General features: G+C 45.5%; 3 protein-coding genes across 5 annotated transcripts in view; 1 reads left to right on the forward strand and 2 right to left on the reverse strand.

The window, feature by feature from the left end:
• ENDOD1 (endonuclease domain containing 1) overlaps positions 1-5,989 on the reverse strand; it is a 9,754-nt gene extending 3,765 nt beyond the window's left edge. Inside the window, exons 1-2 of the mRNA XM_058045272.1 lie at positions 5,532-5,989; positions 1-301 (exon numbers count right to left, since the gene is read on the reverse strand). The exon at positions 1-301 is cut by the window's left edge and continues 3,765 nt beyond it. Coding sequence (XP_057901255.1) covers positions 1-301; positions 5,532-5,825 — 595 coding nt within the window. The 5' untranslated portion in view covers positions 5,826-5,989. The remainder of the gene's footprint in view (positions 302-5,531) is intronic.
• A 14,741-nt stretch (positions 5,990-20,730) lies between these two features.
• Positions 20,731-35,846, forward strand: CWC15 (CWC15 spliceosome associated protein homolog). Of its 2 annotated transcripts, none has more exons than XM_058018681.1 (7): positions 20,731-20,812; positions 22,672-22,810; positions 24,818-24,930; positions 25,841-25,929; positions 26,668-26,778; positions 34,984-35,102; positions 35,388-35,846. In XM_058018681.1, exons 2-7 carry the CDS (start codon positions 22,680-22,682, stop codon positions 35,515-35,517), a joined length of 693 nt encoding a protein of 230 aa, XP_057874664.1. In that variant the 5' UTR covers positions 20,731-20,812; positions 22,672-22,679; the 3' UTR covers positions 35,518-35,846. The 2 variants fall into 2 exon arrangements, with proteins under 2 accessions (XP_057874664.1, XP_057874665.1); XM_058018682.1 differs by lacking the exon at positions 20,731-20,812 and adding an exon at positions 20,961-21,062.
• A 12,377-nt stretch (positions 35,847-48,223) lies between these two features.
• Positions 48,224-121,361, reverse strand: AMOTL1 (angiomotin like 1). Of its 2 annotated transcripts, XM_058045788.1 has the most exons (14): positions 121,315-121,361; positions 113,973-114,108; positions 90,734-90,877; positions 87,224-88,109; positions 77,593-77,869; positions 73,409-73,553; positions 72,228-72,317; positions 65,507-65,652; positions 59,582-59,731; positions 55,936-56,126; positions 54,517-54,642; positions 53,047-53,273; positions 52,080-52,349; positions 48,224-51,160 (listed from the first exon to the last, which is right to left on the reverse strand). In XM_058045788.1, the coding sequence occupies exons 2-14, from the start codon at positions 114,055-114,057 to the stop codon at positions 51,057-51,059; spliced, it is 2,841 nt and encodes a 946-aa protein (XP_057901771.1). In that variant the 5' UTR covers positions 114,058-114,108; positions 121,315-121,361; the 3' UTR covers positions 48,224-51,056. The 2 variants fall into 2 exon arrangements, with proteins under 2 accessions (XP_057901771.1, XP_057901772.1); XM_058045789.1 differs by lacking the exons at positions 113,973-114,108; positions 121,315-121,361 and adding an exon at positions 101,825-101,889.
• Positions 121,362-131,243: the final 9,882 nt, after the last annotated feature.

Genomic DNA, 131,243 nt, shown 5'->3' on the forward strand with positions numbered 1-131,243 from the left:
CAAGGAGGTATAGATGATCCATCTCGGAACAGTGAGGGATCAGAGCTTGCTCCACTACCTTCCCAATGTCTCTGTGCCAGCTTTTGCTCAGAGCTAGGCTCAGAGGGACGGCATTCGTGAGTGTGTAAGTGGCCATCTGGAAATCCTTCTCATTGAGCGAACTGGGATTGAGAAGGCCTCTCTCATAGCCAGAGCCCACGTAGTCTGAGGTCAGGGCTTGGTTTGCACCAAGGTTGGCCACAGTGCCACGAATATCAGCTTCACGCACCATTTCATGCAAGTCATTTTCTGGATCATCTATCTGAAAGAGTAGGGAGAAGCGTTACTGCATGCAATTCACCTTCCTAGAAAACAACGTGTAAAATGAGCCCTGACATAGCACTACTAGTACATGCCATGCCTTGGATTATATCCTGCATCCTCTCATTACTTTCCTTGAAGCGCTTCAGAGGAGTGTATTCTCTACTCAGCTTCTCAGCCAAACACATTGGGTTAGGCTCCAAAGGATATTTGCAGCTCTCAGCCCGGTATATAGTATAGCACAGACTTCAAAGTCTCACCAGGCACCACATACCAGGCCTCTGACTTGTAATTTGTCCTAGAAGAGATTTTAAGACCAACAGATGGCTAGATTTAGGGTCATGTTTTCACCTCCTACTGTGGTTGTACCTGCAGTTCACTTAAGAACTTAACCATGGTTTAACTTAAGACTCTCTGAACTATCAAATCCAAGTCATGGGGAAAAGAAAAACAAACAAACAAACAAAAAAAACCAAACAAGCCATGGTGCATAAGATGTCTAGAGAAGGCATTTACCTCTCACTGCTTATTGTGTAAGAAGCAAGAATGAAGCAAGTTCATGTCAGATGACCTGAACTACCCCACCTCGAACAGGAGACGCAGCAGTGAGCTCCTAGGGCTGTTGCAGGGCTGGTCATCAGCAACCTGATCCTCATGTCATTAACAGTCTGAACCTCATCCCTAATGACCACCTGGCACAACATGGGTGAGGGTGCCATCACCCAAGGCCCTCGATGGAATCTGTGCTCCCTGCTTGTGTCTGCGGCTCCGTGCAGTGCAGCCAGAGGTAGCAATTACTGCAGTGGGGATTTGTCCTGGAGCCACGTGCCAGGGAAGGGAGCGGGCAGGGGAGGTAAAGAGCAGTGGGAGGAGAAGCACTAAATGCCAGGGTGTGTTCATGTCCTTCTCAGGTGACCACAGCTCTGTCTGATCCATAGTCATTCCCATTGACACTGCCTGCAGCCGCTCCAGAGGGCTGTGCCAAATTGTCATTTTGTTCCTCAAATTATTAGAGGGTGAACATGTTGCTAGAAGTTCAGGGGTGGCAGATGATCTCTGGCAGCCACTGCCTTCTGTAGTCTCTGTCTCAGAGGGTGTGGCCCTCAGGTTCCCCACACTGTGCTGGCCCAATTAAACCTTCTGCCTTTGCCCCTGGCCCATAAATTGTTTACTGCACTATATAATATGCACTTTGGAGACACTATGACAGACAGCTCATAGTCAACCTTGAATCACTGCCAGGTCATCCATCCTTGTCTCCTGACCACCCTGCAGTGCACTTGGACAGCTACCCAACTATGTCCTTGCAACCTTACACAGAGTTTGCATCCTCTTAGTGGCACATCACCTCCTCACAGCTCTGCACAGGCCTGTCAGGGGGAAAGGGCCAGTGTCAGCAGCTGTCCATCACCCTCACCTGGGAGCTGAGCTCTGGCTGGCCTCCTGCACCAGCCAAACCCCTGCAGTCTAGGCACAGGGCTCCCTCTGCACCAAGCCTGGTCACAGTGCCAAGCCTGGCCATTGCAGAGGGCTGCATTGACCCCAAACAACAGGCTGCAGCTGGCTGATGAGGCCAGACATTTTGCATTCCACAAAATCACTGTCTCTTCCTGCCCCCCTCCTTCCCATGCCATTCTCCCCTTCTGATGAGATGACGGTGTGCCATGGGACAAGGGATGCACCCAGTGTGTTTAATAGCACAGAAGAGGTGAGGGGGATTGGGCATAGATGTGAGGTTGTGTCCAGGAACTGTCCTCAGTGCTATGACCCTTTGGAGTTTGACATCCTCTCAGAGACACTCATCCCACCTCACTCCCACAGTGAATGCTGCCAATCTACAAGGACACACAGACCTAAAATGGATCAGCTCTGCCTCCTGGCAGGAATTACCAACCTACACAAAGCAAAACAAACTCTCCCTATGAGCTGCTGCATGCAAACCTTGAGGATCCTATCAAGAAAATATGTCCCTGGTTACCTGTCCACTTGCAGGCCTTTGCACCTACCACCAAGATTGTTTGGGTGCAATTAAAAAAGAATATGACAAAAATGCAACTGTGTGCTGCTCATGTGTCAGGCTCTGACATCACCTAATTATGCTTATAATAACTCCTATTATGGTTTGTCATAACTAATGTGCACCTGAGGTTTCCATGCCTCCTCCAGCTCAATCCCAAAGGCAGGCTGTCTCAGCACTGCATCTAATCTGCATTGCAAGATACCTTTCCTCCCTGCTTCAAAAAGCTTCTGGCTTGTGTCACCCCAAAACATACCTGTGTTCATGGAGTCAGCCATGAAGCCACCTGTCCAAACAACCTGGAAGAGCTCAGGGCAAAACCCAAGCAGACAGATAAACTCCCTGTCATAGAATGGGGGTTTAAAAATAACTAATGTGCCTGCAGCCTGTATGGAAGTTAGCACATAACAATATTGATGTGTGTCACTAAGTGGAGGGCGCAGTTTGACAGAAGGGACAGAGGCAGAGGGGGATTGGAAGTATGGCACCACACAGTTATTAGGGCAGGCAGCTTCCACTGAGTTTGGTCACGTAACAAGGCAGGACGCTGCCACCCCCCACCTTCCCCACCCTGCTACATAGGATCCCTGAACTTCAGCTTCCCTCTCCCACCACCACTTCCTCAGGCACCTTTGCACCTTTATTGAAGTGGAAATGTTGGATCCAATCTTAGTTGGGATTCATACCTCAGAGAAGAGGCACACTGCACCTTACACTGAAGTTTCTGCAGTAGGACATTCACCGGTGGCTCTAGAAGTGCCTGTTCTCTTGACTCTCTACCAAGAGAGATTGCAGGAGCAGCTCAGAGCTAGCTGCACTAGAGCTGGGCAAGAATCCCACCTTGGTTGTCTGCCTGGTGGTGGCCATTAACCAAATGAAAACACAAGGTAATTCATCCAGCCCCTCATAAATTAGGATGGAAAAAGCAACTCCGGAGTTTTCCAGCTCTCTCTAAGCTACAGAAAGAATCAAACAGAGATTTTCAGACAACCAAAATGGAGTGAGGTAAAAGACACCTTAGTGACTTGCTCACAACCCCTAGGAAATCTGTGGCAGAGCATGTTTTCAGACCTGTGCCCGGGGGAGTCCCATCAGTACCCTGCTCATCAGCCTACCCTTCCTGCTCTCTAATTTTTCACTAATTGCTGAATTAATTCATTGTTTCCAGCTGCCAATCTGCGGTGGGTGGCACTGACATTCCTCACACTTCTCACCCAATTACTGCCTCGGTGCTACATTTGGCATTTGTTTCTCTTGCAGACATTCCTGAGGAGGGAGTGAGATGGTGCCCTCACCGCTTACATCATTATCCCAAAAAACGCATATGACAACTCTGAGGCCCTCACTGGAGTGCTGAGAGTGTTTTTATAGTGATTTCTTTCCGTTTGCTGTGTGTCTGCATCTCCATGAGCAAGCACATGCCACTGTGCAGCAGAGCCAGCCCCTACCCAGCCATGCCTGTCTTGGCAAGGAAATTACCCAGGAAATTGGTGATAGGAGCTCACTGGGCCGTGCGGCAGAGCAGGTGCTGCTAAGGGACATCTGCATTTCAGTTCTGGATGAAGGAGACCCATTAGTGTTGACTATGAACTACAGTCAACCTGTGAGGCTGCTCTGGAGAAGCCAGACCAAATAAAGGCTGCACCTGCCCTATTATTTCTGAGGCTGCAGAAGGTTTTGGTGACAGGACACACAAGGTTAGGGACTCTGGAGTGCTGGCAGGAGCCAAGACAAGATGAGGGGTCAAAAAGGATGGAGCAGAAAGGGCAGAGAAGCAGCTCAAGGGAGGTCCAGGGGGACCAAAGTTACAGGGTGATGGGGGGAGCTGGCCACTGCTCCATGGCAGGAGCAGCTCCTGAGCCTACCCAGGTGGACTGGGAGAGCTGGACCACAAGAAGCAGGAGCAGATATGGGGGCTAGAGGTGAGTGTCACTGGCCAAGGCAAATGGGAAAGGATCTCATCTCTGCTGCTTTACCTTGCTGCCTCCATGGTACTGCCCAAAGATTCTGCCAGCCTAGGTCCCCTTTGCACTTTAAAAATCTGCCACCCTTCCACAACTCAGTAAGGACAGATTCTGCAAAAAGTTTCCTCTGTTTGAAAAGGGCAAGCTCCCACAGCTTACCTATGAAGTGGAAGGAGCTCAGATCAAAACGCCCTTAGAAACTCCTGCAACTCAAAACTCAGCCCAGAGAGCCAGAAGACAGTCCAGGCTAAGATAACCACTTAATATCTCCTTCCTTCAATGCCTGTGGCCTTGTGGCCTTAGTTTCTCATCCCCACACATGAGAGAAATAAGCACAGCATTCTCCTGGCAGAGGGGTGAGCTGCCACTGGGTTGTGGCAACATCCAGTAGCTGAGGGCCATACTCCCAACACACTGCTCTGACTCTGCAGCCACTCCTGCTCTAACAAAGCACATTGCACACTGATAATCTCTCCTGAGCTCAACAGATGGGGTAGCCTGATGTTGCGGCAATATTCGTCATTATCACTGCTGAAAAATCTAAAACATTAGGGGGGGGGGGGGGGGGAGAAAAGCTAAAGTTTTCTTACAGCACCACCAGTTTTTAAAGGATTTCCATTAAATTGAACAGCCTGAAGGCCTTGCTTAAACATGCCAAGTGACAGGGGAGACAAAAATCATTGAGGCTCTGGAAAAATTAATTTTATACTGCATATTTCTGACCTGACTGTAACCTGCACGCCCCACAACACAGCAACTCATTTTCCTACCTCAGTCTGCAACACTGGGACACACTGAAAAGCTGCAGCATCAACTTGGTGAACCACAAATGGATGCTTTATCTCTGCTCAGTGAAGCTAAAGAGCCCCTATCAACACTGTGATCATACTGGCAGCAGAACAAACTTGAACTTGACACTGCGATGTTTAACCCACCAGCAGCTCCCTGCCCACAAGATCAGGCTGGGCAGGACAAACACATCACGGGTGTCAGAGAGGGCTTTCCTCTCCCCTGGCACTGCACTTTCATGCAGCAGCCTCTCCGTTTTCATTACAAGCTCCCTGGGACAAGAAACTATTTGTTTGCTCAGTTCCAAGCACAAAAATAAGTTCTGCTCATGCTAAATTCATACCAACACAAGTTCAACAAGCAGAGCTCCTGCCTCCTCTGCCAAATTCTAGCCCCGCTTCACCCCAGAGGAAACGTTCTCCAGGAAGAGTCGCTTTTCAGCAAAGGAAAAGCTGCCTTACCTGCGGTTCAACCAGCCAGTACTCCCACCAACTTCGAGCTGACTTTGTAAATTTAAAAGCCGAATAAAGAGGGATTTTGTCCTTTGTACTGTAGAGGGTTGCAAAGCGTGGCTCTTTGTTGTACTGCTGACAGATTTTCACATGGAACGGCTCCTTAAATCCTTCGGGTGGGACTTGTCCAGCGAAGAACACGTTACACTCGGCAAAACCAGCTTCATCCTTCCTAACAACTCTGCCCTGGGAAAAGCCTGGGAAAAGCGAGATGCAAAGCAAGAACGCAATTGACGTCTTCATGGTGCAGTCGCTGGGGCCGAGGGGAGCGCCGTGTGCCTCGGCGGGGTGCGGCCAGGGCGCTGCGCGCAGAGTCCATGCAGCGGCGCGGCCGGGGAGCGTCCGCAGCCGGGCTGTGCGGGGAGCGCAATCCGGAACCGCGGCCGGTGCCCGGGGCGGCAGCGCGTGCTGCGGGCGGCGCGTTGGACGCGGAACGTGCGCGAGGCGCTCCGACACACGCCGCGCACGCACGCACGGACGGACGGACGGACGGACGGACGGACGGACGGGCGGAGGGCGGGCGGAGGGCGCTGCCCGCGGGACGGGATGCCCAGCAACCCGCGATCGCCGGCGCTGCCCCCGGGCAACGGGAGCGGCAGCAGGGACGGCCGTGGCAGCGGCAGGGCTGGGGCCGAGCAGCCGCGCCGGCTGTCCGGGCTGGGGGTGTGGTGTGCTGCATTGCAGCAGTCCCCGGCAGGAATTTTGGCTGACACAGCCAGAAATGTTCCTGAGGCTGTCAGAGGGGATGCTGCAAAGTCAGATTCCACCACCCCAAAGAAGGTATTAGCCGTCCTCTCTCCGGCTGTGAGGCTGGCCAAAGGAGAGGGAGAGATAGAAGAGAGCTGGCAACATTGGAGCTGCTGGGAGCCCCCTTTGTCCCTTTTTGGGGTGTCTGTCATCACTATTGCTGCCAGCCAAATGCTGCTTAGATGCTTGGGAAAGGCATTCAGCTCCCATTTCTCCTGATGCTGTATGGGAAATTCAGAACCCTCCAGCATCACCTCATCTTGGGAGACCCTCTCTCAGAGGAGATTAACAACAGGCAGAAGGATGAGGACCCTCAGATCACGTACCCCTAATCAGCATCCACCACAGAACGTTTTGGCCAAACTTATGGAACTGGCAAAAAAAAAAGGAAATTAGGCTGCTCCTGTGAGTTTATGTTCAGTAGAGTAACCATCTACCCAATAAGCAGCTGCCTATGATACCTTGGCCGCTGCTGGGTGAAAGCAGCATTCCTTCAGTGACTGGGAAAATGATGTTTTCAAAATAATGGAGATGGAAAGGGGATTACAGAGCAGTACCTTGGAGTCAAAGAAAAGGTAGCATTTTCCCACCCAAGAAGTGAGATGCCATCAGCTGTGTTGCCAACAATTTTTAAAAATCGTTGATGCCAATAGGGCACAAGTCCCTTTTGTAATACAATTTCCAAGCAAAAAAACCTCCCAAGTGCTACCATCCCACAAGTAGTTTGCAGACAAGGTAGGATTATGTCCATACTGAAAATGATGAGGTGGAACAGTGAGTGGTTAAAGATGGTGAGCCTGCCCAAGGGCAGAGAAGGAGTCTGTGGAAGGCTAAAAATAGACCACACTGTATGACTATCATTCCTCTGCTCAGGGATGACTTCTGGAAGTAGCAAGACAAGGAAATACGTCAGTGCCTCTTGGTGTGGTGATATCAGCTAGGGGAGGCAGCCTGGACAGGCTGGGGAACAACAGGAAATGTAGTAAGTGGGCTTGGGTTTGGTCCAGGCAGATGACTGGTCACCCAGCCCTGCCAGAAAGAGTTAGTCATGTTCAGGAAAGGTGATGGAAAGGAAAGAACAGACATAAAATTTCATTTTCCTGGATGTAAAAAGGCTCCTGGAAAATCAAGAACTGAAGCTGAACCTTTGCTGTTAGGTGCTTTTCTGATCCCAGACTTGCAATTGCCTGGGCAGCAGAAGAAAATATTTTCATAAGCCTGGTAAGCTCTACTACCAGGCAAAGCTAGGTCAGACAATGAATTTGAACACCCCACTTCAAGGCTGGCATGCATTACCTCAGGATGGGCATGGTCCCAGTCCAATGAAAAAGCAGCATGCCTCAAAATGTGCATGACAGCAGGCACTAGCTGAACAGATCAATGATTCCCACCAGGAAACATCCTGCGTCTGTCCTATACCTGTGAATCAACCCCTTGCCTCAAAGCAGCAACTCTGACTCATCAGATGTACAGCCCCAAGTTGTCTTCTGAGCCTGAAGGGCTTTATGGGCTTTTGGGAAACTCTGAGGAGTTCTTTCAGGGTGTGAGGCTGGGGTCTGTGTGCTAATTCAGGTCTGCATTTACCAGCAAACAGCTAAATCTGACTCATCCTGAAGAGCAGGAGCTTCAGGTTCTCACCTCCCATGAGGAGCATCAGTTGAAAGCCAGCATGGAGTTCCACTCCTCTGCTCCCAGTTTGATTTTCTGTCCAAACGAGGTGCCTGTCCAGTTTCTATCTCATTTAAGATAGCTGTTGTGACCCTTGAACACACAGCTGTGTATTTTTTTCTCTTGCTAACATCACTACTACTAAAGGGACTCATGCCACCATCGTGCTGTGTCACTCACCATGCTAAAAAGATAAAGACAAAAGACTGCCCTGCCCTAGGAAGGTTACATTCTCAGCCAAGGCACCACAGACAGAGGGCTCAAACACAGCGAGATGGAGTTGGCCAGAGGTTTTGATGAGCTGGTGCTGCAGTAGCTTCTCTGCTATCAGACACTTTTATAGGCATCATAGGGAGTGATGCCTATAGGCTGTGATAGCGGTGATGCCTGTAGGAGCTGATGCCAAAAGGAGTCTTAAGATCAGATTCAATACAACCCTAAGGCTGTTGATGTGAGCAGAAGATCTCTGGCAAAATACACATTGGGTTGGCAATGGGCAGTGTGAGCTGGTGGACCTGGGACCAGCAGTGTGGCCCTGGGACCTGGGGCTGCCTTCTCCAAACCCATCAAGGAGTGACAGTGCAATAAGCTGAGCAGTGCCAACAGTGCAGGCAAGAACCTGATGTTTCATGTGATGGAGCAGAGGGAACCCAGAGAGGATGCAGAGTGATGTGGCCAAAGGGACACGTGAGAAAAGTGATCGTAGAGTCGCAGAGTATCCCCAGTTGGAAGGGGCACACAGGATCATCAAGTGCAGCTCCTGGCCCTGCACAGGATGCCCCAAGAGTCACACCATGTACCTGACAGCATTGTCCCAATGCTTCTTGCACTCTGTCAGGTTGGTGCTGTGACCATTTCCCTGTGGAGCCAGTTCCAGTGTCCAACCGCCCTCTGGATGAAGAACCTTTTCCTGATATCCAACCCAAACCTCCCCTGACACAGCTTCAGGCCATTCCCTTGGGTCCTGTCACTGGTCACCAGAGAGAAGAGATCAGTGCCTGCCCCTCCTCTTCCCCTCATGAGGAAGCTGATCACTCAGTGGCAGGCAGAGGCTGTGGGAGACAAGAGAGGCTGCAGACAACAAACTGTATAGACACAGAGTTTGCAAGGCATGACACAGGTAGAGTGTTGGGGAAAATTAAGAGAAGCTGGAGAGAAGGAAGGGAAGAAAAGAGGTAAGGATCCAAAAAATGGCATTGACTAGCAGGAAAAGGAAGATATTGGGCAAAAATTAGAGTGAAGGAGGATCTGCATTCCTGAAAATCTAGGGTGCTAAGAAAAGGTGAAGAAGGAAAACAAATGGAAATAGGTGTGAGGAAACCCAGGGGGCAGGTTCTGACAGGTCAAGTGAGATGATGACAGAAATCTGAGGAAAGTCTCTTGTGATAAGAAAATGAAGAGAAAATATGAGGAGGAATAGTGGGAAAGGAAAATGAAAGGTTTACATCCATCTTCATTGACCTGCCATAGATGAGCAGTTTTTCTCCAAGGGTCAAGAGCAGGACCAAGAACAAGCATCAAGAACAATGTCTCAAAAGGAAGAATACCTCCCTGCAAAACAAACCTGAAAATCATGTCAGCATCCAAACTCTCTAGCCATTAAGAAGCTGCCAGGCTTGTCTGTCTGCTTTCCCACACTTCTTCTCCAGCCCTGTCTCTGTTCACACGACTGACACTGGATTTGCTACAAATAGAAAATCTATCCACTCACATGCTTGACCCCTCTACCCTAGCCTTTCAAAACATTCTTGACTCCAAATATTTTTCCAGGCTGGATCTCCAGTCTCCTCTCATGGCCTCTGTGAGACTCAAGTGTTGTATGTGACTGTCTCTTTCTCCTGAGAAGAAAAGGAAGAAGACAGTGTCTCCAAGGGCAAGCAGTCTCATCAGAGAGACACCTTTTGTTTCAGTAGGCATACCAAGCTTGGACTTGGAGCACAGCAGTGCCAGCAGACACGCCATGGCATGTCAGAGAGCACATCTGCCTCCTCACTGTCTCATGGGGAAACAGTCTCTTTTTAAAATCAGTTTAAAAACTTGCTCTGGGAAGGGAGCCCAGTGCTGAGCTACAGGGAAAAGCAAGAGGGAAACAATTTTCCTATTGTAACTAAGAGATTCAAGGGCAAGGGGAGGGGGTGGGCAGAAGGACAACGAACTCTAGGGAAGAGCATAAAACCACATTTTTTGGGATTTTGAGTCCCACCTAAAGTGAGGTTTTGATGCCAATCTCTGCTGCCTTTTGTCTTCCCACCTTCCCCATGGTGTCCCTGGTGCTGGTGAGGAATGGCCCTCCACTGGCAGTGCTGCTTTGTTGCTCAGCTCTGCCATGATGCTCACTAGCAAGGGTGCCCTGGGAGAGGCCACGAATGCCTCAGACTGCCAAGGATGCTGCTCTGGCTCCTCTGCTTCTTCACTTGCATTTTCTCCTGTCCAGACTCAGTGTCCACTCACAGCAGACAGTGGATGCGCTGAAGTGGTGTCACAGTTGAATTCAGAAGAGAAAAAGAGTGTGAAGTTTTAAACAAAACATTATGGAGGAAGTTGTCCACGGTGTACAATCAGAGGAAAAGGTGACAACTGGGAAGAGTGAAACACCCACATTTCTCTATGGATGGTAACACCATTAGGATAGAGACATTCTCATTTTGTACAAAAACTTGCACAGTGGAAGTCTGACAGGCACCTTGTAAAATATAAATGAACCATGCATAATGAAGTATAAATGCATTGCATAAATACTGAATAAAATTAAGAAAATCCAAATGCTACTTCCTTTGGCATTTTATCACAGTCTTCATACCCAAGAGATCTCTGTTAATCTTCAGACTGTCTAAAAGAAGCACAATGACAATCCCATGCTAGACAGCAAAAGCAGGATGGATGTAGATTAGCAGTATAAGGCAATGTTTTTAATAGTGCAAATGATTATCTGTCAAAATGAGCTATTTAGAGATCTGCTGAAAGCTGCAGTATGTCCATTCTTTAAATTAGGAGGTGCTTTTTAACATGATAACAGCTAAAAAAAAGAGATGATGTTTCAACTGTAATGGCCTTTGTTTTACAGATTGTCAATTAGTCAGAGCCACAACAGTTCTTCCACACTTTAAATCTGTTTTGTACAGGGAAGTTATCCACTTACATGCTTTTCTTCTAGGTATTAATATTGATTTTTTTTTTTTACTATTTGTTTTATTTTATATTTTCAAAAGCTCGGTGTGATTCAGTCAATGCTGAGAGCTTGCTGTGCTGCATGCTGCCCAAAACAAGGCGTGAGAGAGCTCCTGACAGTCTGCATTGACAAAAGACTGGTGAGTGGGAAGAAAATTAGAAGTACAGGCTTGTTAGGCTTGCATCATCTTCAGAAGAGGGAAGGAGAAAGCCATAACCCTTGAGAAAGCTAAACCTGCTGGCGGGATCCAGAACCTCTAATCAAGAGGCAAGATAGTAACCACACCCAGGACTGCCTGTCTCCAGAAACAGCACTGTGTTTTGGAACCAAGGAGTAGTAGGAGGAGTGAGATGTTCTGCACTAAACGTTTGGCCAGACCTGTTAGATGGCTCTGAGGTTTCAGCGGCCCCCCAGCTCCAGCACCCTCTGTGCCACTCAGATTGGCCATGGAGAGGCCCCTATGGAGCCCACTCATCCCAACAGCCAAAGCAGAGAGGCAGGCACCACAAGGCTCTGACTTGCATCACTCTACATGGCCAGGTGAGGATGAGGGGGCACCTCCAGCTGTGCCTCTGTCTCTGCACCAGCTTAAAGTGAACCCAGGATCCCCACAGCTGGTCAGACAAACCTCAGGCAGGATCTAATGTACTCCTGCCACCACAGAGACTTAGTTCATGAAAAATTAAGTGTGTTGGCTGTGTGAGAGAAGAGCGAGCAGCGCTTTCTCCATTCTCATTTCAGGCCTTGGCTTGCTACTGAAATATATATATAGCAACTGCTCTACGCATAAATGTAATATCATATTTTCCACATATGTTTCTTCTTGGCCAGTACTGCCTAGGGAAAAATTCAGATGTGGAAAACACAACCACCAGTCCCAGGATCCTGTCACTACCACGAATATAGGGCTCAGATTCTGCCTTAGAGTTCACAGAATAGCATCAGTGCACAACAGCCAGGACAGGATATTTCCTCTAAAATAAAAAAGCAGCAATGCTTTTAGTCACACTGACAGCAGGGTGGAAGGAAGTTCTGGCCTCAAATAAGACCTCTAAACAAACAGGTGGCTGTTGGGATTGCAGGTAAATTACAAGTGCAAAACTCAAAGTCCCTGAGGACAGGTAACTGTCTCTCTCAAGCTCAAGGTAACTTTGTTTGTCTCTCTCAAGCTAGTTCAGCATCTAGGAAATTGAGGTTTAGATCCTATTTCCATCAGGAGGCAGAGGAGGTTTGGCCTCAAGTGTCTCACCCCTGCAAGAGCCAGTGACAGGAGTCACTGTTCTGATGCTCTGGGCGGCTTGCCACTGACCTTTGCACAAATAGTCAGAAGGAGAATCACCTTCTGCCCCTTAGTTCTATAGTGAAAGCACAAGAGCAAGAGTGTCACAGTGCAGCCTGGACCACCCTGCTTACAGTGCCTCTGAGCAGCAATCCCTGTGCCAGGACATGGTGCTCTCAATCTCCTGTGTGCAGCAGCCAAAGGAGCCAGAACTCCCTTGAGAGCACCACAGCCTTCTGACCTCCCTCCAGCACAAGGCCTGTGTAACCACCCCACATATTCCTAACTGAGCATCCTTACACCTGATGGGAAGTGCTTTGAAGCACGGACTACCAAGCTCATAGCTGGTAAACACTGCAGGAGCTGGAGTTGCTGGAGTAGGCAGGGTGCCGCACAAAGAAAACTTGAAGGGGGGAGAGATGTAAACAGTGAGGCACATTCATCACACGCCAAACATTCCTGCGCAGGCTCTACCCCTACAGGCACCAGCTCTTTCGGTCCTCCCTCCACAGCTGCTCACAAGCTGCCGTGCTCTGGTGGGTGGGACTCCCCACCAGTGGGATGCAGCACCTTGCACAGCACCAGGCCTCCTCCCTCTCTTCCTGCCTAAATTTTTACCTGCAAGGATAGCAAAGCCAAGTCATTAGGGGCACAGTAAGATAGTTCTGGACAGGAGCAATGAGGTCAAGCTGCTCACTGTGCATGTGTTTACAGGGACAGAGATGTGGCTGCTTTCACCATGCTCATGACAGGCAACTGGACAAGGAGATCAGGAAAAGAGAGGGAAATGCAAAGCTTGGATGCAATTACTCATCCTCAATAGCAGTGATACAGAAACAGGCAGAGTCTTGCCAAGATGAGGCACATCTGCAGAGGCATTTGCAGCACACACACCTCCTTGATGTGCTCCAAGTCTTCAGGGGAGCATGCAATGCCCCGTTCAAAAGGCCTCCTGCTTAACCCATGGTGGAGCTCCATGTTCAGCTGAAGGAACTGGCCACCAGAAATCCTGAAGAAACCAATTCTGCTAATCATGTTTTCATACTCCTAACCAGTATTAACCACTTGAACTTCAACTGAACCCCTCCCATCTTTCTGCACAAATCACAAAGCAGAGATTAAAACCCAGGAAGGGAACAAGTTTTGCCAGGCTGGTGTAATCTGTAAGAGGCTTAAGTCAGGGTTACTGATCAGGTAAGAGAAGCCTGCTCTATCCTTAGTCTGAGTCCCACAACAGGACCCAGTTCACAAGTCTTGCTCAAATAGAGGTGATGGTTTTGATGGTAAAATTAAATGTCAAAGCCCTATGGGCTTTGTAATATGGGAAATAAAACTTCAGAGCCTGCACTTAAATGGGACATTACATCTAGAAGTTGCAGAGCAAAAGTCCTTGGTCCATTATTTGTGATTTTACAAAAAGGGAAATGCACAAGACTTGGGGGGAGGGGGTGATTTTTTCAAGGTCCCCTGGCTAGTGGCAGTGCTAGGAAGAAAATAAGAGTTTCCTGAGTGCCAGCCCTCTGCACTGACTTAGTTCCACAAAAGCAAAAGGCTCCCTTGAGGCCCAGAAGCTAAAATACTGTGAATTTGCAATCAAGAACTAAAAGAAAAACAACCTGCTTGATCCCACTTATGGGGATTTCATTGTTTTTCAAGCTCTTGTTCTTTGTTTCCATCTGAATCAGAATAAACTCACTTCTGCCCACGTCTGAAAGAAACAATGTGGCTGATTAAAACTCTTTCAAAGCCCGAGAGGCCTCATTACTGGCCAAACCCTTTACTCTGTGCGCTAGTTCAGTAAATAAAGGATAACTAAGAATAACTAAAGGTTATCACAGTGGTTAAGGGAACTCACTGCTGGCTGATACCAGCTAGAATCCTCTTAGGTAGGAACACATATTATATTTGTGTGGCATCTTTGCAGGTAGTAGAAATTGATCCTATGGCTGACCTTCTTTCAATTGGTTTGAGGACTGCATGACTGAGATGTTGCTGGAAAGGAACCTGAATTGTGTTTTAACTTGGTCAGGGTGACATAGAGCTGTTTCACTGTTCTTATAAACTCTTCCTTGTATTCCTGATTTGGAGACTGGAGATAAACTAGAAGATTCTGTGCTTCCACACTGGGTTCTCTATTCCTTAGAGCCCTGTTTACAAGAAGTACTTACCTGCATCTTGAAACTTTCAGTAACTGAAATTTTGAATCCAGAAGGATCTCATTTAACTTAACCTCATCTTTTTAGATAGTTTTACATTGTAAATTCCACATCTTCTGGTTGTTTTGTAAATTACTAATGAAATATAGAGCAGGATTTTCTGGGATTGCTCAAGCAAGGGAGTGAATCACCTCCCTTGAGGTGAGGAACCTGTCACTGTCCACTGAACAGATAAATGGCCCTAAAGATTTGCCTAGACTAGATATCTCACTTACCTGGAGTGGTATGAGAGTAAGCCTAAAGCTAAGGGAGAGATGCACATAAAATAAGGACTGATTCAGACAGAAAATATAGATAAAGCATTAAAACATTAAGAAACTTCCAGAGAAGTATGTGTACCAGCTCCTGATGTTGTTGCTAAAAGTTATAGCTGCAGCTGACTCTTACAGAGACAAGGTCATCTCCACTCCACCCTGCCTAACAAACTCGCTTGTGAATTACTTCACTGGTTGCTTTATTCCACACCTACACAAAGGGAGAGGTAAAGTGAACAGATTCAAGGCCAGAGCCACTGTGGAACATGGACAGCCAGCCCCTCCCTCCTATAACACCAGTATTCAAAATCTGGGCACCGGGCTCCTGAGACTCCTCCCAGCCAGACTGAGTCATCGTCAGCCAGCATTAAGGAAAGGATAAAATTAGCTTGGCTATTAGAAATGTTTGGTTAATAAATAAAACAGTAGGACACTTTTGCTTAACAGTAGATGCAACCATCGACAGAGGTATGTCCTGGCTGCTTGCCTGGATGTAAATAGTGCATGGCTAAAATTATTTGCTTTGTCCAAGCTAAAAAAAAATCCCTTGAGTAGAAACAAGAGAGCTTCCATGGAGCTGAGCATGCATCCAAGACCGTGAGTCCAGGAAGCATTAGCTGTGTGTGTCTTGGGGCGCCACTCCTTCCTGCAGCACCCTCCCTTCCCCAGGTCCCTGAGTGCCTTTTGGCTGACATCATGGCTCACGTTGGAAAAGCACTGGGATCTCAGCGGAGAGCCGTGCTGTGGGGAAGCAGACAGAGAAGAAACAATTGACAGAAGATGTATTCAAATCCCAGTGTGTTGGACTTGCAGCACTGGTCTGGCTCGTTTTATGGCTGGCTGAGGAGCCACAGTCTGCGGTGTCTGATGCAGGTCATCACTGCCTCGGGAGGATCCAGATCAGCTCCTCATCCTGTGTCTTTTCTTCCAGGGAATTCCTGCTCATTCCTGGGATTTTCCCTCTGTGGTGAATATGTCACAATCTAGGTCACGTCTCTGTTGCTGCAAAGCAAGCGTCTGCAGCTGCTAAATGCACCCATGACTGGAGTACTGAAGGCACAAAAATCCCAGCAGCCCAGGGAATGGAATGGAATGGAATGGAATGGAATGGAATGGAATGGAATGGAATGGAATGGAGCACAGAAGCAGAGAGTTGGAGAGATGGTGCAGTGGGAGGAGTCAGGGCAGAGGCTACAGGCTGGGAGGACTTTGTGAGCAGAGAGAAGCAGCAGTAAATGGCCTTTACTGTCCCATGGCAGGCAGCAGGGAAGGTGTGGCAGACAGCAAAAGAACACAACATCGGAAAGCAGCCCCTGCTGACTCACCAGCTGACTCACAGCCCTGCCCAGCTTCTATTCTTTTTCCAATCAAGGAAACAGCAACTTCCCACGAACTTCTTTTAAGGCTGGTTTGGATGCTGAGCATTCCTGCACCAAGTTTCCACTCTTGACAATCCCCTGTGCCCTTCTGTATCTGTTTCCTAGCAGGAGACACAAACCTTCAAAGCACACAGTGTCCTGAGGGAGGAAACGGTGCTGTGGTGCTGTGGCCACTCCAAGGCAGAAACGGGATTGACATTTACTGCTGATCAGCCATGCAAGCTGGGCCTCAGATGGCCAAAAACAGGCTCTCTCAAGAAACGGGAGGCAAGGGGAAAATTCGAGCTGGGAGATTTCCATTCCAGCACTGAACCTCTGCCTTGCTGGGGAAAATGCTCACCTTCAGAGCACTGCTTTGAAAGAGGAGATTGCACATTGTTCTGCTGTACTTTAAGGGTGGGAAGAAGACAGCCTACAGTGGGAGACATGAGAACTCAGGAATTACAATTGCTTCAACTAAATGCCTTTCTGGATCCAGGAAAAAAAATCTGTGAAAATCAATAAGTAAGAAGAATGCTAGAGATGGAAGAAAGGGGAACCAAAAGCCAAAGAATATACATTGAAAGATTTCAAGAACAGAAAAATTACACAGGAAACAGGAAAAAATCCCTACACTGGCAAGGCTAAAAGGGAGTTTTTAAAGTCCATTAGGAACATAAACAATCTTCATAACACTGCAGGCCAAGAAGTAGATGAGAAAAACATTAACAAGGCTCCAGACAGGCACAAGGTTTTTAGAAATGTTTTTGTTCTCTGTCAGGACACAATGTCGTTTTCAGTCCTGCCATGATCTCAGAGAAGGACGAGCACTTTAGTGAGACCTATATCCTAAAGCACTGGGATAACCAAAGAATGCTGGTCTCCTGGTGTGATCCACAAGCAAATACAAAATTGCACTGAGAATGTGTAAGGTACCATAAAGGATTTGGGACACTAAGAGGCTATGTCAGTGACACCAGCAAAGGATTTATTTTTAAGACCGATGCCTGTAACACAACCAAATATGTTTATTTATTGCAGCTCAAAGACTACATGGAATTTTCTAATCCAGATAATGACAACTCTGAGAAGGATTCAAGAGTCACCATGGACATATACCTGGATTCACCCAGTGCAGTGGTGTGGGTAAAAAGGCCAGCGTGATCCTCAGATAAACAACTACATAGAAAGCTGTGGTAGGAAAATTATTACATCTCTCTAGTTCACATTGATGGAGCTGATGCTGAAACAGTTTTTATATTTTTGTTGTTAACGGATTGGATAGAGAGCAAGAAAAAGCCCTCAAATAATTGGTGTGAGGAAGAAAACAATCCCAAGACTAGAAGAGCCTAGGCAGCAGCAAGACTAGATTACAAAGTATAAATACCTAGTGAGAACACAGGCTTTTAAAATTACCACACAAAGGCACAAAAGGCACCCGTGGTTGGAAACAAAGACAACTGAAATTAAAAATAAAGTACAGTTTTAAACTGTAAGGATAATTAATCACTGAAGGAAATGATCAAGGGAAGTGGTGACTTCTGCTTTTCATGTTTTCCATGCAGCACATAATACCTTTCTAAGCCTTGCCACAGCCAAATTGCTCAGCAAAGACTGGAGCAGCCATGGGAAGGGGGAAGATCTGTGGATTTGTTATTGTCTACTTGCTTACATTATCTGATGACATTTCAATGCAGAATCCAGGACACAGGAATTCACACTTGCCACCTTTACCACTGAACCTGAGTGGTGTCCCCTTCTACATCCCTGCATTTTGGTGGATCTTTAATCCCTTCACTTGGGCTTGGCTAGTCAAAACCACACAGAGAATGCTCCTAAATGTCAAAGCCTGCCTGGTGGGGCAATATTTCTCCATGTGTGGGGTAAGCTCTGCTTGGGAAGGAGCTCCGTGATATGACCCATAGGGACTGAGAAGCTGATGGTGCTATTGATGAGTGTGGATGTACTCTGAGAATAATTACTGGGTGAAGGCTCTCTGAGCACTTGAGCTGGGGAATAGACTAGCTGTTATTGTTAGGCCCTGGAGACAATACGGTGCTAAACTTCTTACTCCTAAACTAAACCCAAACAAGTTCAAGATTGGGAAAAACTCTGTGTGATTTGACATCTTTAAACCCAAAAGTTGTGCATCTGCGAAGGTTAGGTGCTTCTGCAACAAAACTGAGTTTGTATTTTTAGGAGTCTGGGCTCGGGCACCTCCAATTCACCAATATCCTTCTTTAGCGCTCAAGGAAATCAAGCCCTTGACCATAAACCAAATCTTGGTACACACAATCTGGGGGAAGGGAAGCTCCCTGGGGAACAATTTTGGCCAAAGACACAAAGCCATTCCTTTACTATTTGAGGAATCTTCCAATCTGTTCAGAGCAGGGACTGTGGAAGTTTTTAACACACAATGGAATGCTCGCCTTTTCCTCTAACCCAAGAGCAGGAGAGGTCCCTTCAGTTCTGGAGGTCTTTAATCAAGACTTGATAGCTTCTGCCAGATGGATATTACAACTGGACAGTAGGCACTGCCTTCAGGACACGAGCAAAACATGACATTCTGCTGCACCACGAAAGTCAAATTAGCATAACAGTCAGTGCATCCACAGATCCATAACCTAGGAGTAACACCCACCATCGCAGAATGATGCACTCAGTTCAGGCTGCTGCGAGCTGTAGCCCAACAACACCAATTTCCCAAAGCCAGACTTCTCTCCAAGGTTTGATCTTGAGTTTAAACTGCCTGTAGTGGCAGAAATCATAAACCCATTTCACAGGGTGCTGACAGAGGCTTGTAGATGAGAAAAGGCAATGCTGGATACTTTGTTACTGACAGGTATAGCTTTGAGGACCTGACACACTAATTACTGCCATTATTTATTCAACTTCAGAGCGAAGCTTAACTTGCTTAAAATATTTGATTTTTTCCTGTACTAAAGGTCCAGTTCTTCCAAGTGCTTTCTCTGACGGCTCGTTGAGGCAAAGGGTGCAATTGCCATGGTCGCTGTAGCTCCCTGGACAGCAATATCTGTGGGACCTCTTGTGGGCTCTCTCCTAAATTGCATTTTGGATGTCCGGCACTCGGGAAAATGTTTCTGTGCTCGCTTGTAGGTACATCAGAGAGCCTTTTACTTCACATGCATAAGTGTGGATTCACAGAAGCTTGACAATAAAGTGCATCTAAAAGGAGCAATAAACACAAGGAGGGAGCTGCATTTTAAGAGGGGGAATTTAATTCCTTAGTGATAGTCGTTCGTGCTTCAGCTTCTTTACACAGACAGCAATGATTACAGAATCACAGAACACTTTGGGATGGAAGGGACCTTAAAGAGCACCTATTCTAACCCCCTGTCGAATGGCTCAAAGCCCCGTCCAGCCTGGCCCTGGATGCTTCCAGGGATGGAGCATCCTTGGCTTCCCTGTGCACCCTGTTCCAGAGCCTTGTGAAAAATGCGTATTTTATGACTGGCTTTTTGCAAATATTAAAATGAATATTACATCTGCTGTGTTAGAAAGTAATGCTGTATTAATTATCTTAGGAAGTGTGTTAAATATAATTTTAAGTTATAAAAAATGTTAAAATAGAAACTATGCTATGTAGGATACTTTTTTTAAAAGAAAAGACTTGCAGTGAGATAGCAGCCACAGGACACCTGAATCTTTCAGAGAAAAAGAATTTATTGCCCTCTTATCAGAAGAAACAAACTTCTTCCCACCTCGAAGGTGCTGTTAGGATTCAGAGGAAGAAGTTGACTATGACCAGACAGAATCCTGTACTTGAAGGGAATTTATGCAGCATGTATGAAGTGTATGAATATGCAACAGGCTGTTTTTAAGGATTAATGCTTTGTTAATGTGTGTCCTTCTTCGAGTTCGTGTTGCCCAGAAAAAGGTACCAGGACGTCCGTAACTCTTTGTCTCTATTGTCTCATATTGTCCTAATTAAAATTGTCCAAATTATTATTACTCTAATTGTATTACTATTTTTATATTAATTTTATGACTATTAAACTTTTAAAATTTTAAAAACAAGTGATTGGTGTTTTTCACAGCCTCAATACTGTCACAGTAAAAGATGTCTTCCTTATAGCCAATCTAAATCTATCGTATAAGCATCTACACCATGTAAAGGACTTTTTCGCAAGGAGGGCAGGGACAAGTCAGACGTGACTTGCGACCTTACAGTCATAGTTAGGCTGATGTTCCTAATACACCCCGCCGCATAAAGAGAATGCTTTCTCCTCCGCCTGCCATTGTTTCTATCCTCCCCTGTTATCTGTCCAAGGCTACTCAACCCTCCTTTCTCCTAACCCCATCCCTCCCGGCCCTGACCCCGCAGCGCAGCCGCCATTGCCACCGAGGCGGCGCTGCCGCCCCAGCACTTCCGGCCCCATCATGGCGGACGCGCTCTCTGTGCCCGTCTCTATGGTCAGCGCTCCCGAGTCTATGGCCTGCCGCGGGGCATTGTGGGTGCCTGGCGGAGTTATGGTGGCGGTGTAGGGCTCGGCTGTGCAGAGCGGAGCAGGCCGCGCTGTGAGTGCCTGGGAAAGCGGCGGGCAGGCTGCGGGAGGGGTCTGAAGGCGGAAAGGCGGCTCTGGAACAGGGGGTGTCGGGGGCGAGGCGGGCTTGGCGAGGGGCCGGGCTGCGGCCGGGCCTGACGCTGCGATTTGGATCCCCCGGTCAGGGCTCAGCCCGGCAAGGCCAAGGCGATCCGGCTGCGGGCCGAGCTCGGTCATTCCCTCTTGGCCGATAACTCCTGGTAGTGCTAAAGAGGCTTATTCAGGTATTTCTGAAATCCGAGAGGTTTAAGGTTGAGTCTGGGTCTTTGAAGGCCAGCTTGAATCCAGACTGAGTTAGTTCTGCGAGGAGCTGCGGTTGTTTATCCTGGAGAAGAGGAGGCTCAGGGCAACCTCATCGCTTTCTACAAGTGCCTGAAGGGAGGCTGGGGCTAGTTGGGTGGGGTCTTGTCCCAGGACAAGAGGAAATGACCTGAAGTTGTGCCAGTGGGGGTTTAGGTTGGGCATTAAGAAGAATTCCTTCACCGAAGGAGTGATTGGACATTGGAATGAGCTGCCCAAGGTAGTGGAGCTATTGTCCCTTGAGGAGTTTAAGGAAAGACTGGATTTTGGCACTTAGTGCCCTGGTCTAGTTGACAAGGCTATATTCAGTCACAGGTTGGACTCAACAATGTCAGAGGTCTTTTCCAACCTGGTTAATTCTGTAACCTAAGAGAAGCAGGGATGCTTTCCAGATGCTTCCTGAAAATACTGGAGCCACACCAGATCTTATTCTTCACTTGATTTCATGGATCCCCCTGTTACACATAATTAGAACAGGATAAGTTGTGGGAACAAGTGACTTTCTTGGATCATGGGTCTGGCAGAATGTGTGCCAAGCGATCTAAAATGGCTCACTGATCTTCAGCTGACTGGTACAGCATCACTGAAAAGTGACAGCTGTCCTTGATTAAATAAACCAAGGCTAGTTACCATCTCACTTCTTTTTAAAGGTTTTTCCCTCTGTTAATTTTGTTTTTTGAGTGGTAGTTCAGTGGCAGTAACTGTTCTGCCTGATGGGATGTTACTTTGGGCCACACATGATCTTATCATTTTGATGCTGAAGTTGGGTATTTTGTGCTCTCATTCAGAGTGACAAACTAACAAACTAAGCTTGGTTTGGGCTTGCAGGGTCTCCAGGTCCTGTCAGGCAGTGCTGAGCATGGTGTGTGCTCCCAGGGTGGCTGAGGCTGCTTGGAGCCTGTTTCACTCTCATGCATGGAAGAGCTGATAGTGGAAATTTGGGCATCTGCCAGTTTGGTTTTTAGGACATGCTTGGTTCCTGCATGTTCTGGGGGAGAGTTGGTGACAATTTTTCCCTTTATCCAAGCTTTTTTCCTTGCCCTTTGTTTATGTTGCCTGAGTGCATGAGTGGTTAGTGATCAGCACCATCCTAGGCATGCTGTGTCCCTGTGAGCCAGGAGTGCTCTGGGGAGTGATGAAGGGCTCAGCCCAGTAGGCAGTCCTTCTTGAGGGTGGTTTTTCAGGAGGGGAAAGAGTTTAGTTACCAGACTGTACTGCTTGCTTTAGGGATGGGAGATCAGTTCCTGGCTGGTGTTATTTGCTTTACAGACATAGCTTCATACTTAAATAGAGTCCATGTATCATTTCCCAAGCATATTGGAGAAGACTCTGTTGTGAAACCTGAATAGATTCTGTCAATAAAATGCTACTTAAACTTGGAGGATCATGAGCTGAGTGACAGCTGGTATACCAGCTATGTGTTACCACTGGGGCTTGTCACTGCTTCTGCTGTTCCAGGGGCAGAGTGGCTCCTAAGGAGTGTCCTACCCTGTGAATTGTAGTAACAACTTGTTTCATCCCTTGGTTCTGTAGGAGTGAGGATGACGACAGCAGCCAGGCCAACGTTTGAACCTGCCAGAGGAGGAAGAGGAAAAGGTGAAGGAGACTTAAGCCAGCTATCCAAACAGTATTCTAGCAGAGATCTTCCTTCTCATACTAAAATCAAATACAGGTTAGTATCATTTTTGGAGTGTCAGGGCAAAGCAGGCTGGGAATGACTGTTTTGTTATGAGTGGCACTCTAAAATTTTCTCAATACATATTGATGTGCTTGACACTGAGCAAGGTCCAGATTGTGCAGGAGTGCTGAATAAGTGGGCTAAAAGTGAAAGTCTCAAAAGCAGAGCTAGGAGTTCAGATGCATTGCAGGTGATTTGGGGAGGTTTAATTTTAGTGATAATTTGTTGCTGTTTATGTGCATGAATTATCAGAAGATGAACATTGGAGACTGAACTTCTTGGCCAGTGAAGTGGAAAGTGAGTTGGCATTGTGGCTGAGCCACAGGGAGTACTGTCACTTACAGAGCAGGTTGGGATGAGAGAAATGAAGTTGAGCACATCTTGAGAGCTGGAGAACCACATCATGTATTTGGCAAAGGAGCACTGTGTAAGGGCATTGAGAGGAGGCAGGGGAGCCATGGAATAGCACTTGGATAGTGGGATGTGTTGGAAGAGCTGATGTTGAGCTGCAGGTAGTTTACACAGGTCCTAGGAGAAGAAAATTCTTTACCAGTGAGAAAGATAAAGTGATCTCATTAATATTTTCTTATGTTTGAAATGAATAATATTTTTTTTTCTTTTTGAAAGAGTAAATAAAACCTGGAGTCAGTATGATAAAATTTAAATTAAATCTGTCAATCTAAAAATGCTTATTTTATCTAATTGATGTTACTCTTGTCAGTGAAATTACTATTAAAGTTTTACTTTTGCCATTTTTTGTGTAGATATTTACCCTGCCCCCTCTTCCCTCCTGCCCCTTTGGTTTTCAAGAATATATATTCATAAGGGAGTTGAGTGTTTTGGAGAATACCAAAACAAACGACACAAAAAGTGCTGCCAAATGGGGAAAATTTCTGGTAGTTTGTTTTGTAAAAAAAAGTGGGGTTTGAAGCATCAGTCTCTTGTTTTGGAAGATGTCTGTGGGGACAGAATTATACAGTATATGTTTTAAATCCCTCCTTTTGTGTGAGAGGGAGAGATGGAGGGAGCATCAAGTGTCTTTTCTTCTTCCTCCCAAATAGCTAATAAAAAGTTGTCTTTGTGAAATTGCCAGGACTGTATCACTGCAGGAGAAGTCCAGTGTTTCAATCCCACTATGTTTGTGTGCATGGCACAGGGTTTGGGGAGATTTTCCAGCTCTAACAGGGATTCCAAATTCAGTTTTTTAATTACAAAAGCAAATTAAAGGCTTAATCATAAAGACAGGCTGTGCACTCAATGTGTTTATAATGGCTCATGTCTGGGTTTATTTCAGGCACTCTTACTTCCAGCACTGGGTTCAAAGGGAAGTGCTTGTTTTTATTCACTAGTTCTTTTCAAGATATCCACAAAAATTTCAGCAGCCTCTAGGTGGAATTTATCTGGCTTACATATATGTAGTTCATTGCTTTTGCTGGTGTGTTGTTATATAAAAGAGGGGTCACATGTATTTACAAGGTGTTTTGCCTGTTGTCCCAACTTTTTTATTATTGGTCATGGTCTGTGCTCATGGAGAAGAAAAGGTTCATGGAGAGGATGTTCTAGTCTTGGTCTTACCTGTAGACCTTAGAGATTGGGTTTGCAGCAGCAACTTTGGGTGGTGAAACAATGAAGAAAGGTGACAATGATGTTTGTAGATGTCTCCCAGGACACTGGGATTGGACTCCTGGAGAACAGAATATTTCAACCTAGTGAAATGCAGACAGATGTTACCATCCAGTTGTGTAGGAATTTAAGCAGGGTCTTTCATCCATTCAAGAGCCACCAGGAGGGGCAGGGCTGTGTGGTGTGGCAGGTCTGTGTGTGCAATGCACATGCACACAGGAGGGCTCTGCTGAAGAGAGAATAAACATATGTTACATGGAACCCAGTTCTTGTTCCCTGTCCTTACCTGTCAGCCCAGGATTTAGTGGCCTCCATGAAAAACTTGTCCCCAGCTGCAGAGTGTCAAACTCCAGGCTTTCTCCCTGTTTGTTGTTGTAGACAGACCACTCAGGATGCTCCTGAGGAGGTGCGTAACCGGGATTTCAGAAGGGAGCTGGAGGAGAGAGAACGAGTTGCTGCCAGAGAAAAGAACAGAGACAGACCAACCAGAGGTAAAAACCAAGAAACAAAAATATTAACTCCTTTGTGAAACATTGCTCTTGCATGAAATTTGGTGTTGTAAGAAGTTTGCAGTTGCAGACAGCATGTCATGAGAGTAGAATTTAAGGTATTGGCCTGATAGTTCAGAGCTGTTGACCTGCAAGGGAATGTCCACTGGCTTTCACACTGGCTTCATGCTAGCAGGAATCTAGGCCAGCCCGTAGAGAAGCATGGCCAGCTGATACAGGATAATTGTAATGAATTGGCAACAAGTGTGTACAGCTAATAAAGGGCTTTTTTTTGTACTTGGACCAGCAAGACAGGAAGGAGAAAGTAATGACTCATCTTCTGTTACAGCACCAGTGTAACAATAAATCTGTTTGAAAGTATGCTATTCTTTTCACATATGGTGAAGTAATAACAAAATCAGAGAGCCTTTTGAGAAATATTCATTTTTAGTATTTAAGTACAGCCTCTTGTACTTTAGGTTTAGCTGTGAAGCTATTGCCTGGCTTTCAAATTCACAGGAGAAAGTACATGTGGTTTGGACCAAACTAGCAAACAGTAATGCTTTGGGATCATCCTAAATGGCAACCCTCCAGTTGGATATACATAATAAAAATATTTCTCCACTTCTGTTTTTTATGGATTTTTTTTCTGATTAATAATAATGTCAATAATAATTACTTAAAAAAACTTCTGGAGGCCAAACTACAAGTGTGGGATGTTATTGCTGCTCTTGAGGTTTCCTGCGGTGGGAATCAACATGGGCATTAAATTTGAGAAGTGAGGGAAAAGTAAGCATAAGCTTGTTTATCTCACTCTAATGCAAGACAAATTGTGAAGATTTTTGCTTTCTGACACTAGATGCTGTTAAATGAAGTGACTTAGACACTTTTTGTTTTTACTCTTACTCCGTAGAACATACAACATCATCTTCTGTGTCTAAGAAGCCTCGGCTAGACCAGATTCCTGCTGCAAATCTTGATGCAGATGATCCTCTTACTGATGTATGTATCTTCTTTTCTGTCTTCTTTCCATTTATTACCCTGCCTTAAGGATTTGCTGTTAATGCTATAGATACTTCTAGGTTGCCTAAAGATTTCAGACAGGTTCCAATGTACTTTCCTTTTACAGCTTCTGAAGTGTGGTGAAAGTCCAGAGTGGTTCAGAGGATTCTGGTCCATGCTGTAGTGGTATTCTTGGAAAGCACAAAAAATCTAGGAAACTGAAAATACCACTTGCAGTATGGGGAATTACCACTGGCTTAGTAAGAATTCCCCAAGGATAGAGCTGTTGGGGTACCTGCGAATGACTGTCTGCAGGAGCCACCAGTGCTTGCCTATGACTGTGCTTCTTATTGCTGATATCTAGGAGTTAAGTCAGAGGCTTGACAATAAGCTCTGGGCTTTTTAATCCTGTGGTTTTTGGTCCCAGCAGTACTGGACAGGTTAATCAGGCACACAGAATGACTTGTATCACAATGATTGGAGAGTGACTGGGGACAGCCATTCTCTAGAGCCTGTCAGTTATGTAGCATTTTTAATTGCAGTCATCCCAAAAGCATAAACATATTTTTCTCTTGACTTTACTATAAAAGAGCAAAAACCCTATTTGTATTGTATTTGTTGCTACCCAAGTGTTTCAGAAATCAGCCAGCAGCAAAATGTAGCCTTAGTTTGGCAGCCCAGGGCCATTTTTTATTAAAGGAAATGAGCTGATTCTTGCTTTCCATTTGTTACTATTAGGAAGATGATGAAGATGAGGACTTGGAAGACAGTGATGATGATGACACTGCAGCCCTTCTGGCTGAACTGGAAAAAATAAAGAAAGAAAGAGCTGAAGAACAAGCTCGAAAGGTAAAATCTCAGACATTAAAAAGCACTTGTTTTTTGTGAACTGATGTGTGTTAAAACTGGTGTGCCTTAAGTACTTGGGATGAGTGAGAACTGGTAAACAAAGTGCTGTTCAAACCTCCTCTCAGATGGATTTGTTTTTCTGTCTAATAATTACTGGGGTTTTTTTCCAAATAAGACATATTGAATGTTTCACTCGCTGAAACATTTCATTCCCTTTTCTTACACTTTGTACAGGCAGTGAGTAAAGATAGTCTTGATTTCATGTGTAAGTCCTCTGCACTCAGCTATCATACCAAAGGATATAGTGGCATTAGTGAGCTGCATGCAATCTGGTGTAATTTAGTTTGCTAACTAGCTTTTATGAAACAAGAAGTAATATTTTTATTTATGAAATAAAAATGTGTGCTTTTTGGTGCTGCTTCTTATGGCTGCAGGTTTTATACAGTAGTTGTTCTGTTACAGCTTTGGTGTTGCAAGGAGCTCCAGTTTGAACTGTAAGACCAGAACTATTTTTGTGTGATTAAACACAGGCAAATTCATTTGAAAGTTGTCTCTGCAAAACCAAATAACAATACAGTAGTCTTTTCAGAACTGGGAGACTCCATTCACGTGCAGCTTTCATACCTGTCTGTAATCTCTCTCTACATCACGTTCTGCCCTTGAAAGGGGAGGAAAGTCTCTAGTTACAGATGTTTTCCTGTGAGTAGGACTCAATCCTGTGCTAGTGGTCCTTGGTGTAAGAGGGATTGTTGGTGTGAAGTGCATTAGCAAGATTCCTAACTATTGATTGTACTTTGGAGTTTGGACTAGTTTCTGGGCCTGGTTTGTGTTGTCAAACTTAGCAGGTTTTAGGTTTGTATTGGGTACTGGTTCTAACATTGTATTGCAGCAGTGTTTAGAGTCCAGGTATTTCATCTGCACTGCTGAAACACTCCTCTGGTGGTGCAACAGAAGTAGTGGGTATGTACAGCATTCCCTCATCTGCTTTTACTAAGTGCTTTCTATTTTTGAGTAAGGCTTAAATAATTTTAGTGCTTTTGTGAAACTTTGGTTCCTTCACCTGGAGTGGTTTTGTACATTTTTATAGTATACTCTCCATTAGTGTAAAACAAAACAAAACCCCCAAACCATCAAAAAGTCTGTCAGAAAACCAAGCTACCTGTCACCTGTGTGTAAACTTATCTGAGGTATTTTTTAGAACATGCTAAATAAGCACATTAGATGCTGATTAGGAGACTAGTCAAAGGCTGCTCTGACAATGTCATGTTTTAGTGCCTCTGAACTACTTATAACCTTTCCTGTAGCTTAACATACACATTCATAGTTCAGTGTTTTTCATGCATGTTTAGCTGGCAGCAAACAGGGCTGAGCTTCCAGCAGATACTAGGAAAAGCTAGGGGAGGATAATGTTTTTACTGCTGTTGGCAGCGTTGTAATTGTGAGCCTGTTCTTGCCTAACAATATAAAATTTTACCTTTAGAATCAACAAGGCCTGTAAAACAAGTGAGCTCTGCAGTTTTGCACTTAAATAGTATGCAAGGCTAAAAGCTGTACCATGCTGCTTCATTGCAGAAATTGTGCTGTACAAGACTGTTGCTACTTGATTGCCCATCTGGCCTGTGAGAGGTTTTCTGCATTAAAGGATGTCTGAAAGTATTTCTTGTGTCTTTATCTAGGCATTTGAGGCACACATCATGAAGCAATGAATTTGTCTTTTGTAGTAACAACATGGTGAAAATTACTTAAAAACCCTGTCAACAATTCGACCATGTATTCCTAGGTGAAATGTACTAAACTACAAATTAAGTGTAGCCATGTGTAGGAAACATTTTAACTTCACTTGTCCTTGCACAGTACTTAAAATGAAATTGTCAGTCTGTGTGGATTTTCCACTTTGCTTGATAGTTGTAAGTTATGCATCAAGATTAACCAGCATAACTGGTCACATTTCAGTGTAGAAAGCTTGCATTAGGAAAATAATAGTAAATTGCAGCTCAGATAACTAAGTGCTTTCTTCTTTTATAATGTGTGGAAAGTAGGAATATCATAATCTCTCTGAAATTCTCATTTTGTCACTAGATGGTGCTAAAAGCCACAAAGTGTTTGGGATAGCTCTTGTTTTGTTTTGCTGTCTCCTACAGATATTCTATGTTACTTTCATTGATGTTCTCTTACCCAGCAGCAGGGCTTGTAATGTCCAGTGCTGCATGCATAGTGAATAAGATTGTGTTATTTATTTGCAATAGTGCCCACTATTGCACACTCAGAATCTAGACCTACAGTGTTCACAGGTAGTCTCTCTTTAAAATTGGCACCTTCGATAAATAGAGGGTGCTCTACAGGTACCTGGAATTTATTTTCTTGTGGTTTTTTTGGGGAAGAGCAAACTAAGACTATTTTGATGGAAAAAGTTAAAGCCAGAGTGGGCCACAGCCTTGGAAAGAGTCTTTAGGAGTGTCATCTTTGGAAAGAAGTCTTCTGTTTGTTGGCTTTGGTGTGCAATCTCTTTAGGTTATGCCTTGTTTTCCACGGCTTTGGAATAAGGTGTTACAGGCTAAGCATTTTAGAGTTATTTTAGAAAAAATCCTTTTCCGTTAAGGTGCATGTTATTTCATGTTACTATGTACTGCAAGCCATAATTTAGACCTAATTTTATAGGTAACCTTGTATTAATAATTCAGATGACTTCAGGATAGCATCTCATGTAAATTCTTAGCTGTGCTGTTGCTGTTAATCCAAATCCATGTTCAGGAATGCTTTTCCTGCTGAAATGCTGCTGTCCAGAGTAGACAACGTGGATAAGCCAGTGGCCAGGCAAAGAGAAACTGTGGGAATACCTGTTCTCTCTTCACACTGATCGTCATTCTCTAACCCCGTTGTTGCACAGACAGATTAATGTGTCTCTTCTTGTCATCTTCTTGGAACATTCCAGGGTTTTAACAAGATTAAGTAGGTAAACTACTGTAATATATCCCAAACCTCTGCCATATATAGATATTTTCTCTTATACTTTAGTTATTTTGATTACTTCTGGGACTTCATTTAGAGTAAACTGTATTTTTGTTAATAGTCTTCACTCATAACTTTGGTGTCCATTATTTAAGTTGCCACTAAAGGAGAACGGCTTCTTTCCAAATGTATCTGTGCTGAAACAGCAGTTAAAAACAAAATATGTGAGTCTGCTTTTTATGGGGTGTCCTGTTCTCTGTTAACTTCCCTTATGGGCAACACCAATTTCCATAGAAATCCTCTAAATCTGATTTTGACAGTATTAATATTAAGAGATTCTAATTGTTTGTCAGTCAAATAAACAGTTCCTCTCAAAGCTTGTTAACTTCTCAAAATGCTTAATTCCCTGAAGTTATGTAGAATCATTAAATAAATACTATGAATGTTTTTTAAAAATTGTTTGAGCGTGGGAATCCTCTTGATGTTTCCTCTACAATTGTAATCTCAGATTGTTTCTAGTAGACACTAAGCTGACCAGGAAATTCTAGTTTTGAATGCCCTTTCAGTGGAATTATTCTAGGTCTGTATAAAACTGTACAAACCCAAAATCATTGTCTGTTTTAGCCATCCACAGATAGGTTTCAGGAAACATTTCAATATTCTAAATTAAGCTTTACAATGCTTTTATTTTTCAGTTTTCAAGTGCTTCCTTAAAAAGTAAGTTGAAGTAATAAAAAGAAACATCAAACCCTGAGCAGCTGAATGTATGTGTGCAGTTCTGGCAAACCTGTTTTAATATCCAGTCGTTCTTTGCTTAGCTGAGAGCAGAAAAAGTTTTCAATTTGTTTTCTAACAGTTTTATTTCACCAAGTGATTTCTCTATAACTGAATATATTACTTTACTGGTGGTCAGAGTAAATCTTAGCTCTGCCCCCCCATTTTTGCCATGTCACAGGCTTTCAAATAAAACATCAGAAAATGAGGCTTGATAGCTATTAACCTTTTCACTTTAAATCTCAAGGATCTGACTAAAACTAGAAGATCAAATCAGTGATTAAGAAAACTTCAGTCAAGAGGCAAAAGCACATGGCAGAGTATGTTTCTTCATTCAGTGTGTGAGACATGCCAGGAACACTTAAACCTTGACAAGAACTAGTGATAACATCCCTTTCCCTGTGGACAAAATCACAACAAAGCTATGTGTGGACACTGCCATTGTGATTACTTTGTGCTCTGTATTTTTGAAGTTCCAATTAATTATTTGAGTCTCTGTGTTGCACAGTTAGTAACTTGCACAGGTTCAGATAACAGGGTGTGTCTGTGCATTCTTGAATTTCATTCCCTGCTGCTAAAGGCAGTGCTGTCATAGTTTGTCATTCAAAAATTAGCATTTAAATCAGGTTATGCAATTCATATTTTTAAACTTTTTTTCAGCCTTTGATGAGATTGGGTATTTCAGGTTTTCTTTCAGCTGCTCAACATCTATAAAAACTGAGTAGCATAACTAACTTTTATACAATGGAGTCATTTGGGGAATTTCAGCACTTTCTGTAAAAGTAATCTTGCTCTGTGCTAAAGGTAGGAACTATGCTCAAAATAAACACGGTAACGATGTTTTTCTTTCATTTGCAGTCAGAAACAGATATGCCAAGGAAAGAAATTCCCAAGATTGCCTCTACCACTTGTTTTATCTGCCACTTCCCAATCCCCTGCAACTGTAGTTGACTTAAGTCAATGCAGTGTTTTTGCTAGCAATAATCAGCTGTAGACAGAATTCAGTTGAGCCCGAAAAGCCAAATTGTTGGGGCCAATGTACAAGTTGTGTCTCAGCCTGCATGGTGGTGCAGTGGAGATGCAGGCAGTAGAGCCTGGAGTGTGGTTGGTCTCCTATGTCATAATTTAGTGTGAGCTCTAAAAGCAGTCTTGGCTCCCTCTTGTATCCTCTAAGCTCAAATCTGCCAAGATGTGAGCTCAGGTGCGTACGGGACTATGTCCAGCTGTTGGTGTCTTAATCCAGAGCTAAATCCCTCTTTTAGTCTTACACTAGTGCTTGTAGTATAACAATTCTTAAAAGTGTTATTTCAGCTTTGATTTTTTTTTCTATCACTGCATTTTGTCACTTAATGCTTTTCTTTGTTATTAGAAATCAAACTATGTCAGACTGATTGAGGCTGAAGGATATCATGTGGGTTATGTCAAAGCAGATAAAAGGTTAGAGTGATGTATGTATGTGATGCCTTTTAGAAATCTTAGTATAGAAGATTAGAATGTGCATCTGTGTGTAGGAAGTACATGGGAGTACTGTATGCCTATTTTTTATGATTCTTAACATTGGCTTTATCTTTCTCTAGTGATTCTGAATATTTCCCATTCAAATGACTGAATGCTTTTTGCTTCTCTTCATGCATGGTGGAGAGTGCTGGAATTGTCAGCTTTGTAGGAATTGATGAGATTAAATCTGAAATGGGGAAAGGGAGGCAGGAGGAACTGCAGTTCCTCCTGAAGAGGTGCTGGCTGACTCCAGTCGATTTTTGACCACTAAAAAAATTGTATGTGAAATGCATTGTAGTTCTCTGCATGTGAGTGGTGTGTGGATGCATTTTCACGCATCATAAAAACCCAAACCAAATTAGTAATGTCTGCCTCAGATAAGGTAATGCGTGATGCACAGGTTCAGTGACTTTGGATCATGGCTGAAGTTAATGTCTTAGAGGATGAGACTGTGCCATGCTCTACCTGCCACCTTCAGAAGAGTTCACCTGGACTCCAGCTCTAATATGAGAAACTGCTGCATCTGTTTGCATATAAGAGCTTGGAACAAGTTCACTCCACAGAGCCATTTTTCAATAGAGGACTATTAATTTCTTACAATGGTCTTAGTAGTGCTGCCTTCTCTTGATTAGGAATTTTTGGTTTGTAACCTTTTCATTTGCTCTCAGTGTTTTTCCCTGGCCTGTTGTGTTTTCAAAGCCTCACTTTTAATGCAGCACTGGAGATTAAAGTTAGTGGTGCAGAGCCCACCTCATTTTGGACATCACAGGGAAAACTTCACATGCTTGCATCCAGCTGTAAATTTGCTGATGCCATAAGCAGTACCCGATCACCTCCTGGGAGGTACCTGAAGATCAGTACTGGGTTTTTGCTTGTTCCAGTATCCAGGATTTTGCTTGGTTTGAAAGCAGTGCTTTGCATGCATGTGCTGTACAACAATCTGAGGGCTGCTGGATTTCTGGGAACACATGGCAACAGACTGCAGTAAATGGGATTTCATGGCTCTTGGCTGTTCCATGTTACATGGAAGGAAGATGGTAAATCAAAGGTTGGCATCCTGTGCTTAAGCAGCTGCATACATTTCTTGTCTCTGATCCACAGTGAAAAGTATAATAATTTGAGTTTATATTTCTAACATGGGAGGAAATTGCTATTCCATATCAAATATTTTTGTTCTGCATGTTTCCTTACTTACTGGGGTGATAATAACAGAAGCTGGACAGCAAATATTAGATTTAGAGCTGTTTGAAAATTCAAAACCTCAATTGATTCGTGTTAATAACTTCTAATTGTTGTGGTTTGTGTTAAAGCTCCATGGATACAGTAGCAGGAAAGAGCAAGTTTTTCCAAGGCATATATTTTAATAAGGGCATTACAGGGCTTGTCCTGAAGCTGTACTTTGCTTTTGAGCAATGTGCCCATCTGGGGAACTTTTTCCATCCCACTAACAATTAATTGCAGCTGGTTCTACATTTTGTGAGAAGCAGTGTAATGGTAGGTGGTTTTTTATAACTAAAACTTGAGTATATTTTGAAAAGTAAAATCTTTACCAGTGATTCTGTATCATCTACTGTTTGTGTGTACATTAAGTCCATGTTCTTAAGAAAGCAGAGGTATTTTAAAAGAAAATTTCATAGAATCACAGAATGATTTGGGTTGGAAGGGACCTTAAAGGTCATCTCCTTCCAACCCCCTTGCTGTGGGCATGGACACCTTCCACTAGACCAGGTTGCTCAGAGCTCCATCCAGCCTGGCCCTAATCACTTCCAAGGATAGGGCATCCATCCAAAATTACACATGCCTGATCAATTTAATAGAAAAATACTGTAAATTGTAGGTTATAATAAATAACTTAGTATTGATTACATGTTTGAAGCTAGGAAACTCTGGCTAGCATCATCATCAAGTTTAGCTTTTAAACCTTGTTAACTCCTGCAGCAAGGAAACTGTTTCCTCTCTTGAGATCCTGTAGAAGTCCTCAGCAGTTAATTTACTGCAGACTTTTTCTTTCTCCCTAGCTTGGGGACAAACCCTCACCTCATGATCTCTTTGTTTTTAGTTTATGTAATTTTTAAAATGGTTTGATGGTTTGATTCTCCTGCAGTGCTAATGAGGTTTCAGTTAATTTTTTAACCAGTGTCTTCACGCTGTACTTCAGAGTAGGAAACCTACTTAGTTATCCTAATTTAAAGAATTACTTTCTTTCCCTACTAGTTGTTTCATCAAAGAACACTCCCTGCAACATCTGTGGAAGCTTGTGGAAAAATATATAAAATTAATATTAAACATTAATTTTGAAGTCTGAAAACATTTAAGTCACTAGATGGGCTAATAGAGCTTGAAAGTGTGGGCAGTGAAATTACTTTGTGTTACTTGTAGTGCATTGCTTCACTTAGGCTTGAGTTATATGCATTTGACAGTACAAGGACAAGAAAATTTGTCTGCTTCTTAATATTGAAACTCTTAAATAGTCTTATGACATCCTCTGTTCATTTCACTGTGGTGAGGTTCTCAATATTCTTTTTAATTGGTCCCTAGGGAAGTTGTAGTTGTAAAATCCAAACAGCTGCTGAAAATAGAGGTTTTAATATGCTGTATGTTTTCTTCTGCCTACTGAATATTGTATGATGTACTGTCTTTTCTCATGAGGATAAAGAAACGCTTTTAATGTGTATACAGTTTCTAATATAATAAATATGTATGTGATAAAGCTAGAATTTACCTGAATATTTGATGGCACATCAGATCTATGTAGAGCTGATATGAGTGTTGCTAGTTTGACAGTTTATTAGCAAAGTCAAGCTCTGTAGAATATCTGCTTCTGTCCTTAATCTCCTCATGTGCAAGTGCCAAACACTCTGAAAAATCTGAGCTAAGAATTAAAGCTCCATCTGTGTGAGTGTTCAAAGCTAAATAATGTGTGTCTCTACCAACTAGAGGAGAAAAGTGGCCTAGAAAAATAATATATCCATTTCTGGTTCTCAGGAACAAGAGCAAAAGGCGGAAGAAGAGAGAATTCGGATGGAGAACATCCTGAGTGGTAACCCACTGCTGAACCTCACTGGGCCAGCACAGCCTCAGGCAAACTTCAAAGTTAAAAGGAGGTACTGTGCAGTCTGTGCAGTGACACCCATCCTCTTGCTGACTCTCACTGTTCAGAGTCAGAAAGTGTTAGCACTGTAGCTGGTTTCTGTTTCCTTCCTCAGATCTTGTCACAAGCATGTAGTCGATAGCTTGGGGTAGAAAAACAGATCATCTTTTCTGAAAGACTGAAATCTAATCCTAATGACTAGTTGTTCTGTAAGAGGGTCAAACTCCATTTATATATTTTTGTATATCTCACCTAATTTTCATACAAGCTTACTGAAATGAAAAATTTCTGTTTTCAGGTGGGATGATGATGTTGTCTTCAAGAACTGTGCCAAGGGGATAGACGAAACGAAAAAGGACAAAAGATTTGTCAATGATACTCTGCGATCAGAGTTTCACAAAAAGTTCATGGAAAAGTATATCAAGTAGTACAGTTTTATGTGCAGTAGTGCAGAAGGACTTGGTAGGTCATGGCTGTTCCCTCCATTTCCCTCAGAATTTAAGACTGAATGTTTGGTCATGGATTCTCAAATGCTTTTCCAAGACCAGCAACAGCTTCATAATTAATAAGTGATATGTATCTAGAGTTTTTATTCCTGCATATTGTTTTCCTTTACAGTTTTAATTAAACCAATTTGTGTCTCATTAATGTTTTTTTTTCTTCATATGTGTTTACTTTTACTGTCCACCTGTAAATGGTAAAAGAGAGAAGCTGATTTGCAATAAATACTCCTGATCATTTAAATTGCTTTCCAAAATGCCCTGTATTTGTAGTGATGATGGTTTGTAACTTACACAGCTTAGATAGATGTCAGTATTAATCAAAGGTGAGGAAGAGCTGAGTATGGGAAGCATTGTGAGCTGAAAAGAACTATACTTTCTGTGGCAAACTTGACTTCCTCTTAAAAGCTAGTTAGAAACTTAGTTAATCTTGGTTTTTAGTTTCTTTTTTTCAGTCTGTGTGTGTGCCCCTTAATGGTGGTAATATAATTGTCAGAAACTTGCAAGTGCTTTTATCAAACAAGTGATACCAAGATACTATAGAGCACTTTGTTTTCTAATATCTGTGTTAACACTTAGGATGGTATGAAATATGAATGATTGCAAAAAAAGCTAAAATGTGAAGGTTTTATTTTTTTCTGTTCTCCTGTCATCTCAGTTGCATTTGAAATTTTGGCCAAGTAATGCACTGAATAGGAACATAACATTTTCAAAATGGAGCAGTTACCTCTCTGCCTAGGAGGTGACAGTGGCAGAACTCAGATGTATTTATGTAAAATTCTTGCCCTTTTCCTTGCCTATATTATGCTCTGTTGAGTTTGTTCTCACAGATGCTGTTTCTTAGTATTATTTTCAATTTCTTAATTTGAAAACTTACCCAATTTTCTTAAGAGAGTAAATGTAGAGCACAGCATTTCAGATTTTTGTTTGACTGGCATCCTGAAAAAGCTTTCCTTAGCTTTAGCTGTATTTACCACCCTTTCACTAAGCTATGCATAGCTTACTAATGCCAGCAGCTCATACCCGCCTTTACTTGGAAATGAGATTTTCAGCATGCTTGGGGTCATGTGAGCTACTGGAGGAATATGTGTTTGTGTTATTTCTGCTGCCTGCCTCACGGTAGAAATGATTCTTGGGAAGCAGAAAAATGGGTGTAGTTTGTAAGTCTTAAAATTAAGTGACTAAAATCTTGGTATATAGGCAACATGTTTAGAAGGTGGGAAGAAAAAAGTTAAGGGCTGTACTTGTCAGGGCCTGGCAGTGGAGAATCCAGCTGCTGCTTCAGGTCCAACCTAGCAGCACAGTTGTCATGGCAACAGTAAAAAATACATTGGTCTCGCAGTGTTCTGAAATCTAATTGCTGTGCCAAAGCGAGTGAGCGCAGAGTCTTATTGGGTGGGGAGACAGATGGAATGCCAGTTCAATGCCCTCATGGGAAGTCACACATGCAGAGTGACAATCATTTGTGTTCCTGAAGTCATGTAATTTTTCTTGGAAAAAATAACTTTGGAGAAGTCAGATGGCTGGGGTTGAATGAGGTCTTCCACAGGCCTGCAGGCAGCTGTTCTGCACACCTGCAGGAGCATCCCTTCCTTAAATTGAAGCATGACACAAAGCTGTGCTGGGTCATCTCTCCCAGTAGCTCCCTCCCTCACAGGTTCTGGAGAAAGATCTGTGGGGACTGTAGAGCTCCAGGCTGGAGCTTCATTTGAGGGTTTTTGTTGGCATTGTTTTTCAGCTCCAGCACAGAATTTGCAGATTTTATCTCTGATGTTCTCCTTCGAAGCTTTTGTATTTTAGCCTTCTGGAGTGTGAGCTGACCCACAGTCTGAGGACTCAGCAATACACCAACACAATATGCTAATTAAGGAATCTCAAATCTTACCTTTTGGTGGGTTTTGTATCATTAATTACTGAACTTCCTTTACTAGTATTGGAAAATCTGAAGTGCTCTGTGATTTTTTTGTCATGGAAGTGCTTTCAATATTGATGTTTAATTTTCTACTGTCCTTCTTGCATGCATCCAGGAAAAATAAGCAGGTCATTTGTTTTTGTAAAACTGCAGTGTGAGTTCTTGAAAAAAGAAATCAGATTGACATTCTACACCTCTCCTCTCAGCAGAGCTTTTTTTCCAGGAACCCCTGTTCAGTATGACAAATAGCTTTCAGCAAGGACCGTGGACCTGGCAAAGGCAACTTTTGGCAAAAGGCAACCAGTAAGTGAAGTGGAAGAAAGTTAATGTTCAGTATTTCAAGGGAGGCATTATTTTGCAGTTCTGGCAATCAGGATCATTCAATCATGTGGTTTTGTAAGCAACATCTGAACTTACTAGGTAGGTATAGACAAAGCCTGTCTGCTTTATAAACAGTTTCCCTATTGTTTATGGCTATCTTTGGAGTAGCATTGCAACTGAAAACTAGGATCTGTTTTCCATGGGGGCTAACAGTTAAACTTCTAAGGTTTTTTACAAAGCCTCATCTTTCAAATTTTTCTTGGAGTATGTTTTAAAATTCTGAAGGGATTAATAGTATGTGGAATAAAGCCTAATGGTAGTCCTGCAGCTGGAAATAATTGTGCTGTGTGTATACAGGGTTCTAAAACATTTAGTGTCTATTTGTCTTCAAACCTTTTTTGGTGAGTGCCAGTTTTTCTGTGCACTTGTATTTTGTTTGAAGTAAAATCCTGGGGCAGGGGTGATCTGGTACTTGCTCTGTTTCCCTTGGAGTGTCTCATGAGCAGCCCAGCTGGTGCCTGCTGTGGTGAGAGCCCAGTGTCTCTTTTCAGCCAGGCAGGTATCAATTCCTACTGAGGTGCTGAAATTTCTCTCTACAATACAAATACCTAAAAGTCTTTCATGCTGGAGGAGAGATCTGAACACAAGGTCAAATGCATGGGGGATGTTGCCCTCAAGTGTTTCACTTCAAAGAAATCTAGGATTCAAGCCTTGAAGGGATGTGCTGATGCTCAGAAAGTGCTTCAGACTCAAGTGTTTATTCATATCTGCAGCCAGGGCTAGTTGGAGTGTGAAGCTTTTTTGTTTTTGTAAGGAAAGTCAATCACATATAGGTGCTTCTCTGATTTTCTTTCTTTCTCATGGCATAGTGCTCTGTGATACAGATTCAGGAGGAGGGAAAGGAAGTACCCACAGAAATGTTTTCATCCATGTTTTCATTCCATCCTCATTCCATCTCCTGTCAGCTTCTAGAAGGGGGTTTAATTAGTTGTTATTCAAAACCAAAACTCCCTGTCTAATTTTGTCATGCCTGTTTGGAAGAGAAATTTTGGGAAGCTTCTTCCAAGGAAGCTTCTTCCAAGGAAACAAAGTCTTGTTGTGAGTTTTGCTGTGAGTTCAGCTGTATCTTCCTTACCAAGGCAGACTGAAACATCGTATCTAGTGATAGAAGCAAGTGCAGCCTTGCTACCACACTGTGTGTCCCAAGATACAGTGCAAGCAGAGCATAAATGGGCACATCTGGAAAATCCATGTTCCCTAAGAAAGGCTTCTCTGAGCTCTCTTTTTGCATTGTGGATAAGCAGAAAAAAGAGTAATACTTCCTTACATGCCCCAGTCACTCATTTGAAATAAATTAAAAAAAAAAAAAAGGCAAACAAAAAACCAACACACTGAATTCTTATGTTACTCAATCACAGATAGATACTACCTTTGTGCTGCTTTCCTCCTTGGATTGAGGTCAGACAGGTTGGCCTTTCTGTATCTCAGACTTGACTTTGTTTTCTTGGCATAGGTGGGTGTATCATGGGATGTAACTCAAGAATGACAATAATATTGTGTCTGGTGGGGAAAAATTAAATAGTGACTATGTCTAGTTTTAAATTGCTTTAGTTCAGAGTTGGGATATACCAAAGGATTGTGTAGTAGTTTTCTTTCCCCTTTGTAGCATCTGACCAGTAGCTCAGGACCAGAACCTTCAAGTCACTGATTTTACCAACACTTGTAATTTCAAGTGGGGAGCTTTCATTATAAAACAAAACCAGACAAGAAAGCACAAAATTGCTTGGAATTCTAATGTGCCTAGTGCAGCTCTAATGAGAGGAAAAGGTCATGTATATCTAAACAAATTATGTCTCCTAACCCAAGTCCCAGTTTGCCACCAAGCCTAAGAAACACATTCTGAAGTAGAGGGAAGAAGTGCTGTACAGAATGAAACAGTGAAAGAATGGAACAGAGAAATCTGATTGCTCTCTGTTGAAATCAGTATCAGCTGCATAGGAAAAGATTATTTCTAAATTGCATACTGGAGTATCATTTGGAAGACCACAATGGGCATCTGTTCTGATAAGTTTTATGGAAATGGAGGCTGTAAAGCAGGCTGTATTCTGAAGAGCTTAAATGCTCAGCACTCAGGGTGAAGGGCAGAATGAAAACAGGGTGTTCATTCCCCCAAAAAGCTGTATTTGGATGCTGAGTATTGAGCTCTTCTCCCTTTGATGGCTACATTACTTACAAATCTGCCACTCCAACCAGGTCTTGTCTCAGAAATACTCCTGTTAAGAAATTGGGCTATTTCTGTTTTTTCTGAGTTTAGTGGATGGGATTTCAAGCAGTTGGGCTTTCTCCAGTGAAAAATGGTTATTTTTTTTCCTGCACTGGGAGAACAAGCTGTGAATTTGAGTTGGATGAGGGTGAAGGATACATCTGCCAGTTAGTCTGCTTACTTTCAGATGGGATCCCTTTTGGCTGGTCTTTTTTGGGGCTGCCCAGTTGAAGTTGGTGGCACATGGGTGCAGCATTATGATTTATTTTAGAAGGTAAGACTTCATTGGAACTTCTTTGCAGTTTGAAACTTTGAGTGCTGAATTCATTTCATTTGGAACATAGGTAAGCTGATGGTAACAACAATAAATCGTGTTTTCTGAGAACTATAGAAATTATTTGTAGATGTTGAAATCTCTAGCTGTTTTATGCCCACCTCATATTTTAATTTTCGCATGCTTTTAAAAATGTATATTCTCTCTTTCAATGCATCCTCTTTTCAGGTGAGAGAATGAATAGTTTTAGAAAATTCTGGGGCCATATAATTAAAAAAAAAAGGCAAATAAAACTCCTTCTTTATGTAATATGCTTTTCTACCATTTGTTCCAATATAGAATACAAGCCAGATGGTGTTTTGTGGGGTTTAGAGCAGGGGATTGTAACCAGGGCTCTGGAGTCTCTTTGCAGCCAAGATGGTGGCCTGGATTTTATTGCTCTTGATGGACTTGTGTTGCAGAACTTGTTATATTCATGGAGTCGGGCATGAGACAAGGGATGAGGCAATGATTTTAGCCCTGCTCTGAGATGGGAGGGAAGCAGGGTTCAGGGTTTGGCTCTACTTCAGCTTTTGTGAATTTACAGGAGTGGCCCAGGCATGTAAGCTCTTCCAGTCCCAAGCCTGGATCTGAGGAGAGAACTGGTGCTGGAATCCCAGCTCTGATCCTGGTGGAAGTGGGTATAGTTCACCCTTGTGGTGCTCAACAACTTGGAGCAAGACAAGGACCCTCCTTAAAGCATAAGAGAGATGCAGAAGCTCTGAGTTAATGCTGCTCAAGGCAGGGGATAGCAGGAGAAGTGCTCAGCATTGGTCACTTGGGGAAGTTCACACTTGGCCAGGTCAGACTCCTGCAGGAGGATGGAGCTTGGGACATTCCTTTGGCTGCTGGGATGTCTCTTAGCTCAGCTGTAGCTGCAGAGCATGAGAGCATGTCTGGAACCAGAGGGAGAATGCCTTTGGCATGAAAATTTTAATGAAATTCCACATTTTCAAAGTCACATTTTTCATCAATTAGCAGTGATATGTATCAGAAATATTTTTTAATTTTACTCTTCCTTTTAATAGAAAGCTACTGGCAATTGCTGATTGCGAATGGGAGCACGCACGGATAAAGTTTCTCCATTCCTTACTGCTGTAGCCTTCCTGGCTCCTCTTCAGCAGTTGTTGGTTTGGAGTGGATTTGTTACTTAATTTCATCCCTTTTTTCCCCCCAGTAATTACTCCTTGCCAAGAGTATCAAATCTGAGAAGTGGAGTGAGTGTGTTGCAAGAAAATGGAGAGATGCCACAAACTGCCTTGGTACAAGGGAATGTGAGGAGGGATTTCACAGAAGACCTGGAGGGTGTTTGGACTGCACTCAGCTGGAGGGAAACACAGTGCAGAACTGGCAGATGCAGGAAAAATATAATAAAATTGTGAAATTTAGTAAAGGGAATAGATCTTGAAAGCTATAGGGAATAGATCAGGAGGAGTGTGATGGGTAAGCAGGAAAGATGAGCAGAGTAACAAGGACAGAAAGGAGCTCTTCCCACTCCTGCAATGTGCTTTGGGCAAAGAGGTGATAGCTCACTAAGTGGGCCCAGGTGGACTCTCTGTGTGCTCTCCAGGGCTCAGCAGCACTTGTTTCAGCTGCCCCAAAGAACGGCTTCCAGAGTCAGCACAGACACTTGATCCTTAGAGAGCCAGTTCAGGGGCCTGTCTTTCAGCCAGGCTTTCCAAGGGACTTGGTGTCTGCGGGAAATGCTGAGCAACATCTGAGATTGTGGTCAGTTAAGAGCCATCTGAAAGGGAGCTGGAAGATTTTAAAGCTCTGATTTCTGTCCTAAAATGCTCAAAAAACTGAGATGTCAGTCCTGTGACTGGCATGGCTCTGGTTTTATCCCAGTGTTTTACTGCTGCCTGTGGTGGTGGAGTTAGTCTTGGTCCTTGCTGTTGTAAATGGGAGAGCGAGACCAAGACGTTTCTAAATATGTTTCTAAATACCTGAAATTCTCTTTTTTTTTTTTAGTGAAATACAATCTCTAGAGTGAAAATATCAATAAACCAAAGAGTTTTTTAATATCCTGGACATCCTAAGAGTCAGCTATGTATTTTCCTGCCAAGTGCAGGGAGTCTAGTAGGATAAGCTGCCCCTGGCAGCTGCAAGGACAGTGAATAACTGAGTGTCTGAGAAATCATCTCCAAACCCAAGGAGGCAAGCTGGGCATAGGAGGGGTGGTTTGATGCTGAATGGCATAATTACGGAAAAACCCAGAAGCTGCTCTTCCTAAGAAAAGAGATTTGTCAGGAAGCTGAAAACTCCCCGCAAGTTTTATTGGCCAATGCAGCAGAAACAGCAGAGACACTCTGGGGACAGTGGAGTGGGAGCATGAAGGACACAGTGGGACAGGCACTGGGTCTTCAGCAAAAACAGCTTCTGGAAATAGGGGAGTGAGTCCAGGGTTTGGTCTTTTTGAGGTTTTTCATCCAGCATTCAGTAGGCCAGAACACTTTTTTTTCAATTTCATTTTGTGGCATTTTATTTCCTTTGCTATCTTTTCATTTCACTTCATTTCTTGATTCCTCATTTCACTTATTTCATGAAATGAAATCTTGACATTTCAAATAAATAATTTCTATAAATGAAGATTTTTCGTGAAGGAATTCAGTGAAAACAATGGAATGGGATTGGGAGAAAGGAAGTGCATCAAAATGAAGCTAAAATACTGAAATAATTTTCATTGAAATCTTGAGATTTTGTTTACTTTCATGAACTGAAGGGGTTTTGTCACAGCAGGGTGCCCATACTGCTCACTGTACACTATTTGAATCCAGCCATGGTGCTGTGGATCTCAGCAGCAGCAATAAGCTGCCATTAGGGCTTGGGTTGGGGTTCGGATTGCTGCAGAGCCTGCAGCTCCAGGGACACTGGGGCTCGGAAAGGCAGTGCAAGGCATCAGGGCAGGGTGCTACATTCCCAGCTCACCACTTCTTAATCCGTACACCTGTGGCAATGAGAACCTCTGCCTCAGTGCCAAGCTGCCATTAGGGTTAGGCTTGGGCTCAAGCTTAGGCCTAGGGTTAGGGACAGGGTTGAGAGAAGAGTCTCTTCTACTTCAAGCATAACTTCATGCATGTTTTTCACATGGGAAAAATCTTGCTGCTGGTGAAAGATCCAAGGAGAAAGCTGGCATGGGTGGGGCGCAGGCTGTCGAGTGCTAGGAAATGTTTGCTCTAAAGGGGTGTATGAAATTCCTCTCTAAAACAGAAATGAACCTGGTCTGTGGTAGCTGTTTTGGGTCTGAACAGTTCAACTGGATGATGCACAGAGAACTGTCACACCCAGGGGCTGTGTAATAAATTAGTGTACAAATCCAGACCCAGTTCCCACGATCACACAATCCTATTCGCTGCAAGCTCAAAGCCCCGTGCTTAGGTCAAGATTTTTTACCTGGAAAGTTCCACATTTGAACAGGCCTGGTCACAGCCAGGGTCACTGGGGGATAACAGAAAAATTTCCCTTAGCATGAAAGTCTAGCTCACTCTAGAATCAAATTCTTTGTATTCAAACTTTCTTCTGCCACTGGAGGTGACCAGATTTATTTTTCTCCTTGTTCTCCTTCTTCTCTTCTTAATTTTATTGTTCCCTATAATTAACCAAATTTTTTATTGTGCTTATTCCCATTCCTGTTTTTCTTATTTTGTTTTTTGATTCCTATTCTTATTTTTTATTTATAGCTTTATCATAGGATGTTTTGGATTGCAATGGATTTTTGAAGGCCATCCAACCCCCATGCAATGACAGTGGACATCTTCAACTAGATCAGGTTCCTCCTAGTCTGGCTTAGTTTTATCCCTCTTGCTCTCTCTCTTCATCTACTACTGCTGCTACTATAATTGCTGTATCTATTATACTACTGGTATTAGCATTTTCATCATGTGCAGGACTCACCAAAACCCCCATCCCAGAGCATTCCCAGTTTCAGTGCCAGGTGAGAGCAGGCGGGATGAGCCAGCAGAGGGAGCGGTTCCCACGCAGACGCCTTGTGCCAGCTGGCTTTGCCCAGGAGTTGGCCCATGGCTCCGGAAAATGGCACAGGAGGGGTGGATGGGGACAGGGATGATGTAGGCTGGTGCTGCAGTCCTGTTCGGGGTCGGGTGAGGCTTCGGAGCCCTGCAGGCAGAGGAGCCAGCGCACACAGCCATCTGGGTAACACGATAAGGCACTCGTGGCATCTGAAAAGAAAGGCTCAGCCATCTAAAAAAAGCCCCGTGGTGGGGATAAGGCATTATTTAACACCTTAACTGAAAGGGCTCTGACCTGTGTGCCAGATTTAGGCTTGAGGAATGCATACAATGATTTCATTTTAAAAGCAGAGGTGCACAGAGCTGGCATAATAATAATCTTCAACAAATATCCTTATTTACAGCTTGAGAGTATGATTTGGGGCTACCACACATGGCCCCACTGTGAAGGCACTGTACAAGCACCTAGATGAGGGTAGCTCATACCTCTTAAGCTGTTCAGTCTCAAAACTGAACAGTAAAACTGGTGGCACATGAGAACCTGACTGCCTGGGCTTTCACTGCCTGTTTCTGGCAGGGTTGAGCTGGAAAAAGATGTGGGAGGCAGCGGGGTGAGGGTGCAGCAGAGCAGGGTAGGATGTGCACTGAGAGGGTGAAAGCCAGAGCTACAAGAAAGCCGGAAAGGGAGCTTTTACAAGGGCATGTAGTGATGAGACAAGGGGTAATGGCTTTACAGAAGAAAAGTTTAGAGTGGACATAAGGAAGAAATTCTGCCTTGTGAGGATGGTGAGACAGTGGCACAGGCTGCCCAGAGAAGTTTTGGATGCCCTATCCCTGGAAACCTTCAAGGCCAGATTGGATGGGGCTTTGAGCAACTTGGTCTCACAGAAGGTCTCACTGCCCAGGGCAGGGGTGTTGGAACTACATGTGCTCTTTAAGGTTCCTTCTATGAATTCAGATGGGATTTACACCAAGCAGCAATTTTTTTGCACACCAAATTGCATTGCAGTTTTAATAGCAAGCCTACCAGAAAGGGTCATCTTAAAAATGCTCCAAGTAACTGGCCAAGTAAGAGGGCCTCCACCTCTTCACACCTTACAATACCTTTTTCTTCCTTCTGGAGCTTCCTCCCAGCAGGATTTCCCTACCTGGGCTGCTCAAGGCCCAAAGCAGGGAGCAGCAGAGGGATGTCAGCTGCCATCACGGTCCCCTCTTCTCATTCTGAGCCCAGCTGTTCTGGAGGAAGCTTCACATGCCTGGAGGGTCACGGGCTGTCCACAGACACAGGGCACACAGGCACCAGGGGAACCATGAACAAGGAGTCAAAGAGTCCACCAAGCAGCTGGAGAAGCCACCACAATGGTCAGAGGTCAGGTGTGAGTCTGACTTCCTCAAAGGTTGTAGCACTGCCATCCTCCAATGTTCAGCTTGCCAAAAGCTCCATCGCTGCCTCATCCATCATGTGGCACTGGGGGAAAAGTGTTCCCTTTCAGCACTAAACTTCGCTGCAGGTCTTCAGCCTCTCACAGGATGGGGGCCAACACAGACCTGGGGCTCATCTCTTAGTTGCTGCCCTGCTTTGTGTCACACTGGCACAGGACTGGGTTCTGGACTGCAGCAGGGCCATGCAGGGTTACTCTGGAAAATATGCACACTGATACTTTGTTCATCTAAAGCTGAAGTGGTCGGTATGAAAGAAAATATCTTGTGGTCTTCATACCTCGAGTCAATGAATTCCTGGGCCTTTTATAGCTCAGGAATGCTGGGCACTCGTGTTTGGTTTTACGAGGCTGTGAGGCTGCAGCTTAAGGTCTGGATGAACATTAATCACAGCGGCACGACGGCAGCTGCTCGTGTTTTCACCCCTCCCTCAGGTGGGACTGCACTGTGCACGCTGTGCCCTGCTTTCCCCACTTGTTTGGTTTGCTGAGAGGGGGTTACTGCCTTCAGGCTGACTTACCTGACCCAGAGTGGTCCAGGAACGCAGTGGGGTGCTCAAGACCAGCCCGGTTTGTTGGATTGCATCCAGACCCCAGACTGGGGATCCTGAAGACAAGCAGGATCCTGGCAGCATCCTTTCTGCCAGGGAGTGAGATCTGAACTTTTCATGTTTCACTGCAATGTACTTTAAGTCCAGACCCAGAGGGTATTTAAAGATGTGTGAAATCACAGCTTTTTCCCAAGAATGCACCTCGCTACTGTTTGTACATTTGCCCCTTTCAAACTTTAGGAGGAGAAAAGCCCTGAAAATGGTAACAAACCAGCACAGAAGAGATGATACAGCTGCACAGTGCACGGAATCCAAGCGAATCCTGAAAAGGTCCTGTCATTTTGGATGGGACTAGATTTTTGAATGCTTCTAAATGGCAATCTTGCTAATATTTTTAGTTCTTCTGAGCTCTTTCTTTACACAATGAAAGATCTGTTACTTACTTTTGGAATAATGGACTTTAATGTTTAATCAAACTGACTCTGGAAGTTTGCTTCTTTGCATGTTTATTCCTGACATTAATATGCAAAATATTTAACCTGCAGGCAGTGTTACAGTGACATTCTGGTTTTTGGCCAGAGCATCTCTAGTGAAGACACAATCCAAAAGTGAAATAAGCCCCCTCCTTGTTGTACCTGAACACAGCTGGCCAGGAGGCTTTTCCCATCCTTATAATGGTTTGGCCTCTGTTAGTTTCCTTTTCTTCCATGTTTTTGGCATGTATCTTGAAAAACAACATACATGCCAAATTTAACTGTCAAATCTTGACTTGAAGGAAGTCAAAAAGCCACAATCTCAGCAATCACCAAACTTTTGTTCTTGGCACAACAAATACTGCCAGCTGCCATATCGTGAAGATGGAGCGATCAGATGGGTCAGGCTGACCTGTGCTTGCATGAGGAACACAGGGTGCTGGGATCTGGGTCAAGCAAACTTCTCCTCATGCTTCTGCAACCCCCCTGGATCTTTGCTGACACACTCCTGCTCAGGACAGGTTGTTTCTTTTCAATGTGTGCAAGGATCTGGGGAGAGAAGGTTGGGACAGGCAGAGAACTCATAGGAGAGAGAGGCCCCCAGTGGCATTCATGCCTTTCATGCCTGCAGCTCCCTGGGACCTGATTCAGGAATTTTTTAACAGACACTTTCAAGAGCATGTGAGAGCCTGCTGAGCAAACCTCCCTAACTCAGAGCCAGACACTTGGCTCACTTTTGCTCCCTTCCCCCCATTTATTTCAGTTGCATAAACAAACATTGGAACAATATTTCCACCAGGCTGGAGCATTCCCCTTGCCAGCACTACAGCATGAAATGGGATCTGATCTTTATTCCTTACTGAGCACAGTATATAATTCAAGAACATCTAGATATAAAAAATATTTAGGTACCACACACACTGATCCAACATCTGTCAAATAAAGAAGGCTCAGACCTCAAGAAAAAATAAAATTAAAAAAAATCAGTGTGAGTTCTACGCTTAGCAGGAACATAGGCCTAAAAAATATTAATATCTTCATCAAAGTATCTCATTAAGTTTCCCCTCTCATTTCCTTCCAGTGAAGACAATTCACTAAAATCATATCTCTTCTTGATCATCTCTAAAATCATGCTCCTCTTGCTTGGGCAAGCTCCCAGTTTGATCCTCTGCCTTGGAGACCCACAGATTTCATGCCCACATACACCTACTGGTGTCACCTGCTGTGGGGCCTTTCATTAACACATGTGAAAAATGGAGAAGATGCAGCCTTAAAAGTCCCTGAGGTATCCCCTCTTAGTCCTAACACACTGTTTGCAAAGACTCAAGAATTTTTTTAAAGTTCTTTCTTCTGGAGGACTGAATGTATTCACACTGGAAAAGTGAGAAAATAAACATGTTTATACATTTATTATCTACAATAGTAAGGCACAAATTTAAACAGCAAAGAATAAGAAATCTTTGGCTGACCAACAATATCAACATTTGCTGGGGGTGACACATAACATCCTTCATTTCCCCCCCTATGTACAAATCACCCTCCAGCTGTAAAACACTGTACACAAACTTCTCTATACAACCAACAGCAATAAAAAATGACAGTATTTTACAACTAGTTACCACTGACATCACCTGGAATGGCTACAGCACAGTTTCCCAAAAACACAAAACAGTTCAAAGAGCTGGGAAAGCCAGCACAAATGGAGCTGGGCCGCTCTGCTCAGCGGGGCTGACATATGGCAGTAGTACTCCATCCAATCCTGTGAGTGCTTGGGCTGGAGGGAGACACACCACTCCTCCAGACCTTCCCTCCAGGAAAACGAACATCTCTTGAGTTCAACAGAACTGGTGAGAATTTGGTTTATCTGAGGTGTTGCACACACACTGTCTCTAAGAGTTTCCTATATCTGGGGCAGCATCAAGTGTAAAGCTAGCTTTGGATAGCAGCACCTGGAGAGACTGCTCTCCCCAAGGAGGAGTGCTGTACTCTAGCTGTGTTGGAGAACTCGAGCTGAACCACTACCAAACATAACTGAGAGCTGATCCATGCTGATCCAGCACTGTTTCTCCTGGATGCCTCACTGTCTGCCTGCACACACTTTACTGAAGAGTTTCAGCAAAATAAATATTACAGCTGGTAACAAAATGCTTAGGGACTTCCAAGCACCTGGGTATCTTTATTTCTTGGATAAAAAGCGATGCCATTAAAAATTCACCAACATTTTACTTGTATTCCCTTGATTTGTCTCTCTCTTGCCCCATTCCTACCCCAGATGCTTGAGGAAGAGCCACGAAAGTGGTCAGTGGTGATGTCACACGCGGTCCCGGCTTTTATGCAAACAATTACAACGTTTAAATTAACTTTAGAGAGGAAAAAATTATCTTACAAGGCATATATTAAGCTGCATAACATCTTCCAAGGGTTTTACACCTTTGGTTTCACAATGCAAAGCTGCTAATACTTGAAACACACAGTGTGCTTCCTGCACAACCTACCTACCACTACTTTGTTTAACAAGTGCGAAACTCAGAAAGAGGGTGACAACAACATACGTCTAATTCTAGGTACACGCAAAAATAAGTGCATAGCTTTAACATAGCAATTTTGTTCTTTTTAAAAACAAAAGGTATCAGCCAGGCAGTACAGAGCACAAGGCTCTGGCCTGTGAAGGCTTTGAGTTCACAAGGGCTTCAGTTTTTGGCAAAAGCAGAGTTTAAAATGCCTGGTGTTCTCAACAGTCAAGGGCTCTGATTTGTCGCCTACGGGAAGAGGTGACCTCGAGCCAGCCCTGAGTGCACGATTACTTCTAGCACCCATCACTTTTCCACTCTGGGCAGCTTCACATTAGATCCCATTGCTCCTCTTCCCATAGTTAAGCTCTCCTTAAAGTGTACCACAAGCAGGAACTGCAAAGCCAATACAGAAATGCCTCCCGGAGGAAAATTTCCCCATCGGCATGTGCAGTGCATGAAGCCACGAGTAACACAGTGGGTGAGCTGGCTGCCTCCTACTGAATTCAGGGACAAGGCTGAAAATAAGAAATGTTCCACCCTGGGTAAAATAAGGTGAAAAGAAACCGCAGCTCAGCACAGAAAACACATGATGCTCACGTACTGCTTTGCAGTTAAACCCTTCCCCGCCTGCTCCTGCACTCCTTAATGTCTAAGTACCACATCAGCTTGAACAGCAGGTTTGTATGCCCAAAGCTAGGATTTGGCTATAAGAATTGAAAGTTCTTATACACTGAGTATAAGAATACCAACAAATACACTGACTCTTCAAACACGATGAACCACTGCCCAGAAAGAGGTATCTTCTGATCTCACATGGCAACCCAGCTTAACTCCTCTAAAAACAAACCCATGCAGCTTCCCTTTGAAGGAACTCTAACTCACAGCCCTTTAGGGAGCTGCTGGGATCCTCCCCTAACTTTCCCTCCTGAAACTTTCCTATGGTTACAACAGGGTTTGCTTCAGCAGGGTCCCCCCTCCCCCTTCTGCATTCATCCACCAGGAGAATTCCAGCCAACAACTGCTCCTATCAAAAAAAGAAGTCTCAGCAAGCTCTGAGGTTGCAAGACATGAATATTTGTACTGTAAATTCAGCTCCAAGAGAAACACTTGTCCGGCCAGGAAAGAGGCACCTGACCTGCCTGCCCAGGAAAGCCACGCCAATGCCACTTCAAACAAATACTTACAAGAACCTGCCATGTACATCTACAGACCAATTATTCACAAAAATTAAGAAGTGAAATTTTTGAGACGAAACCTTTGAGAAATGCATTGATATGGAGGAAGATGCAAGTTTTTCCTGGATTATTCAGAAACTTTCTCTGGCCTCCAAAGAGACAGGATTTCACTCCCTGTCCTGGTTGCTGAGGCAGGAAAACAGAGCAGCAGCGTGCAACCAGTCTGTAACTTCACTACTTTCTCTTTATGCCAGAAAACACAGTTTCCTTTTTCCTCAACACTCCCTTTCTCACACCACTTTCCATTTTCAACGACCCTTTCTGTTCAGAAAACGTCAGACGTTCATTTCATCACTCCTCTTCAGTGCTCTTGACTTCTCGCCTGGTGAAAAGTCTCAACGTGTCAGACTCTAGCTTCAATTTGGGAATAAACTTTGTCTTTTTTCAAACTCTCAGGGTTAGTTTTCAAGGTTGGCACACCGAGGACCATCTTGGGCCTGGCTGTACACACACAAAACCCCAGAGATGCTGTCCTCTGCTCAGATGAGGACTTCCATCATGTCTGTATCTGGAAACTCAGGCTTGTGGAGCAGGCTGCTCACTCTGCCTTTGCTGTCAGGCAGCTTCCCGTGGCTGGAGTTCTCTGCAATGGAAAGAAGGGAAAGTTGGTCTTCAGTCCAAATTCAAGTTGTTCAAAGCAAATATCAACCCATTCCTTGAGGGTGGGGCATGTATGACCTGTACATCCTACATACTGAAAGCCATATTTGTTCAGGACACTAAGAATGTGTGATGCTGAATTCCCCACACAATGACAGCAGGTATGTTGGTGTGCACAGACCCCAAGGTGGTATTTAAGAGATACACACCAAAGAACCTCTTTAGCTAAAACCATAGAATGGTCTGGGTTGGAAGGGATGCTAAAGACCATCTAGTTCTGTGACAGTCAGCCCTTTTAATGATACATAGCATGTTTTTAGAGGGAAAACTTCCTTTTGAGAGGAGATGAATGTGTAAGAAACAGGCTCTTTCAAAATAACATGCATAAAATAAATATCTCCTTTGCTAGGGCTGCAAACCAGCAGTTTCCACCTTTCAAAAATAACTAAAATTGTACTTCTTCACCCCTCCTAAAAAAAAAGTCTCCACTTTCTCCTTCTATTGCCCCCAGCTTTTCTTTAAAAATTAGGGAGAAAATGGTGGTTTAACCAACCATGCTTTCAGTTGAAACAAAAGAGAAGATTTTGAGCAGGTGGGGACAGTTTTCAAGGTGTGAAATTCTAAATTTTATATCAAGCAGCATAAATATCTAACCTGCCACAGATGAACAGAGCTTTACAGAAGCTGCTGAGCACAAAGCTCTGCAAAGCCACCCTGGGCAGCCTTAGAAAGTTCTCTCTCTACAGTTTTATTTTCCCTGAAGAAACCTCCACCACACCTTACACACTGTGGCAGCAACACATACCCACACCTTGCCCCGTTAATACTGATGTGTCTCTGGGATTGCTGATAGCCCCGGGGCTGCTGACATTTTGCACTGGCAGGGATCTGGCAGAGCTCACCCAGTTTCTCGCTGGCCACTCGTGTCCCCAGGGGCCGTGGGGCTGGGCTGTGTGCCGGGGTGGCACCCAGGCGTCCCCGGCCGGGGAAGGAGGCGGTGGCGGGCCAGAAGAGCTCCGCAGTTTTGTCCGTCTGGGTGCTGCTGTCCTTGCTGCCTGTCTTGGCGTGGGAGGCTGCCGGCACTGGGACGGGCATGCAGGACAAGGAGGGCAGAGGAGGAGGCAGAGAGGGGCCTGATGGGTGGTCATGGTGCTCCTTTCCCAAGAGCAGCCCTGAAAACACAGAGAGGTCAGTCACATCCTGGCTCAAATGCACGTGCTGTCCCCCATCCCACCCTGGAGCTACAAGATGCTGGGTATGGCTCCAGTCATTTAGCTCAGCTTAGCTTTTCCCCTTGATGATGCTTTTTCTGGAATCCACATGGTACTTTCCTACAAAACAGCTTTTTGAAAGCAGCTTCCCCTCTCTGCCTCCCCTCCTGCACATCCATCCCAGTGCACTTACTCCCGACACTGCCTTGCACACCTCCACAACCCCATCCTATGTGGTCCCAAACAACAGGCCGTCCTGCATTGATTTACCCATTTATCTGCCACATCACATCATGCTGTCCTATCCAAACAGATCCTACCCTCTTGATTAACTTTATTCAGGCTTCATTTCTAGCCCAAATTTGTTATTTACTCCCACAAAGTTGCAAACATTATGTGCTTGTATTTGGGAGGTCTTCCCTCAACTATGGCTTTCTATCATCAGACTGATTTAATATGATTCAAAATGTAATTAAGGTACGATGCAAGGTTAAAGAATGGTTTTTTACTTAAGCACAAGGACACATTCTGCCCATGGAAGGTGCTCTGGATATGATCTGTCAGGGCAATGTGTGCCAAGGCACTTTGGCTAAGCTCAAGCAGAAGGACTAGGATGAAGCGATAGATGAACCAAAGCTTAAGCAAAAGCTGAACTCACCTATGCTTCCCTTCCAGAGCTTTTCCTCCTTCCTCTCCTCAGCTATCTGGTTGCTGGTGAGCGAGGTCTGGCGCGAGTGCGTGCCGGCAGCGGCGGCGATGGAGGGCACGGAGCGAGCCGGACGCAGGCTGGCGCTGTCAGCTTTGCCGGGGTCCTTCCGTGACCGCTGCTGAAGGACCTTGATCATGGCATCCTTCTCAATTATTTTGGCGTGGAGATTCTTTATTCTGCCAAAATATGAATGCTCTGCTTACAGGAATGGAAAAAACATTCATATGGGCAGGTCTCCACAGCTGGAGGGAGGTGCCCAGGCAGATGCCCTGCTGCTCTGTCCTGTCTGCTTTTGGATACTTGGGCAAGACAGCTCCCAGCAGTTCCTCCAAGGATAACCAGGCACTTCAAAACAGACAGCATTTCTAGCTATTAAGCCAAAACTTTTCTGCAAGGTCAAATGAACCCATCTATGCTATGGTTTTACTAACCCAGCAGGAGCAGTGGGCAATCCTGACCAGGCTGCACCTTGCTACATTTACAATACAAACACATAGGCAATTTTCACCCCTGTAATGCATTGGGGCCAAATCTGGAAACTATGCTTTGGCAGACTGAGTTAACCCCAGGATTCAGGTCTGTTGTCAGATGGAGTAAAAAGACCTGCTGAAGTGAACTCCTGTTGGTTTCTCTAAGAGGTGGTCTGGGCTCTTCCTTCTCCCTCACTGCTGCATAAACAACCAGCACATGGTATTCAGAGCTGAGCAAAGCTCACTACTTCTCTCATACCCTTCAGACTCTAAAGACTCTCAAATCACTAAAAAATTGGGATTACCTGAACTCTTCTCCAGAAATTATTAGCACCAAATCATACTGAACAACTACAAAACTATGTTTTGCAAAAATCTGTACACTTTGACAGTCAAATTACTAGCCTGACTGTGCTGAACAATATATAATGCAATGCAGGTGTATTTTGTGAAGCAGTGAAAGCATTCGTTTTCATCATCACACGTTTAATGAGCAATTTAAACACAAGATGCCAATCTATATTTATGAAGGCAGTGGCAAAACTCCACTACTTCCTTGGAAGCAGGATTAGCTTGCATCTGTGAGTGAAAAACAAAACCCAAACCCAGTAAAAACAATCACTGGTATTTTCCACAGCAACAAATACACCTTTTGTATAAAAGTGTCTGCAAATTTATGTCCTTGTATACCAGACTACTTTTAATAGTGGAACAGCCTCTGCTTTGTAAAAATGTTGGGTTTGCCACGGAAGGCTTAACAGGAAGGTAGGGAGGAAGTTATGACAACAATTCTTTAATCCCTGTTTGAATGCTGAAGAGCAAAACTAAGTCAAAGTGAAGCCAAGCCCATCCTTTCCAGGCATGTAGGAAGGAACAGAAGGGCATCCTGGTTTATGTGAACCCAGCCCCAACCCCACAAGAAGCAGGAGTGGCAAGGCATATCCCTTACGTGTACTCCATGTCCTGGCAGCGGCGGTTGGCTTGCACGATCTCCTCCTCCTCCTGCCAGCCCCGCACGTCCAGCGCCGCCTCGCCGTAGCTGCCGTTGTGCGAGTGGCTCGGGGCCGAGGCATCCCTGGCAAAGGGTTCACCACAGTCAGTCAGGCTCCTCAGACTGTGAGGCTGCCTTCTGCAAGTGACATTGAAACTTGCAAAGAAAACCCCAAAGCCATGCTCAAAGAGCAACCCAGGAATGCTGTCCATCAAGCAGATGGATACCTGGCATCAGGTATCCTGTACCAGGCTATTCTTGGCTTGGGCTGGGTCATTCATGCCATTCATTTAACTAGGTTAAAGGAACAGAGAGCATGCTGGAATCATGATCCACACAGGGATAACAGCCACCCAGAAGGAGAGGGTCAGACAGAGGGACCCATGCACCAGATTCCAAGTCAACAAGACTACATCATGGAACCAGTAACAAAGCTCTACACTTTGGAAGTTGAAAAACAGCGCAGTAATTGCTGCCTAGACTGGAGTGTGAAAGGAAAGTCCATCCTGAGTCACACATTTGAACACCTTTCAAAGGGAAAACTCACTTTAGGATGTTTCCTGGGGATTTGGTTCCTAAGAAACTGGGTTGAGAAGTTAACTATCCCATCCTCCTGACCACTGGGAAGTGTCACTGCCTTTTGTGCTTTTGGCCACCACACTTTGACACAGACAAACTGGAGACATATCCAGACACAAACAATGTGAATGGGAAAAGGTTTACACTAGGGGATGCAGGAATGGCTGAGGGGAGGAAGCTAGTTCGGACCAGGGAAAATACAGGGAATATCTGTCTTCCAATATTTACAAGGCTATTTAAACATCAACAGTGGTCAGTTGTTCATCCTGTATGCCTGGGAAGGACAAGAATCAATGGAAGTAATTTGCAGTGAAGAAGTTTAACTTAGCTATCAGGAAAAACATTTTAGTTTGAAGATTAATGAAGTGGTGAGAAGGGTTATTTAGGCAATAAAATTTCCCTTACTACAGGTTTTTGAAACTAGGTTAAACAATCTTGTTGAAGGACAGGGGATGGATGCAGCCATATACCATGTCCCTGCTCACTCTGCTGGGATACTGGGAGGAGCTGCCTTACCTGTGCTGTGTAATTTGGCACCTTAAGACTCCCAGAGGGCATTGCTTCAATTTGATGCCTAGATTTGATAAGCATTTGGACCCAGTCAGAAGGATAAATCCTGTCTCAAGCAACTATTCTGTCTCACAGGCATGACACCCAGGAGAAGTGCATTAACCCTGGCACTGTGACTCAGCACAGCAAGGCAAGCAACATCCACCCTCAAGAGAACATCCATTCTGTACTATTTTGCCATGCTGTCCATGTGAACAGAGCTGTCTGCTTACAGCAAGGCCACCTTACCTCTCTGTGGCAGCTGTGGCTGCAGCGTTCATGGCAAAGTGCCGGATCGTACTCTCCTCCAGGTACTTCTGCTCCCACTTGGTCATGTCAGCTTCCAAGGCCAGGATCCTCTCCTCCTTCTCCCGCACCAGCTCCATCAGGGCCGGGGCATTATGCTCTGGAAGGCTGCTTGCCTGGTAGCTGCCCTGCCTCTGCCAGTGGAAACAGTGACAGATATTCATGCCCCGCCAAGCATGGCATGCTGACCCTTTTTTCCTCAGTTTTCTGGCACATAGAAAGACACATCCCCATGTCTTTTGACAGAGCCAAGTGAAAATCCCAGGCTAAATCCCTTAGCTTGCAGGAGAACAGGCACATTGACCATATGTGCAGCCCTCGCACACACTTCCCCAGACCATGCTGACAGAAGCAGGGATTTGGCTGCTACCCTGGACGTGCAGAGATTTCCTGGGATAACCCAAGCCAAGGGAAAAGTAGGAAAAAACATTGGTAGTTAAAGAAGCAATGAAGCTTTAAAAAATACTTTTCTTGCTGGGACTCCATGCCCATGGCTGGGCAGTGCTAAGTATGGACAGGCAGTTATTACCAGAGGGTTTATATATTAAAGCTGACAAAAAGCACCTTGTGACCTAGTTACATGTACCCTGTTTAAAACAGCAGCTGGGAAATTATCCCAGCCATGCATTTAAGCTTGTCCCTTCTGGCACATTAGTTCTCTTGTGCCCTCAGGGGATGCTTTCCATGGTGTAACAGCTAACTTTCTAACTAGAGGGGCAGAAGATTCCCAGGCACCTGTGGGGTGGTTCCCATGGGATGCTGACAAGCAGCAATGGGTGCATAACTGTTTCCATCTATGCTGCAAGAAAAGTGCTTTGTCCAGGCAGGATTTATTCCACCCAGTTACAGCACTTTAATTTAAGTCACCTAAGCAGCATGGGTAGCTACCCTGAGCTCCTCTCACTGCTGACAGGGAGGCAGAGGGAGATCCAGTCCTTGGCTCAGCAGAGGGATGAGTGCACAATGAGGGGAGAGGCATGAAGCTCTGGGAGAACTCAGTAGAAATAAATTAATTTTTCATAAATGCAAGAGATTTGTTATACTCCATGGTGAATGATATTGTGCTGAAGAGGAAACCATGTCTCAGGAGCACTGACTTCTCATTCATGCTGCACCTTGAGGTTCCACTGGCAAAGCTGTACAATTGAAACTAGAGATACCAGGAAAGGGCCGCAGCCTTTGCCTCTGGTGCAGTAACAACATGTTTGGAAGATGCTTTCTGGAAATGCAGTATGGAGTGGCCCTTGGGATCAATGGCTGTGACACTGCTCCTGCAAAAATATTGTCAAACCTCTGTCAGGAAGGTAGTATTTTGGAAGTGTGATCCTGGTCTACAGATGGTATTCTGGAACATCACAGAAGCTTGTCATCTTCTGAGTCAAAACATCTGCCAGCCCTGCACACTGAGCCTGCAGTGCTGACTGGAAGGGTCTGTTTACTGGTCCCAATTAGTGTGTCAGTGATAAGGAAGATTTGCCATTTGGACTCAGCTACCAGCAAGCCAGGGACAGAAGAGATTCTGGCTCACTGTCTCTTTGTGTGCTGGGTCCCTTCTGCTCACTCTGGTAAAAAAATGAGAAAAGAAAATCACCTTTTTTTCTCTGCAATGAGAAAATGTTTCAGTAGCTATAACTTTGATTACTCAGAGAAGACAGCTCTGAAGCAAAAAACTGAGGTATTTTGAAGTAAAGTGAGTCTTTGCAACAATGTGGCTCATAAACAAATAGTATAGATAAAAATAGTAAAAATACCCCAAATTTTCTCCCGAATCTTATAGGTAAGACAAGAAGTTAAGAGTATCTTTCCTCTTAAAACTGACTAGATGAAATGGGTGCAGGCATTTGAAAATTATGCCAACCCAACAACCAATTGCTAATTATGGTGCCAAAATAATTTTAAAATAAACAATCTGTAAATTAGAGAAGAATTTTCTGCCAAAATGAACAGACATAGCCTGCACTTGCAAGACAAGGATTTCAGCAACAGTCCATACCTGTTACTTAATATATCAATCTGTCCCAGCCTTGGTTCTAGCTTTACATTCATTGAATTTTAATTGTATTTTTCTCAGATGTTCTTTTCTCAAATGGCATTAGCATGTTATATTTTACGTAATTCCCTTGTTAAACTGGAAGAGAGCTGGCTGAGGGGGAACTGAGAAGACTTGAACACCAAGCCTGTGGTGGACAGGGCAAGAAAGACTTAAAACACTTCTATGGCAGCAAGGAAGAGTAGAGATGAATGAGTAGGGTCTGCAGGAAGCAGCAGCCAAGTGAAACCTTGGGCAGGGTGCTGGGGAACCTGCCCTGCCCTGGGGCTGCCAGAAGGAAGGGGATGCTCTCAGGTCTGGCTGCTTCATGACTCTGCAAACTCCTGACACTGACCCTGACCGTAGAGCTATTTCCCAATGGCATCCTGCCAGCAGGATCAGCCCTCTGCTTTCTGGCAGCACAAGCTCTGTGTAACAGCTGCTTTGGTGTCCACTAATGGCTTATAAATAAGGAAAGGTTATAGTAGCAGATGCGTGCGATGACAGATATGGGTGAGTGCTTCAAGAGTTTCAAGAGTTCCAAGAGCATCATGCTTTGCTTATGTTGCTGCTTTTTCCCCAAGCTGTAGTCTGATACATTTAGCATATCTGCTCACTCTCCTCCAGGGCCAATGCCTATGTATTTGGCATTTGGTGTGGGCTGCATCCTGGAAATTCTCCCTGCAACCTCCTCTTTTTTTTTTTTCTTTTCAAGATGACTGGACTTTGTGACTTAGGGATGAAGGTGTTATAACAAAGGAGTAACTGTGCGTAAAATACAAGCATAGCAATACCCCTCTAAGGACACAAGGCTGCCGAAAAACAAGGGAACACACACAGAATTTCAAAGGTATACTCCTAGCCCATTCTGGACTGGACTGATATACAAATAATTTATTGTCTGAAGATGATATCACTTGGCTCCAGATCTGTCATGGTTGAAGTTTCTGTGAACCACACACATCAAGTATTGTACAGAACAAATATGGGCCTAGATGTTGGTCCTACCAAATCCCTCATCACCCCACTTGGCCTTTTCAATGAAACATCAGCTAAAATTTTTGGGGTGAATCTCACACGTACTGCACCTTTCCTCTCCTCCTTCTGTGTGGAGCTGGTTTTTGCACAATCTACCATTGCTAGAGACATGGAAGGACATTTTCCCCTGCCTGCCCTTGGGCAAGGGAGCCAGGACATCTCAGCCCAGCAGCAGGCAGGGTTCAACTGTATCCAGAGCCCCACAGCAGAACGGCCCCATCCTCTGCTGAAGATCAGGAATAAGAATCATAGAGTGATTTGGGTTGCAAGGGACCTTCAAAGATCATCTAAATCCATCCCTCCTGCCATGGGCAGGGAAAACTTCATGAGTTCAAAGCCCCATCCAACTTTAACACTTCCAGTGACCAATGACCCTATCCAAAGGAATGGTTTAGGAGGAAAGCCCAAAAATCACAATCCAAAGACAAGGTGTCACCTGGCAAGGCTGCAAGTGACCACCTCTGTTCAAATCAACACCAAAGGCCCCATGCTGGGGTCCTTCCCATATCACCCTATGCTCACCTGCTGCATCCTCAGCGAGTCCAGCTCTCTCTCCAGGCGTGTGCGCAGCCGCCGCTCCATCTGCTCCCTCTTCTCACAGGCTGCCTGCAGCTGTGTCAGCGCCTGCTGCAGCTTCTCCACCTTCTCCACGTAGGCCTGCTTCCTGCGCAGCTGTGGGGCACAGGGCTCAGCAGGCTGCAGGGCACTGTACCCCACCCCGGGCCACTGGGACCCCTGAGCACTTCAGGCACACACTGAGCTTGAGCATGGCTTGGGTCATTTGCTTCCAAGAGGGAAAGGATGGCGTCTTTGATGGGCAGGGAATGTGCACAGCAGGCATTGCTGGGACACAGCTACCCTTTTTGGAAGGAATGCTGCCCCAAATCTTCAACCCACTGGGGATCTGCTAACCATGAAAACCCCCCAGGCCATTTCTAGGCAAGAGCTGTGATGTTGGTGGACACTCTTTGGGCAAATACTCAGGACAAATCCAGTTAAGAGGAATCCCCATGGGTTTTATTGACTGCTGACACTCAGCACACTGCCTGCACACAAACAGAGGGGTTCTTTCTTCACTCCTGCTTATTTGCTCAGCACAGGTGGAACAAGTGGAGTGCCAGCAGCCAGAAGCACTCCCACATACTCCATCCTGTCCATGGTGATCTGAAGATGGAATGTCCTGGCAGCTAAAGCCAGGCCCTCTTTACATCTATAATGCAATTACTGAAGGGCTAAACATGACACAAGGATTTTGCAATGCCGGGTTTTACAGCCAGAGAGTGCTCAAGCAGCATACCCCAAAAGGGGTACAAATTCCTCTTCTGTCACCCTAAATCCATCCATGTCACAGGTGAAGTGAAATCCAGACTTGCTTACAGCAAAAGCATAGCTTGGTCTAAACAAACCTCCCTAATGCCCAGCACCAACAACTGGCAGAGTGACCTCCTTAGCCCTGCTGCAATCTAGGGTAATGCTTACAGCTCCCTGGGCTTTCCCTGAAAATTAATGAGATTATAAACCCCACCAGTCTCTGGCAGCAGCATGAAGACTGCATTCCTTAGGAGCTCACTACTTGGCAAGACCCACATAGAAGAGACTTCTTGCTGAAAGTGCTATTTTGGCAGTAGGAAGGTGTTTGTGTCACCTCCAGCCACACCAGCATGGATAGAGAGGGTTAGGGAGCTCCCCCAGGGTCTGTGGCAGCAGACCTCATCTGCTCTCCCATGTCCTGCCAAATGCTGCAGGGTCCATCTATATTACAGCAGCCACAACTTGGCTTTGGAGCAGCCCTCTAGGCCCCAGGGTTCACACTCACACACCTCTGCCCTTGTGGCTGAGGCGATGCTCATGTGCCCACCACTGCCTTCAAAAACAATTTTGCATGAGATATGCAACAAGACAGTTCTCATAAACATTCATAAGTTTATAGGGAGGTTCTCAAGCCAATTCTGACTTTTCTAGTCTGCATGTAGATTCAAAAACAACAACAACAAAAAAAAAACCACCAATGCATATAAAACACAAAGTATAAAATCTTGTAATTCAAATTAATTTGGGTTGTCAGTGAAGCATGGATCCATAAGGGAAAGCTGGCTAAAATCAGAGACATGTGACGCTAAGCTCCAACACCTCACAGACACACAGACTCCAAAAAACCCCAAAACTGGATGGCAACTGGAGAGGTACCAATCCATCCTTCTGCTGCATGGTAGGATCAACTGCACATAAAACCTGGCACATATCTCTATAAGCTGTTTACAAAATCACCCAGGGGTAGGAATTACATGACCTATCCCTGCAAACTACTTCACAGCTTATTTTTCTTTACTGCCAGAAAACTTTTACCCTAATGCCTAATCTGGCTTTCTCTTATGCAATTTAAGCAAAATACTTCTTGTTCTGTTTCCAAACTGTGATCTACTAGAGCAAGAAGCATATAATTAAACAATTCACTTCTTCACCAGATCAGCAAACTTGCCTGAACACTGCTCTTGTCCTGGGAATTAGAAAATAAAGATGAAGAACAGCTAAGGATAAAAGAAGATCATCCAAGCAAATAAATCTGAGTAAAGATGAGTGGGTCTTGGAAAAATATCTGTGCTAGAAATGTAACTCCAGTCTGAACAATTGAATTCTACAGATACGAGATTTGAATGAAAGACTGTAAGAGATGGAGAACCCACTATCACTCTAAGTAGATTGTTTCAGTGTTCATTACTCTTAACTCTTTATTTTCAGCCTGATTTGTTCAGCTTCAGCCTCCAAACACTGCATCTCATTATTTCCTCTTGTGTTAAATAGAAATGTTTAATCTCTCTACAGCAACCCTTCTTCATCCATCCCTGGATGGATGAAGGGAGAGCAGTGGATTTTGTCTACTTTGACTTCAGCAGGGCTCACCATACTGTCTCTCACAACATCCTCATGGGTAAACTCAGGAACCATGGATGAGTGGACAGTGAGGAGGATTAAGAATTGGCTGAGGAGCAGATCCCAGGTGGGACAGGGTCTTGTTGGAGGCTTGTCACTAGTAGTGTCCCCCAAGGTACAATACTGGGCCCAGCTTTGTAAACCTATGAATCAATGACTTGACTGAAGGCACAGGTGCCTCCTCAGCAAGCTGCATGCAGAGACAAAGCTGGAAGGAGCTGCTGATAGCCCAGAGGGCTGTGCACCCCTCCAGAAGGACCTCAGCAGGCTGGAGAGATGGGCACAGAGGAACCTTCTGAAATTCCACAGGGGAAAATGCAGAGCCCTGCACCTGGGGAGAAATAAGCCCATACTCCAGTACAGGATGGGGGCTGACATGCTGGAGAGCTCTGCAGAGAAGGACCCGAGGGTTCTTTACTATGTGGGTGTCCAAGCACTGGAACAGATTGCCCAGAGAGGTTGTGGAGCCTCCCTCACGGCAGATAATCAAGAACCATCTGGACACAATCCTGTGCTCTAGGATGACACTGCTTGAGCAGGGAGGTTGGACCAGAAGACCCACTGCTGTCCCTTCTAATCATAACCATTCAGTGATTCATGTTCATGTGCACAGTCTGAAGCTCAGACAGCTTTTCACTTAAACTCTTCCCAGCAAAGAACAGCTTCTGGACCCCAAATAAATTGTACAGCTGCTTTCTGAGCCCTCTCCAATTATTCAGTTTTCTATTCAAAGCATGGAACAGACACATGATTCCCGTAGCAGTCTGCTAAATGACATGTGGTAATAATACCACCTACACATTTTGAATTAAATCCTTCTACAAGCAGGCACTCAAGGATAATGCAGATTTATACAGAAGACTATCTTATGTTAATTCAACTTACTCGCTACTGCTTATTTCTCAAGGCTTGATTTAAAATGCTGTTAATTACATGCTGGTGGTAGAACAAATCTGGGCAGATTTACAAAGCAGTGTATGAGCTAGAGCTCTGTTAACAATAATAACAGTCATTTTGATTTGACTGAATTTGTGTTTTCCTCAATATATTCCAAATTATAGTAAAAATCCCTGGCTTAAAATGAAGGTTTAACAGTGCAGCTTATCTTCTGCATGTGTTTAAGTAAGATCCAGAAACATTGGAGACTGTTGAAAAGGTGCTCGGATTCAGCCATGAAAACAGGACAAAAGGGAAAGTGAGTGCTGGAGTTTGGGCATGTGCTGGCAGCCTCAGATTACCTGCACTTCACCCAAGCTGCCTGATACTGCCTTGAACAATTAAAACATACAGCTGGGCTAAAATTCATTTGAACTGCCCCTAGAATGAAAAAAGAAGTTAAAAGGTACCAGATCAACATGGGTTTGTCAGGCTAAGGACTCTGATATAGTCTGGCAAATACCAAGGCATCACTTTCATATGTCACCTCTGAGACTTCCATGCCCAGGGCAGGAGATTACCACCTCTGTAACACCTACAGTACCCCAGGCAGGAATTTACCACCTCCATAACTCCTACCATGCCCTAGGCAGGTTAGGAGCTCCCTAGAGCTAACCTCTGCTCAGCTCTACCAGTCCACAATCCAGGATCCAGCAGAGGCACATTTCTGTTGAATGGCTAGACTAAAACCTGACTACTGCCAAGCTCTTAGAGCCCTAAGGCTGCAAACATATTTACTACAACACGGCAGGCACAAGGTAGGTTCTTGAACCACCTGCCTGGAGACCACTGTATAAATGCTTCTGCTACTCAGCAAGTCAGTATTACCTGCCAGTACCACACTGACAGTCTGTGGACCAGACACAAGCTAACCACTATTTCTTCCCATCCCCTGCATGATGCCATGAGTGTAGAAGCAGGCATTGCCACCTAAACCATTCCTTTATTCAGCCCTTTGTAATGAAATGCAAATAGAAAACCTCAGGTTGCCTTTCAGCCAAAGAGTGTCAAGTGAATTATGTACAGATTAAAGATATGCTGGTTCCTGCAGCTATCCCAAAGGGACTGCCTCAAATACACCCAGATGGTGAGCAGGCTTTAGCCTAACTAACAAAGGAGCAGTTAAACTTAATGTGATCTTCTTCTTGCTGCTGAGTGCATCCATCCAAGGAAATCGAGTTTTTAAAATGTTTCTAAACAGGGAGTCAGAATGGGCCATTTTGGTCAGGTACAAACCAGCAATGTCTTCAGCACTCACATATAGCACTTTAAATCTTCCAGACTCTAAGTAACCATTGGTTTAGCCTGACAGGGAGTCTGTCATTGTCATTTTACTGTCAATAAAAAACACTCAAAAACCACAGAGGTCAATTCTCCCTTCGTATTTCCAAGACAATGAATGGCACTTAGGTTAATTGCAAATATTAGAGAAAGGCTTTCTCTGCTCCCCACAAGACCCCTTGCATCCCGGCTCCCCTCGCCAGCCCCAGGGAGGGAGCAGGTGGAAAATGAGGCCCTGAAGGGGAGCAGAGCTGCCCAAGATCCTGCCAACAGTCTGTGCCAGAGTCTGAACCTCTACCTAATCTGCTAGGGCAGAGGGTCATCAACAGCCTTCCTGTCACTGATGACCTGCCACTTAGGTAGTAAAGATCAGGCACCTTTTACTCCCCATAAAACATTCTCCCTCTGTTGGTCACAGGGACAGAGATTTTAGGGGTCTGAAAGGTCAAAAGGGCCTGTTTTGACAGTTTTACCCGATCTGCTAGCATGCATAGACTTTCAACCAGTTACTAGATCCATACTTCCTGATTTGAAGGTCCTTAAGGAATACAATAAATTGAGACTTTCTTCACCCATGATGGAGAACTGATATTGTCACTCTTAGGTATAGACAAAACTGAACATTATTTCCACTATGAATTTGTCCAGTTTCAGCTTCCAACTGCTACGTATTGCTCTGTCAGTTTAAAGAGTGCCTGTGCCTGGGATTTCGCTTCCTCTCTGAATACCTATTTTCACTATCAGGCTTATATGATTACTTATTGGGATTTTTGCACTTCTTGGGTCTCACAGTATGATAGGTTCTCCTCAGATCTCAAATAAAACCCGCAGCTCTAAATCCTGGTCAGTCAGTCTGCTTCCAGCCAGATCAGCCAGATATTTTAAGATGTGAAGTCACCAAGTCCTGCACTGCTGTGTGCATCTCAAAAGCTGGTACTCTTTGGTGAGAAATGGGATGCACTAACACCACATGTCTCTATCACAGTCCCAGGCCAGTGAGTACTCAGTTTTTTATTCAATTTTTCTGTTAAATACTACCATTACCTCAGCCACCAGCTAGCTGAATTTAATCTTCCTCCATGTTGAAGGCTTTGCTCTAGACACAACTATGGTCTCCTTTGCTAGCTTGTTTGGCTCAGTATTGTGTAACTACACATTTTCTCTATAAAAGGGCAAGTGCAAGGGAAACAGGAAGACCTAGCACCCTGTGGGTAGAAGAGAATCAGGACTTGGATGGAGAAAGGTCTAACCATGAACCATGTGCATCCTCAGAGCACAGAAATATTGTCCATGCCTCACCTCCTCTTCCAGCTTGATAACCTTGGCTTGTGCATTGTTTAGGGCCTGGTCAAGGATTTCAATGTGCCTCCGCTGGTCCTCATTGGCTGAACGCAAAGCTGCCAGCTCCATCTCCAACTTTTCCTTCTCCTTCAAGTTCTCTTTGTCTGAAAGAAAGACAAGAACAAGAGCCACTCCATGAGGAAAGCTCACAGACCACACACCAGAGGAAAGCTGCCACCTCCCTAGAAGAACAGAAATTATGAATAGCAGCAGCGAGCAGGGCCTTTACAACACAGGGCTGAGACACAGTGGGCAAGGAACTCCTACTGGCAGGGCTCAGCCCCTCAGTGCCCAGCCTTACACCAGCAGCAGAGACCAGTGGCAGCTTGGGCTGCATCTGTACCAGCAGAGCTTGTGGCCCCCAGCACTACCTCAGAGCTTTCCATTCTGCTGAACTGCTAGCACATCCCCCAGAAACACTCTGGCTTGCACCAGGTACCCCTTTTTTACACAACACCCTGCATCAAGAGCTGCTGATAGCTGCCAGCTTCAATTCTGCTGCCTTATGTGCTGGCCAAGAAGCCTCAGCCCCATGTGAGGGCTGTGCCTCGAGCTTTTTATTTGCAAAGATGGAGATCATGACGCACAGAAAATTTGAAGAAGCCAAATAGTAAACACAAATCTGTGCTGGACAGGCTGAAAATGGAAAGAGGGGAAAACAGGAACAAAGAATATGATAGGAGGCCTCTGTACAGGCTTCCTCTGCCCATGCAAAGAAAAGGGAGGCTGTGGGAGTCATTTCAGGCCTATGGGGCTCTGGGTGACCTTCCAGACCTGCAGGACTTAAGGATCCAGTGGCCAGTGCTTCCCTTCTGTTAAGCATTAAGAGTGAGACTAAAGCACGTAGATAACCTCTGTGCTGAAAAATCATCCCTTTTTTGGGTAAGATTTAAAACAACATTAAAAAAATAAACAACCGGCTAAATTCAGTCTGTTCTGCTCACATCTTTGTCTCCAGCAACACATTGCAGGCCCACCATTGACTTTGCTGGCAAACTGCCTGGGGAAATGCTTGGCTCCATCTGCTTCTGCCCTGACAGTGCTGAGAAGCCATTTCTGGGAGCACAAGTGTCACAGGCCAATCACTGGTTCCCTGATGTCAGAACACAAACAGTTAATGACTGGAGTGAGCAGGGGATCGAGGTTTCTTTCAGTCACATCTGAAATTTCAAAATCTGGCCTTCGTTCTGAATGACAACAAATATAGATACTTGGAAGGCCTCCAGGAAGGAAAACTTCCTCCAAAAATTTATTTGGCATCAATTAAATGTTGTTTTGATTTTTGATTTTTTAAAACATAGCATTACATAATTTATTATTTTTTAACTGAAGTGAAAAGTTGTTTCAAAAACACTGAAACATGGGAAACCTGCCCCAAACATCCAGCCCACACCATCCAAATGTGGCCGCTCAAGCTGGAAGCCCAATCATCCACCTTCCCCCAAGCAGGGTCAGAAAACTTCTCATGGTCAAAGCCATTCCATTTTAGACCTGAACTACTCCCAGCAGAGCCACATTCTTCCTTAGTATGAGGTGGGATGAGAACAGGTTTAATTCACACACCATCAGCAGGTGTCTGCAGCGAGGTGAGATGGACGCAAGCTGAGCCATGCATACAAGGCAAAAGTGGACGAGGTGAGCCCAAACCCACCCACCTGTCCTCTCATTTATACCACCAGGAGAAACTCAGCACCTCATAAAAACTGCTGGTGCCAATACCATCATGCTGGTCACTGCAAAGCCCACAGGCAAAGCCTAGTGAGTGCTGTGGACACTGCACCACTGACTGCCACCATGAGCCATCTTGGGATGATGGTGGCCTTCCTCTTCCCTTGTTGGCATGGGATTTTATGTTAGACGTGCAGACCTCTTCCTTCAATGTGAAAATATTTACTTCAATCAGATTAGCCAGAAGGAACATTAGTATCTATTGTAGAAAAGTGTAAATCTGGGCAAATTATCAGGAAGCTAATGTCATTAGAGGGTGAGGAAGCTGGAAGATGAATGCTATTTCAGCCCTCCACTCCACCACCTCATGCTGGGACCACACATGCTCTGCTCTGGATTTGAAACCCGTGTTTCACGTTACACATGGGGATAACATAACAAAGCAGTGCTTGGGATCCTCATTTTCAATTTCCATTCATGGAAGTTGAAGTCCTCAGCCTACCCCGTTGCACTGTGCTTTCTATCCTGCCAAGAGGACTAATTATACACAAATACACAAAATAATCACCACTAGAAAGCTGGCAAGAAAAATTTCCTGAACAGCTCTCAACATTTCTCCATGTCAGCTTCATCCTGTAAAATTCTAGATGTACATTTTATAAGTTCTTTACTTGCATTCATTTTTAGTGATGAAGGACTTAGTTGAACATATCTTAAATTCTCTTCAAGTGCAAACAAAGTATCCTTAAAGTCTTAAAACACTGTTTTACTGCACTACCCTTGCATACACCCTTTTAACTAAAGATCTCTAATTAATAACTATTTCTGTGTTCTGCTGGGTCACTGCCATACCCCATTACAGAACAGCTCCCAAAAGACTTCACTGTTGCAGCTCACAGTTGTAATCTCACAGCTTTCTACAGACTGACTCTGACTGTTGTACCTCCACACACTGTGGATATTACACTTGTATTCCAGCTGGGTAGAGGAAAGGGGATGAAGCAAGGAGGCTGCTTCAGTACTTCTCAAACAGGCTTTCTGACTTGTCAGGCTGGGCAAGTGCATCAAAAGTAGACAAGTCTTGAATCTGCTTTGAAATGGAAACTTTAGACAAAAAGATACAGGCACGAGATGACACAGACTCAGTGTAACTCAGATGTGACTCCCACCTTAGCAAACATTACATCTGAGTATCAACTTATTTGACCATCTCAATACAACCCAAGCTGATTTTTGCCTTGCTCTGATGCTGCAGAGTGGCAACATGGACATATTTTAAAGACAGTCCTTGCTACTACAAAATGACCACTGCTGGCAGAAGAAAATATATCAAGTTACAGCAGCTGGAGACTAATTTGGCTGCAGGAGATTTCCTGCAAACAAGAGTGGTTCCCATAGCACATCCCTTGCAGCACTTCCAATAATTTCTCTTATGCAGGTTTTCATTTCCCAGTGGTGGCTCTTCACTCACAGCTGTCAATTCCACAGATGCCTTCCAGTGACCATGCCTTTCCTCGGTGAAACCTGAGGGACTTCTTTAGTCTCTTGTCACTCTTGCAGCTCCTGACATAGCAAGTGTGTGGAGGAGCTCTGTCATCTGCCATCACTGGTCACAGGTGTACACCATGGCAGCTGCTGCCAGTCACCCTTGGACCAGCTGATGTACCAGGATGGGGCACAAGAGTCACCTCTCCTGCTCACCTAGATCAAACTGTATCCCAGCCAACTCCAGCAGCCCAACCTTCCCAAACAGCCATGGCTGTGAGACAGGGGATCAAGAGCAGGATGGGCCCTCATGCTCCAACAGCCTCCCCAGATTGACTGACAGAAGGCATCTGAAAGGAGGACAGGACCTTGTTGCCAGCTCCAAAGACCTTTCAGCAGCTGGTATCCACCCCATATTAATAAGCAAAATAAATGAATTTGTATTTACACCAAGCAGCCAAATACGAGAAGGTTTTCCACAGCTTTACTAAATTCTCTACACATCAAATAGGGCCAGGTTGCCAGACATTTCCCTGCAGAAGGGCAGCAGAGCTACTGTCCATCTGTCCAAGCCTCACTCAGTCCTCTGCAGCTGTGGTTTGATGCTGATAAAGCTGGGCCAAAGGAGGCCTGGAGCAGCAATGCAGATTATTTCCTGATTATTTCCGGTCTGGAAATGGAAACACTTCTTTGCCTGGGATATTTGGGACAGAGATATATGCACAAGTTCATGGCACATGAACTGAACACTCCCACAAAGTGTAAGGCTTTATCAACACACTGCTAAAACTGTCCATGTATCCCCACTAACAGATGTGGAGCCATGTGGATGGGCACAATCTGTCTCAGACACCTGGAAAAACAGTGCTCCCACAGTTCAGAAATCCCAAAAAAACACACAGAATTCTCACACTCCATCAAAATATATTTTTCTCAAGATATGAGGATAATAAGCTGCACTGTAAGCTTTCTCTCAGCCCTATGTCCTTGAAACCATGCTAAATCATCCTGCTTCTTCCTTTCCACAGCATCTCTCAGCCTCCTCCTAAGTGTCTCTTCTCTTGCCTGTATGGGCCTATATGCCTCCATCAGTCACTGCTTCACGGCTTTCCTTAAAAAAACCCTTTCCTTAAAAAACCATAATTATCTTTTAACTAATATGGTGTGATTATTTTCCAGCCCTGCCTAGCACTCAATTCTTAGAGGCATGTGGCCTGGCTTTGTCTATTATAATTGCAAAGAATAAGATTTTTTTGTCACCTGTAGTCTCCATCTCAGAGTACATGACTGCTCTGCACTGTTGCACTGCTGATGGAAAGCTCTGTGAGGAACTGAGAAATGATCCTTGAACATCCTTCCTTGTCAGATTTCTTTTTCTGGGAGTCTTTCTCAATACTGGAGTTTTACCATAAAAAAAAATGCTATGCAGTATTACCAGCCTCAATAATCTTATCTTTCTTCAGCTCGTCACCAGAGTGGCTTAAAAACGACAACTTTTAGGAAACTGTGGATGTTGGAGTCTTCTTATATAACTTGGGTCATGTTTCCCATCTGTCCTCCATAAACATAGGGACTAGAAATCTGCTTTTGCTTTCCTAATGAAAATTTAGATTCGCATTTACTAACCTGCATTTACTTAATAACCTGCCACTCTTTGGAATAAAACCAAAACATCACCTTCACAACAAACCTTCTTCTCTTCTTCTAAAATGGCTATTTCAATCTCAGTGTATTTAAAGCAGCTAAAACTCAGTTTCCTTCTTCTCAGTTTTCTGCCTGTGCTTCCTGTTAAAAGACATGAGGAAGATAAAAACTGTGCTTGCAAAAACCCCCAGGTGAGCAATGAGGTGCAGCCGAACCCCAGCCACAGTCTGCCCCAGTGGAAGACTCAGACACACACGAACATCAGGGTATAAATGCAGTCAGCAAAAGAGGATTTCCAAGCAGAACCTTTTATGGACTCTGAGAGGGGTGTTTGTTAGGCAGACACCCTGATATCGAGGTCAGCACTGTGCATGTCCCAGCAGCCCAAAGAACATGACTGAAGAGACCTGCTTTACATGTGCCCATTTTTCTATTCTTGGAAGCACTCTGCATTGCATTAGTAACATTTAGCTCGCTGGCCTAGCCAGGAGACACTCCAAGCATCCAGACCTTCTTATGTGACAGGATCCAAAAAGCTATATTTGTTTGTAAGCTGTGAATTGATGGCAGCAATATGCTGAGTGCACAGCACAAAGTTGCACTGCTAGATATTTACCAGCAGAAGCACAGAGCATGTTTATGTACTGGAAAAGAACTCAAACCGAGTCCATCCTGGGTATTTAACTCCTCCTTGTAGCTAACAGCATATGGCAACACTGCCAGGCTGTCTCTACATGAAGAGAGCAGATCCCGGTCTCCAATTTCTACTGAGCAGCTTATCCCATCTGAACTCTTCCCGAGGATGACAAGATTTATACAGCAATGCCATTTCCTTAAGAGATCATCCCATTGCATTTGCAGCACTATCTGCACACCTTTATGCCATTTGCTAATACGGCAAAGCTAACGTGTCATGGAAAAGATCACTGGATTCTCTTCTGGTTTGTGCACACGTGTACCAAACAATCAGCTGTGCTGGCATCATTGCTGCTGGTGGGAGCCAGGAGAAGGCTTTCCAGCATTTGGAGCAGCTGCTGGACATTGCAGGGCTGGTGGTGAGACATGTTGAATAGTACCAAACTCTGCAATGGAGGTGGATGGTTCTGCACTGCAGTTGCAGCTCATCTTCCAAGGAAGCTCTCGATGCGATAAAACAGAAGGATGAGCTGTAAATAGCAATGAGCTTCACTGGGATTTCAGCTCACAAGACACTGCACAGCTTCCAGGTGGCTGAAGATGCTTAAGATACGAAAGAAGCCACACACTGCCACACAGCATCCCGCTGCTCAGGTTGGATAGTCACACACACATCAGTGCATGGCAAGGAAATCAGCAGCACTATGGCCAGTCTTTATGGGAGACTGGGAACGGATGCTTCCATAGCAAGAGAAGCTCTTGCTTCTTTGTCACTTTGACAAATCTTTGTCACTTCAGTCCTTGGTAAAAAGCATGGCTGAGCTCTGCTCTTTCTGCTGTTAGTCAAACCATGGCACTGATAACTAGTCAGCAGAGCTCATTCTGAGCTTCTCCCAGCCAAGACAAGAATCTGGCTCCTCTAAAAAGCATGCATCTTTAGAGATTATCTCTGCAAGCAACACTTCACAATTTCAGATAAATATTTATCAAAAATAAGCTAAGTTGTGTTACCATTAACTCCCACTGCTTGGTTCTGGTGCTCAGAGAGAAAAAACCCTACCCCAAACAATCCAGTCTGCAGCTTAAACAAGACTGTGTGATGAATTAGCTGAGTAAAACCAAGCCACAAGCAGAATAACAATTAATAGCAAAGTATTCACCTCCACTCCACTATGTATACATGTGTGCATGTATATATGCATATATATATATCTGCATCTTCCAAACAGATCAGCACAGTACTCACTCTGAGTGGCATAAAGGCCCTCTGTTGCCTTATCCTCGTGCCCATCGAAGTCTCGGCTGGCCAGCTGCCTATTGGCTGTCTCCAGTCGTTCTGCAAAAAACAGGAAATACTTCAAGTATAAATATATGTATATAAAATTGTAGGCCAACCAAGAAAATAAGATGCATGCCAGCAGAGAAGTATAAATAGACTCTCTGAAGGAGGATATTAAAATGGAGGCTGACACATACATAAAAGATGAGGCCTTTGACCTCTTCCATGAAGCTGTGTTATTCAGATTCACAGAAACTGGAAGAAAGTCTCTGCCATTCACAGCTGACATGCCCAGGCAATCATGTCTCACACTACTCAAAATGCACAAGGCATTTGCAATCTGAATTACCCAACTGTGTAAGGAGATGGCTGCTTTCCTGCAGTGAAGAGCTGCCCCTGGTGCAGCAAGACATCCTGGGGAACAGGAGCCCCCAGCCCAGTGACACCACTCCTTGAGGATGCCCTGGGAAAGAAGGCATTTTCTGCAGCCAAGGACAGCTTTCCCTGGAAAAGTCCTGCCTTCAGAAACTTCCCCCCTCAAAAAAGACAATGTGTCCCACTTACATCATTGCAAAAAATGTAAGTCAGCTTGAAAAAGGCACCTCACTGCAGGAGCAGTGAGTACCCAAGTAGGCCCCATAGGGAACCTGGATGGGCGACAGTTACCCAACATATCATCCATTTGCTTTCTCAAAAGGATACACCCTCAAATTTAAGTTTTTTAAAAAAGAGATAACCTTTGATACTGGGCTACCGACCTGTGAAGGCATTGATCTTGGAGATTTATGGGTAACACAGCACTGTTCTACATTACAATTTGCTCTTTAGCTCTTTAGGAGTGGGCAGGTGTCTCAGTTTGAGATAACAGGATACTGTGACTGGTGGCCTCGCTGTCAAATCCATATTTTCAAGTGTTAAACACAAAGTCACCATCTGGAGCCAATTCTTACACTTTGCCAGAAGGTATTTTTGCCACCAGGAGGGTGACAGCAGTTTTGTCTAATGCCAATGAGGAAGGCCTTATTTCTCATGATGTGTACCTAAATATTGTGTGAAGCCACTCCTCTAAAGCCTGCTGCTCTGGAGCTTGTTAGTGAAACACCATGCCAACCAAAGGGTGAAAAAAAACACAAGCAACTGTAACGTACCACGGAGATCCCTGTTGAAGTCATGAAGTCTCCTAATTTCTCCTTCGAGTTTGTTTCTCATGGCTTTGTCCAGGGACTCCCTCTTAGTGGTGGTCTTCACCAAACCTTCATAAGCTTCTGAAATCCTCTGAATCTCAATCTCAAACTGAAAGGAGAGAGAGTTCTCGTTAAAGCCCTGCAGGAATGTATCCCATTCCAGTGTTTGCCCAGCACATTCCAAGAACACAAGGGGTCAGGCAATGCTCATGTCCAGTGTCACGCCAGCCACCAACTCTGCAATGACTGATCTCCCTGGCAGACAATGGCACAAAGCCCCAGCAATGCTGGTGGTTCCTGCACTGGGGACCCCCATAAACACCCTGTGGGGCAGCTCATCATGTCACAACACCCCAGGACACCCCACTGGCTGCTCCCAAAAAAGCTTGAGGTGGGCTAGACTTGATGGAACTGCTTGGTTGCCTTTGGTCTATGACCAAGGTGACTGTTTTAATGCCACCCAAGAGGAGAAAAAACAAGAAATGGTGTACTTGTGTGGGCTGTATTCTCTCCTAGAAAGGGTGTAGGAGGCAACATTTATTGTTCAACAGGTCCCTGATCCAGAACTTATCTCTGAGTTCTGAATGTCACTGAAAGTATTTTAGACTCAGCTCTGGCCTCCGGTCACTTTTAAACTACTGTGATCCATTCCTTTCCATCCTTGACTGAAGACTGCTTTATACAAGAGAAACTCTCTGTAACAAACAGAACCAATTGTTTTGGGTTTTTAATCTTCTTAACTTCACCTTCTTGAAATCTGGCAAACTGCAGGCAAGGTATGCAGAGGAATCCCTTAGTGGTGAACTTGCATTTTAAGACCTAAGCCCAGCAGACTGACAGAAGAATAGTCCTGAGTAGAGTTTTGCTGTTCAGCTCAATCCATCCAACTCTTTTAATAAGATAATATCATGTTAAGTGATGCAGCTTTGGTTGAATTATTGCTGCAGAGATGATCATTGCTGATGTGGGAATCTGTTCCTGCATGCCTGGCCCTTGTGTTTGTGGAGAAAGGCTTGATAATGTGCACAGGCTGGAAAACCAAAAGACACACATGGCCTCCCACGTACCTTTCTATATCTGGTGCTTTTCTGGTCTCTTGAGTCATGGGTGGGACAGATTCATGATTTTTGAAGCCAGGGTGCAAGCTCACCTCCGCTTGCTGAAGAGCTAGGTTCCTCTCAGTAAGCTTCAGGCATGATTTTCCAGCTGCAGTACTTGCAGAATGAGAGCTCCAGGGACACTGGAGCTGTCACCCCTCTCTGGGTGTGTAGGCTCCCACAGTGAGGCTCCAGCAGCCTGGACCACTCTGTGGAGACACAGCCCGTGGGCAGGCAGCACCTCCAAACCATGCACCAAGGAAAGCCTGGCAGAGCCATGAAGGGGAAACCTGATTACCTTCCCCAATTTCTGCTTCCAGCTTGTTCACAAGCACAAAAGCTGAAACAAGTGGGGAGATTCAGACTAGCCATGAGAAAGCATTTCTTTACTGAGTGGGTGGTCAAACCCTGGAACAGGTTTCCCTAGAGAGATTGTCCATGCCTCCAGCCTTTCAGTGCTTTAGAGGCATATGAACAATGTCCTTAGCAAGATGCTTATTTAGTTTGGTTCTCTCTGAATTGTTCAGGGAGTTGGTGAGCCACTGTCTGCAGGAGAAGATGCTTTCTCCAGACAGCTCCTACCACAGTAGAGTAGATTTGCCAGCACAAAAGTGGCTTTCCACAGCCTAACAGTCTGGCCCAATGCAGCTGGTTATCACAAGGGCTCTACTTGGCCCTCTACATGCTGGTATTTCCCAAAACACATCACCACACCGCCTGCAGCCCTGGAGGCAAAAACTTCCTGTAGCAAGTGCTCCATCAGCACAAAATTAAAGGAGAGCAGAAGAACAGCCATAAATTGTGTTGGTGTTTCTCAACAGCTCTGGGATTTCCTTCTCCTTCTTCCATGGAGGAAAAAAAACCAATTCAGCCTTTTCTCTGCCTGGTAGCTCCTGGAGCCAACCCACTCAAACAACCCACACATGTGGCATGGGGAAGAGCCAGCCCAGCCTAGCAATTAAACTTCAGCAGTTAACACTACTCAGAAAAGAGAAAATCATCCAAAAAGCTCAAAATGAAATGCACACAATTCCTCTTCCAACTTTTTTTAGGTAAGAAAAAAAGGCAACTCATCAAACAGCAGCGGGACTCATATCAGCACCTTGTACGTCTCTAGAAAAAAGTCCGTTCACACAAAACTGAGAACATGACAACCCTCAGAACTGAGCTGTTTGTGCAAATGCCCAGGGAGTCCTACAAGTCAGGCTGACTTTCTCCAACTTCTTCCCCTATTCTGTAATGAATAAAAGTGATGGGAAGGTCATCCTACCTAGAATAAAATTGTTATCCACAAACAAGAAGTACTCATTCCTGACCTTTCCACTTGCAACAGGAGGGAAGAGTTTTCACATCCAAAGTACATAATTTAACTCAATCACATTTTCAGAGGCAATGTTTGTGGGAACTGAGGAAGACCTGCCCTGACCTTGTGTTCAAACACGGCAAAAGCAGCATGGGAGGGATACCATGTGTTAGAGATTTGGTTTCCTGAAGAAAGAATGCACTTGAGTACGTGTTTCACTTTAATACTCTGCTTACATTCCCCCAAAGTCAATGGGACTCAAGTCCACACTTTATTGACTGAAGAAAGACTTCAGCCCATGCTTGAATACCTTTCTGTTGGTGTCTGATGCAATAGACTTGCAGGGCATCCAAGATAAAGAGAGAACCATTTCTAAGGGTGAAAGAAACTAGAATATTTATAGGGCATTACACTTAAATACCTTTTACTGAACAATGCAGCTTCTGTAAAATTAATAGCTGGAATATTTCTTTTTGCCCACAAAGGCCACAGGAAGTCAGCAATAAAGTTTTTGCAGATTTCTTCATGAATAGTTAACACTGCTGCAAAATTTTTTCTAACTAAGTTTAGGAAATTCTGGGAATAAACTCAACTCATCTTGTTGCAGAGGAGGCAGAAAGGACAGCAGCCACAAAACACTTGGCCTTTTTCCTAATCTGTTTCTTTTTCCTAATCTGTTTGAACAGATTGTCACAAATTTCTCCCAAAGCTAAGGAGAAGCTTCTCCCTAAGCTGGGACATGGTCTCTGTGAGCTGCTTCTTCTTCTCTGAAGGGCGTCTCCCTGATCCACACAGCATACAAAAAAAATTGAGCTCCCATATAGACTCCTAAATTCAGAGAGAAAAGACCTGCAGTCTAAGCTCATTTGTGTATAAGCGGTGGGAAGACATAAATGAAATAGTAGTACAGGGTCCTAAGTAAGTTACTAGGTCTGAACTCTTAGGACCCAAAGCCAGCAGATCTGGTGAGCATCTCTGATTTGCCTTCAGTGAGCCTCAGTTTTAAGAAACTTCTACTTCATTAGATCCAACTCTTCATCTTCTCACCCCAGGCAGTGCGCAAGACATCACCCTCCTGCACTGAAAAAACCTGCATATTTATAGAAAAGAGCATGCAGGATCTCTTAGAAAAATGGGTTTCAAGTAAAATCTTTATCAAATGGTCCTTTCAGATAAGGGGACAGTGCTTTTAGAACCAAAATGTTCAAATGGATAACTAATATCAGTTCTTAGAGGACTGGAGAAGTAACTGAAAGCCTCTAAGGCAACCCAGTTCATCAATTTCATAACAATGGACAACCCCACTGGCGGCTGTTACACTTCCTAAGAGTGTGGAGCACCACATGAGCTTATTGTGGCAGGCAAGAATGCTTGGGAGAAAAAAGAACGTGCTCTTCATATGGTTCTCACCTGCATCTCTAACCCCTGTGCAGATGGTGCAGGACCCTGCTGCACCAGGAACATACTGCCCATGGGAGACTTCCACGGAAAGCTCCAGTGAGGTCAGCATGGAAGATGGAAGGGGAAAATACCCAGTTGAGAGATACCTGATGGACTGCTCTGTTTCATCCTGAAGACAGTAGAGCCCACAAGGCTCTACTGTGAGACCACCATGGAGAGGCAGTAATTAGAAGCAGCCAGTGGTGCATCCCCACTACAGTGACGCAACTATGAAGAACAGTGTCCAAAGGCAGAAGCACCAAGATGTTATCCTGGCCAGGGATAACCATCCCAATCTCTAGACCTACCTTCTGCAGCTTGTCTGCCTTCTCATAGTAGCCCTCCAGCTCCTGCCGCAGCACGTGGTTCTCCTCGGAGAGCATCTCCACCATCTGCTGCGCCCGCTCCACGATGGCAAAGGCGTCGGGTGTCAGCTGCTGGCCCGGCAGCGTCGGGGTCTGGGCAGCCACGGGGGCCGGCAGTGGGGGCAAGGAGCCTGGGAGCAGAGGGCCAGCGGTGGCCTGCGAGGACATGGGGCTGTGCTGCTGGGCCGGCGGCGGCGGGAAGGGCGGCGGGCATTGTCGGCTGTGGGAAAACACACATGGGAGAAGTGTCAGAGCCGCACGCCCTCGAAATGCTTACGGGAGCTTTCACCTAGTGGCTGCATGGTTTATTAATAGTGTTCTAACTGGAAAGTCACGACTCCTAAATGCCAACAATCGCAGCAGAGACTGGGTAAATTGCCTTCTTGCCTGCTCTTGACAGTGACATACACGTCTGGTATGAGCGCATAAAGGAAGCACTGACTCAAAACCAGCATTTTTGCCTAGGTGTGCAGCTAATACTTCAGCAGCCACCAGCCTCTTCCTGCCTCCCCTTCCCACCAACACCATGGCTGAGAAGCATAAGCTGGCAGGCTTGAAGAAAACACAAGGGATGCATTACTCACCCTTCGAACACCACTCCCTGCCCAGAGCAAGACCAGTGGATCAGCTGAGCTGGGAGGCAAGAAGAAGTGATGTGAGCAAAGCAGCATCCCTGAGTGGCTAGAGCAAGTAGAAGAGGAAGTGCTGCTGCAGAACTGCTAGAGGCAGCCCCATTCAATCACAGCGAGCCATGAAAGCCATCCTCCAGTAGGAGACCTCATTGTGTCACTTTCCCATTAAGGGCATCTATCACTCACCAGACTCATATCAGGGAAAAATAAGCAGTAAGCTGGTAGTGGATCTGCTTGTAAGCTAGGCTTGCTGTCAGCAGGCAGCTCTTTAATACACCCGAATCATAATTTGCAGTGGCTGGAAGATAATCCAGGAGGATGTCTCAGCAGTGAGGGTAAGGCTGGAGCTGACAGCCAGCTGGGATCAGAGTCCCTCACCCGACCCATCTCCATCCCTCCCTCCACTGCACAGGCAGCCCTCAAAGCCTCGGCCATGGGAAGCAGTCCCCGGCAAAATCTCACTGTGCACAGGCTGAGCCACTTCTCAGCCCTGATGCCAAAGTTCTGAAATTTCTACACTGATCTTGTTAAAGAGACTCACCCTAGACCACGTGGTACCTCAGGCCCAGTTTGGCTGGAAAATAAGTTGGCGGCTGGACCCCACCTGAAGTCTGCAATCAAACACCTTCTGGATTTGTATTTTAAAGTAACCACAAGCTATTAGGCCTGCTGTGGATACCATTACCTTTATTTCTGTACTCTACACACAGCACAAGACATAATGAATGCACATATTTACCCCACTGGCACTCAAAGAACCATGAATGCTTTTTCTTAGACAGTCAATTTTGTGCTATATAAGTACATAGTAATTATGGTTACTGCTGTCTTCAGCACCTACACAGCTTCTCAAAATAGGATTTTCAAAAGCCTTCAGTGTTGGCCTAATTCTATTGACAATAACCCACCACTTTGTTTGACTGCAGCAGAACAAAGCTGAAAAGTGAAGGCAATTTTAAAATCCTGCCCTAGAAAATGAACAGCACTGCTCTAACAAACTTGTCCCTGCCAAGCCACACGACAGCAAAGAAAGCCAGCAATTCAGCCTTAATCTTCTGTCCAAACTAGTGAAAGCAAATCTGCAGGCCCTCAGACACAGCACACACACAGTCCCACACTCCCATCCCAGCTTTGCCCAAGGCATCCACTCTGGCACAGAAAGGTACTGAAATGGAGGAAACACTGAACACAAGTACACTGCTAACTTGGTCAGAAGTACAGACCAGCGTCCCTGGGAAGAAGATCCCAGCAGAGCTTCATGCAGCCAGCAGTGAGGAAAGCTGTGCTGAGCTCAGTCTGACATTGAGATGGCTTTGACCGGCCTAGCACAGACATGCTCTAAGGCTGTGTCTCTCCTGTAAATTAAACATCCACAGAGACAGCTCATGAGCACAGGAAAGAGGCCATTTTCCCTGGCAGCTCCCAGGGCCAGAAGGGTTTGCTCTCAGTCCCAGGCATATAAGCTCTCTGGCAGAGGTGCAGGCTAATAACTAAGGAGCTAGATGTCTACTGAAAGAGGATAAAAGACAGGAAGCCAGGGAGGTGCTGCATGGAGGTGCTGTATGACACTTCACAACAAAATATACAGGAATGAATAGAATCACAGAATCACTTGGGTTGGAAATGATCTTTAAAAGCCATCTAGTCCAACCACCCTGCCACAGGCTCACACACCTTCCACTACATGAGGCTTCTCAGGGCTCCAACCAACCGGGCCTTGAACACTTCCCATGACAGAGCATCCAGAACTTCTCTGGGCAACCTCTTGCAGTGCCTCACCACCCTCAGCATAAAAACTTGCTTCCTTATGTCTAATCTAAATCTACCCTCTTCCAGTTCAAAGCTATCTCCTTTTATCCCATCTCTACAGGCCTTGGTAGAACTGTCCTGCTCCAGCTTTCTTATAAGTCCTCATTAAGTTTTAGAAGGCTGCAGTAAGATCTCTCTGGAGCCTTCTCTTCTCCAGGCTGAACAACTCCAACTCTCAGTCTGTCTTCACAGAAGAGGTGCTCCAGCCCTCTGATCATGGGCATAGTTCTCACACCATCCCCACAGTCCCCTTTTCCTTCTGGTGCTCCAGTGTGCAAACCTGGCAAGGGACCTGATGCCCATTGTGGGACTTGAATAATCTTTTGCTCAAAAATCTGAACAATAAATAACATCATGAGTGAGGGATGTCACTCCCAGTGCAAAAGATGTTCCACAAGTGAATGTGAACTCAGACAAGCATGCAACACCTCCTCAATGCTGCTGACAGCCAGTTTGTGCTCACATATTTTACCACAGCAATTAATTCAGTTAAATGTGAGCTTGTTTGTCTTTACCAAAAGAAAAGGCACCACTGGTTTTGTGAAAGTAAAAACCCAACTGTGTGGATACAGTTACACTCCTACAAAGACACTTAGTAGTAGAAAATTTGGAAGATTTGCTGCAGATACAGATTTTCTCACTTCTTTATGGGAATAGCGTAGAGCAATAGAATTAAATTGATCTCTGAATCTAAACCAGTGGAGATACAGCAATCTTTCTTTTTCATTATGAAGCACAGCAATCTTTAGATTGCTTTAGACCTTTGCATGAACTTTTGACACTGTACTTTTGGGAAATCTTAGCCTTCCATCAATTTCATCTTTTCTTGTCACTTTAGTCTGTCTAGCTTTACACTACAGAGGAAGGAAAGACCACAGAGATTCTATTTTCTTGAACTGCAAATGATTTTCTGAGATACTAAAGATTTACACCCTGTAGCAGCTGCCAGCCACCAGTCTCAGCAGCCATGGTCACAGGAGAGATTCTCCAGCGTTTTCCAGCTCAGAAACTGAACAGGTACAACTGACTTTATAACTCTTGAAGCACAGCTATTCAATAAAATTAATGTTTCTAACTTTCTTTTTACTTGTTTAATCTGTCCCAATTTAGTTCTGACTTAGCCAACTGCAAAATCTCTGAGTACATATGTAATAAAATAAACACAACAATTCACATTAACAAATCAGCATTTGCAAAAATAGGAATGTTATAACAGCAGCTTAGCTCCTATCCAAATTCTCATGTAAAGCTCCAAAGAAACGCAGCAATCAGGATTATCCTGAGGTCCTTTGGGCTTAGTAAAGAATGACATTCTCACAATGCTTTTACTGTATTCTAAATGTTGCTCTTACTCTGCATTAGAGCAGGTTAAAATCTTTCAGCCAAACATTCTAGTTAACAATCATCCTTCTTAAAGCATGCAGCAATGGAACATTATGAGTTTTGGCTATCTCTGCAATATTTCAGCTACATTTCTATTAAAAACATATTTTCTGTTGGCATTATTGTAGATGTAGGGCCCCCATAAGCTTCTGCAATGTATTGTAAAGAAGGGAAAAAAGAAAAAAAATTAAGGAAAACAGCTTTTTTAATTAAGAGCACCAGCAGGGCATGAGGCTTTCAAGGGCTGCTGTGCAGGGGTCACCAAGCACTCTCTTTCTTTTCAGAGATACAGCATGCATAATAGCTTACTATCTATAGCTTGCAATACAATGTCTTCAGCAAAATACTTGACAATGGACCTCACTTTCATAAGAAATTCCTCAAGATGTTGGGGCTGCCCAAGCCCCCAGATTTAGGCAACGTCTTAATAGTCCTCTTATACTGGACCACCTGGGAGTAAGAATTACCAAGACAGAGAAATTTGGGGAGAATTTGTAACTTTATGTAGAAATAAAAAACCTGGAAAGGAAAATTAATGATAAAGTCCACTTGCTGTTGATGACCAGGAAATCATAAATACAACAGAGTTGTTGTTGGATAAAGCAGTGCAGTATTAGTAAATGAAAATGCCTGTAAATGTTCTGGAAAGGAAATTCCACCTCAGCCTTGCTACAGTGAAGCTCTCCTCTCTTCAGGGATGGAAAGGGGCCAGTAGAGGAAGGACTTTGTTTCCAACACACCGTGGCATTTACATTCATAATTAAAATGCCCTCCTCTAACCTATTTAGCTCATCTTTCTCTGAATGCTGGGCCTTCCTCTGCCTCTAGGGCAGACTGGCCTATTTCATCCTTCAAAGACTCTCCCAAGGAACTTTATCTCACAACTTCATGCATCTTCTGTGGATGCTCTGGATGAGTCAGCGATGAGAATAAGGCGTTTCTGGGGTGCAGTTCTTTGAAGTTGCCTCAGGCTTTTACCTTACAATGAGAGTAAAAAAAAAGTGTGTGAAATGTGCTTATTCCTGCCCATTGACTGGGAGCCTTCAGCCAGGATACTAACCTCAGACCAGGTGTCTACCTGATTTCATTATGATTTCAGCAGTCACAAAGTAGACTTCAAACACTATTCTATCTCACTGGGAATAACATGGAAGAAACAGTATTATGACCATGAAGGAAAAAAACAGGATCATGGCAAAGTCAGGAAGCCCAGTCTGATGGTCATGGTGCAAGGAAACACAATTATAGATCCATCACTAAATGGTGACACAGAAAGAAATGGGAGAACATTTGCCAAAGCCCAGACATGGCCCTCATAGATGGAATCAGCAATAGTTGCAGTGTTTGTTTCAAAAAACACTCTGCAGACTTGGACTCACATCTCTCGAATTCACTGTTTTGTTGGTGACATTTGTTAGTTCTGGAAAGACTTGGCCCAGCTTCTTTGGCACAATTATGTGAAGATTCTCAGGGCAAAATGATAATCTAAAAAGACATCTGCTGTATCAAACACACCCTTGATAGTAGAGGGGGACAGGATACTGTGTTTCCTCACAAAGATTCACACTCAGAACAGATTTTCAGCATAAAGAAAAGGTGCCTTCCTGAACCTCTGCACTTCTAGAGGAACCAGCTGGGATAATAATAGAGAAGGGTAAGGAGAAATGACAGGGCATCATCCAAGCTGTGGAAACTGCCTAATTTCACTTTCATTTATTTTAATGTAAGGCATATTAGACCAGAAGGAAAGGATACAAAGCAAAGCTCTTCTGCAGGGCTGTCAGATGGAAGTGTAGCCTCCAACCCACGCTCATGCTTGGGCTATCCTTGCCAGAGAAAAGCCAGGACAAGTCAGTTTGGGTGTAACATCCTTCAGCTTGTGCACAGTGCCAGCAAACCCGCCTGCCTGGGCTGTCTCAGGGAAGAAAACGAGCTCCTTGTGTCCTGACAGCAGCCACAAACATGGCTGAATTGGTAACTATCAACAGGTTGTCTGAAAACAGCAGTAGTATGTGTGGGGGAATAAATACACAAATACTGGAGAAGCAGCAGACTATTTCAGCAGTTAATTATAGACTTCTACATCCTGGCAGGGTGGAATTTTATGAGGCACATAAAAAATGGGATGTATTTAAAAACAGCCCAGATTTATTCTTTTCATTGATTCTGCATGCTGATTTTGAAAACGCAGGGATTAAATCAGAATGAAAAGGTGCCTGCATGATTGTCTTCTGCACGTACCAAAAATTAATTCCCCTCAGTAAGAGGCAGAGTTTCCAGTTCAAGGCTTCATTTGCATTATACACACTTTTTATTAATAGTGCAGATAAAGAAATCATTCTGAATATAAGACACGAGGATCTGACAAGAGCCACTGAGATCAATGAAGAGGATTCATTGCACTGAGTGATCTGGATCACAGTTTAAGCACGACATGGAGATACAATATCGACTTGAGCTGGTCCAAGTTCATCCATCCAGGAATAAATACAGCAAGCTAAAGTGAAAGGGTGGAAAATACTATCCTGGGCTGTGACAACTCTCACATGCCTGACTGGGTAATAAGCTGTATGGGGAGATCCCAGGGTGCCAACTGCAAGTGTTAATGAGCTATGTAAACAAGGAACACGAGTCAAATCAGAGGTGTTACTACACCTGATTAGCCTCTGGTCCAGCTGGTACTGAACCAGTGTTCAGGTTGGCTTTCCACAGTGAAAAAAAGGAATTTTGACAATAGTGAAATAAGTACAGGGCTCCAGTCTCCATCTGTTAAATGTTTTAAAGGACTGATAGCACAGGTCTCTTCACTGTATTTGACAAAGATTTTGCAAAATCCCTGGTAACTAGAAAACACAGGCTGAAACTAAAATGGAGATCTTTGCCAGAGATGGCAATTAGCTAGTGGAACAAGGCTATAAAATCCGTGATGGATTCTCCAGATGGAGATTGTTATACTCACCAGGACTGAATGTTTCACAAACTGGAATTAACTCACGGAATCGTGCAAAAAACTAAATTAGATTAGTTCCAAGCCCTTTTACCTAACAAGCTGTGACTTTCTGAACCTACACCTAAGAAAAGTTAGCAAAGACACCATTCAATAATGGCTGCACATCTAGGAAAGGAAACCTTTTCTAAAGATTATTATACTTGGCTAACTTAAAGCATTCAGAAGTTGTGAGTCAGGGCCCCAAGCATCAAGCAACTGGCTTAAAAATACTGACATTTTAAAAGTAAAAAATACTGGTTCATTTTTATTTGCCTTCTAGTTGTTTTGTCCTTTAAGCTTCAAGGTTGATATTCTGGTCTGCAACTGTGATGTCCATAAAACAGAAGTCACTAAATCTAATTTATAAAAATGCTGAGACTACAACATCATATTACTCTAGGATTTCTTCAGTACAACACCAAGTAATAATCTTGAAATTTACAATAAACTTCAAGATTTCACCCCAATGATTATAAAGGCAATGTCTCCTTTAAAACCAGTCATGTGCAAAACAAAAAGTCAAACCAAAAAAGGAAATTAAGCAGCAGCTACAGTTATTCCATAATCCTTCAACAGCTCCTGGCCAGCATTAGTCCATTTCCAGCCACATTTCCCTTGTCAAAGAAGGACAGTGGGGAAATGGGGGTTCAGTGGCCCTTTAAGTCTTTTCCATCCCTGGTACCTGTGAGTGCTTTATCTGGATCAATGCTCTCTGTGTTTCTCCTCTTTTGTGGAACACAGAAGACACTCGCAGGGTCACTGTCCAGAGGATGAACCTGCACTGATGGATGGGCTGGGGAACTGATATGACCAAGACAGGGAAGGAGATGCTGGGGTACATGAGATTCCCATCTGACCATAAGCAAAGTTCTGTTTCCATCAGCTTCTTTCCCAGACACCCCTGATGAGATGAAAGCTGAAATTCCTTACCTCACTTGTTCCTGCAACAGAAAAACCAGCCTCTCCAAACCCTACCCCTACTGTTAATTAACCTTATGAAACCAGGCAGTCCCCTATCTCAACCTCTTCTGTCACAGTCCAACATCCCAGCCAGATGCCTGGCAGTGAGCATCCCCAGAGCCCAGGTAAGGGGAGAAGCAGTGATCAAGTGCAGGGTTCACAGGAAGGTTTATGCCTGGGAACAACCCAGGAGCTCCCCCTGCACCCAACTCCTCCAGCAGGGCTCAGACAGTGACTGCTGCCCGGGCAAATCCTCTAGCAAAGACAGGGCTGACTGACATTCCTGAACAGGTAACCTGCCTTTATCCTCTCCAAAGACTGAAATACTTGGCATAGAGACCACTTTATGAAATTGCATTTTAAGCAGCGCAGACACGGGCAAGCCCATCCTGTCATGCATCCCAAGAAGCATGCAAGGATGCACTGGAGCACAGCTGCTGAGATAGAGAAATGACAAGTGATGAATAAACATACAGGGACTGAAGTCACCTCCAAAATGCTTTTGTCAACCAAATCTTCCTGGGTGACAGCACCATACAGGACCTGGGACCAGTTATAAACTGGGATAAGCACAGAATAAGCTAAGTGAGTTTATTTCCTGGTTTGTAGTGACAGTAGTTCATAATAATTGAGAAAAGGTAATGAATATTTCAGTGTGCCGAAGGAAAGTGAAAAGTTGACATCCTTGTGTTAAAAAATACAGAGAAGGCTGAGATGAGGATGAAGACCACCGCTTTGCTGAGACCCAGAGGCTCACTGTCTGACATCTGAAAATAGTCAGATATTCCCCCATTCACTGACAGAAAACCTCCCCAAAATCCAGGCAGCATATGAAGGAAGCCAAGAAGGACCTGAAAATGACCACCTGTACATAAGGATCCAGAACTGCCTTAAATAAAGCTCAAGAAACACCACATACCTTAGAGCAAACCCTGATTTGGTGAAACAAGCCCAGCCATGCCAACCCCCTAAGCTACATCTGAACAAGTTTGCTGGCATAGCCAGGGATAGCAGACTGACAAGTATTAAGGCCCTTGCTGAGTTGCAAGAAAGATACCACTGAAGATATTTCAGTAAGTGTGCAAAACTTGGCTCTGCTCTGCTCTGTCACACTGCCAGTCCTCTGCTGCACAGAATATCCCTTCCCCTGGTGCCCCAGGACCTGACAGGAGGGAGATTTCTCCAGCACCATGCAAAGAAAGCACACAGGGGTAGTAGACTCCTCTCTGCAGTGTGATTTGGGGGTGAACGATGCTGCCTTGCCAGGAATGAGCAGTGACCACCATCACGAGCCAGTGGATTTCTCCCCACAGCTGCTGGGGTGATCCAGCCTTTGCTGAGGACTGGCATGGAAATCTGCACTGAATCAAGGAGGTTTCTCAGCAAAGATCCCTTAACACACCATTTCATCTCTGAAGGCAGGACCTGCACCACTGGCAGGGCTCAACGCACAGCCAGCAAACACTGGATTATTTTTAATGCGCTTGGAATAAACCTGTGCTCATAGGGAGGCCTGGCATGAGGGGCTAAGTACTGTGAAAGCCCCACGTGAGTTCTGTGGGGAGATGCAAGCAGCACATAGTGGAACATAAGCTTTATAGAGTCCTCTGGGAAACGCAGGTACCTCCACCAGCCAGGCCTGCCATCCCGGCCACAGGATGTTATGTCCCCACGGCAGGGTGCGATGTCCCCAGCGTGTGCCTGAGGCTACAGCTCACTCTGGCCGTGTCTCCACAAGATCCAAGCCCCACAGACACCCGGGCAGGACCAGGTGATCCCGCAGACCCCCAATGGCCATTACCTGCTGAGCCCGTACTCTGGGGGCGGCTGGTAGCGCACGAGGGCCATCTCTGCCCGGGCGGGCTGGGGGGCGGCGTAGGCGGCCTTGAGGACATCTTGTGATGATTGCTCGCCGTAGAAGAGCCCGTGCTCCTGCGCCTTGCTGCCTGGGGCTGCTGCCTTGCCTTTGTAGGGGTACTCGGGAGGCGGGCCCCGTGGGTCTGCGGCCTTGCTGGGTTGTGGGGCTGCCTTGAAACCCTTCCCACCTCCTGGGGCTGGGGGGTGCTGCTTGGCCCCGTTCCTCTCCAGAGAGAGCTGCATGATCCTCTCGCTCAGCGAGCGGACGTGGCCCTGCTTCAGCTCCTTCAGCGCCTCATCCTTATGCGCCTGCCCGCTGTTGGCCCGGTTCACCGTAGGCCTCCCCTCCGTCCTGGACTTTTGGCTGGAGGAGCCATAAAAACCCGGCGTGGCGGCGGTGGCTGGTGGTGCGGGCTGGCCACGGAAAAACTGGGATTGAGCCTTGGCCTCCTCATAGGTGGGGAGCTCCTCGGTGCCGTGCGGGGGCTGCGGGGCCCGAGGCTGCTTCTCCATGGCAGCACCGTCCCCCTGGTGCTCCTGCCCCTGTGGTTCCTGCCGCCCTGACGGCTGGACCATTGGCAGGTCTTCGGGAGCAAGGTTTTCTGCGGAAGAGAGAGTGCTGGCAGTGCTGTTGGAGGGGCCGGCGCTGCCCGTCGCCTGGTGCTGGATGGCCAGCAGGTTCATGTTCTCGCTGGGGTTGCCATACCTCAGCCGCTCCTGGATCAGGCGCTGCAGGACGGTGCCGGCTGCCACCTCCTCCGCCCCTCGCATCTCCGCCTCTGGCACACGGCGGAAGCTGGGCGGGCGCAGGGTGCAGAGGGTCTCCTCGGCTGGGCAGGGAGAGAAAGGCACCCATTAGCTCTGCTGTCCAGAAGCTCTAATTCCCCCTGCTGTTTCTTCCCCTCCTACATCCCACAACGGTGACCCCATGCCCAGGATGCGCCCCCATGGTGCAGGGGACACCCTGGCAGCACAGCGGACACGGCTGGAAGCCAACAAAGGAGGCAGAGCACTGCTCCCTGCTCATCCTCCACCCCTACACCCTAATTCTGTCTGGCAGTGACCCCTAGGAACACATTCCAGTCCCCTCCCTGGCCTTCCCCTCCATAATATTCCATGCGTCCAGTGCCCACAGCTCTGAACCTCCCTCTAAGTCAACAAGGGGCATTCCATGTCACAGGAAAATTTGGTATTTTCTAACATGGATAAGATAGGATAGGATAGGATAGGATAGGATAGGATAGGATAGGATAGGATAGGATAGGATAGGATAGGATAGGATAGGATAGGATAGGATAGGATAGGATAGGATAGGATAGGATAGGATAGGATAGGATAGGATAGGATAGGATAGGATAGGATAGGATAGGATAGGATAGGATAGGATAGGATAGGATCCTACCATGGTTATCTCATCCCACTGCTTGGCCAATTCAATGCCCACAATAAGATAAAGCATTTTATTAAGGCCTTGTCCAAATTGCCTCTTTAAACACTGACAGGCTTGGGGCATTGACCACCTCTCTAGGAAGCCTGTTTCAGTGTTTGACCTCTCCCTGGAGATGGCTTGCACAACTTACAGAGGCAGCCTGCAGGGCAACACTAACTGCTGTATTTTTGATGGCCAAAGGTGTAAGTGAACTGTGTGCCCTGACAAATAAAAATGTAAGATGTGTCACAGAAAAACTGTGAAATGGACCTGAAAATGAAATGGTCCTAAAGGTCAGAGAATAATCTGTGGTCTGGCTCCTCCTCTAAAATGGCAATTTCCCTTCTGGATGAAAACACTATTTCTAAGGGAGTCAATAATAATTGTTGCAATTTTACAAGGAAGGCCTTATGGTTATAGATGTAATGCCAGCATTAAAAAAAAAAAGCACAGACAAATTAGCTACACAACCCTAACACAGGCTACTGAAGTCATTCAGAGTCAATGGCACCATGTTTGCACTATATATGCAGTGGAGCTTGCCTGGAGCTAAGCATCTAGAAGCATTTGGACAAAGCTCTCAGGCACATGGTGTGATTCTTGGGGTGTCCTGTGTAGGGCCAAGAGTTGGATTTGATGATCCCAATGGGTCCCTTTCAACTCAGCATATTCTATGATTTAACCATGGCTGAGACTTCTGGAATTCCTCCCTCCCGGAGCCCTCCTTCCATCCCAAAAGTGCTGTAAGATGTCTATCTGAACACTGTCTGAGCTCAGACAAATGCTTCTGAAAGACTCCAGTGCAGACAAAAGTGAGAAGAGTCTTCCAATGTCCCTAGGCAAGAAGGAGGTACTTTCTGCAGTTTGGTTTCTTGAGGTCACTCTTGGCAACTTTCTCTCTCCTGCTGTTCCCAATTCTCAGAGGAGTTTGTCAGAACTTACATATGTTTCTTGGCACTTGAAAGCAGTCTAAAAGCAAACTTTCTCTTGAGGTCTGGTCACTTCTCTGAGGTTTCATCAGTTACTACACATGCTGTGGGATAACTTACATACAACCCATATGCCAGAGGGAAAGAAAAGCCTTTGACTCTTAACAATGATAAGAGGTCATTTCCACTAACATTTCTGTGGCAAAGCCTTAAAGATGATTGGGGGGCTCAAGAGAGACAGAAGATTCCCAGGCTGTTTCACTCCACAGCTGTCCTAGCAGATACATCTCTCCTGCTTTCCCTGGAACAATGTTATCTGCCTGCCAGCCTCACTCACTGGGGCTGCAGTCTGGCCACCAGCTCTCAGAGGGTCTGTCAGCTCCTGGGGACAGTGTTTGAGGCAGGAAGACACACAGTGCATCTCCATCTACCTGTCTGCTCAACAGTCAAGTATCCAGCTGCTTTAAATGTCCCTGCAGTTACAGCAAACTCTCGCTGCTTTGTTCATGTTATCACAGCACACAGAAGCCTCATCACACTGGACACCTTCACAGACAAGCTATAATGTCTCCCTTACACACCAGAAAGCTTACAGTCTAGGTTGTTAGACAATGCCTGAGAAAAGCCTGAGGAAAGGGGATAAAGCCAACATCAACACAGTCAAGGCAGTTTTTTATAATACATCAGGATTTCCACTTCTGTGCTAGTCATGTTATCATCCTTTTATCTGGGAGGTGTACTTTAAATTGCCTATTATTTAAGTCCAGAAGGATTGACCACAGTGAGCTTTCCACAGTGCCTACGGTCTTGCTCAATCAGCAAAAGAGCCATGGAAATTGGTCCAGCTGTGCACTGAAAAGCAACCATGTCCTGAAGGACAAGTGGAAATAATGCATCCTCCACAAATACAGGAGATCAGTGATGGTGGGTCACAATACACAAGTCAAAGGTAACTTTGACTCTACCAAGAATGAGAAGCTGGCCTTCAACTCTCTAAATATTACTTGTAAATGGCTTGAACTGCTCAATTTATACTTTGGGAAAAACCTGGAAGAAAACGCAGTGTGTTCATACAGAAGTGTGGTTGTGCACTTACCAGCTTTTTCTTTGGCACTGATCACTTCAGCCGTTAGCGGGGACACCTCATGCCTGCCAGCAAACAACTGATCCTGGTAGAGAAAGCCAGAGTCTTCCAGTACCTGGACTGGGCTGGTAGGCTTGTAACAAACAGATGTGGAGCCTGTAAGAAAGAAGAACGGAATGTCAGTAAAGAAACTGCATGAATGACAAAATGTGAAGCCATGACATATGACAATGGTAAAAAAAAATTTCTTGAGCATGGCTAGGTGCTGAGAAGCCCTTCTGAGGCCAGTGAGTAAAACAACTCTTCAGTCTGCACTTCCCAAATAACACATTAGCTCTGGGGAACAAGAGGCAAAACACCAAGTCACCAGGGCTGTTTGATGCATTGACCCAGCTTGGCCTACAAGGTGGTCAGTCCAGGTACAAAGAAAAGTTTGTAGGAGCTAACAGTGAAAAGTCACAAGCTCACAAATCAAGGCATAGCCCCAGGACATGAAATCAACACAGTCATAGTAAAACTGAACAAGGGAGTGGGTAAAAAGAAGGAAAGGTAAGGACACAGCCACACATTAAATAGGACTATAGTCTGGGAAAGGTCTTACCACAAAATCTGCTCATGAGTAATAGTTCAGCAATACAGAAAATTGCTGAGACAGAAAATACAACCAGCGCTATCAAGGGAGAGAGTTTATAAATCACTTTGTCCAGATGTTCTTAATACAGTATGGAGCGGATGTAGCTGGAGGCCACGGGAATTTGTGCTGCAGACCAACTGCACAGGAGCTGCATGCCCCAGCATCCCACAGACACTGATGGCTGCACTGCACTGGTTTTGGCTAGGACAGAGTTAATTTTCTTCTCAGTAGCTACTGCGGGGCTATGCTTTGGATTTGTGCTGGAAACATTGTTGATAATACAGGGATGTTTTAGTCTCTGCCGAGCAGCACTTACACAGCACTAAGGCCTTTTCTGCTTGCAACTTGGCAAACAAGGCTCATCCTAAATCTGTTTTCAGGGGTTCTTGTTCTAACAAACTGATACAAAACACATCACAGCAGTGTTAGGCCAGGAATGACATTGGCTTGACCCTATATTTCAAGCCACAAATGGCACTGGCATAATCCTACAATTCAAGGAAGAAACAGACTGTACAGGGTCCTAAGGAGGGCTGCAAAAATCATCAGTGGGCTGTAGAACTTGTTCTGAGAGGAAAGGCTGAAGGAGTTTGGTCCTTTTTCCCCAGAGAAGAGAAGGCTGTGAGGGACCTCTCAGTACAGTCTTGCAGCTTTTAAAGGGGGGCTACAGAGAGGAAAAAGGGTCTCTTTTCACAAGGAGCTGCAGTGAGAAGGGGCAGCAAGCACAAGTGCAGTAAGAGATGTTTTATCTTGACATAAGGATGAAACTTTTTACAGTGAAAACAATCACTCACTGAACAACCTCCCCAGGGAGGTGGCAGACTCCCCATCACTGGAGGTTTTCAGTATGCGATTAGACACTGTCCTAGATAATCTCATCTACATTGTCTCCTTCCCTCAGAAGGTTAGACCAGATGATCTGTGAGGTCCCTTCCAACCTGGTCTGTTCTATGCTTTTGTGATTTTTACTTTCTCATTTTTCTGAGAATTTACTAATTTTGTAAAGAGAGGCTTCTTGAGATTCAAACTTTGGAAATGAGCATCTTCTGGCTGCAAGTACCCTGGCACAACAGGCACTCTCAGGCTCACTCTCCACTCACCCACTGGTTGTCACAGGTTTTAGGCTAAGGAATGGGAAAGGTCATCAATCTCTAACCCCAGCCCCTTGCCAAGGACTTGCTTGAGCAGGAGGCAGAGTGCTCAAAGTGGCACCAGTGGTGCATCTGGCCATCCCTGTGGGGCAGGAAGCCCACAAGAACAGGGATCCACAGCATCTCACTCTGCAGGAAAAACAGTCATCCATGAATGATCTGGATTTATTAATCCTAACTGCTTGGTTTGTGCTCAGCTAACTGCATGCTCCCTGCATACATCACACAGGTCATCACTAGCCCCGTGCAACTGCATGGAGCAAGGCAGCAGGGGGATGACAAGGGGGGGTAGGATCCAGCCTGTCATTTCTACAGGCACGAAGATACTATTTTCTTCTGTGCCAGGAGGAGAGGAAATAGGCATTTCTGAAAAATGTTAATGAATTCATCACTTTACCATTCATATTATGCATGAATGTGTATGGCAGTTATCTATATTTAGAAAGCAAGAGGGAAAGATTGCTTGCTTGAGTAGATCTAAGCCATATATGTACGTGAAAACAAGCATAGGAGACTGGTCTGTAAATTGTGCTGATGCTGACACAGACCCAAGAAAAATCTCAAGTACACTAATTTCCAAAATTATTGGCCTTTTCTGGTAGAGAATAGGATTAAAGACACCCTTCGTTGTTCCTCCACACACACACAGTCCTGCCTTGGAATTTGGAATCCTGTATGCAACCAGTGCACTTCAAACCCGAGCTTGTTCTATGAATAAAAAGTAGATTGGGGTGAGCAAAGGAAACCTGCACACCCAAGGAAGAAGACAAGCAGCTTCAAGACAGGCAACATGGGCAGCCAGCAGATACTGGCTTGGCCCCACCACTCACCAAAGAGAATTCAAAAGAAATAAACTGTTAGTAAAATTGCAGCCTCGCCTTCTGCATTTCGAGTCTGTAGGCACCCTTGGGTCATGGTTTCAAATCTTACAAGATGGAGAACAAAGACATGTTTTTTTTCTTTAACAGGAGCAGAAATTCTCACCTAACCACTTGTCCCTGGTTGTTGTGGCAGAGCAATATTCTACTAAAATCAGGACTGGTAAGTGCCAGCATCTGCCAAACTGCTCAGTTTCTCTATTGTATCACAGTCAAAATCAAGTAGCCCCAATCCAGGCAGAAACTACTGGACTGTGCTATACCCATGTTGATGTTTTATCATCATAAAATGATGTCATGATGTTTTATGATGTTAAAAATGATGTAACAATATTTTATGTTCATTCACAGTAGGTTTTAATAAAATGTCAGCTGTAACTGACACAGAAAACCAGTTTCCGTGTAACACAGAAAACAGATGCCAATAGATCAGTGCTTGGCACACAGCCACAATCCAGATCATGGACAATAAGGCACCACTTGAAAGCTTAGTGGAACCTCACAAGACATTTGAAGCAAGGCACAAGCCCTTTTTCTTTCTCCCCTTGCTGTCACTGGTACCTTCCAAACCCCAGCTCCCCTCTCTCAAGGGAAAGGCTTTATTACATCCAGTTCTGACATGGTACAAGGCACCCATCCAATGGTTAGGGACTTGCTCCTTTTCCCAGACCTCCTCATTCCTCTACAATGGTCACCAGAAGAGCAATTTTCATCCTTATAACTGATTCCTAGTGCCAGAGCAGTGGTGCCCAGCAGCCAGGAGTTAAGAAGCCAGTTGAGGGCAACCTAGAATGAAGATCATCACCCTGCCAGGGGCGCGTCCCTGGGGAATGGCTCTTTACCCATATCTAGCCCAAACAAGCCACAAACCACAGCTGCTGCAGCTCCTGCCCCATGTTTTGTGGCAGCCACTGCCAAGAAGAACTGACCTCATCATGCCTGTAGGTGCCTGCAGGCAGCTGCCAGCTGTGCTGTGCCCTCTGCTCTTGCCCTTCCAAAGCCAGGCCAGCCCCCTCAACCCAGAATGCCAGGATGCAGTCCAGTCCACAGACATCATGCCTTCAATTGCCATGTATCTAATGTCTCTTACAGCCATCTCTATAAGACATGAGCATATTTCTGGCCCAGTTCAGTCCTTGCTAAATTGGGCAGCTGCTCCAGGCCTTCATTTCTGCATCTCTACCAACTCTCCTACATCTAAAGGACTGCCTGACACCAATTCATTTGTTTTTCCTTTACTTTTAGATAAGCACGCATTCCACTGTACAGAAGCAGATGTATTATCCTGGAGGTTACTGCATAACACTGCAATTCATTTGAAGATTCAGAACTATTCAAATGAATCAGTTGCTAAGATTAACACCAGACAGTCAGCCAGGACCCAGAGACAGTGGAGCAACACTTAAATATTTCCTGTTTCTGATGTGGCTTCAGTCTGGTTTTGAAAAGGATCTAAAGCAAACCACATAGGAAGCTCATTGGTGGGACATGAGAGGAAAGCCATGTTTTTAAAGCAGTAACAGCATCCCCAAGAAACAAATTTACAAAAACAGTCAGAGAAGATGGTTTTCTTACAGCCAAACTGTACTACTACTCTCACCTTCAGCAAAACACCGGAAGATGCCAGTTGTGAAAACACAGCTTGCTGTTATTGAGAGGCAACACCTCAAGGCAGAGCCCAGGTAATGAGTTTCTGCATCACACCCACTGGCCACCCAGGTAACATAATGTGGCTGCCCGCAGCACAGCCCATGCTGGCATGTATGACTCCTCTTCTACCACCCAAAAGCCACCCAGCCAAACAAAACCACAGACCTGACCTTCAAAAATTTCTCTTTCAATCTGTACTCTACTGACCTAGTGGTTCAAAAAAGACTGACGTGCTTCAAATATGATCCGAAGTAATCACCTGAAATTAAAAAGTAAAGAGGCTTTACACTCTCCTATAAACCGTGCCACAGTAAGTAAGGGAAGTCCAAAAATGACAGGAGAAAAATTACATCATTTCCAAGCCCACATCTGTCCTTCTGTATCACAGCTGCGCCAAAAAGGAGGATAAATACCTTATTCGACATTTAAAATATTTTCTCTGCCCTGCCGCTGCATAAAAACTTCAGGTCCAAAAAGGAAGAGAATTATTTAAGGGAAATAACAAAAGAACAGTAAAGCACTCCATGGCCTAGGGGGCAGCACAAAGGCTGTGCCATGAATTGCCCAGGGTGCACCAATTAGTTCCCACAGTGGGTGACAGGAACACTCTCTCCAGGATGGACACCCCTCCATGAGCATCCTGGCCCATGAACCCTACTTTCTCCCCTAAGCATTAGCCCAGCCATACAGCCATGCCACTCTCCCAAAGCTGGGAGGAAGACTTGAGTTTCCTTTGCCACAGAAAAAAATAACTCGCATGTCTCACTTATTGGTTTAAGTGTAAAAATTGGACTCCTAACAATGTCACAAGGGATGCTTTTGGTACCTCCAACCGCACTGGGATTCTTTTGCAGCCACAGCTCCAAGGAAGTGCAGGGACTCAGGCAGCCACTGGTGATTATTTTCCATCAGCAGCTCTCCAGTCAATGCACAAGTTTTCTAGGTCACTTCTGGGGTGCCTGACTCATCCTCACACCCCATAATTCTGCCTGGGAACCTTGCATCTGCGGCCAGGGCTCCTCAGCCCTGCGAGGACTGAACAAGCACCACTAGTATCACTTCCACAGGAGCAGAGCAATATCTTGCAGGACAAAAATCCAACATGCATAATGTACACCAGATGTGAGTGAGCAGCACCTCTCATTTCCCACATGAAAGCGAGAGAAGCTGCACCCCTGTGCCTGACAGGATTATCAGACCAAGCTACACCTCCACAACTCACCGCTCTGGGGAAAGAGATCGTCATCCCAGTATCACCTCCAGGATCCACGTTGTGCTATTCCCCTGCTCAAGAAGAGTTTCTGGAGTCTCCCATCCTTGGTACTGTCATTTCACTCTCCAGAAAGTGCATTGTCCAAGAAAGCACGAGCAAGACTAATGGGACTAGGCAATGAAGTCAGCCAAACCCCATCTTTCCCAAAGAATTGTGCTAACACGTCCAAATTTAACTGCCTACAAGGATGAACATTTTCCATGAAACTTCAGCCTCATGTGCTTATTTTCATATATGCTTCCCTTCAGCAAAAACCAAAGCAGGGGAGAATAAAGCCTATGAGAGAAGCAAAGCAAATGTGCTTGGAAAGCAGCTCCCAAACCTGGCATGAGATCAGATGGATACAGGCAAGAGTGGAGCCAAGCCTGTGTCCCCGGGAGATCCCCTCGGATGCCCACACTTCCCCGCCTTCCCGATGGAAATCAGGTGTGTGGCATGTAGGGGCAAACAGTGCCCATCACCACTCTTTCATCTGAGATGCTATCAGCTTTTATAATGCTAGAACATTATAAACACGCTGGTTTTTCCCCCCTGACCCAGGCACACCCCAGAAGAGAGGCAGGATACAGGCAGAGTATTCTCATCATACCTCCAGGTGCCAAACATTACCTGGGCTGATGGAGGAAAGGATGCATATTCCTTAGGAAGCTGCGTTCGGCTTTGCAAAAATATGTGCATTTTAAGGTCTCTCCATATTATAAGTGACACATTTGCCTTTGCAGCTATAACATTGAGTCTACAAACACATCCAGCCCAAATTTATTCCAAGAATTGAATCAATAATTGAAACTCTTGCTTTGATCAAAGTGCCAGTGGCACAATGACAGCTCATGTCAGCGTTGCTGCCCTGAGATGAAAGGATAAGTATTATTCAGAGCTGAAAGCAGGGGAAGAAACTCCCAGTAAAAGAATGAAATACAAAGGCTGACATGGAGCTTGCGAGTGAGACAACACTTCTGCTACAGCCACACAACTTGTCAGCCCAGCAACTGTCTGAAGACATTTTCACTACACTATAAATTCTGATTTCCAAGCAATAAAAAACCCTCCAAGATAAAAATGCATCACATAAATTCTTAGGCAAGGAAATCTTTTCCCACTGGGGGAAAAAAGCAAAATCATCATTCAGCTACAACTTACAGACAAGACACTTGTAGAGCAGGAGTTTAAGCCATGATAAATTTTGCTGTAGTTACTGCCTTTAAAAATGATCACATTACAGAAAAGCGCTGGCATGATCCGTGTCACTCCGATATTTAAGCCCTTCCATTAATTAACCAGAAGTGAAATAGGACCTAGGTCTGTGGATCATTCAGTCGTAGTTCCTTGTTACTTCAAGCAACTAAGTTATAAAATTCCCTTCCTGAACTGAATAAACAGCATCCTGAAGAAGAGGATTTTTTTTTCATCCTGTTAGGAGGAGGTTTTGGGATCTCTATTCCTCAGACACACACAAATATTCCTCTTGGTTCCCACTCACAGTCACAGACATTGCTCTTTATCCATCTATGTTGGGTTTTTTTTGCCAGTGGTGTCCTTTAGGTTAAATAGCTTTCTCCCTGAGTCATTCCCACAAGCTTGCAGTGTACAAAGGAGCCTGGGATAAGGACAGAACAAAAATAGTACAAAGGCTGTACAGTACTCTCTAACTGAAAAGGCGGGCATTGAACTCTATCGTATGGATTTCTAGAGTGTTTCCATTTTTTAACACAAGCAACAAACCATCCTAGGGATCTACAGTTCTTCACTTGATCTGTGTGGAGAACTGCTCGTTCCTCACTAAGACAACCCTACACTAAGCAGAGTTTTTGCACAATTCTTAAGTGTCATAACTTAAAGCAAAAAGAAATTAAACCTTCTTCCCACCAGAATATATATTACAATTATGATCCTTCCATTATTAAAACATTACATGCAATTTATATTCAGCCACTTCTAAAATGCAGAAATTTAATAAAGGTATTACACGTAGAAGTGCTAACAAGATAACTGCCTGTAGTTCTTGCTCCCAGATAGCTCAGCTCATATTTAGAACAGGGAAAATCACAGCAACAGCCACTGGTGTGGAGCCTTCATCATACCAAAGCCAGCTTCAAAATGTTGCTGGTCACAAGCAGGACACATCCCAGGGAATGGGACATGTCACTAGCAGGAACCTTCTGTCTGTCCCAGGTAGCCGTCACAGGGAGGAATTTTACTAAAAGCATTTCAAATCCTTAAATCATTCATTAAATGAAATTAACAATGTCATTATTTTCCAGCCTGAGACTTGATCACTGGAGTTATCGTTGTCTAAAGCATGTTTATATTAATAATGATGTTTATATTTATATTAACCAGCATGGTCAGAGCAGATAATCCCAAGTGCTGCTCAATTATTTAACCCCATGCTATGTGTCCTTGAGACATGTCATGCCCCTGTAGATTACCCCTCTCCTCGGCTGGTGCTGCCTTGGCATGTGCTGGTGCCATTGCCTGGTTCGCACAAAAATGACACGCTACAACTACAAGATGTGGGACAGACATGCATCAGGAAAAAAACCACAGCCACACACCGTGGTGGGACACGTTTGACCTGGACAAGGCCACTGGAAGCCAGCAAATGCTGCAGGATCTCCTGCTGCTAATGGGATACACCACAGTGTGTGACCAAACTCTGCTCTCGCATGCACCAATCCAAACCTGGAGCAGTTTCACTGGCTTCTACAGATCTACCTGAAATTTACACCCACAGTAGCATCTCACCTACTCATAAAATCACTAAAATGACCAAAAATGGACACATACATTTCCTAAATGCAGCATTTGGACAGAAAACTTGCCCTAAGAATTTTTTTCTAAAGATAATGTTGTTCTTGTTGCTATTATTTTCTACTTACATCTATTTCTACTTCTGCCCTGAGTGGAAGGCAGGCCGTTCCATTTAAAAATTCAAGACACAAATGGGGACCAGATTACATCTATCCCAAAGTTGCCAAAAAGCAATTGCTATATGAAGCCAAAAATTCTCCTGGGATTTTTCTCAAATCCACAAAATATTCCCGAGCACTAAACTTTCCACTGGGACTATTACATTAGCAGATAGTCTGTGTGTGAAAATCCAACTATGCAGCTGTCCTCCTAATGGTTTCCAGGACAAGAAGGCTGCACAGGGCACACACTCCTGCCTCAGCACCAAATAACATTTATACCAGACCTGGCCTTTAAAGCAAGTTACATGCCTATCAGTGAGAAAAAAAGGCACCGTGGACTCTTTCCTGAAGGAAAGCTGCAATGGTCAGCAGTAACATCTCTGCATAATCCTGAAACCAGAAGAGTTTGGTTGTGCCTGACCCTCCCCAGGCTTCTGCTGGGATTCCTTCCAACCCCCTTAGGTGTGTCTTTGCAGGAGAAATGCAAAGCCTTTGGCTCTGTGCTGGCGTTTCCTCACAGAGGAGCTCTTGCAAGGAGCACTAGAGCTGTATCCGTGCATCCATCCCTCCATCCAGGCACCGATGCGCAGAGGGCTTGGTCCAGATCGCTGTGGGAGGCCAGGACTTGGAAACTGCCCTCAGGCCTGTCACCAATCCTGCAGATATCTGCACTTAGGAGAGGCCACACATGCCTCTTCGGATTGGAGCTGCCCTCCTCCAACAGCTGAGTGCTTTCCAAAAGAAGAGGGAAAGCAAAGTTTCCCCTGCCAAACACTGACAGGGAGAAAAGGGGAGCAATGGACATCAGGGCAAATGAGAACGGACATGCAGGTGATCGGGGAGGTCCAAGTGGCCCCACACAGCCTGGGGAAACTAGGAAGCCCAGCAGCACTGTGGGGCACATACCTCCCCTGTTTAACAACCTAAAACCTGAAGCCTCCCCTCAGTCATAGCTGGGGATAAGGAAGGCTGGGCAGGACACAGACGCTCCATGCAGGGCTGTACCATGCACTCAGCACAGCTTCAGAGAGGGTTTTACTACAGGCTCTTGCCAACCCAATGTTCCCTGCCCTCACCACTTGGACATTTCTGGATAAGGTACTTATACAATCCTTGGAAAAGCTTTTCTGGCCATTAGAAATAACTATATATATATACACATATATATGCATAAAAGTAAATATATACACATGGTCTGTTTTTATTTATATACAATATATACAGCCATATATATCTATAGCTATGTAAATATATAAAATACATAAACATACATCTACATCTATTTAGATATATATTTCGTATCTATATATATAGCTATATACATGCACACCTGTTAGCAGGAATGGCGCTGCCAGCTAGCTGTGCTCAGGAAAATTCACAGCAATTATGCTCACTGCCACTCTTCTCTCAGGAAGCTTTTAGGCTTATTTCTATACATAAAAAGGCATAACCTGAACTCAGTGGATGCACAAGAAGGGCCTTGCAGACCCTCAGCCACCAGATTCTCTTCTCTGGCAGCAGCTGCCCACAGCTCCCGGGATGCTCGCAAAGCACCAGGAAAGAGAAAAAAAAACTCTTTCCATCGAAAGAGGAAAAAGCCCAAGCAGCGACCTTCCTGTACTTAAAGCTATGAATCACAAAACCTGGCAGAAGGATTAGGGTTTAAATTCACGTCGTGGGTTTTGGGGTTTTTTTTCCTTTCAATGCTGACTTTTTTTTTTTTTTCCTAACCGGAGTTTATCTTTGTTCCCTGCATGGATAGGAAGGTTAAATATAAAAAAGTTCCCTCTCACCATCGTCCTGCAACAACAACGTAAGAAAGCGCTCTCCTGGCGTGGGAGGCCCCTCCTGCGTGTCCCCTGCGGCCGGCGCTGCCGCGGACGAGACGAGACGAGGCGGGACGGGACGGGGCCGGTGTCCCGGTGGGTGCTCCGGGGCGGCTCCGAGTGACAGCCCGGCGCTGGGGACCGCGGGGACGCCGCGCTCGCTGCTGCGGAAACGGCAGCGGCCGCGCCGAGCGCCGCTGGAAACATTCCCCGCGCTCCCGGCCGGCGCTTCGCTCTTCCCGGGAGCGCCGGGGCGGCGAACCCCGGCGTGTTCCCCCGTCACAATATACTGCGGACACCCCGCTCCGAACCGGGGCTGTTTCGGGGCGCCCCCCGCGCTGCTCTGCCCTCCCGGAGCGGGGAAGATTCCCGGGGAGGACTCCGGGAGCGGAGGAGCGGCGGCAGCGGCGCCCGGCGGGCGGCGGCTCGGGTCTGCCGGGGCGACGGGCGGCTCAGCACGGCCCCGGCCCCGCTCCCGCACCGCCCGCGGGGCAGCCCGGGGCAGCGGCGGGGCGCGCTGGCTCCGGGAGCCGGCGGAAGGCTGCCCAGGCCTTCCCGCATCCTGCCGGGAGGGCGGCGGGGCACGGCAGCACTCACGGGTGGGCATGAGAACGGGCACCGCGCCGCGGCGCGATCCCCCGCACACACGTGGGCACGGGCACCCGCACCCCCCGTGCACAGACAGACAGACAGACAGACACACGTGTGCGCGAACATGTACGCACGGACACGCAGCCGAGCGGGGACACACGGACACCGTCTCCCTCCCCCGCCATTACCTCCGGCTCCGCGCCCCGCCGTCCCCGGCAGCACGGCTGCCATCCGCGCCGCTCCCCGCCGCCGCCGGGCGCGCTCCGCCGGCCGCCAGGGCCGGGCCGGGGCGGGCACAGCCGGGGCGGGGCAGCCGGCGGGGCGGGGCCGGGGCGGGCCAGGCACCTCCCGGCGTGGGGCGGCCGCTGCCCGCCCCTCTCGCCCCTCCTGTCGGGGATGGAGGGGGGAGGCACGTTCGGGGGAGCCTCGCACCCCAAGCTGGGGGCTCGCAGCCCCATCCGGAGCCACTGAAGGCACCAGGGTACGCCCGGGGTGAGCCTGTGTGGCAGCACGGCTGCCCCACCTCGTGTCTGGGGATGCTCGGCATCTAAATCCTGACCTAGAGACCGCCACAGACTGCCTGGTCCCTTGCGGGACAGTTGTTGGGGGTTACGCCGAGTCCAAAGGCCAGGAATGAACTCTGGGCATCTTCCTCGTGTCCCAGAGCTCTAGCTTCTCCTTGGGCACGGAGGAGTCGATGGCTGTCGGGCATTCACCGGGGATATCATTTAGTTCCTAGACTCAGGGCCACGTTCCTGAGCGCAGCCCCTTGCCCTGCTGCCCACCTGCTCCATCACACATCTTTGTGGGTTGGCACACCAGCTCCACGGGATGAGCGTTCAATAGGGCTGAAGTGACCCACTGCTCCATCGCCCCAGACCACTCCAGCCCTCCTGCCAAGGGTTTGACAGAGGGGACATGGCAGAAGAGCTGCTCTGGTGTTTGCACAGCACTTCATTCCCATCCCTGCAGCCATGATGTGGGCACAGACTAGGTTCGGCAATCCCAACGCACTCTATTCCCAGCACTGCCCCATAGGGGAGGCATCTTTTGGGATGAGTGGCACTGCCAGGACACTGCTTGGGTTTCCCCATCTCAGTGCTTCAACCTATTTCAGCCCAGCAAGCTGCCCAGTGATGCCAGGTTATCTATTGTATTTGTACTTCTTTCTCCCAGGGACTGATAAGTGACTTCTTCCTCCTCAATACTGTGCCAGATGGATAAAGACAGGTAGGAAGAAATGCAGCGACAGGCTGAAGAAGGAACCACTCACTGTCACCACAGCCCCATAAAGGGGCACAGCAAGAGAGGAACTGGCCCAGTGCCATGGCCACAGGACTGGATGGATGCAGAGAGGACTCCCAGCAGCTCCAGGCACCGGGAGAGTGCTGGAGGTTGACAGCAGCCTGAGGCATTGCTTTTTGCATCATAAAACCCAGCTTTGCTCAGAGTTTGAGTTTTGCTCAGATGCAAGACAGAGGGAAGCTATAGGATATGGGAACAGGCAAAGAAGGATAAAATATTCAGTGGTGAAATCAGGTTCCTCAGTTCTTGCATCTGAGCATTTCCTGCATCTGAAGATCTCCCATGACAGAAGTTACCCCAGAATGATGTTTGCCATGTGAGCTTGGCATCCTCAGAGGTGCCCTTCCCTCCATGCCTATGTGCAAGGCGAGGTGCCAGTCAGGTGCTGCAATGTCTCTCTGAAGCTTTGAAATGGAAACATCTTTTATCTGTCTCCATGAAGTCACCTAATACAGAGTGGGGTTATGCTCAAACAGGGGAATTGCAAATATGCTGCTTTTTGAGGTGGGGACAAGGGGAACCATCACATCGTTGACCACTTCAGGAGAAAAACTACAGGCTTAGGGTACCAGACTTGGATTAGAGATAGATTTTCTGTTCCTTTGTCATCTGCAGATGCCCTGAGTGTGTGGGAGAAGATTAAGCCCAAAATCAGGTTTTTGACTGCCTAAATCCTCTGCAAAGTCATGGAGAGCCTTGACAACAGTTAGACACCTCAATCCCCAAGAGGACCTTGCCTTGGATTTTTCAGATTTTCCTAATCTTAGCTTTGCTTATAAGCCCAGATGAACCATGAACCAGTTCAGTTGTAAAATGAAGTGAAATTTTGCCTTTACTTGTTAAGGGCCTGTTCACTGTGGCAGATGAAGTGGGATGAGGGCACTGCTGTCCAGTGAGCCCACTGAGTCCAGTTTAAAGTGCCAATTCAAGCACTACATTTTTTCATGTTCCAGCTGGATCATTTGGTTGGGCAAAATGGGACACATTATTTTGGTTATTCTGCTTTCCAGTCTGTGTCATGGGGGCCTGGGCACAATCTGGCTCTACTGCCCTTGGCCAAGCAGATCCAACCTCTTCAAGGGCGTATTTTTGTTTCTCATTCTGGCCCCAGGGTTTGTGCTCCCCTTTCACCTAGTGAAAGTGATCAGTGGTGATTTTGGTGCTAGAAGAACAAATATATCAAGGAAAAAAAATATCTGCCAGCTTGTCTTTCAATAGACTTGCAGGGACCTGGTGAACCAAGATGCTATATTCCCAAGGAAAGGATTCCTTTTTTTCTGCTGAAGTAAAAGTATGGTTTCAATTTTCTCTCATGTTATTAGTTTTCTGGTGTGTATTTCCACATGATTTTCAAAATTCTTTTTCCTGTTCAATTCCATTTTGATTCGATAAACTGGTAAGTGGCCACAAAGGATGGCAGATTGGAGAGGGAGTTCTCTAACCTCTTGTGGTTTGATACATCTGATAACCTCTGGGGAGCTGTGTCTGCCCAGGAGGGCAAGGCAACTGCCACCCAAGCTTCTCTCCTTTGCAGCTCCAATATTTTAATAAATTTCACATATACTTAGTAATTTGTTAATTTATATATTTTATAAATAAACAATTTGGTCAATTTGGGAATAGCTCCAGTATTTTGATATTTACTTGCATGTTTGTTTGTTTGTTTGTTTTATGTCATTCTAAGGAATTTGGGGCAGGAAAGAAATTTGGTTTTCACTCCTTTTAGTTCTAATCTGCTCAACCAGGAACAAGTGCCACCAGAACTCCAGCTGTAAGGTCAGCAGATATATGACAGTGATATCTCTTTTCAGGATATGACAGTAGCATCTCTTTTCACTGCCTCCCTCCTGCTTCTCCCTGGGAGCCACGGACTCAGGAGACCTGCATTATCCACATCTCCATTATATCCTGCTAGGGAAAACAAACACCTCTCATGGATATCCCACACATTTTGGTGAGCTACATGGGAAGGGAGAAGCATTTCCAAGAACCACCACAGCTTGGTCCTTAGCAGCCCCCTGTGTCACTCAGCATCCCTGCTGTATCCCAAACACCTGCTGGCTGGGGAGCTGTGAGCAATTGCTGCTGACAGACCTGGGGCTGGACCCCTGAGGCCCTGCAGCAGGGATGGATCCCAAACCCCGGGCGCACACGGGCATTGATGCTCGTTACATTTGCAGCCATCCATGCGTGTAATCCCACAAATTCCAAATGCTGCAAGCAAACAAATAATTGTCCCGCTCCGCCTGACAGTGCGGCAACCCCAAATGCCCGCACACAATTCCACTTCTTGCTGCCTCTGCTGCTTTTAACAGTGGCTGATGGGCAGACTGAGGGGTCCAGCCCCTCTCTGAGGATGGCACAAATGGCTGCCCTGCAACGAGGAGATCACAGCAAGAGCTGAATCAAGAAATATGAATACATTGCATAGAAACTTCCACCCAGGCAAATTTAGTAAATAAAAGCCACAAAGCCTTTGACATAAAAGATGTTCTTACCATATGTCAGGTGGAGAATACCCTCTCTTCTTGATAGCTACAGGCTTTACCTGCCCTGCAGAGACTTCTAGCTACTAGGCAAAGGCAGATTCTCTTGTAGCATTGGAGCAACACTTTCCAAGTCACATCTGCGGGAAGTTTTCAAGTAATCTTGTAACCTGGCAGCCAGTAAACTCAGCTCCAGTAAACTTGGAGCCCCAAAGGAACCCATCCTGCTAAATAATTAGCCACTGTTAAGATTTCTACCACAACAACTGCGCACATTTATCAGATTGCCTGTGATACACATTTCATAGGCAGCATTGTATTTGGAGGCAACAGAAATATCTCTGCACATCTGTTTTTCCAGTTCTGCCAAAGAGCTTTCATTTTTCTCTAATAACTTGACCTCTTTGGTTTCTGGCAGAAGACAGCTAAGCAGAGCACTCGCTCCCTGGATTTGCTCCAGTATGGGATGAGGTCAGGACAAGAAAGAAAAAACAGCTGGATGGTTATGAAGCAGTGGGAAGAAACAGGGCAGGGACCAGGGCTTTTTCTTTCCTTCCCTTTTATATCTAATGGGATTTCATTTCTGGGCGTGTTTATTCCCCAGGCAGACAGTATCACCAAAGCAGTATTTCCTGCAAGCCGCTGTTGTGGGGAACCTCCTCCAGCAGCTGACCATGCCCAGGGTGCACTTATAAATAGCACAGCCAGCTAATTCCCCCTCTGGTCGGCTGTCAGGGAATGTGAGGCGCAGGTCCTAGGGGTTTCCACTGATATATTGCATCTCCTGTACGTATTCATCTCAGTTCACTCAGGCAGAGTGAGGTTCATACCCCCCACTCCCATGTTATTTTTCCATTTCATCACATTCTCATTACTCTGCCCAGGGCTTTCTGTGCTGGGGGCTTTCACCTCGCTTTTTATATTCTGTCTGCTTCCTTTTTCTCTGATATTCAATTAAATCATCTTTAGGCAGCAAGCAGAAAAAATGCCAGTGAGGTGGGAAGGAGGTGGAAAAGAGAGGAAAGATGAGGAAATGGAAAATGGGGAGAAGATATGCCAAGCACGGGAGAGACAGAAAAGTAGTCTGCATATGTTCCTCTGTTGGGATAGTTTTTCTCTCCCTGATCTCACTTTCTCCATAGCCAGAAATTCCACCTCAGGATTTGCCAAGGCAAAAATATAGCATTTCTCTGCTGGGCCACAAAGCAAGTGTGAAATGTTCTGTTTTAATCATTTACAGAACAAAAGGAACACAACAGTCACCATCTGATTCATATCTGCTGAAATCCAGCAGCTAAACCTGTGGGAGAAGAGATGAAGAAAGGAAAGGGTGGTTTGTTTTTTCTTTCTTCTGGTTTGTCACTGTTGACTTAAGACAAGGAGGACCACATTGGATTACTGCAGAGTTTAAGAGCTCCTAGTGTCCTCTCCAGTAGATGACTGCAAAGAAAATACATAGACAATTACAACTGCTGTTTCCTCTAGTACATGATCCCATTTCCCTTTGTGAGCCAGAGGGTTTAGCTGCGTCATCAAGTTTGAGAGCCCTTCATAGACCTTTCTCCCATAATGTTTTCTAATCACTTTTTGAGCCCATTCATACTTTTGGCACCCTGGACATTCTGTGGCAGCAAGCTGCACAATGGAATTGTGTGCTGAGTGAAGACATACTTCCTTTGGGCTGTTTTAAGCCTTTCCCTCTTTCACAGAATCTCAGACTGGGTGAGATCAGAAGGGGCTCTGCAGGTCATCTGCTCTAACCACCCTCTTTAGGCAGGACCACCTAGAGCCTGTTTCCCAGGACCATGTCCGGATGGCTTTGGAATAACTCCAAGGATGGAAAGTCCACAACCTCCCTGAGAAATATGTGCAAGAAATATGTGCTTGGTCACTGTCACAGAAAAAAACTGTTTCCTGATATTCAGAGGGAAGCTCCTGTGTTTCTGTTTGTGCCCATTGACCCTGGTCCTGGCACTGGGCACCACTGAAAAGAGTCTGATTACAACCTCTTTACAACATTCTTATGGGTATTTTTACACATTGATGAGACCCAGCTCTCTCAGCCTTTGCTCACAGGAGAAGTGCCACAGTCCCTTCATCACTCTTTTTGCTCTTTGCTGGACTACATCCACTATGCCCATGTCTCTCTTGCACTTATTTATTTCTATGCCATTCATAATTCTTGTACTGCTACTGTACCTTCCTTCAAGCATCTCTTTTCCACCTAATTCAGCTGTAGTTTACTCAAAGCCTGCTTTCATGGAAGCTGCTCTCTCCCTCCGTCACTTTTGCCTCCGTTACTGGGTACTTCACCAAGGAACGTCAGAAATGCACAAAGTACAGGGGAGCCACTGATTCACACAGCAGCAGACCACAGAGAGGTTTTCAATGGTCAGACATGGCAAAGCAGAGCACAAATCTTTAAGACAAGGAGAGAAAGAAGAGCTAGGAAGGGATTTCCCATTCATTGTTAGTTCCATCATTGGAAGCTTTGGAATCAACAAAATTTTTGCAAACATGTAGAAGAGGAGAGTATGAGAAACATCCAGCATAGATTCAGCAAGAACAGAGCTGTCAGACTCATCTGACCTGCTGCAATGAGGTGATAAACCTGGTAGAAGAACGAGAGAGAAGGTGCAGATGCTGTGTGTGTTGGTGTGCGACTTCGGGTACTGTGTCATGTGGTGTCACTATACACAAGATAGGAACACCCGGGCTACAATAAAATATGAAAAGATGTAAGTATGTCTGCTCAAAATTTTTCTTAGAGATTAGTTACTCACGGTATGACGCGATGCAAAAAACCTCCCATGAATCTGTCCCAAACAGCATTTTCATAAATAATGCAAAATCCAAGGGCAGCTTTTTACATTTGCAGTGGACAGCAAGCTGGGGCAAGCTGACAGAAAGCTGGACACAGGACTAGAGGTCAAGGAAGACACGATGAGCAGGAAAAAAGGCATAGACTCCACTGATCTTCCATTGGATGCCCCCTTCAGCCCCTGCAGAGTGGGCAAGAAACTCTCAGTCTGACCCTTGGAAGGCCTTTTTCCTGCTTATGCCTGCCTTTGGCTTAAATTACAGAAATCTAATTAGACACTGAGGAAACCCCTCCAGGGCAGCAGAGCACTGGGGTGAGTTGCCTGGGAAGGCTGCTAGGGTGAGCTGGTCCTGCACACAGGGTGATGTGTGAACAGGAGCCACCATCCCTGCCCCCAGGCAGAAGTGAGGTGTATCTGTCTTCCTGAGGTCCTGCTCAGACCTGCCTTTCTGTGACTTTTATCCTGATGATGCTTTATTACAATATTGATGTTTTGTCACAGCATGTTCTTGTTATAATACTCCTTTATCTGCTGCTCCTCTACTAATAACTCCTGCTGTTCAGGTGGCTGATTTGACCAGGGCTTTGTATTTTTGACCTGGTATTCTTTGGTTAACAATCACTTCACAGCATAAATCCAAGGTGCTTCTGGGATGGCCTTGTCCTCCACCTCTCCAACCTGTGCTTGGTCTTACTGCCTGCCTTACCTGGTGCTGCAAACCAGACAGCTGGGCCCAACTTAGGCCAGGGGACTGATCCAGCTGAAAACTCACCAGCTGGGAGCAAGGCAAGAGAAGAAATCGTATTTCCATTACTTGTTCTGCTATCTCATAACTTTTGTCTGTCTAGTCTACCTTGGATAGAGTAATCATGTCTTGTGCTATGTTTGGAAAGCAGAGTGGAATTGTAAGGTGATATAAGCACTGGTTTGGATAATCTTTTCCAGACTGAGAGATGTCTAAACATTTGGGCAGAGGAAAGTGGTGTCTGAGCAGTTCCTCCTAAAATCGACCACAAGTTGTTTTTTGGGAAAGGGAGCTTTTTTCTTTGTCACTAAATACTAAGATCTAGAGGGTGTGCCAAAGTTAGAAGAAGTGGGCACATGCCATTGAGGAAGGACTCTGTTCAAGGAATAAGAAAAGGAGCACCAAGAGGATAAAAGGAGCTGGTGTAAGTTCTGTCACAGAAAATGCATTTTAAAGTTATTTGAAGTGTTTTAACCACAATCAGGTAATGAATGAGGCAGTCAAAGGAAGGTCCTTGGCTTTATGCCCACTCCCTGTTAAGACACTCCTCTGGGTGAATGCATGTCAGAGCAGTCTCTATCCTGACACCAAGTGGAGAGAACTCACACAAACTGCTTTAAAATGTGATCCTCACTCCCAGTGAGGACAACCGCTCAATGTGCCACCCGTTCTAGAGCCAGTGAGGCATACAGTTTCTAAGCATTTTTGTATTTCTAGGAATTTTTTTCAAGAACCTGTGTCCTAGCAGCTGAAATATAAATTTGAGATAGTTATACTTGATTAAAAACTGCTCTCTGGACTCCTGCAGTTTTACCCTTCTATCCCAAGTTTCCACCAGTGCCATACATGGTGCGTACCCAGTGGATGCATGTGGATCATCTTTACTGGGGTCAAGGTGGGTTTCAAGAGTGGCAGGGCAGTCACAGAATCACAGAAAGGCTGAGTTTAGCAGGGAGTCCATAGGGTCCAATCCCCTACTCAAGCAGGGCTCCCTACAGCCCATTTCCAACGTCCATGTCTAGAGAGCTTTTGAGCATCTCCAAGAATGGAGAATTTCTTGCCCTGAAAATGAAGAGGAGGGTGTCTTTCCTTGTGAGGAAGGACCAGTGCCTGGTCATGCCAAGGTGATGCACATTCAGTGTGCTGTAGCAGTCCCACCATGACAAAGAGCAAGGCAGGGTACCTAGTCCTGAGGCTGGCATATCTCCCAGCGTATCTCATTGCACAGCATGCTTCTTTCCAGCATGCTCTTCTCAGGAGGGGCTGGGAGCTGGTCAGTTCTGGGCTCCTCAGCACCAGAGAGATGGGGAGCTCCTGGAGCAGATACAGCAGAGGGCTACGAAGAGGATTCAGGGACTGGAGCATCTCTCTTACAACAATTGGCTGAGGGCCTGCTCAGCCTCCTGAAGAGATGACTGAGGTCACCTTACCAATGCCTGTGAATATCTGAAGGGAGGTGTCAAGAGGATGGAGCCAGGCCGTTCTCAGTGGAGCCAAGCAATAGGACAAGCCGCAACAGGCAGAAACTGATGCACAGGCTGTTCCACCCAAATATGAGGGTGTGGGTGACCAAGCACTGGAACAGACTGCCCAGAGAAATTGGGGGTTCTCCCTCACTGGAGATACTGTGGAACTATCTGGATTCAACAGGGCAATTGATGGCACTTGAGCGGGCAGGTTGGACCAGATGACCCTACTGTGGTCCCTTCCAGCCCTACCCATTTTGTGATTCTGTGTTTTTCCCCTTTCCATGACATCAGACCTCCAGTGTTGGGTGGCCAGAAGCCCTCCTTCAGAAGCTTCCCATCCTGCAGCTCCAGTCTTCACCACACTTTATCTAGAACATCTCTAACTCATCCTGAGAATCACACCTCTTTTGACCATGGCCATGGGATTAAGAGGAGATCACTGCCAGATAAGGTTTCCCCATGGATTCAGCCTCTGAAGCTGCCATTGCTTATTGGAGATTGTTTTCTCTCTGACTGTCTTACTCTTCTCTCTTGCTTTACACATCTTTACTTCTGCCTCCCAGGTGAAGAAAAATCCCTCATCATTTTGCAAGGGGCCAGAAAGTCACAGAAACTCCAGTACCAGCCACTGGCTAAGCCTCAAACTCCCAGCCAAGAAACAATAGCATCCTATAGTGCTCTGCACCAGAAAGGCAACAGCTTTTCTCCCACGGGGAAAAAAATCTTCCATCAATTTAACACAAAAAACTCTCAAACACATCTAGTGTCAGGTTAGTCCATCCCTCTGATGGATAGCATTCAAAAACAGCACAGAAAGGAAGCACTGGTGCTGATAGATTTAAAAGCATTTAGCAGCTGCCCTGTTGCTTAAGTCATCTCCTAATTACTCAACATTAAAAAAAAGAAAGCAGGCAGAGGAAAATGTGTCGTGCATGGACTTACCCAGCTGATCCAGAGCAAAGAGGGCTGGGGCACCTTCGGAGAGCTCATTGTCTGAGGGAAGAAGAACAAATGCTAGGGAAGTCAGCTGGGGAGGTAGATGAGAACAGATGGGGTGACAACGCTGTTTTAATCACACTGCAGATAAGTCCCTGCTCAGCTTGCTTCCAGTTCACCCTGACAGCTTTCATGTACGTGTTGGGGGTTTTCTTTAATTCAGATATTACCAACAAACCTCAGAACCAGCTCAAGACAGAGACTAGTCAGGATGAGCCCTGAAGAGCAGAAGCTCCACTGCTCCATCTGTACCCTCCCTGGGATCCCCAGTAGTGCTCCCCTGTTTGTCCATACCACAGCTCTTCACTCCCTTTCTTCAATTTACCCAGTGCTCAGGGCATGGCCAGGAGCACCCTGCCTGCAGCAAAGCTTTCCTGCATGCTACAGTCTCCTCCAACAACAGCAGCTGGAGAAGGTTTAACCAGCAGGAGCAAGAATTATTCAGAGGCTGACCAAACCTATGAGTTACCTGATAGCAGCACTGCAGTGACCCAGTGCCTGTGACAGGTGAGACCACGGGCTCTGGAAATCCCTGAGCTGGTCCCATCTCTCACTAACAACTTGTAGGGGTTTACTTTGCATCCCATAAATGAGCCCACCCAATCTTGTCTGCTCCCAGCTGCAGAGCACAACACACACAGATCCCTCACTACCAGTAAAATCTACAACCACACTGGAGCATGTGACCAAGCATTGAAGTCCATTTGTGCCTTGTAAGTCATGGGGATTTTGCTATTTTCAAACATTTCTTGCAATGTCAAAAATGCTGTTAAATTGAAAAACCCAATGAAATATTTTTTTTAAATTAATTTGCGGAGGGTCAGGGTTTTGTGGTGTTGTTTTTTTTTTTCTCCTTTATGATTCATGGCATTTTTTTCAATGAATGGGCATGACTTAAAAATCTTTTGATCTGGAGTCTGTGGATCCCTGTATTCCTAGGGGTTCCAGGAGGACATTTGGGAAGGGCAGGTGCATGGTACCCCACAGCAATCCCATACCTGTGTCCTTTCAAAGTGATCTTGGCCCCTGTTATAAAATGCTCTTAGGCCAAACATTTAGAAAAGTTTGTGAGCCAGGGGTTTAGGATAGCAATGGGCTGCATACAAAACCAAAAGCCAATGTATAGCCACATTCAATTGTTCAACTGGTTTGGGTTTCTATGAACCCCTGATGGCAGTGACCCTGCTTTACAGACACAAGCATAGCACAATCCTGAAGCCTACAGGCATTTAACCAATACAGTTATAAACAGTAACACAGACTATGCACATAGCAAAGACTTTTAAGAAACAATAGAAGCAGAGATTGTTCTAATGGGGAAAAAGAGTGCACTGCAGCAAGCTTTCCTGTGCTGTTGCCCTGGAGGCACCCTGGGCTGGGTACCTGCAGAAGCAGCAGATGTTCTGTCATAAGGATGTTGCCCAGTGGTGCTTTGCTGGGGCTGTTGAACCCAGGGCTCAAAAGCATAAATATATTTATGGGTTCAAAAGCATAAAGCTACTTATGTAATTCAGCTCTCACAGAAAAGGAGGCGATGCCACATCTTGGTTAGTCGCTCTCCCTTCCCCCGGCATCTGTGCTATCAGTGGGAAGCCAAGGGAAACAGATGGAGATAAGGGAGCGCTTTACCAAAGCAAAGTGTTTCCGTTCCCAAGGTGCTGCCATCTGGAAGGCTGCGGGTTTATTTTGGTTTCAGTCTGGGGCACAGCACATCCCAGACAAAGAGGGAACTTTGCCCAGGGAGGGACAGCTTCTGCTGGCCCAGGGGACAGGGACCTCTGGATAAAAACATGACCTGGGGCTAAGCAAGGAGCACTTGTGGCTGCTCCTGCCAAATGTTCAAATGGGGAATTAAAAGCAAGTACGAGCAGCTGACTGGGAATTAGGTAGAGATGAACTGATAGAGGAAATAGGACTGCTGGCTACTCTCATTGCATCTGCACCAAATGCTTTCCTGAAACAGGGAATTTCTAGAGAGTAATGAACCCCAGGCTTGAGATGAGACATCTTGTGTCTGGCTTGAACAGCCCTTGCACAGGGAGCCCCAGTTAGGGCAACCCTCTTGTCATTGCCAGGACAGCCTGTATCCCTGCAGCCAACCTAAACTGTCCCACACAAATATGATTGAAGAGAATATTTTATCAATTCTCCTCTTACTCCTTCCCAACCATGGTCATCTGCAGAGTCCTACTTGTGGAGAGTGAGGGTGGTTATATCTAGCACAAGTGGAACATTAACTGGCCAAAAGATGGGTGTTGGGGCCTTTTTTTATTTTTCTTATATTTTTTTTAAGTCCACTCCAAAGCAGGAAAACAAGCTGCAAACCAAGTGGCTGTGTCAGTGTGACAGTTTGGATCTGACCTTTCCCACCTTCATACCAAGTACTGCCTGGCTCTGGACATAGCCCAGCAAAACCCCTGGGAGCACTGCAAGCACGGTGAATGGCAGCAGCACATTGGGAAGGCTCTCAGCACTTTCACTGGATGGATTAAGAGCCAGCAATCATATCCTACCTCCTTTCACATTGGAAAAGGGGTGGATCCCACCATGAGACAACCAGTTTGTTTCATCCAGCTTCCAGTTTTCACCAGGGTCCATCTCTGATCCGCAGCATCAAAGATCTGCTCGCAATGCCTCCTGCTGCTCTCTCTGGGGAATAACCAAAAGATACTCTGAGCATCTGTCATGTTGCTAGACCATAGCCAGCTGCTGAGAAGCTCACCTCAGCAGAGGAAAATCTTGTCAATGTTTCAGGGAATAAAAAGGAAATAATTTTTAAAAATTGAGGAAAAACCCACATGGCTCACAGGGAACTCTTGGACCAAGGAGCTGCTGACTCCACTCAACTTATCAAGCCTCCCCACTGCATCAAAAGGCCACCAACACTTGGACCCCCTAAATTTCTGTTAGCAGTCTGATCTACACTTAGAAATTCCTAATCCTTTATGATACTTGCAGGGATGGTGTTTTACCTCTGAGTGAGATGATGTTTCACAAGGACATCCATCAGGGATGTGTGTCTCGGCTTTACATGTCCAGCATCAGGACCTGGCAAGTGAGGGGAGTGGGCAGGCAGGCTTGCTGGCCCTTGTTCCCACATCCCAGCTCCTCCATGGACAGGAGTTGCAGGCTGGAAGTCTCAGTCAGATATACATTCCAAGGCAATCTACCACTGGCCACTTGGCTCTCACAGCTGCCCAGCCCCAGAGCAATGGCTGTAAGCCACCAGGGAAGGATGGGGATTATGGAGCAGTTAACACCGGAGTTCTCCACCCTAAAAAGTTCTTTTCTGGTATAGACATTAAATTATTTTCCTGACTATCAGTTGTTCAGTGCAACCCACAGGTTTGTTGCACTTGGGAATCCTCATGGAGACATTTTCCTTCCCTTGACTCCTTGGACCTGTGCATCTGGGCAATCCCAGATGCGAGCAAAGACTCTGAGAATAACTCATGGAGAGCATCTCTGCAGAGGACTTGAGGTTCTCATGGGTGGACAGCTGGACATGAGCCAACGGTGTGTGCTCACAGCCCAGAAAGCCAACTTCATCCTGGGCTGCATCCAAAGCCCCGTGGGCAGCAGGGCCAGGGAGGGGATTCTGCCCCTCTGCTCTGCTCTGCTCAGACCCCACCTGCAGGGCTGTGTCCAGCTCTGGAGTCCTCAGCAAAAGAAGGACATGGACCTGTTGGAGTCAGTCAAAAGGAGAGCCCTGAAGATGATCAGAGGACTGGAGCATCTCTCCTTTGAGACAGGCTGAGAAAGCTGGGGTGCCTCAGCCTGAAGAGAAAGCTCCAAGGAGACCATATGACACATTCCAGTACCTAAAGGTAGCTTTAAAAAAGGTTTAGATTAGATATTAGGAAGAAATTCTTTACTGTGAGGGTGATGAGGCATTGGAACAGGCTGCCCAGCTGGAAGTCCTCAAGACCAGACTGGATGGGGCTTTGAGCAACCTGGTCTGGTGGGTAGTGCCCACAGCAGGGGTGTTGGAACTAGATGGTCTTCAAGGTCCCTTCGAAACCAAGCAATCTGTGATCCTATCGTTCTATAATCCCTGGTGGGGTAGCACATACAGGCATTCAATGCATCCCTAGGCTTTCAGGATTACATGGATTTGGAAGGGAACAGACTCCTTGTAGTATCAGCAACCTCTAATTTATTAAGGAAGCATACAACAGTGTTGTGATATAACAACAAGTTTTTGCTTCTGTTGGAAGATGCTGAAAAGGAGGTGACAAAGATTTTACCTAGCACTGTCTGAAGCAAACCCAGACCCCAAATGGCAGCAACAGAGTTGATTTCATAGTGAGATGAGTCCCATGAGACCCACCACACTGGCAACTGGTCGTCACTACTTGGCCTCTGATTTCCTTTGCCCTTATTTGTATGAATATTTTATAATTAATGCTGCCAGGACCCTAATTCAGGACACTCCTGGGAGAAATAGGCAGATAGCAGTGGAGGGACACCATCACACCAGTACCATCTCCTTAGGAAATGATGGACAAGGCCCTGCCTCCACAGGGAAGCAGAGCATGGCTGAGCCATCCCACTTGTCAAGCACTCAGTTACCGCCTACTGACAGGGGCTGCAGCAAGGGGCAGAGCCCAGGCTGGGGCACCTGGCTCCCAGTGGCTCCCAGCATGGCACAGCCCAAGCCCCTGCTCAGCCCACTGCCAGCTCTCACCAGCATGAACCAGAAATGTGCTGATGCTTCCTCGACTGGCCAGACCTGCAAGAAATCATTTCACACATCCTCTTGCTCAACACCTTAATTGACTAGAATGAAATACTTGTCTGTATGTGTTTGGTGAGCAGCGAGCAGGACAGGTCATTGCATGCGCAGGCAGAGCCGGGCTGGAGTTTTTGATGTAGCAAATTCACCTGAATTGCAATTAAGAGGTGCTGAGACTTCAGGCAAATTTGGGTGGACTAAGTAATTAGTTTAAGCTGAAAGAGAAGAAAAAGAGCCCTGAGAAGAGCAGCAAGGCTCCATCTTGACATTTTAAAAACTGATTTTTTTTTTCTCTTGTTCTTTCAAGTGCTGGTTTTGGCTTGAAAGTGACCTAGTTTGCTTTTTCTTTTCTTTTTTTTCTAATTTTTTTTTAAGTCATGAGAAGTAGTAAATAATCTCAAACCAGAATGTCTCATGCTATGCTTATGAAAAGAAATCAAAGAAGAAAAGAAACATTCTCCTTTAGGGGGTGATCCAAACCGAAAAGTATTTTCAATTTTTCCCTTCAGCCACTGAAATGAAAAACCTATTATTTGTACAGCTACACTACTGAAAGGCATCACTTCAATATGTACTGCTGGCAATTTCTTCTTTCTACCTGCCAAGGGAGGGGTTTGTCTTCAAGTTCAATAAAAGTATAAGAGAGAAAGAACAAAAGGGCAATTTATCAACGTAGCATAAGAGATAAAATGGCTTTTCCATATTTCCTTGTTTCTCCGAAAGAAGGACCCTCAGCTCTTTGCTCGCTGCCCCATTCTGTTCAAAATCACATAGACATGAAATCTTACAGACACAAGTCCTGAGCCCTCATCACACAGAAGATTAATTGCAGAAGTGAAACCTTCTGACTTCACTGACATGTAATGCCTAACCAACATTAGAGAAAGCAAAGGTCAAAATGTATTTGGGTCAATAACACCAGCAGTGACAAACACCCAGAAGATCATAAACCTCAGTCCTTGGTGTAGCTTTGGGGCATCCATCTCCTCCCTTCACAGCAGAACCTGATGCCAGCAGAGGCTGCTGGTGTCAGGTGTTCAGCACCAGCATCAGAGATGGGTTTGTGGTGCCAGTCTCACCACAGAGCACACATTGTGCCCACTGTCTGCTGTGGCTGCCCAACAGGATGGGATGGGAGGGAAAGGAATGGGTGGAAACACAGGACAAGGCCCACTAGCTGCATTTACATTAATGCTTGCTAAAACACAGAGCTGGAGAAGGAGACATCACTGCTTGGGCTGGGGTCTCACCAGGGCTGGGATCATAGCTCCAGCTGCTTGAAGGGCTCAGCCTTGCTACAATCAAAAACCAACACCCATTAACTCCATCCTTCAAGAAGACAAATCAAATGTGAGATTTTCCAAAGGGCCTGCTCTCAGGTTCTGTGTACAGTCTTCACCTAGGGCAAGGGGTGCTCATTTTACACACCTATAGCTTCCACCATTCCTCTGAGGAAAAACAAGGTGAGAAAAGAGCCACATTCCTCCTATATCCTGATACAATATTAAAAAAATAATAGGGGCTAAATACATTAAGACTTGTTTCATTCTGCAGCTTTTACTGTACCAAAAAACAGCAATGCAGATCACAAGGACTGTCCATTTTCAATCTAACCTGCAAATTTCATCCAAACAGCAGGAAAAAATAGCATCATATTAGAATGACCATTCCATCAATGTTTTACAATCCCTCTAATCTGTCAGGAGTGGCTGCTGGAGCACAAGCCCCAGTTAAGCTCCTCTTCTGGAGCATTTCCAGTTCAAGACAATCTGCCACACAGCCTCTCAGAGCACTCAGCATCTGCATGGGGATTTATTTTTTTTTAGTACCATAAACTGTAGAATTCAGAAGGCAAGAACAGCAGGAAAATAAAAGTTAATGACCTAAAATTAACTCAGACAGAAAAGAGATTGAAGCATCAAACCCTAAATGCTACAGCAGGCAGGGGCTTGATCTGCTGGACAAGTATAGGCTGGAAGTGTTTGCCCAAACACTGCCCTTAAAAATTGGCTCCAGCCACGTGGCTCAGGTGCTGCTCAGTGGAGATGCAGATGCGAAGGATCTCACATTTCTCTGAACTATCATGTCTCCTCACATATGGTTCAGCTTTAGAGCTCTAACTGCATCCAGTTTTACTTGACTGGGAGTAAAACTCAGTGGCTCTTCCAGAAGACACAGACTCAGCTACTTCTCTTCTTCTCCATGAGGAACAAACAAGGGCACAGTGTCAAGAGACACTCAATTCAATCTGATCCAGCTAGATCACACCAGGGCTGGTGATCACTTAGGGCTGGTGATACTCACACATCACCTTCTTGCTCTGAGCCCTCAGAACAGCACACTGGAGCCCTTTGCATTTAATGATTTCTTGATTTAGATGAACAACCTTTCCAACACCTTGTAGCACCTAAGGAGAGTTCATGTGTGATCCTTTCTGGATAGCATCTGTCCTGGGGGAGCCAGGCCATGTGGGGTGCACGCAACTGGTTCCTGGGATCAGAGCAGCCCTAAGACACACCAAACCATTGCTTGGTGGCCAGGCCAGGGCTGGTGACTGCAGAGCCACCACCAGCTTGTAGCAGCCTGGTGTAAGAGTGAGCTTGGGCAGGGATTGCAGGCAGAGAAAGGCCACACAGCAGCTGAGGTGGTCACAAGTCATGGGAGGTCTGCTAGATGGGGCAGCAGGGAGCACTAAGGAGAGAGGGGTTCAGTATCCCTGTGGAGAGAGAGGCTGGGACAAGGGAGAAAAATCCATTTCTGCTCATGTTGCAAACCCTGCGGGGGTGGCTGGGCACTGCTAGTGTGTTCTCCAGCACTAGAGGTGCTGATCCTAACACATGCTTCCAGGCAACTTTTGGGGTTTGGGATCAATATTCCCACACCAAAGGGATGATATTTGCAGCCAAGGCAGAACTAAGGCTGAGACAAGAAGCAGGGAGTGAAGAAAAGAGCTTGGTCCAGCTGGAGATGAGGAAGAGAACTTGGCCAGGCTGTGCGAGAAGGTCTCAGGCAGCAGCCTTGCAGCAATCACAGATGGGATTAAATGCTGTGAGACAGATCCCTCTACTTGTGATGCTTCCCAGAGCCCTGCAATATTGCAGGGATAGCCTTCTTTTCATCAGGCATGCTCTGGGAACCTCCCTCCCTATGCTCACCAAAGGGGCCTCATGGTGCTACACAATAGCCCAGACCCTTCCCAATCCAAATGAGTCCAGAGAAGTTAAAGTATCCCCTAACCCATAGTTTTGCTCAGATTGAAAACTGAGTAACTTTTGACAACTTCTGGGCCAAACAGGCCATGTACTCACAATGTGAGGGCAGTGCCAAGGGGAAGTCTCAACACTTGGGCAAGCAGCAGCTGCTCCTGCCTGGGCAGGGATCACTGCTCTGTGAGGGCACTGCTCTCCTGCTGCTGTCCATCTGCCCAATGGCAATGTGAGCGGGAATGGGAAGGTCTGACTGAGCCTTACAGAGCTGAGCAGGGCAGGATCGGGACTTTGAGGGGGACATTACAAATTTGTTTAACCTGGAGCAGCGTGGGCACAGTGAAAGGCACAAGGTGATAAAGTACTTCCACTGTACCCCAGAGCTCAGCCTGACGGCTGCCTTTAATCACCCACAGCTGTTCTTTACTGCCTTGGATGTGCTCTCCTTTAATTAGCCCAAAAGGTGACTAATGAGCTATTTGTTAATGTCATCAATCAAAAAGCTCTTTTTGTAGCTGGTCTGAAAGAGGTTTTTTTAAAAAGCGTCGAGTTTCAGCCAACTGGCACGGAGCATGATCACAAGCTAATTACATGATCTCATGGCAGTTATCTCAAACTAATACATCATTAATCTGATCTTACGACAGCTAAAGGAGAAGCCCAGAGCCAAGAAGCACTTGAACACTCTACAGTTCTCAAGACAGGAGCCCTTTTTATAAAAGCTGCAGGTTTACACACAGCAGGCACATGTCAGGGCAAGCTGCAAGTTGTATTGCTCCCTTACCCTGACAAACAAAAACATTCACAAAGCAGGAAACACACCATCTCCTCCAAAGGAAACCTTCCCTGAAACACAGCCACCATCCCCCTGGCTCAGCTCAGGGCTGCAAAGATTATCAGAGAGGGAAGGGGGTCAGGGTCAGAATCCCAGCATTTCTCAGGAACCCTAAGGCATTTTTGATAAGCTTTCTGTAGGACAAAACCCTTTTGGAGGATCTATCCCAGTCTGGTCTCAGGGGACAGGTGCATAGTTTCAGGCACTAATAGGGATGGGCACTCGAAGTGATTGTTATAGCTAAAATATCCTGGAAGCTAATTGCCTGTGAAGATAACTGGCACTAGAAGCTCCTAGCTATCCTCTACATCCCTTTAGATGTAAAGGTAGGATGCAAAACAATAAATAAATTCCTATTTACATGTCATTACTTCATTTAATTAGCTCACCTCTAACTGAGGACAACCATCTACAGAGATAACCAGAGAAAATCTTAGAAACCTTTGAGAATAATATCCTTGGTTTCACCCAAACTCCTACTCTCACTCTTGAGCAAGGGTAGCCCCCAAAATGGATCAAAGGAGCTGCTCACAAACCTGTCCCAGCCATCTCACAGGTATGGCAGGACATCAGGATCCACTTTGCAGTGCTCCAGGACCACTGCCCTGGTGACACAGTGCAGGAGACGCTGGGTGTGAATATCATTATAGATTTGGGGTGAATTTATGATCTGCAAGGTCCTCCAAGTCACCATGTGGAATAAAATTTCTCTTTCTTCTCTTGTTTCCTTCCAAAGTCAGAAAATTGAATTGCAACTCCTGGAAGCAAAGCTTTTGTCTCTTTTTGTGTCTGTTGCAGAGTTGTCTGTATTAAACTAGCAGCACCAAATGCCACCACACCTCAGCTCTGCCAGTTATCTTCACAGGCAATCAGCTGCCAGGATATTTTAGCCATAACAATCACTTATCTACTTAAGAGATGATAATTTCTCTGTGCTGTTTCCCTGACCTCTCAGAAAACACACTACTGCCTTGTTTTTTTTCTTTTTTTTTTGCAGTCATAGGAGAAAATGTTCCTGTTCCAGTCTCAGTTCAGGCAACATCTTAAAAAAAGGGTAACATAGAAATGGTAAATCTTACCTGAAAAAACACCTGTGATTTCTCTGGCGACAAAAAGCCTCTGTGCCTAGGTGGTGCAAGACCAAAGCTTTCCTGGGAAATGTTTGTCCTCTGTTGGGTAAGAGCTCCACAAAAACTATGTAGCCATTGCCTGGACTTGCTTTAGTTTGGGTAGGTAAGTCGGGGGAATTCAGCTGCTCTTGTGTGTTCAAAGAGCTTCGAAATGCTCTACACCACCTCTCGCATTATGGTTCCCACAAGAATGCCAGGTATGTGTCTGTCTTCCTGAGTCACGCAATTATCTATGGGAAAGTAACCCATAGAAACCCAGCAGAAGGGAAAAAAAAAAACCCACCTGGCTGTCTAAATCCCAAAACAGTCAGAAGCAGCCCTACAAGGAGATCTTCTCAAAGAGGCTTTGCTAATTCCCACATCCAGAATGCCAAAGCTAGCAGAGATGCTGGGCTGTCTGCTTGCCACCTTCCTCAGCAGTTTGTGGCACCACACGTGGGAAGTGCCAAGCAGAAGGAGCAGCCCAGCCTCAAAAGCAACCACAGCACTGTAAGAGACAACCTGAAGCTCATTGGGTTGCACAGGTTATGGGATGGCCTCTAGCCAGGAGGAAATGTAGGGTGAAATAGTCCCTGATGACTGCTGCTAATGAAGGCTGAGTCATCAGTGATACGGAATGAAAAAGTGGTGTGATGCAGCGGTGTCTGGGCTAGTTACATCTTGATAAGGAAGGTGGATGTCTTCCTGGGTTTTCCCTTGAGTCAGAAGCACCTGGGGAAAGTGATACCTGGAAAGGGATATCTGCCATGATCAAATGCCACCTCAGGCAGTCTCAGAAGAGGAATAAATAACATGAGAGAATGTTAGCTTGTAAGTTAACTTTCCAGAGAAGCCACTTGTTCCAAGCAGATGGGAGGAGACAAGGGTGACAATGAAGAGCAGAGAGTGAAGGAAAATACCCTACCTTCTTGCCTGGAAAAATATGGTCATACCATGGCGAGAATGGCTCCAGCAGATGCTCATACTCTGCAATCTTTTTCTAGAATAACCAATTTTCCTGTATGATTTCCAACAAGGACAACCCAGAAGTGAAGCTCCAAATCCTACACGACATCCAAAAGCTCACTTGAGCATAGGCAGCTCACACAACTGCAGCAGATGTGAATAGATCTTGGTTTCTCCTGAAAGATCGTCGCCATCCATCATGTCTCTTGGCAGCTAATGGTATTCAGGAGATTATATAAAATTTTGAGCTTGGTTGTTAAGTGCTTCCAGCTACCAGATTAGACAGAAAACCTCACACCTGGGAGGCAAACAGCTCCCATTCCCAGGGTCAGGAGGGCTTCAAGCACCCCTGTGTACTGGATGACAAAGAGAAATGTGCTGTGCAGCATTCAAGCCTACTCTGAGGCTTGGCTTTACCACCCCATTCCATTGGCCAGCATTGCCTAAGACATCTGTCACTATTTGGCTGTGCTTGGCACCTTTCTGTAGTGCAAGCAGGTTGGGATGCTGCCAGGCACGAGGTGGGTTGTTGTCTGTGTATTCAGGAAGCCAGCAGGTCCAGGAGCAGCAGATGTCAGCCAGGGAAAAAAGACTCTCAGATACCTTACACTCCCATTCTTTCTCCAATGGCATAGCTCTGGCCACAAAGGAAAGAGCATTCAAGCTCTTACCAAGAGACATTTCGGTGACTGCCAGCATGGTGCCAACTGGTGTTGGCTGTCTTGCAGCCATTGTCTGTAGCAGTGAAAGATTCTGGCTGTGCCACCACGTATGCACAGGGCAGGAGCTGAGAGAGCCCTGGCTGTGCTGGTATGTCCCAAGGCCCTCCTCATACCCAGGCTCACTCACCACAACTGTAGAGCAGCAAGAGCAGAACCAGCAGTGTCTAAGCTCTGCCACCAAGCCCCTGTGTCACTGTCATATTTTTTGGAAAAATCCCCTTGCACAGGATTCTTCTCAAGGAAAGCTGAGAAGCCTCAGAGAAAAAAGAAAACAGTACTATCTTATTTGCTTCTCCTGTGTTTTGCTGCTTTGGAATGTTGTTTGGAGATTGTTTATCCAACATGTGAATTGTTTTTACTTAACGAACAATCGTGGTCAAGCTGTGCTGGGACTCTAGAGAGAGTCACAGGTTTTTCATTAGTATCTTGTTAAGCCTTCTGTAAGTATCCCTTACCTAGTCTTTAGTATAGTTTAGTACAGCATTCTTTAATATAATATATATAATAAAATAATAAATTTGCCTTCTAAGAACATGGCAGATTCATCATTTCCTTCCTGCCACAGGGGCCCCTGAAAATACCACACCCCTGATGTGCTGATGCACCAGAATCCATCCTGGAAGATGAGGTTGCCACCAGACTTCAACTCTGTAGTGAGAGAAACTTGGAGAAATCACAGGTTGGATAGAAGTATAGAAGTCAACTAATAACCATTTGTGTGATGGAGTCTTTGGGTTAAGCTTCTTTAAAAAAAAAAAAAACTACATAGTAGGCTTGTAATTGCAGGGATGAGCAAGTCCTGATGGCTTTTCCAGGCCTGCTGACTTGGGGCACGCTCTTACCTTCCTCCCAGCATGTCTGTGCAGGGCTGTGGTCGCCCCACCGTGACACAGGCTCATCCACTGCTGCACAAACATCCTGGGGAGCCAAAACCACCCTCAGGAGGGTGAGAAGCCAGTGCTGCGTAATTCACGGTGCCCCACCACTCTTTCACTGTGAGTCATGAGCTTCCCAGGAGATGTACAGCCAGAGGCACCCATCTGCCTCCACTCAAGTGGAGGGGATGGTTTCAGCCCAAGCCAAGCTCCCAGGTGAGTCTGGGCGAGGCAGAGACGAGCAGTCATTGCAGTGCATCTGCTGCAGAAAGGTTTGGGTGAACCCTCTCTTTCCTCTCTTCCTGCCCTGTACTGAGGAAACAGGAAGGTGCTGGATATCACCAGCTTCCTGCCCTTTCTCCAGCCACATCACCTGAGCCATGACCCTGGGTGCCCATTAAAAACTCCCTCCTTGCTCCTTATCCTGCTCACCAGTTCTTCTGAACTGCTGGAAGTCTTCACAATGGGGCCTGTCATCTGCTACACATCTGCCCAGTTGTAAATACTGCATTCCCCCAAAAGAGTGGAGGAAATAGAGACAGAAGATCATACCAGTCAACAGGATGAGAGAGGTCATCCCACTGTTGTTGGAAAATTGTCTGAAGACAGACATCCTTTCCTAGGAACGCCTTTTTGGGCCTCACCTCGCAGGGCAGCTCAGGCATGAGTGAGGTTGGGGGGAGATTGTCCACATCATGAACACTGGTGGAGTCCTGCACAGCCACTCATGAGAAGCAGTGGAGTTTCCTGGCTGAGGGCTGGCTTGTCCCAGTCCCCACACCTAGACCATGCCATGCCTGTAACACTGTCTTATTCACAGACATGCTGGGTTGCCTTTCCCAGGGAGAGGAGGAAAGTGGGACTGGTGGTAGGAAGGAGGTAAGTCCCAGGCCAGGTGCAGGCAGTGGGGAGTCTCAGGTTACTTGTGGTGCATGGCAGACATGGGCAGCAGTGCCTGGGTTATTCAGTGATTCAGAGAGGATGAGTTCTGTTGCACTGAGACCCTGACAGACAGCACAGCCATAATCACCATAATTTTCTCCCTGGTGAAGGATGGGACAGGCTGAGGAAGCTTCTTTGCCCAAGTATCCACATACATCCTTCAATGCAATTGAGGCTCAGGCAGGATCTCCACTGGCAGGTAGGAAACACTTTTTTAGTAATATTTTCCAGAGGACTGACTTAGACAAAATATTTACAGCTCCCTCTTTAGAGAAACTTGCTTTTGGGACAATCTTTCTGTGCTGAACAAAATCAGGACTCTGAAAAGAAAAGCACAGAGGGAATCCAACCAGCCTCTCACTGAATTACTTTCCTCAGGATCAGACAAGAGCAGAAAAGAGTAAGGTGGTGGTGATGTCAGTGACTATGAGAGAAATTGATAGCAAATTCCTGTTGGGTGTTAGAATGTCTCCTTACACCCAGCAGTCTGGTGCCAGTTTATGAGGGTGTGATGATCTCTGGGGTCAGCCATAACACAGACACCTAAAGTCTTGCCACTGGGATCACAGAAGTGCAGCCAGCAGTTTCTTTCTGCTGACTTTCCGATGAGTCCCTGTCACCAAGCCCCAGATTCATTCTCTTTAGTTCTCATGAAAAACTAGAGAGGACCCGATGTTCTGCATCAGAACAAACCCAAAAGCTGAAATTTCTTAATATCTCAGTAAAGAGAAATGCTGTTTTCCAGCCAGGTCAATTTGCTACTTAAGAAAAGAAACCTGATTCCACTAGAAAAACATCAGCATTGCAGCGGCATTTGTTCCAGCTGAAATTTGAAGCACATCATCTCCTTTCCTCTCAGTAACTCCTTTAATACTCGTAAGTATTTGTTAGACTTTTATTTTGTATCAATAAGGGGGTTTCAATTTGTGCATGTTATTTAAACTCTCAGCAAGGAACCAAAGTAACAATTATCCACCCCCTGGTTTGCTGATTCACAAGAGACTCTGACGAACACTGATGCCATGCAGCCAGCATGAGCTATCGGTGAGGAACAGCCATTAAAAAAGTGTCTGCTCAGGTCAATTATGGAAGAGCAGCGTCTGACAGGATGTGTCCAGCTGCATCCTGCAGACTGAGACACCTGGTGATTTAATCATCCCTTGAGGTGCTATTACTTTCATATGCACATTACTGAAAAATTCATCAGCAATCCAACATTGGTGGTAGCACTTCTCAAATGGAAACAGCTCCAGGTGTGGGGTAAAGAGAAACCTAATCCAGTCAGTAATATTTTCCCTGACTTCAAGAAATGATGGAGCAGACCTCCCATTTGCAGTAAATGGATGGTGATAGCTCTTTTTTTCTACTATATGGTACCAAATAACTGCCCTACACTTCCTAATAGCCAAGAAGATACCTCCACTAATACTGATATGTTTGTGATGGTGCAAATGAGCTAAAAAACCTTCCTGTGGCTTTACCATGCACTTCATTGTAACAGTCAGTCCTATGCACATCGGCCATTATGATTCTCTAATCAGAAGTATCGTGGCCATGAAATCTTTTAAGAGTTGCTTAGGAGTTTTTTTCCTACCATGAATAAACAAAGAATAAGCTTTCAATTCCATTAAATACATTAATTTTTGCCTGACTCCCTTTCCCCCAAAGAAAGCAACTGCTCTCAGGCCTTTTTCTGTTCTTATGCTGAAAGCATTTGTTGTAGGTCTGAGCAAGTTGTGGGCACCTTCTTCTATGGTATGGAGCAATTCCATGTCTCTTCCCAAAAAGATGGTATGACAGAGGCTGCACTTTCCCTTTTCTTTCCTCCCAGTAAGCCACTACATTTAGGCTTCTCCCAAAAAATTGTGGCAGTCTTTGAGTGCCTCCATATCTCAGTCGTGTCTCTCCACAAAAACAGACACAGTCCATGGCAAACCCATCTTCTCCTCCCCTGTAGGGACACTGAACCACATTGAATGTAAGAATGGATCACCTGCAACACCATGATTTAGGCTTTTCCTTCAAGATTTTTTCGTGATGGAGGAAACATTGCATATGTTCCACGGATGGGGCACAAATCTCCCTCTTTTCCCCCATGAGCAAGCTGTAACAGCCAGTTCTTGGCTGTCTGTGCCTTGGGCTGTGCCAGTGGGTTTTCCATTGCTGTTTTTTCCCCCAGGCACTGGAGCTTGCCCACCAGTCTCTGCAGTTTTCCAAAGGGCTGTCATTTGTGTCTGCAGTGGCCAGGATGCACAGAGCCCTCAGGGATGCTCCCTACCCGTGGAAGTTTCTTGTCCCCTCAAGACTTGGACTCTTGAGGATCAGCAGCTGCTCCTGTGGCCCCTGTGCTCACCCCTCTGCCTCCCAATTGCCAGAGAAATCCATATTTCCCTGGAAAATATAAACTAATCCTTTTTTTTTTTTCTTTTTCTCCCCTCATTTGAGGAATGTATCACCTTCAACAAAACTTCTGCCAGGAAAAGTTTGTTAGTTTGGAACTTTCAATCCTTGTGTGGAAAAACCACCTGGGAGGCGGCAGCAATCAGTGGTCAGGGCAGGACAGTGGTGGGACCTCAGCTGGCCTGTTTGAATGCAGGTCTCTGACCTGAGCTTCCTACATCCTTAACCCCTTGGTTATGGTCTTGGGCTCTGAGTCCTCTTCCAACAAAACTAATAAATCAAACAATATATAGATGAGACTTGATCCTCCTGTTAATCTGGGGGGAGGGGTGGGAGGGAAGCTGTATAAAGCTCAGGAAGTGTTTCCTCCCAGCCTTACCTCAGCCTGTTTAACTCCCAGGGTAAGTTCTCCACACGTTTCCTGTGATGCTGCCTGTCCCAAGCCAAGATCCCACTATCTGCACCCTCTGCAGCTCAGCTCTGGGGGATGAGAAGGGCTCCAGAACCCAGGGGGCATTTAACAGCCTGCAGCCAGACTGAAATGCAGAGGTGATAAATGTTCTGTGCTAACTTGGCCGCCTGTGTCCTGTCCAGGCAGCAAAACATCACATATGGCTGGGACTGCTTTTCCCTACCAGCACCGAATGAGTCCATCCTCACAAACAACCATCCCCCACCAAAATATCTGCATGGCAAAACTCCCGTTCCTCACATCTCATCCTGATCACCAGTTCTTCTGAACTGGTGGGGGAAAGATCTTGTGCTAAACATCTGCCCAGCTGCAAGCATTGCACTCCTCTGAAAAAGTAGACAAATGGAGAGAGAGATTTGCACCAGGCAATGGGATGAGAAATTCTGTGGCTGCCTAATTCTGACTGAAAACAGACACTTTTTCCTAACAAAATCTTTCTGGGCTTCACTTCTCAGGGAGGAGCTGAGTGGGAGCTAGTCCATATCCTGAACACTGGTGGAATGCTGCTCCACTGCCTCTTGGGTTCAGGAAGGGAAGGAGTGAAGTGGATGGGAAGGTGGTGGGGAGCTGCCACCTATCCAGGATTTTTGTGAAACGAGCCCTTTGTTTCCCCTGTTTTCCTTTAGCCACCACCCAAAGTCAGACAGGTATCTCCAGCACCATCCAACATTTTGTTTTGAACAGAACTTTATCTTCTTTACTTTGCCGTTTTACTGACAAAACCAACAACAGAAAGTAATATTGATTTGGATCCACACCCGAGTGTGTTTCCTTTCCTCTTCCAATTTGTCAGTTCAGCAGCCAAACCAAACACAGCCATCCCTCTGCCTGCAACAATAAATAACAGTGCTCCATTTCCAGCTTACCTTGAGAGGTGTCTCCTTGCAGTGCCAGCTATATCCAGCTCTCCTGTTGTGAGTTTTCCCAGCTCCAGAGTCTCCTTCCCCCCAGTTGTGTGGCTGACCCACCTGCACAGAGAAGGTTTAGGGGTCTCTGTTACAAAACTGGGCATTGGGTGCCACTGCTTGGGACAGGATTCAAATCTATGTGGTGGTGGAGTTATTCCTGGTTTACATCAGTGTGTGTGGGCACAGGACTCCCTGCAGGGAGCTAACATGAGCTTTGACATCACTGGTTAAATTTAGGGAATTAGCACAGCCCTAAAATGCTCCGGAGGGAAGCTACAGCCAGGCTGACAAGGTTGCATCCTGCAGCCACCTGCCACCCATGCACAGGGCAGGGGATGGAGCCAGGAGTTTCCATGCCAGCCTCACTGCATCATCCCTTCAAAAATAACCCCCCACCAATGTGCACTCAGCTCTGCTGCAGCACAAAAGCAGCCAGCCTACTCAGGCTTGCCCAGGACATGGACAAAGGGATCCCTCCTGAAATCCCACAACCCCATGGAGCTGCTGCTCCTTGCTCTGCTGGTCAGGGTGGAAGGTTGTGGAGTGACAGAGGTGTCCTCACATGGTGGGGATATGGCAGGGGAGGTAAAGTTGGGCAAGTCCCAGCCCGTGGACTCCCCCAACACCTCGTGCAGCTGGGAATCCCCGCCCCAGAGGATTCTGCAGCTCTCACTAACTAGAGCAGCCACAAGAGAAGAGGACCTCCAAAGAAAAGGAATGGGGAAAAGTCAAAAGAGGGGCAGCCTCTCCCAAAAGATGCAGAGGAAACTCTAAAACCCAAGAGGAGTTTCTGAATGCCAAGTCTGTCTGATGTTTGTAGAGCTGGATAGAAGCTGTAGCTGCGTAATTACAATTCAGGTTGGTTTTGGCAACCTCAGTCCTGCCAGAAGATGGCTTCTGCAGTTTGTGGTGTCTTCCATAGACACTCTACTTTACTCTTGATTCTTTGCTGATTCTTGCAAAGGTCTCTCTAACCTCTGTGTGAAGCACATCAGAAAACTATTGCAATAATAGCTCTGAATTTTCACATCCTTCTGCGTGGACCTTGTGAGACACCCAATTCAGCATGACCAGAAGCAGCAGGTCTCTATTTCTGAGTGTACCCTCTTGCACCAGCAGCTGCCCTGCTTTGCTTGCACTCTTGTAGCACCTGAGCAATGGAGACTGGAGTATTTTGGGTGTGAGGAGAGAACATCTGTTTGTTTTCCTGAAGGAGAAGCTCTGCAGCCACCAAGCATACGGTGAAACTGCAGCCAAGGAAGCGCCTGATTCCAAGGCAGGCTGTGAGAAACAAGAGAACCCTTAACAGCTTTCTCAGTACTCATCAGTAGCCTGTGCTAATTGCAAAAGGCAGTGGAGCCAAGCAGGCTGATGGCCCTCAAATCCAGCCTCCTGGTTTTGGCATTAATGCTGCCTAAGAATATGCTAATACAATCTGTAGAGCTTACTGTTACTGTAGTGAAACCTTTTTCAGATCTTAATCAGATTTATTGGATATGTGGGAGGGTATTTCCAAATTTCTCTGTCTCAAGGAAAATCATCCCCATAGCTTCAGCCTGTAAAACTGTGCCCTGCTTATGGGAGGTGGAAGGTTCAAGTCCAGGGTATTCCCTCCACAGCAGAGAGCAAACAGGCCCCTGTCAACACTGTACAGTGGAATAATGTGCCCAATGCATCAGAGGTTATGTGTTTCTACTAATTCTTCTCAAATAGTTGCAAAATTCAAATACTTTTCAGAGAAAAGTCCAGAAGTTTCACTCTTGGGATACAAACACCTGACATCTTCAAGGATCAGGTCCCATCACTTTCATTTTCTTTCCAACATTGCTCTTGTGCATCCAGACATTAATTTACGGGTTTCACAACTACTTTCATTGTGCATCATTAGGCCTTCAAAGTCTGTGACCACTGAGGACATCTGCTGCAATTTGACTCTCCAGCTAACAAGAAAGACACGGTGTTGTTCTCAGATCAGTCATCCCTCTGCCCTTTGTTGTTCTCACTTTGATTAATGTGCTCCCTTTGATGCTGCTCAGGGACATGTTACAAGCACCTTCATCTTCCCACCTCCCCCTGCAGCCCCTGAGCTCACCAGCCATTTCCACCAGGGCAATTACCTCTGCCAAAGGACACCTGATTCTACCTCACAGCTTTCATGTCCAAACCTTTGAACATAATGAACTCAATGGTGATTAGTGTAGATCCAAGCACACCTTGTGAAGAGCCAAGGTCGTTATTAACATAAAAGGTACTCATTACATTATACTAGAACAAGATAATGCCAGAGCAGAGCTGCTGTGCCATCATAGTCCACAGCTGTCTGCCACAAGGAATCACATCAGGAGATTGTGCTGAACCAGCTGAGGTAGATCTCATAGTTAGTTTCATCTTCTATATCCATTTTTACTCTCAGAAGGATATTTTCATCTTCTGATGGTTAAGGACATTCTTCTCATTTCCAGTCTAAATACATTCATAGGCAGTTTATATCCATTTGTTCTAAAACCTATGTTCTCTTCTAGTTTAAATAGTTTGGTCCCATTCCCTTTTCTAACCCAGGAATCTATTTTTGAAAGAGCAAATGCAACCAGTATATACAGCGCTAAGATGTTTT

Source organism: Melospiza georgiana, chromosome 2, assembly GCF_028018845.1.
Source record: "Melospiza georgiana isolate bMelGeo1 chromosome 2, bMelGeo1.pri, whole genome shotgun sequence".
NCBI lineage: Eukaryota > Metazoa > Chordata > Aves > Passeriformes > Passerellidae > Melospiza > Melospiza georgiana.

Bases quoted from the DNA above. Each gene is read 5' to 3' on its own strand.
- AMOTL1 (XM_058045788.1), bottom strand. From the start codon at position 114,057: ATGGACCCTGGTGAAAACTGGAAGCTGGATGAAACAAACTGGTTGTCT. The intron at 77,870-87,223 runs GTAATGGCCATT...GTTTTCCCACAG, and splicing joins CCAGAGTACGGGCTCAGCAG to CCGACAATGCCCGCCGCCCT. The intron at 59,732-65,506 runs GTGAGGCATGGA...TGTGCCCCACAG, and splicing joins TTATCAAGCTGGAAGAGGAG to CTGCGCAGGAAGCAGGCCTA.
- CWC15 (XM_058018681.1), top strand. From the start codon at position 22,680: ATGACGACAGCAGCCAGGCCAACGTTTGAACCTGCCAGAGGAGGAAGA. The intron at 24,931-25,840 runs GTAAAAACCAAG...CTTACTCCGTAG, and splicing joins CAGAGACAGACCAACCAGAG to AACATACAACATCATCTTCT. The intron at 35,103-35,387 runs GTACTGTGCAGT...TTCTGTTTTCAG, and splicing joins AACTTCAAAGTTAAAAGGAG to GTGGGATGATGATGTTGTCT.